We start from the raw sequence: 144,179 nt of genomic DNA on the forward strand, positions 1-144,179 counted from the left end.
TGGATTTGTTGTGCCCTTCAGTCGCTGTCTCATTGACATAAAACCAATTACTTCCTCGTGTTTGAATGATATAGTTGTATCGGAATTAAAAGTAGATGAAACAAACCTACTTTCAAACAAGTACAAAAACTTAACCAAAATACAATGATTCCTCTAAGCATAACGAAATTGATCAGGCAAGATCCAATTAATCAAAACAATTTTTAGAACAAAAGAAGACCGAAAGGCATGTAAAACTATTTATTAAATAAAAGACAGAATTTGTAAACATCAAATATATGGAACGGCAACTCTCTCTCTCAAACGTACTGGGTAAATGTCATTGAGTAAAATACTAAAATGTTCAAATCTTTAATAAAAAATATACAGTGAAAGTAATAAGCAATAAAGTATGAAAATTATCAGTTGATAAGAATGTTAATTGAGTTAAAACATACAACACAAATTCAAGTGTTACCCTTCCGGAGCACATTCTCAACCGTTTCTTTTTCCCTTAAAATTTATGGTCATTTTTATTTTGGCGTGTACTCTTTTGATAACATCGTCCCATCGCCATGTTTAATATCTTTGGCATTATAAAAGTTTGGTTCTAATAATTGTGATGTAGTTTAATTTAGAAAATGGCTTTGAAAACAGGAGAAAAAAATAGAAATTACATATATTTACAATGAATTACTGCTATTGAGTCTGTACAACTAGTAGTGGACCTAAAGTCCTTAGTCAGTGCTGCAACAGTGGCGATTTATACATACATTTTAGTAACTTTCCGTTGATATCTTAATCGTTTTTAACTTAAACCCAAATTTCTTAAACATAACTAATCTTAACAGATTTGCCATTCTTGATTGTAGTAGTCTCTGTATAAACATCTTGGCTTTTAAAATTTTTCCAAACAAGAGCTTGAAATGCCAACAATTCAGTATATTTTGTGGTCTCAGATACCGCATCCTTTTAACAACTTACGTTTACAGATCTTTGTCCTTACTCTCTTTAAGAAATATCATATGTGCTGTTATCAAATGTTTTAGAAAGTACAAAATGGCGGTGTTTATTCTATATCATATTGAGGCTTATTGCTTGATTTGAATTGATCTCAGATTACTTTCAGCTTATTTTCGTGGCTTGACCATAGTATTAGATTATATTACTATATGCCATTCGAAGCTTAGCACATAAGACAAACATTGAAAAAAATGAAAACTGAAAAAAAAATATTCTCATTTTTGTCATTTTTAAATTCGATGTTGATGGCAAATCTTTAACAGTATCTGTTAATTTTTTTCTTATCTTTTTCAGGCTCGGATCTTTTGCAGAATACAATATATTGACAACAATATACTGAGGTACATACGACTCTCCTTTTATTCACTTTTACTTCATCCGAATATGAAGTATTTTTCTATACCGTTCTAATGTTATTTGGTATGTCTTTATAACTAAGATTTGGGCTCGTTTTTATACGCCCGTTTACGGCACGTATTATGGGATACCGTTGTCTGTCCGTCCGTTCGTCTGTCCGTCGTTAGCACTTCGGACAGAAACTCAAACACGCTTTCACCAATGTTCATGAAACGTGTTTATATCTAATGAAGTAAGCTCCGTTTCGATTTTTAAAAAAATTCAGATTTTACGTTACCGAGTTACGTTACCGTGTATGGGATTTTATAATAAATTCATAAAAAATAGGGGATTTTCCAGTTTTTGAGTAATTTTCATGAAATTCGGTGAATTGTTAATATATATTGACATAAGTTCCCTTTTTAGCTCACCTGGCCCGAAGGGCCAAGTGAGCTTTTCTCATCACTTTGCGTCCGTCGTCCGTCGTCGTCGTCGTCCGTCGTCGTCGTCGTCGTCGTCGTCGTCCGGCGTCGTCTGTTAACTTTTACAAAAATCTTCTCCTCTGAAACTACTGGGTCAAATTTAACCAAACTTGGTCACAATCATCATTGGGGTATCTAGTTTAAAAAATGTGTCCGGTGATCCGGTCAACCAACCAAGATGGCCGCCATGGCTAAAAATAGAACATAGGGGTAAAATGTAGATTTTGGCTTATATCTCTGAAACCAAAGCATTTAGAGCAAATCTGACACGAGGTAAAATTGTTTATCAGGTCAAGATCTATCTGCCCTGAAATTTTCAGATGAATCAGAGAACCTGTTGTTGGGTTGCTGTCACTAAATTGGTAATTTTAAGAAAATTTTGCAGTTTTTGGTTATTATCTTGAATATTATTATAGATAGAGATAAACTGTAAACAGCAATAATGTTCAGCAAAGTAAGATCTACAAATAAGTTGCATGACGAAAATTGTCAGTCGACTCCTTTAGGAGTTATTGCCCTTAATAGTCAATTTTTTACAATTTTTCGTAAATTTTTGTAATCTTTTACAAAAATCTTCTACTCTGAAATTACTGAGACAAATTTAACCATACTTGGCCATAATCATTATTAGGGTATCTAGTTTGAAAAATTTGTGCGATGACCCCGCCTTCCAACCATCATGGCCGACTTGGTTAAAAATAGAACATAGGGGTAAAATGCAGTTTTTGGTTTATATCTCTGAAACTAAAGTATTTAGAGCAAATCTGACAGGTGGCAAAAATGTTCATCAGATTTAGATTTATCTGCCCTGAAATTTTCAGACGAATCCGACAACCCGTTGTTGGGTTGCTGCCCCTGAGTTAGTAATTTTACAAAAATTTTGCAGTTTTTTGTTATTATCTTAGATATCATTATAATATCTAATATCTAATACTATTAATTATGATTTTAACCTTATTTTACATGATTTCCAAAGCATCAGTAAATACAGGTGAGCGACACAGGCTCTTGAGAGCCTCTAGTTTTTTTATAAATTTCTGATATGACATTGTGGAGTTATGGAACTTTATTTGTTGAAAAATAGTCGAAAACTGTCTATTTTTCACACTTGTCCATGTCCTTGTTTTAGATTTTCAAAAAATGACAAATATATTAGGGTAATTGTAAACAACAACAGATGCGATATTTAGAATGTGCAGACAAGTTCCAAAAAAAATCCATATTTCTTTATCAGTAAGAAAACATTTTGAAATATTACATGTAGTCATAAAAGAGCATCAGCTATGTTTCATTATTGTTACCAGTTCAAACAGGAAACGTGCCGATCAGTTCAAACAAATTATCTCACTAACAAACGTAGTACGTCGTTATAACAGCGCTTTATGTTATCCCATATGTCCATCTGTTTGCACATGAGTAGTGTTGAGATGATTATGGTTCATTGAGTTGTTAAACTGACTCATTTCTGTCATATTTATTATGCGATAATTTTGTTTTGGCAAACATCTGCAAAATATAGAAATGAACGTTTTACGGAACTGTTTACTCATACTGCAGTATAGTAAAAAGTTAACAGCATTATTACACAGTGCCAAGAGTTCATGGAATTCTCCAAGATTGTCATACACTTTCGTCATCCATTCTGCAGGGGAAAACACTATCATTAAAGTTAATATTCCAAAAGGAAGTTCAACCAATAAGAACAGTATTACAACAGCTAACAGCATGCCAGTTGTTCTGTTGTGTTCATGGTGACGTCATTTTGAAATATTACATGTAGTAATAAAAGAGCATCAGCTATGTTTCATTATTGTCACCAGTTCAAACAGGAAACGTGCCGATCAGTTCAAACAAATTATCTCACTAACAAACGTAGTACGTCGTTATAACAGCGCTTTATGTTATCCCATATGTCCATCTGTTTGCACATGAGTAGTGTTGAGATGATTATGGTTCATTGAGTTGTTAAACTGACTCATTTCTGTCATATTTATTATGCGATAATTTTGTTTTGGCAAACATCTGCAAAATATAGAAATGAACGTTTTACGGAACTGTTTACTCATACTGCAGTATAGTAAAAAGTTAACAGCATTATTACACAGTGCCAAGAGTTCATGGAATTCTCCAAGATTGTCATACACTTTCGTCATCCATTCTGCAGGGGAAAACACTATCATTAAAGTTAATATTCCAAAAGGAAGTTCAACCAATAAGAACAGTATTACAACAGCTAACAGCATGCCAGTTGTTCTGTTGTGTTCATGGTGACGTCATTTTGAAATATTACATGTAGTAATAAAAGAGCATCAGCTATGTTTCATTATTGTCACCAGTTCAAACAGGAAACGTGCCGATCAGTTCAAACAAATTATCTCACTAACAAACGTAGTACGTCGTTATAACAGCGCTTTATGTTATCCCATATGTCCATCTGTTTGCACATGAGTAGTGTTGAGATGATTATGGTTCATTGAGTTGTTAAACTGACTCATTTCTGTCATATTTATTATGCGATAATTTTGTTTTGGCAAACATCTGCAAAATATAGAAATGAACGTTTTACGGAACTGTTTACTCATACTGCAGTATAGTAAAAAGTTAACAGCATTATTACACAGTGCCAAGAGTTCATGGAATTCTCCAAGATTGTCATACACTTTCGTCATCCATTCTGCAGGGGAAAACACTATCATTAAAGTTAATATTCCAAAAGGAAGTTCAATCAATAAGAACAGTATTACAACAGCTAACAGCATGCCAGTTGTTCTGTTGTGTTCATGGTGACGTCGTGCGTCCTGATCATGACCTTGACTTAATAATACTTTGCGCTTTTGATAAGCTTGATGCATTGCATATATCAATAGAAAAGTCAAAACTGTTAACAAGACACAAGGCACTAGTTTGGTGAATATTGCTTGAATATAAGTGTTCGCTATAAATACGGGATCCTTTTGATCAATCATATTGACTGTGTATTTTGCATGACAAGTGACGTTTGAACTGTTTAAATGTTTTGGTGTTTTCTTATCTAAGAAGTTTGTGTAGTAATTTGGTATACATATTATTGCTATTGTCACATAAATCAAGGCAACTGTGATTTTAGCTCTGGTCACTGTGCAAAATAATTTACCTCTGCCAGGAAACCATATATATAAGAAACGAAATATTGCCAATGAGACGGTCAGCCATACTCCAATGTTGTGACAAACTATAGCAAAACTGGCATGAAATTCCAAGTATTTCCCTTTGTGGATATTATACGTGTTCATCAGAGCAAGATCAGGATCTTTCATCACGTAAAAACCTATTGCAAATATTAAATAATCTGTCATTTTAAGATTATCCGCTACAGCTAACCACGTGAGAATGACGTTGATTGACGTCATCATGTTTTTACGTGTCAGTACTACAATGTTTGCAGCGTTTAGAATTATTCCAAAGATACAAATAACTATACAAATAGGTCCATGCATGTAGGCATACTGCGTTCGAAAATCACTCAGTGAACTACTTTTTGTCTCGAACCTAACAGCATCTTCATATACACACCGATTCATGTTGGTCGGTGTGTTCATTTATACAAGTCCTAACGGATAAAACATCATCGTTTTCATTCTAAAGACATTTATATCTGAAAGTATACAAAGAAAAAATTAACATCCGTATCATATAATATAAACATGATAAAGTGAATAATTATTATCTTGGTCGATGAGTTACTGTTTCATTGAGGTATGTGATGTAGTACTACTTAGTATCCCCCACCTGGGACTATTATATTATGTCCCAGCCCCAACATTGAGCAGTGCGAGGTCAAGCACCATCAACTTTACTCTTCTTAATTTGGCAATTGTGTTTATTACAAAATAAAATTGTGTATTGTGAGTGTGTGTGTTTTGGTATTGTCCATTTCTATGATAAAAAAATAAAATAAAACTGTGTATTGTGAGTGTGTGTGTGTGTTTTTTTTTGTTTTTTTTTTGCATTGTTCATTTCTAATAACAACAAAAAACGTACTTAGCGGTAAGATATATAAAAAAAAATAAATCTCCATACATTCTGGCTACTTTTCGAAAAAATCTCTTTTAATTATGATCCTGGGAACTGTTGGCTATCAATTGTCTTAGTCCTAATTTGTTACAGATACTTTCGAATGAAAATAGTGAATATAACCCAGTTGAATGGAGCTCTAAACACCCCTCGCATAAGACAGATTCAAGCTATTAATTCATCTTGGAGCCAACGACCCTCAATCGGCATGGCCTGGACTTTGGATTTTTACACCCCTAACAACCAAACAGGCGACCCTTTCTGCTTTATAGTGTCAGTGATGTAAAAATTGTAGAATTAAAATTCGAATTACTTTTAAATAGTATGATAATTTTACAGCAAGGTGGTGTTGTGAGAAGAATTATCTTCTATAAACTGCATGCTATATCCGATTACCAGTGACAGTTTTTATCTGTACATGTCCCAGTACGTTCCTATATTTTTATAGATCTTATCTGTATTGTCTTTATCTCTTTTCATTATTGATTGTCGAGCTTCCGAATAAAATGCAATTACTCTGACACAAAACATTACGTATTAATTTACAAAGTAATAACGTTTTTCTGTCAGCAACAATCCAAATGTTATTACTTGATACCGGTTTTTGGTAAAAAAAAAAAATGCACTAATAATTTGGTTTTTATAAAAGTCTCTATTTCTTGATATTTGTCAAAGTCTGATTATAAAAGCCTCTAAAGAGCTTTATAGCATAATTCATTCATTGATTTTCTGAATGTGACAAACAGACATTTGTAACCTACATTGAAACTAATTTGCCATGTATGACTTTCTTGAAATGTCAAAAATGTGTATAACGGAAGAACAGCGAATTCGTTTTCTTCGCTTAAGAAATGTGTTCTTTTTTATATAAAATCTCATGGCTGCAATATCGTGAAATAATAACACTTGAGTGCCTTGATTCAGATCATTGTGTAGTAAAAACAAAACTTAAAACTTGATTTTAATCTTATGGAATGAAGTATAAATGCAACAAGCGAGCATAAGAGAAATAAGTAGTGATAAAAAGATATAATTATAATTTTTCATTTACCTACCATTTGATCAATTAACATCAGCACAATATAAAAATAAGAAGATGAGGTATGAATGCCAATGAGACAACTATCCACCAAAGTTCAATAAAGTGGATGTAATCAATTATATGCAACCGTGTGGCCTTCAACATGGAGAAAACCCCACACCGTATAGTCGGCTATAAAAGGCTAAAAAATGAACGAAAAACAAATATGACAGACATGAACCAACGACAACCACTGAACTACAGGCTCCTGACTTGGGATAGGCACATAAAGAATGTGGCGGGGTTAAATATGTTTGTGAGCGCTCAACCCTCCCCCTAACCTGGGACAGTGGTGTAACAGCACAATAAGTCAAGAATTGTATATATTCATGAGAAAAACAAAACACCTATTACACATGTGTGAAACGTATGTTACATAATCTTAACAGTTTTTTTTTAATCAATTAAAGACGCAGAATACCTGAAGGATTGAAAATTAAAAAAGGTAAATAAAAAGATACCAGGGGGTATAGAAAAAAATCGCAAGACTTTTAGTAGAATTAAATACAGACAAAACAAGAACCAAAAGAGAAGGAAAATAAGGCTATCAGCAGAACAGAATAATGAAACAATAAGACGAAGAAAACCACCTGATCCTATAAAATCATAGTTTCCATAGTGATACCTTCAATAAACTTTTAATTACTTGGAGTAAAAACAGGCTCTAAAGAATCAGTTGGGGTCCTAGACCTCACTGCTTTGTTGTGAAAATCCTGAAAATAATGTATTTCTATGCACTTATATAGTGTATTGCTAAGAACTTTTACTGTATCTGCATATCGAAGATGATCATGATTTACAAGTAAGATCAACGACAAGTCGTATTCATATTTATTTTAGACTATGATTATTTGGACTTTTGTTCTCTTTTGTAAAGCATGACTCATCAGTTTCTTGTAATTGATTTTGTCTTTTTCTACTTTTCGTTCATTTTAAATTTGATTTCCTATATTCTTTAAAACTAAGAGTTGAAATAAGAATGGTCGTTCAGACAGCCACCTACTCGTATCTATCTGTAATAGTACAATAAATCTAAATATGCAAATCCCTTCTTGTGAAGAAAACAAAGTGATTGATGGGTGGATTTTCTGTTGGTTCCTTTGACAAGTTTCAATAAAGCCATTAATCACATTAGACAAGATGAATATCTAACGAGATTTGGCTGCGACTCAAATTAAAGATGGTCAATGGCAATATAATCAAGGGACTTTGTTTTTGTTATATTACGTTTGAGTTTTAAACTCAGAATTGGACTGTCCATTAATTAATGTAAATTGTACATATGAAATGTAACATATATGTTATTTCATGTTCATCTTTATGTAACACACACGTCATTGCATGTTCATCTTTATGTAACATAACAATTTTGTACATCTGTACGTCATTTCATGTTCATCTTTATGTAACATATATGTCATATCATGTTCATCTCTATGTAACATATACGTCATTTCATGTTCATCGTTATGTAACATATATGTCAATTCATGTTCATCTGTATGTAACACAACATCATTTCATGTTCCTTTTATGTAACATATACGTCATTTCATGTTCATCTTTATGTAAGATATGTGCCATTTCATGTTTATCTTTATGTAACACATACTTCATTTCATGTTCATCTTTATGTAACATATACGTCATTTCATGTTCATCTTTATGTAAGATACAATGTATATGTCATTTCATGTTTATCTTTATGTAACACATACTTCATTTCATGTTCATCTTTATGTAACATATACGTCATTTCATGTTCATCTTTATGTAACATATACGTCATTTCATGTTCATCGTTCTGTAACACATACATAATTTCATGTTCCTCTTATGTAACATATACGTCATTTCATGTTCATCTTTATGTAACATATATGTCATTTCATGTTCATCTTTATGTAGCATATATACGTCATTTCATGTTCATCTTTATGTAACATATATGGCATTTTATGTTCATCTTATATAACATATAAGTCATTTCATGTTAATCCTTAATGATTTTATTCTTATATACAATTTACTTGATATAGCTCGGGTGTGTTCATTGATAATTCGCGGAAAGCATTGTTTGAACTTATGCACTGTTAGTACCCGAGGGTGTTATTAATTCAGTAGTCAGTGCTTCGGTACTGAAATTATATTCATCAAACGTTTCTTAAATTTTCCGTTAATGAAATGAGAAATTATTAAGAAAACTAAGGTTCTAACTATCTGAAGCAAAGTTGACCTTAGATGACTTTGGCCGACTCATATTTTATGTCCCTTCTGGTCTTATACCTCTGTACGTGCTTAGGTCTTACACATTCTTGGTTTTCAAATATTCGGATTTGAGCGTTCCTGATTAAGGTAAATCCCGAAAAGAGCTTCGGACGAACGAAAGTAAGAAGTGTTATAAGCATTTGCAGTTTTATTTTTCCGCAATACAAACAATGTATAATGTATACTACGTTTCCGCAAAATTATGTCTTACTTTTCTACAATTTACTTGGTCACTTGCTTGTCATTTACGTTAAGGAAAGAAATGTATAATATAAATAAAAAGAAAAAAATAGGACATATGGTATATTATATATAAAGCTAGTAATAGCCAATGAGACAACTCTCTAAAGGAGACCAAAGAACGAGGTGGTATATGATGGATATAATAAAAAAAAATCTAAATTTTCAATACATGTAACATGCAATCGGTTTACATGACTCACATGCTACTGAACACCATAAAGGTAGATTATAATCTTGCGGAAAAGTGAACTGTAATCTTGCGGAAACGTAATGTAATATTTAGAAACGTAAAATACCGTTTTGATTGTGTGCTTTGTCAGTTTGTTAATTTTCAATTGAGAACAACTGACGAGGAAAAAGATACCACGATATTTATATCATATAACTCATGCAGGCCTTTGAAAACAATTGAGGAATTATCCGATCTCTCAAATCGAGGGTAGGGGGTAACAGTTAATCGAAGTTATCAAATAGCAGTTTGATTTAGTTTAATTAGTTTATTCAACTAAACTGAGTTTCAGTCGACCAATCTGGAAAAGTCTTTATAGGATTACAATTTCATTGAATATATTTTCAAAGGGATCCGTAACATTAATCGCAAGGCATTTGAAAATCATGTTTTATTTCCCAATAAAATGCAACATTTATGACTGCACGTGCTCTCCATGACAAAAACGCATTGAAACAATAAAAAGCTTGATTTAACTCGTAATTTCATGTTTATAGCATTAAATGTAATTGTAAGTATTGATTAATTCTTTTAGTAATTTCACAGAGGTGTAAAAGCGTTGATCGTGCGCAAATTTTTAGTATGAAGAGCTTCCGTGTTTTATATAAAATATTCTTCGGTTAACACTGATACATCCCAAAAGAATAACAAAAAGAAGCATTCATTTCTTTATTAATTGTTCGAACTTAACCTGGTGATATGAAACTATACCACCTTACACTTTAATATCGGTTGCTGTACATTATAGAAGAAGTCTGGCTCATCTTTTATTCCTATTTACAGTATTTTTATTGGATTGGTTAAACACATGTTTGTCTTAGTCGAGTGGTATAACCATTTCAGATCGTTCAGTTTATTTCAATATAAAAATATGGAGACCACTATCCACCAGAGTTCAAATGACGAAAATATCAGCAATTAAAGGTCACCGCACGGCCTTCAACAATGAGCAAAACCCATATCGTCAGCAATAAAAGGCTTTGACATGAAAAAGGTGAAACAATTGAAACGAGAAAACTAACGGCCTAATACAATTTACGAAATGTCAAATATGACAGCAGGAACAAACAACAACCATTGAATTACAGGCCCCTGACTTGAGACAGGCACAAAAAGAATGTAGCAGGGTTAAACATGTTTGTGAGTACTCAATCCTCATCTTAACCTGGGACAGTGGTGTAAGACCAAAGTCAGGTTCAAGTACTAGTGATACTGTTGATTATCAAGTATATGCAGGTAAGACATTTATAATTAGGATACATCGAGTATAATATTAAATCAGTTATCCAGACAGGTGAAATACAATTAACTTTTATCCATACTTGAGTACAAATTTGGGTAAAGTTGAGTAAACAATTATATTGCATTTTTACAGAGGGTGACCTTCAGGTCATTCCGATGTATTGCTATCGCCTAAATTTCCATTATGCAAATTAGTTTTGGGATTTCAACCGATCTATAAAAATTATAGATCCGCGGTCATTACAAGGGAAAAAGTGCATTTTTATACCTGCGATTCCGTTTTCCGTTCGTACGATGTTTCATCAAAAAATGGAATCATTTCAGTTGTTGATTTAGTACTGAAAATTTGACTGAATTATCTCCTTTTAAATACGGTTTTATATGTTTAATTGGTGTTTAAGAAAGAGGTCAGGTGCTCATGTTCATTCATAAAATTATCGTTCATTCATTCATGAATTTATCGTAAAATCAAAATCACTACACAGGTCACACAGGTTGTATACGTAATGTCAAATGATTACCTGTAATCTAAAAATAAACAAACTTAACTGACTCCCTTTACTATAGTGTGTGATGTTTGCTATACCACTGTTCATTTCAACGCACTTTATGACGATACCACTTTATCAATATGAATGAAATTTTTTGCAATGTTTTAAGAAATAATTTTACTTTAAAATCGCGTATCATTTGTGAACTATTAAATGTTTTACAAGGACGAATTTTCTGTATAAAGTCAATAATTGTGTGAACTTTTGAAGCCCAAACTTTTTATAGCCTTAAATACGCTAATGAAAGATCCGAAAACTATACCCATACAGAACGACATGTTTTTGAAATTGTAGCAAAACTTTTGGTTGACAAATTTTAATTCGTTATTGCATAAATATTAACTTGAAATATCTGTCATTTTCTCCCTACCAAGTTTACCCCTATTACTCATTATGATGTGGACTGGACATTGTTATTGAATCTTATGCAATCTGATTGGATTAAGTTATTATTAGATTACCTTCAAACTGTTCATGCTTTTTCGTACGAGTATATCGATTAAATCAGAGCGTGCATGAATGTGTAAAGTAAATTAAATGACCTGCAAACTGGACACTGGACCAGTCCATATTACGTTTTATCAATGAATAGATTTTTTTTTTATATTTTCCAAATTACAGGGCCCATAAAGGGCATAAAATCAGATACAATTGATTTACATAATTGGTAACAACAACAATAATAGCGGCATATGAATAGGTATGAAAGGTAACAATTGCCACTTTTTATCTTTTCACATAATTTTCCACATACACATTAGATAAATTGTTTTTGATAGCCTATTGCGGAGAAAAAAGAGAAAGTTTCCTGTATTAACGTTCTATTCCATTAAATACGCCATGTTTCGCAGAAAAACATTTTATGCACGGCTACGCCAGGTAAAATTGTTGTTTATCCTAACAAAAAAATACAATTTTCAGTTTCATTAGAATATTATAATAATAATAAATCCCAAATTTATGTAGTCATTAGATAAAGTCCTTATATGTCCGATCTGCCTATTTTTGGACATCAAAAGACAATACGATCGTTTTAAGGTCAATTTCGTCTACCTCACACAATCTTGTTAGGCACTATAATGAAATGGACCTGAAATTTATTTCACATGTTTCCTGAAAATTGATAAATATCAAAGCAACATAGAGCTGTTTGTTCTAGTTCGTATAATGACAATTTAATGTCATGTTTGTTTGTGATGACCCCCCTTTTCGGGATTGCATCAGAATTATAGTTATCTCGTATCGCATGAGGATGACACATATCAACTGAGCAATTATGTTTGGGACTTAGTTTTAAGAAATGATGTCAAAGTAACATTATGAAAATATTTTTAGTAAGCTGAAATATATTTTTATTTTTTACATATTTATGTCTTGTAAGATATTTTATTTCTTGCCCGTTTTTCAACATTTGCGTCTGGAAAGTTGAAATGTTTTAACTGAATGGTTAATTTAAATTAATTATGAAAATTGTTAAAATTAAATCAATAAAGGAAATTATTGCCCAGTTACAAACACTACCAGGGGACAATCCATATTGATTTTTTTTTAGTTATATGTTTCAGCACATGTATAATTAACCCCAACTTTAGCCTGGTAAACTTGTTGTCTCCTTGTAAAATATAAAACATATTTAAAATGATTTCCTGCTAAAGTCTTTTATTGATATAAAGTTAAAACCGTCTTGCTTCTCACTAGTCAACACTCCTGTCCTGTCAGGTTTAATTCTTATATATATGGATGAAAAATAAAAGTCCACAAAGCATTAACATGGCAGCAATTGCTTTTACAGCCTTTAAGGCTTTGATTTTTTTTACAGAAGAGTGTCCACCATGCACTTGCACTGCACTATAATAATAGTAGAATAGAATGATATACAAATAGATGAAAATTATATATACATGCAACCGTAATATTAATATAATATATAACAACAAACCAGTGTATTCTCTGGAACTATTATTATATTAGTATAATAGTCTAAGGTATACTGATTTGTATCACTACAATATAATAGTTATTACGGTGAGGTTGAATTTCCTGTCATTTATTCATCATCCAAGCAGGAACTTGTATCAGAAAAAAAAATCTCTGTAAATTAACCTCAGTTTCAGGTATAGAGATGTGATCTGTTTCTGTGACATGTGCTTTTGACCATACACAAGAACCTGCGGTCATCCGATGTTCAGTACTTCAGTACTTTGATTTTATACGTCAAACCCGACATTGATTTAAAGATGTCGAATTCTGGATGGACATAGATTTGAGTATACGAGTATAGAAACGAATGTAAATCATGTAAGATGAAATTCAAGCACGTCATGTGAATACTGAAGGACAAATTTCTTTTATATTTATATATTCTAGTAACCTTTGTAGATTTTGTTTCCATAGCATCCTAATACCTAAAAATCATCAAAGATTGAAAAGACAGATATGATATTAAGACTTCTAGCAAATATATACTTGAATAAAATAATTGTAAAGGGATTTGCATTATATATTTCATCAATAAATGTCTCGAAATAATTCTAGTTATGTTTTCTTTAATGAAAGCACAATGGAAGACATTTGATATGTCTGCTCGGTCACCAATGTAATTTGGATTCAGTGGAAAGATTCATGAATCAGGAAAGTAGACCTTCTGTGTCATTTTGTCACTTGTGGAGAGTTTTCTCATTGGCAATCATACCACATCTTGTTATTTTTATATATACTCACTAGAATAAAGGTCAAACGTGCCGAATTTGCTGTTTTCAGTTGGAATTTATATCAACTTTCTTACGGAATACCAGAACGAAACGGTAGGAATACCAGATTGGCCAATGGGATTTATGTTATCATTGAAACAAATTAAAAGTTGAGTGGTTACATACTCACTGATATATAAAATAAATGTTGAAATAATCGAACCCCCTTTTTACATGTTCTTCATTATCAATTTCTCGGAGTAAAATTTTTTAAGATTTGAAGCATTTTCACTTGTTTTATATGATTATTTTTATTTTTGGCTGAATTTTATTGATATATTTCAGACGCATGAAATTTATAAAGTGTTGTTTTCATTTTTTACAGCACTGGGTCGATACCTCTGCTGGTGGACTATAATAGCTATCAGTCCCCGAGGGTTTCATCAGCTCAATAGTCAGTACTTTGGCACTGACATGATTTATAACAAATCTTTCTTAAATTGACCGTTTATAAATTTATAAACTAAATATAAAACTAAGGTTTTGTTTTCATTTTTTACTTCATTTACATTACAGGTTCGATCCATTCAAATTGAAAGTATTTTTCGAGTTTTGTCGTAGGCAACACATACCAGTAACTTATCACTTTGAAAAATTCCAACACTCTATTTCATCCTTTATCATCTGATCTCGCATCATTGATTTTGTAAGAAAAACTTCGGTGCATATATATATTTGTTTTTAAATTAATCTGTTTTTAAAACATGCTTCTGAAATACGGGAAAAACGGAAGTGTAACACAAATTCCTATACAATAACTGATACCACAGGGAAATTTATAAAACAATTTGATATAGGATTACTGCTTAAAATAGTACCATTAATCAATTCAATGAATATATTGAAATAAAAAAGGTGAATTATTTAGTATAGTAATGACTTCATTTCCACTGATTTATTAGTGGGCTTTTCTTTATTAAGCTGATATTGAGCGACATCTCTAAGTTTGAGAGCATTTGACTGACAAAGCTAATTACTCTGGTGCATCTCGTTCTCACATTAATCCACCATTAACTGACTATTTATAGATAACGTGTCCTTTTCTATATCGGCCCTGGTATCATCCCGAGACTACCATATCATCAGCCCGAGGTCTCATGTGGGTCGATAGTTGACACCAGGGCTGATATGGAAAAAAGACACGTTATGATCTATCTACAATGTCGAGCAAAATGACACAGCGGTTTTTTTGGGTTTTTTTTTAGCAAATAAAGAATACTAACACTAAATGAAAACCTGACATTTACATTATCTTATATTATTCAAGCACTATAATTTGGAGCTATTGAGCAACTTCGACGTACTGAAAATATGTCATTGGACGTAATGATCAATATATTAGGCTCTTAGTTTTCTTGTTTGAATTGTTTTACATTTGTCATTTCGGGACCTTTTATAGCTTACTATGCTGTATGGGTTTTGCTCACTGTTGAATGCCGTACGTTGAATTGTAGTTGTCAATTTCTATGTCATTTTGTCTCTGGTGGAGAGTTGTATCATTGGCAATCATACCACATCTTCTTATTATTATAATGTCATGCATGTATCTTCCAAGTAACACATTCAACTTTTCTACATGTTTTAGCAATTGTTAAACATGTGATAAATTGACTATAACTTGTCCTTTTCTATATCGGCCGTGGTATCATCCCTCGACCCATGTGCGGAATATTTTCATGGATTTATTGTTGTTTGCTGAACGTTTAGTTGAAAATATATCATGCATCTTAAGGGCGAGACCAATTAATACAGCAACATAGATTCTTCAAAATGAGCGAACGGAATGGAAGTGTGAAATTTAGAATGCCACTAGAAAAAGAAAACAGTTTCGCCTTGCAACAGGTCACCTACGGAACCCTCAGTGAGTTGATGCAAATTCCCTACACGAGTTATCTGATTTTAAAGTCTCCATTCAGATTGGATGTGACTGCGTATTTATACATCCCGCACAACCGAAATAATTGATTTCTGAGGAATGTGTAATTCTTAAAATTATTAGAACACCCTGGAAATTGACGATGGAAGATTCTTAATACAAAAATATGGAGATGTGGTATGATTGCCAATGAGACAACTATCCATACAGATCAAAAGAAAATGATGTTGTGTGTATTTTTTTTAACAATATATGAGTATGTGAATAGGTAGGCAATAAGTTGGAACATCAACTGTCTATTGGAATATTAATCAATCAAATTCGACAAATGTGTTGGCAGTCGAAAGGTCTAGGCGAATATTTTATTGGAATCAGTGTGGTTTATTTTTAAAACAAAGAACGATTTTTAGGACATAGAACAAGAAATTAGAATCTTCGTTTATCATTCTAATAAAATAAACACAGATTAATCAGAAGAGAAAACGATATCTTTTAATTTTACTGAGGAATATTTGTGTACATTGTAAAAGAGTCGAAGATTTTGATATATTCTTGCAAGACTGTGATGAGAAATGTTAATAATTCTTTTTAATTTTAAGAACTCACATCTGATTGACACTGCTAATGTATATAACAAATGTTTGACGGCTCTTTACCGTAGTAAAAATATCCAAGAAAGGGCTTTAGTGGATCATCTTCGAGAAAATATTTCTTTGTATTGTTCTTCATAAAAGGAATTCTTGCGTTATTTAGGTATTCAATATATAACAGCTTTACAGAAACATCTATCATGTCTAGATTAATGAAGTATTCATGGACATATTCTTGTAAACGATATATCAAATATTTTTAATTCTAATTATTACTTTTAAATTCAAAGCAATTGATGCAAATTAGAAAAAAATATTTTTTTTAACAAATACAATCTACGCTACAGATTCTATATGATTACCATATGGAAGCTAGGTTGGAATAGATATAAGATGATGTGGTATGAGTGCCAATGAGACAACTCTCTCATCCAAGTTACAATTTGTAAAAGTAAACCATTATACGGCCTTCAACACGGAGCCTTGGCTCACACCAAACAGCAAGCTATAAAGGGCCCCAAAAATGACTAGTGTAAAACCATTCAAACAGGAAAACCAACGGTCTAATCTATATAAAAAAAGAGAAACGAGAAACACTTATGAACCACATCAACAAACGACAACCACTGAACATCATGTTCCTGACATAGGACAGGTGCAAACAAAAGAGCGGGTTTAAACTAGATAGATGGCTGGAAGTTCAGTTTATCAGAGTCAATCTAGATCTATCTTATGACCCGGTGACGCTCCCGAGTTTAGAGTTCATACTTCTGCATCTTCTAACATACAGTTAAATCAGACATTAAAATTGAGAATGGAAATGGGGAATGTGTCAAAGAGACAACAACCCGACCATAGAACAGACAACAGCAGAAGGTCACCAACAGGTCTTCAATGCAGCGAGAAATTCCCGCACCCGGTGGCGTCCTTCAGCTGATTGTATATTACATAAAGTAAAATCAGACATTGTTTATCAGTATTAGTGTTTTAAATTAACAAATTATAATTCATCATTGGCGTATAAAATTCCCTCTTTTTTCAAGTTGAACTACCTAGATGCCCCTTTTAAAACCTTTGGAATCAGCTCCTCTTCATATACTATTGCATGCGGCAAAAAAAAAACTGAGTGCAAGATATGATTTTAACCTCTTCGATATAAAAATAAGGAGATGTGGTATGATTGCCAATGAGACAACTATCCACCAAAGTTCAAATGAAGTGGATTTAAGCAATTATAGGCAACATTACGGCCTTCAACAATGAGAAAAACCCATACCTAAATCGAGTTGATTTATTGTTTATTTAATTGATGCCGACCTTATTTTTGCTTTCATCCAAAAATCTATTTTTGGTGGACTGGATTGATTATTTCGCGCGAAGTTTTTGCAGTCGTATAACCAAAGTATACATATGTTCAGAGAAAATCCAGAGCACCTATACGGGACAGCCAACATGATGCATTTGCTTCTAAGTCTTAGTTATATTACATATAGTAGTTACTGTATAACATAATTAAAGCATGAATTTAATTGAAGGAGTTTTCTGTTTTTCTACTCGAAAACTTCTATAACAGAACGGATTAACAATCTAACACGGCAACTAACAGATACCAATCACTAGACGTTCAACTCTCCCCACCTTCTTCATCACTATAATATATTATCAAGGTTAAAGATCAAAGTGTTGTTTTTTTTCTTCATTTTAGAATTTCACACAAATAATAATTTAGTGCTTTTTAGATAACATGAGTACAGGTCGTACATCTTCTGATTACATCCGAGACTGTAAAAATAGGAAATTGCTTTCGCTCGTAAATTATTTGTCTGTTAGATGTCAATAAGAATACAACGAATTAGATGAAAATAATGTCCGTGACGTTCAAAAAGTTGTTTACTTACACCCTATAAGCTAGCTAACTTTTCTACGCTCGTTTTTGTTCTTTAGCTTAGAACAACAAATGTAAGAAAATATTTCCATTGTCGATTTAGTAGATGTTTACTTACTTACATATTAGCTAGCTTTTATCTCTTTTTTTGTTCACAAAAAGATGATTTGATTTGATTTGATTTTTGGTGTTTTAACGCCACTTTTAAGCACCGCTTTTGGGCTATTTCGTGGCTGTATAAATTTCATTCGTCCGAAGCGCTTCTCGGTGTTTACCTTCATTAGGAACGATCAAAGCCGAATATTTGAATGTCATGTAAGTATAAGAACAAACACATTTGAAGAGCTATATATGACCAGAAAAAGGACCTAAAAATGATAGCCAAATCCATCTAAGGTCAACTTTGCCTAAGGGAGTTGAAAAACTTAGTTTATTATTTTTTTCTAATTTTGCACATGTAAACGGACAATTTAAGAAAGTTGGTTATAAATTTTGTCAGTTCCGAAGTCAGATAAGTTTTCTACAAAAATGTGTAAAATATATGTTTCCAGTTTTAGATTTGGTTTCATTATACAAAACAACATGTGCAATAATCGTAAATGAATTATTGAATTTAATGCAGTTTTACTTATACAATTTTTTATCATACCTTTCAATTTTGAGAATTTGGCTTTTCGATATTAACAATACAAGAACATTAATCGTTTTGTTTTCAATAACCATTGGCACGTCAAGTCGATTCCGAAATAAAATTTTTGATCTAATGATTATACTTCATTGAAATTTCCGTCAGTAACAGAAAATATTATTTCTACACTTTCCTGCTATATGTCCCATAAGCATGGCTATTTACAAAACTATTACATGTAATGTGAAATGTTGCGTAATGGTTCTTATTGTTGAGCCACATATAATGAATTTTTAGTAATTCAAGTCTGATAAAGAAAAGGAACATGGGGAAGGCTAGAACGGGAAAAAGAAATCGATTCTTATTCTAGGGAAATGTCATGTTTGCACTGAGTTGTCATAAGCTTGGTTATTATGGACAAAATACAAGGTTCTAAAACAAAGACTGCAAGACTTCGAGGGATTGTTGTATATCCTTCATGAATAAACACAATCAATAAAACAGGTCAGTAATAGTTTACACAGTCATTATGAGGTCTTATAGAAAAAAGTCATGACCTTAAAAAGAAAAACAAAAAGAAACTTATAAGTGATATGTTTGGTGGACGTCGGGATAACTTTTGTGGTTAAGAAGGGTAAAAAGTTCCTTCTCCAGTACATGTCGTGCTACGCATGACAAGTAAAAATTCGATGGTAAGGGGACGACCATTTGATATTCTGGGGGGGGGGGGGGGGGGGGGAGGAGGATTTTGAAAATAAATAACTCAGCCTTGATAATCACAAAAATAAATGGTTGTTCTGTGGTAGTTTGAAAATAAATAACCTGACTTACAATGTATTGAAAATGAATAACTCGGCAGGTCTTTAAGCCATTTTATAAATGCTATTCGAAAGTATGAGACGGCACCAGATTCTTCAAAAAATTCATCTTTTTTTCACAAAAAAATTTGGGAAACACTTCCCAAATTTTTTAATAATAAAGGTATAAATATTATTCAAATATACTTGAAATGTCTGAAATGGGTTTCATTTAACTTGAGGTATATTGGCTCAGGAACACTTACATCACTTTTATTACAGGGCTGTAACTACATTGAGGCAAATGCCTTTATGTGGGAAATTTTAAAACCAAAAGCTTGTCTGCATATCAAATTGTTTTCACAGCGAGTGTTTGCTAGAAGCAAGTTCTCTTCTCCCTTGGACGTAGCACCTGTTTTTTCGGGATCAATGTTTCTTTAAATTTGTCTTTTGTTCATTGATTGCCCTTCTGTATTCTCTTAGTGTTGCATTCCTTTTGTGATTTAGTAATTTTGTTTTCAACTTGATCATGAGTTTTATTTTGTTTAAGACTTTTTAGCTAATTTTACAACTTAACTACTTTAAATTGTATCCCAGTTAAGAGCTACATCAAGTTGTAATTGAAATGTGTTATTAAAAATTACTTGACATAGTTATATCACTGATAATCAGCCCCCTCTTAACTTAATTTGAATAAAACTCCATATAATTTACAGGTATAAAAGATTTAAATTCTGCATGCCGAAACAACAACAAAAAAGGATGCTTCAAAGAAGTTACTGTATCAAGTGTTCTTAAAGTAAAACAAAAGTAATCTTTTCAAAAGGTTTATAATTAACTTGGCTGCACATTACGACATTGGCGTCACAATGACCACGTGCACGGATATGATCAATCGCAGTGCTAATCCTGTTCTCCTTACTTCGTTAAAGACTTATTACCGAATTCGTTTTATCACCTTGGATTTTTACCTGCCATGAGCCTCGCTAACGGGGATGCTTTAGTGAAACGGGAACTGCATACGCTTTCGGAGCACACGAGTTCACAGTCGATTATCGATGGTGTTTCTATTACTCAATCTATACAGAAGGTTTATCGACTGTGTATTGGTTGATCTTGTTGATTACTAATTACATAATATCTGATAAAGGCAATATAATAAAAACGAATACACAAAGTAATCTTGAAATGAAATTTTTCTAAATATTTCATTTCTGACATTTGTATTTAGATACACAACAGATATATAGAACTATATTTAAGGTCTCTGGATACAACCCGAGGGCTTAAACCCGATGGTGTGTAAGTTGTATCTAATATACACTGATATTCTGATTTATGCAAAATAATAGATTTCAATATAACTAAGAAGGTGCTCTTTCAGCTAGTTGACCTTATTTCACGGCAAAGTATAATAAAGACAGCATATCCTGCGTTTAATGGAATCATGGTGAAAATTTGCCTGCAATTATTTCATCCAGACAATAAATATAAGTGCATTCGACTTTTTGAGTACTAAGTATCCGAGATATTGTACTTTAATAATGAAGTATAAACTAATTATATTTAAATGGAAACACAACCTTTTTCTTTTTTTAATTATAGATCCCAACCCTTTAACCAGTGATGTGGAAACGGTTCTCGTGGTCTCTATTGCCCTTATTATACGTTGAAGTAGCTGAGCTGGCTTCATTATTATGCTTAAAAAAGGCATTATCATATATCCGTTGAATTTGATTTCGTTGATATTAAAGTAAAAGTCGCGTGTAAATGTAGCAGAGACAAGAGGGCTTTGTAAGGACTTCGTTGAAATGATTGCTTTTTCAAGTGTAGTCATCATTTATAAATTCGACATATTTTCAAAACCTGGATGAAATTATCAATTAAATGTTAATGATGCCAATATAATGTCAACGCATCAGGAAGCTGCTCGAGACATTTGCATTAAGCCACCCGTCTTTCCTTTAAATTTCAACATGCTAATGAACTAAGTATGATGGCCACAACGGAGTTTCGTGATAACCTGTATAGAAAATAAGTTATGACATGTGTTAAGCTTCAAGAACTTGATAGAAGAAAGACAAGCTGTTCCGCACCTTTTCTCAGTTCACAAGGACTAGAGGAAAATGCTAATTATAGCCTGAATTTCGCTGTACAGTCTACATTTTTACTAAAATCCAACACCATATATGATGATACCATATGATAAATCTAGTCGTCTTTCAGGATGGGAAACTTATTTTTGCAAGTCGCATGTACTTTCAGTCCATATTATACTTTAGCTCACATTGAATATAGGTTCTTAGAATTATCTCTAAATTCATGACGAACTTTCAAATGATGCGCAGGATGTTCGTGTTTTACGATCTTTTAACGTCAAGCTAAAAAAAAAATCAAACCATTTACAAAATATATAAAATTGAAAATGGAAACGGGGAATGCGTCATAGAGACAAAAAAAAAAACGACCAAAGAGTAGAAATGTATGATTAAGTTCATAAAACTTTTTTTTAATCACAATTAAAAAAGTATAAAAAAAAAGTACCTATCTCCAAGGCAAATTCAAAAAGGGGAAATCAACAAAAACTGAAAAAATCAAACGCTATCAACCATCCCTAATGCCCACGGTGACAAGCGCTGAATTTCTGGTCCGACTGAAATCAACCTTAAGATGGATAAAACAAATAATATTAGAAAGTTTTTTAAGTGCGGAATAAGTTTCCAATTTTTGTTTGATCTTGTAAACTTTTAAGTAGGACAAATTGCTCAATATCCCTTTGAAAATAATAACATGTTTGTATCATTTTTAATTATTCCAAAGATAAAAAAAAGCTCTTTGTTTGATCACGCATTTACCATTATGTTTACTAAAACTATTGTTAGAAATCCGGTTGGAAAAAACAATGCATAACAGTTTGTGTTGGATGTAAAAATACACAGTCACGTTTGGTTAGAAATGAGGATGTTCAATCCGATACCTTTTGTAGGGATAGTAACACGCTCTCTGCACGTTGAAGAATAGTTGCAAAGCAATATTTCTGCACTATGAAACTTACTTTTTTCTCCGAGGCAGTCTTGATTTCCCTCTTTTTATCCCCTTTGACCCATTTTGCAGGTCCTTCCTGTAGATTCCGTGTAAACTTGTTTTCGTTCTTACTACTCATGTAATTTTTGCCACTGGACGTTAATCACATAACAATCAATCTTATTTATATCTCATGTAAGATGAACCTTTTATAGCGTTATATTGATAACAGGATAAGGGAGCATCAATTCCACTAAACAAAAGGGATCTATTTTTTTTCTTATTCCGTTTTTAAGAGGTCAGTCTTATTTTTAATAAGGAAACAATTTGACTTGACCGATGCAAAAAAAAAATAAAAAATTCGACGCAAATGTATTACCTTATCTCTAAAATTCAATAAAAAATAACTGATTTACAAAAATGATAAATGTTAAGTGTTCTCTCAAAAAAAAATGTCATTATTCCATAAACGATGAAAATTGCGTAACTCGGAATTAAAATGACTGCTCCCTGAGGGAATCTCTTTTGACAAATTCATATTGTAAAAAATTACTTGAACTTCTGAAAATAAGATAAAACATGGAAAATACATGTTGTATGTGTCAGTTAAACAGCTATCAATAGACGACATCAGAACAAACCAGAAACATTCTAGTGTCACTGTGCTGTAACTTTACTCGGCTGAGAACCATTATTATAATTATTTATTTATGTAATTGTAAATGAATTTCAATACTACCATTTTACACCATAAATAAATAGTACGGAGATGAATTCATCTCCATATCATGTTAACATACTTCCGTCCTACATGTGTATTTATAAGTTTTCGCCGGACGTTAAAATAGCCAGTCATCCCACCCATGTTAAACATTTACCCCGATTACTGTAAAGAATAAATATAGTTTAAATAGTATACCCCGAAAAAGGAACTCATCAAGGTGTGATAACCAGGTGATTGATAGGAAAATGTCAAAATTACAAATGCAAACAACTGTGAATTGATAAGAGAGCAAAATAATGTTGTCGATAATCACAGAATTCCAATGAGATGCAGAACCGATGACCACTGATGACCACTGATGTAGATAATTAGGCATATAAAGTTCAGATTGGAAGAAATAATTAACGAAATTTATAATGTCTTAACTGCAGACCTCCCCTGGGGGGTAGTGTAATTCAATGGCTTGAACTAGTTAGCGAGGACAGCAAACCCGAGGAATTCCTTGAAAAATGAATGATTATAATTATGTCAGATATATGAATATTATATGGAATTTCATTCCGATTTAACGTCAAGGAAAAATAATTGAAAGAGGTTCTAGAAAATTAAATTTTTTGCATGCTAAAAGATACTTCCAACTTAGCTCAAAATATCTGGGTACCTGTGCTCGGTTTCACGCAAAAGGCCTTGCATTGTGGCTTTTATCACGCTTATGGTAAAACCCGATTTTTTATTGATACAAATTATGAGAAATGTTTCGCAAGCATTAATGGGTCCTACAGTTATTTTCAAAACTAAAATATTACGTCCATATTTCTTCGGTTTCAGAAAACATGAAAATACTTTGAGTACCCATGCTTGATTCCTTTTACGGTGATTTGCAAAATAGAAATTATGTATGCCGTAATGAGGCATTGTCACTCGTTAGACATGATACCCTTGATTCCAAAAGGTCCCAGAGAACAATAAGAAGATGGATAGACATATTTGAGTTTCGTTCAATAAAGAGCTAAGATTAAGTGAACCTTTCTTCTCTAGCCAAGGGTTTCGATCCGACCAGAGGAGGCCGGAGCGAAACCTTAGTCTAGCAAAGAAGAAGTGGATCATTCGTTGAAGTAAATCAACTAAGAATTGATAAAATCTATCGATAAGTATAATGACGAAATGAATGAAATCTCATACAGATGAAGAATTGATGACACCGTTCTCTACGTTTCACATGGTTTGCAATTCAGGCTTCAATTTCCTTTGATGTATGAATATCAAAAACGAAATCGTAACAATCCCTTGTGTCTATTATGCAGTCAAATCCAAGGAAATAACGACTCCAAATATTTCTTCTCAGAGCAAAAAAAGAAAAAATAATAAAAAAGAGACAAACAAATTGAAAAATTATATATATTAATAAAATGAAAATATGCCTTATAATATTTTGCTTATGGTTGAATTAAGAAAACAAATTACCAAAAAAAAATACAAAAATTGCTCAAGGGATTTAAAAGAAATATTAGAAATATTTATCATACCTTCAGCAAATCCACACATAAATGAATTCCCATAGATAAAGCATTCCTTGTCATTTGACTCAGAATTAACGCTTCAATTATTAATATTATAAGTAACAATAACTGATTGATCCTACCTTTTCATATAGGTGAACAATTCTCCAGCAGCTGTTTGCTTTAATTGTAGTAAAATAAAAAGTAATCAATTGCGACTACTTACTGAACACTGCTTTATTGATGACCCGTTTGATAGCTAATACTTAAGCAGAAATGGCTTCTTCCACGACAAACCTTGAACGGATATTAACATGTGGGACATATGGCCACTCTTAAGGATCGAAATAATCTCCACATTGTGATGACAGACAATGTTCTGATTATTTCTATATACATTAAATGTGTTCCATTAACGACAAGATTGCTGCCATCACTCTATTGATTCTATCATCAGAATTATTTGTTAAATCAGTTATATATGTGGCAATTTACTGTCATTGGCTCGTAAATTGAAGAGAAATTTTACAACATTAAAATCCTTTTACTTTTATGGAATTGATTTATTTATATCTATTGTATCTTATAAACTTTCAATTAAAAACACATCCTGTTCCCAAGGCAAATGACAAAAAACATAAAAATATAGGTGACTTATATTTGTATTAATGTACTTCAGAAATTGGATTTAATGCGAATCATTAAAAGAATAGGAAGATTATTGGACGAAAATTAGGATCATCCCTCACGCAATAGCAATAAAATTATTCGTCTTCGAAAACAATAAAACAAAAATAAAAGCTGTTGAAACGATTTGTATGAGCAGTGTTTGTGACACGTAAATCCAAATTAAATTTTCGATACAAAAAATAACTGTTCTTAGAATCCATGATGTCTATTAAAATGTGATACAAAAGCCTTTTCCTTGAATTAACCAAAAATAACTTGACACTTATCTTACATTTCAAAACTAATAAAATAGTATTTTCATTTCTTATAGAGTACAGAGTAAGTGTTACAGCTTAAAAGCGTTACACCATCCTCACATTGAGTCGGAATCGGGTGTCCGATTTAAAGTAAGATATTTAAATGTTATTATACTTCATGTCAAAATGCCAGATTTTGATTGGTTAATACGAGGGAGACAATTTACTCTATTCTATGGTAAATACTCTATCACCCTTCACGGAGACGCTTGATCAAGTGTGCGCTTTATTAAATACGACTCTATCCTATGGCAAATACTCTATTACCCTTCACGGAGACGCTTCATCAAGTGTGCGCTTTATTAAATACGGATGGTTGTTATGTACAAGACGTCATAGTTTATTACTTTGAATTTGAAATTTAATCGACAGTAATAACAGAACATTCAGTATAATAAATTAAATAACACATATCTGAGAGGGTGATAGAGCAGATTGTTACCCCTCGAAAAGACATTGTCAACCTTGGCTTCGCCTCAGTTGACAATGTTTTCTCGAGGTAACAATCTGCTCTATCACCCTCTCAGCTATGTGTTATTTATATAATGATGATGGATGGATTGATGCTTAACGTCCAGTGGCATTTTAATATGCATATTCAGGACGACAACATGTTAATGTAATAGGAATATTAACCCTGCTTTGTACTAGACCGACACGCTGAGCCGGATTTTTAACGTGCTAGTTCACAAGGTAACAGTCCGCAGGAAGACACATCACTTTACCCGGACACATTATTCTGACTCCGAGCCGACCAGTCTTAGCTCTTACTCCTTAATGCCGCGTGCTAAGCGGAGAAACAGCAAATACCACTTTTAATGTCTTTGGTTGGACCCGGCCGGGGTTCGAACCCACGACCTCCCGTATTAAAGGCGAACACGCTTCCACGAGACCACCGAGGTGGTTTAAGATATATAGAAATGAACAGATAAATGGTCAGTGACGACCTATGTAATTACAAACCATAACATAAAAAGAAGGCTGACAGCTCATTTAGGTAGAGGTCATGAAATTATTTATATTCAGGAAACGGGAATGGTCTTTACCGTCATGCGTCAAACGCCCTCTTCAAGTTCATTATTAATATCCAGGTGCTGATCCAGAATTTTGAAACAAGTGGTACCTGTCAAGACAACGTCAGGACTGGGACTTGTATGTCATATTAAAATAAAAGAAAACAAGCAATTACTGAAAGCTTAACGCTGATAGTATGAAACCATGCCGTTCTACACTATTATTTCTTATGAAGCAAGGATCGTGCAATCTGATTCGTTAATTACCCGGATGTAAATAGCACCTCACCCAAGCTAAACTATTTACACCGGGGGATAAATGAACAGAATTTCAATGCAGAAAAAAACAATACAACATTTAACAGTCTTGAAAGGGTACAGTTTTCTCTACAGGATTATTTGTATACAAAAACATAGCTTATTTCAAAATATTTAGTAATTAAATAATAAATGAATGATACAATGTACTGGGCTCATCTATAATGTTTACTGGAGTAAAACAATCATCTTTCGATATGCTTCTATGCAAAATAGGGAGCAACGATCTTTAAAATGTAAAACGAACATATTTTGAACATCGCATTATTGTTTTTCTATACTTTTTTTACGAAAAAACAAATAAAACTGGGGAAAGTACTAGTTCAAATCATTTTATTCTAATTCATAAATGAAATTTGCAGTTTCCAGGAAAGATGATTATACGGAAATTTTGGAAAATGATATAATTTTTCATTTAAAATCTGTTTTTAGCCGACGTGTAGTTTAAACTGTTGTGTCATTTCTTTTGTTAATCAAATCCATTAAAACTTGCTACATGCTAATAGCTGACTGTAATGCTATATTATTTGAATAGCTGAAATCGAACCAAAACAGTGGTTGCATTTAATGATGGTATCTTCGTCCACTTATAATAAATGTCATTATGATAAATTGAAGAGATATGAATTTTTAATTAAGAAAAAAATATTTTTAAATAGACTAATTAGTAATATCAATATTTACCTTTTCAAAAAAGAAGGAAGAATAATGATCAGCTGGAAGTAAAAAGAATTCCTTTTAACATAATGGATAATTTTACATTAAAAACGTATATTATGACACTTTAAATTATATAGAGGAGATAAATTTTCCCATTATCTCCGTCGCTGGTGTGTTTTATTCTATTGAATTTATATTACATAATGAATAGTGTATTCTAAGTATTGATTCAAATATAATTATGTAGAAATAAGACTGTCATCAAAGATACTGAGTTCAATTTAAGTACTTTAATGTAGTAGGTTAATTAACATTTATTATTTACTTAATGGCCATTGTGAATAATAAATTAAGTGAACAGTATTAAGTGGCATTTGTGATAGAAATTTCTTGAATATTAACGAAACGCGTATTCATTTAGTGATATTTACACCTTACATAAGTATGCTGGATTTTGATTGGTTGATAGCCAGTGTATTTTTCTGTTTTAATGAATATCGCCGGCTGGGAATAGGCACACGGAAATGCCTTTTTACCCTCTATGCTGTGGTATTTGCCATTTTAACCCTTCATGGAGACGCTTAACTGATCATTTGTGCATTTTATCAAATGTAATTGTTTTTGCTAATGTCTCCATAGCCAAAGAACAATGACATTATATCGAATGTTTAACTTAACCATTCCTTATGATGTGCGGAGTAATTAAACAGAAACATGTAACTCATGTATAAGCGGGGTATTTTGGAAAAATATTAGTCTTTAATTTGTATATTTATATAGAGTTATAGGTTAAAGTATTGTATTTATTTTGTAGATTATATTGTTACAGTGCGTATTGAGGAATCTGCCATGAGTGTTTTGTATTGTGTTGATAAGGAATTTATTTTTTAGATGGTATTGTAGTTAAAATTATCTTGGAGCATATGGATTATCTATTACAGTAAATGGGTCCTTGAGGGAATGGGGAACGGTAGTTTCAGTTAATAGTATCTGTAGGACATGGACAGTTGAGTGCATATATAATAGTGTTTTAAGTTAAAAGTATCTGTAGGCCATGGGCTGTTGAGTGCATATAGAATAGTGTTTACAGTTAACAGTATCTGTAGGCCATGGGCAGTTTGTGGCATATAGAATAGTGTTTACAGTTAACAGTATATGTAGGCCATGGGCAGTTTGTGGCATATAGAATAGTGTTTACAGTTAACAGTATATGTAGGCCATGGGCAGTTTGTGGCATATAGAATAGTGTTTACAGTTAACAGTATATGTAGGCCATGGGCAGTTTTTGGCATATAGAATAGTGTTTACAGTTAATTGTATCTGTAGGCCATGGGCAGTTTGTGGCATATAGAATAGTGTTTACAGTTAATTGTATCTGTAGGCCATGGGCAGTTTGTGGCATATAGAATAGTGTTTACAGTTAACAGTATCTGTAGGCCATGGGCAGTTTGTGGCATATAGAATAGTGTTTACAGTTAACAGTATCTGTAGGCCATGGGCAGTTTGTGGCATATAGAATAGTGTTTACAGTTAACAGTATATGAAGGCCATGGGCAGTTTGTGGCATATAGAATAGTGTTTACAGTTAACAGTATATGTAGGCCATGGGCAGTTTTTGGCATATAGAATAGTGTTTACAGTTAATTGTATCTGTAGGCCATGGGCAGTTTGTGGCATATAGAATAGTGTTTACAGTTAATTGTATCTGTAGGCCATGGGCAGTTTGTGGCATATAGAATAGTGTTTACAGTTAACAGTATATGTAGGCCATGGGCAGTTTGTGGCATATAGAATAGTGTTTACAGTTAATTGTATCTGTAGGCCATGGGCAGTTTTTGGCATATAGAATAGTGTTTACAGTTAATTGTATCTGTAGGCCATGGGCAGTTTGTGGCATATAGAATAGTGTTTACAGTTAATTGTATCTGTAGGCCATGGGCAGTTTGTGGCATATAGAATAGTGTTTACAGTTAACAGTATATGTAGGCCATGGGCAGTTTGTGGCATATAGAATAGTGTTTACAGTTAACAGTATATGTAGGCCATGGGCAGTTTGTGGCATATAGAATAGTGTTTACAGTTAACTGTATCTGTAGGCCATGGGCAGTTTGTGGCATATAGAATAGTGTTTACAGTTAACAGTATCTGTAGGCCATGGGCAGTTTGTGGCATATAGAATAGTGTTTACAGTTAATTGTATCTGTAGGCCATGGGCAGTTTGTGGCATATAGAATAGTGTTTACAGTTAATTGTATCTGTAGGCCATGGGCAGTTTTTGGCATATAGAATAGTGTTTTCAATCAATAGAATCTGTAAGCCATTTTAAGTTTGTGGCATATAGAATAGGTTTTTCAGTTAATAGTATCTGTAGGCCATGGGCAGTAAGTGACCTATAGAATAGTGCTTTCAGGTAATAGTATCTGTAGGCCATGGGCAGTTTGTGGCATATAGAATAGTGTTTTCAGTTAATAGTATCTGTAGGCCATGGGCAGTTTTTGGCATATAGAATAGTGTTTTCAATCAATAGAATCTGTAAGCCATTTTAAGTTTGTGGCATATAGAATAGGTTTTTCAGTTAATAGTATCTGTAGGCCATGGGCAGTTTGTGACCTATAGAATAGTGCTTTCAGGTAATAGTATCTGTAGGCCATAGGCAGTTGAGTGCATATAGAATAGTGCTTTCAGGTAATAGTATCTGTAGGCCATGGGCAGTTTGGTCCATATAGAATAGTGCTTTCAGGTAATAGAATCTCAAAAAAACAAGGAACAGTAGTTTCAGTGAATATTATCTTCGGCTTGAACTACACGATATTGACCCCTTGTCCATATAACGGTTGTAAAAAGTAAAATAACAAAAATACCAAGGAAAATTCAAAACGGAAAGTCCCTTATCAAATGGTAAAATCAAAAGCTCAAACACATCAAACGAATGGAAAACAACTGTCATATTCCTTACTTGGTACAGGCATTTCCTTATGTAGAAAATGGTGGATTAAACCTAGTTTTATAGCTAGCTAAACATCTCACTTGTATGACAGTCGCATAAAATTCCATGATATTGACAAAAATGTGTGAACAAAACAAACAGACATAATAGGTAAAAATGTCAAAAAAAAAGGGGTACAGCAGTCAACATAGATAGATGGAAACAATCTGCGTCAAGAATTTGATTCCAAAGATTTGAGTGGAAATGTCATATATATACTCACAAACAATCTGAATGTGTTTAGGTTTTTCATTATGTCTATAGTATTTCTAGTACTAAAGATATAATTTCGTTTGCATTGGATAATTTTTCATCAAGCTAAGAGGTTGTTTACACTGCTGATTCTTGTAAAGAATTTCAAATGAGAGGATTGGTAATGTGAAAAATATTACACAGATAAGGGAATGAATAATATACTTATCTGAACTATCAAGTACTAGGTAAACAACAGCCTGAAAAGCAGCGCTTTAATCAATACAAAACAAGTCTACTATGAACTTATTCTAAACATGAACAAAAATTGGTAGAAAATAACATTCATAATTCCATAACAATAATTATATCGGCACAAAAAGTCTTTACCAATATGCAAATATGTGTCCACGGAGGCAAAGTCTGTTATTACAGTCAATCAATTGTCAGTGGACAAACATATCTAATTATTGGCCTTCATGTCAAACAACCTGATATTTTCGAGGAAGTGACGACATAATCAATACATACTGTAAGAAAACAGAAAATGAATCTATCCAGGCTTTTCGATTGAAATTAGTGACCAGTCTGGCATGAGATTCACGAGCTCCAGCCTGACTTTATTTGTATATGATTTATTTTCTTTCGCTGTCAATGATATTTGAAATTCATATAAATTGGGTTTCATACAACGAAATTAAGTGTTTATTGCTTTTTGTTGACTTTACAATCAACCAACTAAAAGTGTCTCTGTATTAGATAAAAATTAATTGGAGTTTACTAATGGTTTTGATTGAGGAATTGGCATAAGGAATCTTTGAGTTTTCTTTGGATTTGATCTAACTTAGAAATTTGTGGAAACAAAAAGCAAGAAATACTCCGACTTTTTTCTAAAGCAAGATGCATTAAGAAAAAAAATCTTTGAGAAAACATTTTAAATTATTCAAAATTACAAATTCCATGCTTGTTGTTATATTACTATGTGTGATATGATATTTGATAATATGTATATTGATGTTTTCGACTAAAGAATTTCAATAAACAGAATTTACTTTTCATAAATAAGATAGATTGTATACAGCCTTGTGTTCTGATACTGATAGGACTTTACTGTCATTGTAAAAAAAAAAACATATTTGTTACATTATAGAAAATTTCATTTCTACGTTTAACTTTTACTTCTATACTGTGTCAAAAGATAAGAGAAAAATTAATAGGTTTATAACTGTTATATCCAAATATTTGTAGGAAGAAAATCCATATCTTAACTTCTGTTCAAAACTCTGTATAATCAAAATGTGCTTCCAGAAATTAAATGTGAATATTTAGTCATGCATTACGTAGATATTATTAACAATTGAAGTGTATCAAAGTGAATTGTACTTCTATGGAGATTTCTAAATCGTGTCCGAGTCCCACGTGAATCATTGATCTCTCAATTTAGAAATTGTTCTTACAAGGGGAAATTATATTTTCATAGGAATAAAAAAGTCTTTTTAAAAAATAAAGGTTTCCTCGGAACACAGTAATGATTGCTCGTTTTCTATGATGTTTTCTATAAAGCAGTTATTCTATATAATGTACAATGCCTTAGGTAGGCATATATCTATTTACCTGCATATCTATGATAATAAACGAATAAAAACGTTTAAGGTGGTACCAAACACCTTAACTAAAATTAATCTGGCTCGTTTAATTTTCATAAAATTTTGACAAAATATTTACTTTGACCCTTTGACAAAAATATAAAAATTTCAAAAACTTGAACCACACACTTTTTTGGAAAAATTTCATTGGCTATATAGCAGTTTGACAAACACTAATTTTGATCATTGAGAAGCTTAATATTTCATTCACAGTAGAACGTGATTTAAAAGGTTCAGCTGATTTTACCAGAGTTATCTCCCTGTAGAGTCATGTAGCACCTTAAACAATTCATTACAGCTAAATATTCCCAGTTTTTGGTGGGGATTGGTGTTGCTCATTCTTTAGGTTTTCTATTTATTGTTTTGTGGACTTGTTTGTTTTTTGCGTCGTCTTTCGTTCTTATTTTTTTGTTGCAATGACGTTGTCAGCTTCTCTTCGACTTAAGAGTTATCAATGTCCCCTTGCTATCTTCCGCCGTTTTTATCATGTGTTTCTCTTATTTCATAATACACAAATAATACTTTTTGTCAGTTAAGGTTACAAGACAATTCATAGCTACCGATATCCCCAGCATGTCTTGATGAGTTTCAATATCAAAAGTCTTTCTCTGACATCTTTCATTACAGCATTTCTTTCTCGAATTTATTTATTCATATATATTCTGTACTAAACACGGTTTCAGTAAATCAATGAATATTGAGTGATTGTAATTGGCTTGTTTTCACGCTTTAGACATCAGATTAATGGAATGAATATTTATGAACTGTGCTTTGTCTTGTGTAAATAATTATCAAGTCAGTGTATAATGCCTATGAAATGGCTTACTGCCTACCCAACCCTGTATCTTTAACTTTGTAATGCTCTCAGATACATGACGGAATTCAATTGATTGACAGAACTGTTAAGGTCTAAATGACATAGCTGATGAAAACTATTTAAGGATGTACTTAGGGGAAATTAAAAAAATTAGAGTTTAAAATTGATACTATAAGTCAGAAGAGTATGAGTTAAGGAACAAAATAGGCTAAAAATATTGATAGGTTATGGAGTTCCTTTTCGAGATATTTAATTCTTAAAAATGGCGGGGAAAGGCTGACTCGGAATTTTACCTTATATTTGCATTGGTATTATTTGGGTCTCAAATCGAAAGAAAAGAAATCTAGAATCTGCTAAAACTTTGGTAAATGACCTTTTATGAGCTATCGAAGTCTTAGATGAAAAGAAAAATGGGTGTTATGGGGCAAAATATTTTACCCTGTATTATAGGGAAAAAACCAAGGAGTCTGAACATCTGACAAAAATTCCTAAGTACATCCTTAATATACGTGAGAAATGATGTTACAGGAAAAAGGAAAACAAAGAACATGCAATTATATTAATATAACATAAAGGTTATTGGTTTCTTTCTTCATACTCTCTCGGAAAGCGTCTAATATTAAAATAAGATGTGGTATGCTTGCCAATGAGACAACTCTACACCAGAGACCAACATGACGTAGAAGTTAGCAGTTATAGGTCAACGTATGGCCTTCAACAATGAATAAAACCCTTACCGCATAGCAAGCTTTAAAAAAGCACCGAAATGACAAATGTAAAACAATTCAAACAAGAAACCTATCGGCCAGATTTATGTACAAAACAATAAACGAAAAACAAATATAATATACAACAATTAATGACAACCACTGAATTACATGCCCCTGACTTGGGAAAGGCACATACAGAATATAGCGGGGTGCATTAGTTTCGGGCACCTAACCCTAAAGTAACCTTGGGCAGTGATAAAACAGCACACCGTAATAACAAACTATAATCAAAGTACTGAACATCGGATGACCGCAAATTCTGGTGGATAGTCACAGTCACTTGTCTCAGAAAAAATAAAATATCTCTATACCTGAAAGTAAGGTTAAGGTACATAGATTTTTTTTCTGAGACAAGTTCCTGTGTGAACGATGAATAAATGACAAAGAATTCAACGTCACCGTAATAATTATTATATTGTAGTGATATAATCATGGGACAATATTTTGTTATCAGTATAATCTGGTTTGTTGTTATATATTATATTAATATTTGTACAACACTTATATATATAGCAGATCATCTTAATTACTCTACCGGCAAATTTTCATCCATTTATACCATCATTCTATTCTACTATTCTAATGGTAGTGTAGTGCAAGTGCATGGTGGACACTCTTCAGTAATAATTCGTTTTTCTAATAGGTTTGATTTGAATAAGCATTCATATTTCTCCCGCTAATGAATATGTATTGATGAAATTAATATATAACAAGCGATAAGAGATATTCATCCACAAACACAATTTTTCGGTACGTGTGCATAGATACTAATGATTTTTTTACTTATATATATATATATATTTCTCACGACAAAACATTTTCATATTATTTATTTATGTTCTTAAAAAAATATTTTCATGAGTACTCATTGAAGAAATGAATTTATAACAAGCGATAAGGAATGTTATTTTGCACTCGATAATATCCGCGTATTTATACGAAATACGTTCGGTTATCAGTAAAAAAACGCAAGTCACGTGGGTAGAAATTCAATGTCTGCGGCAACATAACACATTAATGCCCTCAAGGTCATCCGCTGTAAAAATCAGATGAAAAGGTCTTAACTCACCAGATCGATATAAAGCACAAAAACAACAAAGACACACAGTGTTCTCGTTTATTGACTTCGGTACTACATAAAACATTGATATAGTTTCAGTTCCATTAACAGTAAAATTAATACCGACCAAACAAAAGTATAAATTTAATTCAACAAATTTCGACGAACGCTGATGAACAAATATGAAATAATCTGACTTCAGAAGTAAGAGATTGCTAATAGTTAAAACAGTTTAAAGTTGAATGTTATATTTTAAGAAGACGTTGAAAAGTTTGTTTGTTTCTTGAAACAATTGTTGCAAACTATAATATGAGGATATATTTATGATTAAACATATTTTTCTAGAGATTATTTATGTGTAAACAGTAGTGATTTACTCACAAACTGAATAAAAATACAAAGGACTTTAATGTAAAGTTTGTGAGTCAGCGACCCAGTTAACACATCAACGACCACTAGAAAAAATGTATTTAGTACTTATAATTCTTAATCCCAAACTAAAACTTTGTTATATTTTTTCTTTCAATTTTAACATTCTTGGAACACCAGGAGTTCATTCATGCGTATGCACATGCATCATGTGCATATATCACGGTGGAATCGACATAGTGTTTACATATGTTGCGAAAGTAGTTTCGGTCACACGATCTATAGTAGTGTAAACCAAGGAATAAAATTCTAGCGAACCAATCACATTCAAGATTTGTAGATATGCAAATCATACAAGAGTTATTTGTTTATACAATGCAATTTTATCTTTGTTGCATATTTCAGCATTGACTAAACTGACAGCTTCAACTGAACACTACAAGGTCCCCACTACTAACATGTATATAATGTTTGCTAAATGTTCACCCGATATTCTAGGGCTTGCGTTTCTTTTCATTTTTCTTGTTAGAGGGTTGCTGCCAAACGCCTTTGAAGGCAGCTATACTGAAACAAGGATTTTTCTTGGCAAAGTTAAAGTTATCTATACTAAGGGAGCTACCATTTGATTTTTATGGGGGGGCTAGGATGAAAAATTTTGTCCTGCCTTTTTTTTTTTTTTCCTCTATTCGGTCCTGTCTTTTTATTTTTCACTCTATTCGGTCCTGCCTTTTTTTTTTAGTTTATCCTGACTTTTTTTAACATAAATTGTCATCCTGCCTTTTTTTTTTGCAAATAATCTCATCCTGCCTTTTTTTTTTACTCAAAACTCCTGACCTGCCGATTTTTTTCAAATTTCATCCTAGCCCCCCATAAAAATCAAATGGTAGCTCCCTAAAATGTTCATCATCAGCTATATTGAAACAAGGATTTTTCTTGGCAAAGTTAAAGTTATCTATACGAAAATGTTCTGTTTTCCTTCCTGGAGCTTAACTGAGTTCTCCCTAAGTTTTTATGGTTGGGTTCTTGTTGCTATTTTTTAATTTAGTTTTTAGCTGTTACGAGATTCTATTTTGAGTGTCTATGTTGTTTCTTTTGGTCAAACTATATTGTTTATTTTCTGTCGAGAGAACTTGATGTATTTTCATTTCAGTTTTCTCACAGATTCATATGCACTGATTACACATATGTTTATAGATTGGTAATGTTTTAGAGTAACACAAGAGACATATGTCTATCTGTCATGGTGTAAAGTCTCATCACTGACTATCACATTCTGAATTTTTATTTATGTGTCATTAGTTAAGAAAAAAAACTACTAATCTTTTTCATGTGGCCTTTTTCGAGTTCAATTTCTACAACTTGTATAGGTTTTGCTCATTTTGCGTTAATTTCTCGCATCGACAATTGAAATGTAGAACATTCAACATTGAAAGCAATCATACCACATCTCCTCATTTTTATATCAGACATCGCGTATTTGTTTGTATGTGCTTATTTGAAAAGACCTGAAGCAATTGTACGCGGAGTGACTTAAATCAATCATGACCCACTATACCAAATCATGACATAATCACTGTTTTAAACTCTCCTCGAAATGGAAACGATACCACTTGTGCAGTATTTCTCAATCAAAAATTAATCGGTATCAATCATGTATATTTGAAATCCTGTCACAATAATTCGTCTGTTCTTCTTATTCAAATTTCAGTTTTGATTGGTGGAGGAAGCCGTAGTGCCCGGAGAAAACCACCGACCTTCGATAGGAAAACTGACAATCCTAGTCAATTAAGATTGGAGTCGAGTGCACCCGCACGAGCTGGGTTCGTTTTCACAACCTCAGTGTTGACTGGCTAGTGATTACAATAGTAACTACTTAGACCACTCGGCCACGGAGGCCCTTTTTTGGATCATGAGAACATTTTCGAATTTTTAAGACAATGTGAATTGTAATTGACTTGATCATTATGTTATTATAATGTTTATATGGATATCTTTGTCCTTACGAATGTATCTTTCAAACATGTGTGTAAGTTTGTGTGCATATGTTCTTGTGTGTGTGCGTGTGCGAGAGCGAGATTTCTAAACAGTATAGATATTGTGTTGTTTAAAAGTTAAAAAAAAAAAGGGAGACACGAATTTGTTGTTAAGCGATTGCATAATGCGTATATTTTAATACTGATGCAAATTAAACCTAAATAACTAAAAGTACATGAAAATATATATTTTAGTCATATCCATAATTTGGCCCACATATATCTCGACGGCAGATTAATTATTTAATGCATTTCTGTGTGATATCTTTTATAATTCAATATCAATTAGACAAAGGATTCTCGTAGCCATTAACTAAACATTTGAAATAAATGTTAAAATAAACATATCAAAACAAACATTAACAAGTGTTACTATTTAACATACTATATTTTCATCACATAGAAATTGAATAAATAAGTTATTGATAATAATAGCGAATATTTGTGATTACGCCTTGGATAAATGAGTTAAAACATTACAGATAAATCGAGCGATAAAACATATTCAATATTGTTAAAGCATTTTATATCAAATATACATGTGCTTTCCTAATTTCAGTAAAACGTTAGATCAGTCTAATAAGCACTCCACGTGTTTCTGAATAACCATCATCCCGTTTATCGAAGCATTCTTAGGACTAGCTATATATTGGTTGCAACATTGGAAAGTTTACAGAAAAGTAAAGATTTAAGCTTTTCCACTTTATTCAGTAAAGTCTGTCGTTTGGAATTTGTTAATTTAGAATTCCTTATTTTTGCTCATATTTGTATTTTTCTTTGGCAGTTTTAACTACTCTGTATTCATATGAGAGATGCACGAGATTTACCTTTGAACTCTGAAATGTATGAAAGTATGAAACTTAAAATTAAGATCCCTCAAAAGTAGGACCGATCTTAGGACACCTTCGTCAAACAGTATGTACGCTCCTGACATGTTTTGGAAACCGGGCGCATAACAAGTTTCGAAACTGGAAAATTAAAATTTGCTTGAAAATAAATAATCACAAGCTGAACATGCATGACATTTTTGACACTGGACGTTAAGCAATCAAAAACCAACCAACCACAAGCGCCCAAATTAAAAAAAAAATATGCAAATCTTGAGAATTTATTAAAAAGTCTGGACAAATGAATATAAGTATAAAAACAAATGAAGAACCCTGAAATGCATGACATAATTATCCCAGTCTCGCCCGTAAATTCCTTCAAAAATAGAACGAATAGATCGATATACTAAAAGAATAACAAGACCGAAATATCCGGAAGACTCGAGGCGAATAGTTTGCAAGGTGATATATGAGTCTGGTGAAGAGGAACCAGCAATATCCTATACTGGAAATTAACTGTAAGCTACATGTAAGTAAGTCTTTATTTATGCGCATATAATTGATTTCAGGGATATTAACTGATATCATATTTTATACACACTCAGACAGAAAAGACATGTAAGAATAATTTAGAGATTTTTTTACATCTAAAACAGACTTTTAATGCATACTAACTTAATAGCCTTCATACATGCGAACTCATAAGTATTGTTAAATTATATATATGTAAATGAAATAAAATAAATCCATAACCAACTTTTAAAGTAATAAATATTTATTTATTTTCCGTGTGCATTTCACATAATATTTTGATTAAGATACTTTGCTGTAATTCTTTTTCAGTAATATAATATATAAAAAAACACTAATTGGCCATACAATGATGCAATACAAAAGTCATTAGTGTTTCTTGCTTATTATATTTATGTACGGTTTGAAAATAAAACATACGGTCAAGTAAAAAAAAATCATCAAAGATTTAGTAACTGTGCCCTTCGTAAAGCAGATCTATTCTTAAACTGTCATAAATATAAGATATATTGCTAAATTCATAAACTAGAAAAACTAAAAATAACAAAAAAACACTACTTTACTGATTTTTTCAACAATAACTGCATACATCAGTTAACAATCCAGATTTCTCTATAAGTATAAAAAAAAAACCAAACAAAAAAACTCCCAAAAAAACGATATTTATTAACTCTCACTTTTGCTAAACCAAGCAGCAATAATGACCGATGTCGTTTTATAACCTCAACATTATAAAAAACCAAGCATTATGTTGACAAAATGTCTGGTATCTCAAACTGTATCTAAAGATTTGAGAAAGGACATTTTGCATTGGTGTAATATAATAAATTTGTTAAGAAATGTCTACTGTCGAGTGTTATATTAAAAGCAGGAATTATAACTACTAACATCGGTTTTGTGTTTGATAAATCAAAACATAACTAATATGTATTGTAACACAGTTATGAACACCTTTGTGCCTTCATCCTGGCGATACTTATTTTTTGGCATTGCACAAGGTCATGTTTTCTCCGACTTTTGAAGATATTTATTATTGATACTTATCCCACTTTATTACATTCACTTTGCCCGTCCGTCCGTCTGTCCATTCGTCCCTCCATTCGTACACGAACATTGTCGTCATAGTTTCTAAGACGGTTTTACTAAACAGAATTACTTTATATTATTCAGTAGCTTGACAGTGATGAATTTTATCGTATGAGCACTTTTCGAATCTGTCAGATATCTTCTTCCTGTTTTAGCCGAGGAACTTTTAATTACGACTGGGGGTGTGTTTAACACGACAACTTGTGTATTCTTGTTTTATTCTGGGAAAACATACGTATCTGTTAGTTGTAATGGGATCTGTTCTACCTTTCAGATACTGCGAGTACTGTCAGGTTGATACTTTGTGTCTTTGACCTAGGTGTCGATTTGATGAGTCAAGCCCTTTTCAATTGATTTTGCAGTGTGTAATTATATTTTCCTGTAACACACCTATCCCCAGGTTTGGGAGAGGGTAACGCACTCAAAAACTTGTTCAACTCAGCAACATTTTTATGTGCATGTCCCAAGTCTGGAGTATGTAATTCTGTGGTTGTCATAGATTGTTGTGTGCCCTATTTTTTTTTTTATTGATTTCTTAGTATAATTCAGGACGCTGGTTTTCGCATTTGAATTGTTTTACATTGTATCATGCGGGCTTATTACTTACAGAACCATATGAGTAGAAAATAGTAAAAAACTGGAAAAAAAGAAATTATAATGCAATTTGACATACAACGCCATTTTGGAGTAGGTGACGTCTGTTGTCAATTCCACCGCTTGCAGTAGAATTCATTCGCAACAACGTTACGCAATCGCAGTTGACGTTTCCTGGATATGTTTTTGAAAATGCTTTATTTTGAACATTGTACTGGTATTGCATTTAAATTGGAAAAGCATCGGTGTATTTAAAGAGTTACAACTGTCAAATTGTTAATTGATTTTACGGTCGAAAATGCAGTTTTATTATCGACGCGTACTGTACTTACTACACTTTTGTTCTTTTATACTTTTATTCCTGAAATTTCCAATAGTACACGAAAACAATAGGTAATAAGACATACACGTAGTGTGTGATGGTAATGATGCATAATGTAAAATGATTAAATAAAATCATATTGCTTTATTCTGAAACAATTTTAAAATAGTAGCTTTGATCTATTAGATTAAGCTTTATTCTTTAGTTATATGTTTCTACTGTAACAATGTAGTCAACGTTAGTATCATTACATCTAATACTAAATCATGGAATTAAACTCTAAGAGTAATAAAAGTTATAAATCTATTCTCATTTATATCAATATTTTACTAATATTCTCTTCTCGCTGTCAAATCAATTTCAGTTAATGGAAACTATTAACCCAAATATGAATAAGCAAATATATTACTTTAATATGACATATTCAATGAAAGCGGTTTCTTCATCCACCTTGGCTTTTCTAATAACATCTTATTTTATTCCGTCTACGAATATAAGTTAGAAATTAATTCTGAAAAAATTATCCCCAAAATATGATTCAGCGATTATATGACACATTCTATTAAAACGGCTTCTATAATTCACCTTGGCTTTTCTAATAATATTTATTTTATGCTGTCTGCAAATATGATTTATACATTTAGTCTAAAAAAATTAATCAAACATTGAAGATTGATATAAATTGATGTTTGTTTTATGCCCATGACATAAAATTCAAATTAATGTGATGAATATTTATTAATTTATACATTTATAGTTCTCTTGAAAAAAAAACCCAGTGACAAGTAACAGTAAGGCAATCACTTGACGAATATTTACCGAATTAGACTTCCCACTGGGTTTGTACTTAAATGAGCAACACGACGGGTGCACATGTCAAGTCGGATCTCTGCTTATCCTTCCGGAGCACATGAGATCACCCTCGGTTTTTGGTGGTGTTGGTGTTGCTCAGTCATTAGTTTTCTATGTTATGTTTTGTGTACTATTGTTTGTCTTTTGGTCGTTTTTCGTTTTTTGCAATGGCATTGTCCGTTTGTTTTCGACTCGTGAGTTTGAATATCCCTTTGTTATCTTTCGACTCTCTTTTACAAAGGGTTACTTAAAGTGCATTGCTGATGTCAAATCTTAGATTGATCAAATTAAACTTTAAACACATGAAGAGATTTAGTACTTGAAATACACTGTTCATTTGTGTACATTATTGAAGATCGTATTATGACTTTTGCAGATTTTTTGTTATTATTTCTAATTTTATTTGGACGGATTGAAGTCTCGATGAATTTTGACTTGCCTCCCTATTACATTCATATTAATATATTTATTATAATGACTTTGTGATGTAAACATTTCATTTCAAAACATGAAGATACTTTTGATTTGCAGGTATTGGAATTACAACGATGCGTATATTAAGCTCTTTTCGTTTCTAATGTTTTTCAAAGTCTAAGATTATTTTCTGCAAAATAGATTCTAAAATAATAAATTCTAATAATCAAAATTTCTTCTGATTAACTAAGGTATTCTATTATAAGACATCATAAGCCATGATTGGTTAAATATAATGAAAGTGAGAACTATTGCCCCACTTTAGTGAGATTCATTAGGAAACTACTTTTCATTACTAAAGCGTTTTATAAATGCTTTTAAAATCCACAAGACTTAATAGCAACATAGGAAGTCGAAAAAAAAATATATATTATTTTATATAATAAAGTGTAAAGACTTAGAGAGATCAATGAAGTTGGCATTTGCATATAGGAATGTTGGTGTAGTAAGGTCATAAGTAATTTTATTCAAACGTCTACGTTTCGTGCTTTGAAAGATAGATGCAATCTTACGATTACTTACTGATTTTTGTAACCTTAATAACAATCTTGAGGTCTCGGTTAGATAAGTTCGTTGGTTGGAAGCTTGATACTTGCAAACTGAATAATATTTGAAATATTCTATCGCAGTCAACATCTTACTGGCTCTCGTACATTTTAAAAACGATAAATGATGCTCAAGCAAATCCGAAAACTGAATATACATTAGCATATTATCAGACAGCAAAAATATTAGTAAGATTCCAATCGACATTGACATCCTATTCAAATATTCAAATCCTCATTTTATCTACCAAACAGTTAAAATCGCTCACCAATAACTTATTGCCCGATGTTGGAATTTATTGAGAATTAACGCCAAAAACAAACTCCAGGGCCAATAAAACCATAGTATGAAAATACGGAGATGTGGTATGTTTGCCAATAAGACAAATATCCACACAAGTTCAAATGAAGTGGATATAATCAATTATAGACATCCGTACGGCCTGCAACAATGAGAAAAACCCATACCGTATATAGTCGGCTTTAAAGGGCCCCGACATGAAAAATAAGAAACAATTCAATTGAGAAAACTAACGGCCTAGTTTATAACAAAACAATTTACAAAAAACAAATATAACAGGCATGAACCAACGACAACCACTGAATTACAGGCTCCTGACTTGGGAAAGGCACATAAATAATGTGGCGGGGTTAAACATGTTTGTGAGCGCTCAACCCTTCCCCTAACCTGGGACAGTGGTGTTACAAAACAACATAAGAACAAACATAAAAATCGATTGAAAAGGGCTTAACTCATTAGATCGATACAAAGCAGAAAAAAAACATCTAACAAAACACAGACCGGACGTGGCAAAGTATTTATACATCCTTAACAACAAGAGACAACTAACGGCATAATTTATGTACAAAATAATGAACGAAAAACAAATATGTTGCACAGCAACAAACGACAACCACTGAATTACAGACTCCTGACGTTGGCACAGGCACATATAGAATGTGGCGGGGTTAAACATGTTAGATACGCCAAACCCTCCCCCTTACTTGGGACAGTGGTGCAACAGCACAACGCAAGAACACACTATACAAAACAATAAACGAAAAAACAAATATATTAAACAGCAACAAACAACAACCACCTCTCAACTACAGGGTTCTGACTTGGGACAGGTACATATAGAATGTGGTGGGTTTAAACAAGTTTGAAGGCGCCAACCTTCCCCTTAACCTGGGACAGTGGTGTAACAGTACAACATAAGAACAAACTATAAAAATCAATTGAAAAATAAGCTTAACTCATCAGATGGATACAAATAGAAATACATCTAACAAAAACACAGAGTGGACGTGGCAGGGTACTTATACATCCCCACAACAACAAAAAACTAAGTACAGATCTGAGAGTACTCGCAGTTACTGACAGCTAGTTCAAAGCCAATAACAACTCATAAAAGAAATCATGTATCTAAGACTAATATATCAATCAGTACACATCTAACATCCAATGGATTAAGTGTAAAGACGTCATTAACAGTTAGAGGATTTGATTTTGATTTTTGGTGTTTTAACGCCACTTTTAAGCACCACTTTTGGGCTATTTCGTGGCGGCCAGTTTTTATTGGTGGAGGAAGCCGGAGTGCCCGGAGAAAACCACCGACCTTCGACAAAAAAACTGACAATCCTAGGACAGTCAGAGGAAAACACGACCTTGTGCAATGCCAAAATATAGGTATCGACAGATTGTAGTACCCTGAAAGTACATATGTGTATAACAATAATATTTAGTATGGTTTTAATTTACTGAAAACAAAATCAATATTTGAACAAATAAAAACAATATTCAAAGATCTAATTACAGTGTTGAATTGGTAACCTTTTAGAATAATTTTATTTAAAGGATTGATACGTTTACCCGGATCGTACATAAATTTCCGGACTCGGTAAACAACATCACCGTAAAATTTAGGATGAGCTATTTCGTCTGAAATAAATTTTTTACAGGTACAGCCAAATGCAAAAGCCAAAGCTTTATTTCGTTTTGAATAATTTGTAGTAACGAAATCCCTGACTTGATAATTTACCAGTAATACATAGATTGCGTTCATTGAAATCCAAAACGTCACAACAGATACAAGCATAGCGAACGAGTTGTGCTATCACCGTAAGATGGTGCCAAAGGAACATCCCCGTCCAAAAAAGGAAAATTATCAATAGGGAACGAAAAATCGTCCCGTTTGTCGTAATTTTAAATGTAGAGTTTCCGAATAAAACTGAAATATCTAAATCTAGGAAAGGACAGTTATTACCGTTTATATCTAATTTATTTAAAGTAAGTTCCTTTGGGTAAATTTCGGCAGTATAATTAGAAAATTATTGATTATTTAACGAAAAAATATCATCAAGATAGCGGTAAGTGTTGTTGAACTTATCAATTAAATGGAATTTAGACGGGTCTTTACTGAGTTTGGTCATAACAGCACAGAAACAAGTCTGCTATTAAAGGGGCATAATTGGTGCCCATAGGAATACCTAAATCTGTCAATAAACTTTATTTCCAAAACGTACATAAATGTTGTCAAGGAGAAATTTTATGGCTTTAATCATCTCATCACACCTTCAGTAAGTATATCTAGCATAATTACCTTTCTCATTTGAGAATAAGGCTTTATATCATGAGTTACAGCAAATAAATTTGCAATCAGATTTATCAATCGACCATTTAATAAAATAGAAATACATTAGTTTGATAAGATTGTGTGGAAGTGTAGTTTAAAGAGTGGAAAAGTCAAAACTATCAACCGAATCAAAAGGACCATCAAAAGCACGTAATTTATCTAAAGCATCCAAAGATTTTTTTTACACTCCAAAAATGGTTAATTCTACTATTTTCATATGTTTTCATATTTCTATACGATATTTCAAGGCATAAAATTCTTTGATGATAGTTAAGGAACTCGTTAAAAGCATATTAACCTTTTAACTGCACGATTGTTTCAAATCATTCTAAAAGTTATGAAAATGACAGAAATAAAATGTTCCCCCAAAATAAAAATAAAAGGATTTCCTTTAATAAAATTTTAAATGTATAATTTCATCGATGCAGTGTAGAATGAGACAGAACAGTCAAATCTTCTGATTTTCTGATTATTTCACAAGTATCTAAGTCATCTAGAACAGTAATGAATGTATTACAAAAATCCCCAAAAATTGTGCATGTTCATTAGAATCATAAATAAAAAAGAGGAATTCTCTCTGATAAAAAGTAAGCCATTTGTATCAACAATTCAATTATCATTCAATGTAATCCAACCCAGTTGACAAGGACCTGGTATTTTTAAAGTGCGTTTGATATACATGTATGGGATTATATAATATCATAATTGATCGTTATGATTAGTCTCATTCAAACTTCAAATCAACTGGACAATTTCTTTTAAAGCAAGAGTTTTTCAAATTTACTATTTTAATTTTTTTAGGCATTATTTTGTCACGAAATTATGATTAGATGTTTTTTTAATGATTTATATCACTGGGATGCTGTTTCGTTGACATATATCCGAATCTACTTTATTAACATTCTACAGCAATCAAAAAATTAGATACTTTCTAGATTTGCATACTTATTTCTACATGGAAACTCTTTAAAAGTTACGAACCACGAATTTTGTTCCTGCAAAACATCCATGTAAATTTTGCATCCAAACGACCGCATTTATATGATACTTGGATGAAATTTAAACATGTTAAATTTTGTTAGCATGATATTTGAACGTTCATAAAAATCTGATCGGTTGAGTTTTCAGTGTGATTTCATTTTTTGTGCAAAAAGTTGTCTAGTTGATATTACCGCTAAACATTTAGTATTCTTTCAAAATCATGTGTACATGTTAACAGTTCGGTAATGCTTGCAACACACCAAGTGTGAGTATCGAATCTGTTATGAACTACATATTACTTTAACTCCTTCGCTTTAACCGTCTCTAATCACGTATGTACATCATGTAGTATATCGTTACTGTTCAAACCGTTCATGTATACACAGACATGAATTGCAGTGAAAAAATATAGGAATCATGTTCACTAAAGGACCAACAAGATTATATTTTCATTTTATTTTCATTTATAAACAAATGTATTATGAAATATTAACTCAGTAATAAAGCGAAAGTTGTTAACGTTAAATATAATGCGTCTGCGGATTCAAAAGTAATGATTTCCGCATCAACTATTCTTATTTCTGCATTATTAAAGCCAATAAGTTACTGAAGTTTAACAATGTTCAAATTTCATAAATCTATAAAGAAGATGCAAATCAAACTAAACAAGAGGCTGTCAAAATATCAACAAATCCGGTTGTATTACATTGCTTAGTGTCATTGTTAAAGCAATGAAGGGCCATAATTCCTGAAGGGCGAAAGTGAAATTAGTCAATATCGAACTAGACCTCCATTTTGTCATCAGAAGAAACATATTAAAATTTTAATAGCACTGGTTAAACGGTAAAGAGGTTATTGCACTGAAACTACATAAATATAAAAACATGAGGATGTGGAATGATTGCCAAGGAGACAAATATCCACCAAAGTTCAAATGAAGTGGATGTAAGCAATTATAGGCAACTGTATGGCCTTCAACAATGAGAAAACCCATAAAATGCGGTTTCCAATCAACGAACTACCATAATTCCTGTCATCAGTAACAACATATGAAAATAAGGATTTGAACATTACTTGTACAACTTAACCGCCATACAATCGCCAATCAATATACATTGTTCGTCGAAAATCCGTTAAACAATGAAGGGAATCGCATGCACTCGAAAAGGAATAAGACATAGTTTGATGATAGGGTAACTGTAGTAGTAAATGTTGGAGAACGTAAATAAGAAACCAACCCAAAATCAGACATTTTGAGGTCAACATGTGTTCCTCAATCGGAAGCAAATTTCTATACGATATTTCAAGGCATAAGAAGCCCGTATGTGGACAAAGGATGATTGAATTCCAAAGATACTGCCAAAAATCCACCTACAACATAGAAGTCTCAAATGGCCTAAATATGTACATTACTTTAAGAACATTTACTGTGATTGCACTTGCTCCTTGTCCAATTAGTAACCAAATACTAGTGCCGAAGTTGCTACTTACTTTATATTTAACTAATGGTAATTCAATATTCGCATCTCTTACTTTTAACAACGTTACAGGTCTTTACTGTTCTTCACAAAATCATTCCATTTATTGTTTTAGTGCTCTCTTTTACATAGTAATGCAATTAGGAAAAGCAGTTTGAAGTAAAATATATTAGTCTGTTAGTAATATCTTACCGTTTAAGCCGTTTGTTTATCTTTATCTGATGAAATGCATTAGAAACATATATCTTTTGAAGATTATATAGTCCAAAACGTTTACATGTAATGTAACCAAGCAATTACCGTTGGTTAAAAAAAATATACAGAGGATCAAATTCCCTAAAGTGTCAATTTAAGATTGGCTCTAAAGTGATCACCAATACTCGACCACAAATCTGTTCCCAAGTACTTTAATATAAATTATATCCTAAGGTTTACATTTGCATGTATAATCTTAATGACAACTATGGCGATGGAATAGTGTTTATTTATATACATAGCACAATCATATAATTTACTGTCTAAATAGTTCAGACATGCATGGTTGTAAATTCAATTGAAATGGCATGAGTCGAAACGAGATGAGAAATATTGCAACGACTTCGTGACCATCTCAAATAATAAAAAAATACTACTTTATAGATTTGATTTGATTTTTGGTGTTTTAACGCCACTTTTAAGCACCGCTTTTGCGCTATTTCGTGGCGGCCAGTTTTTATTGGTGGAGGATGCCGGAGTGCCCGGAGAAAACCACCGACCTTCGATAGGAAAACTGACAATCCTAGTCAATTAAGATTGGAGTCGAGTGCACACGCACAAGCGGGGTTCGAACTCACAACCTCAGTGTTGAATGGCCAGTGATTACAGTAGTAACTACTTAGACCACTCGGCCACCGAGGCCCCTCTACTTTATAGATGAATCATGTTCATTAAAGAACCAAACTTAAGAGTACATTTTCAATTTTTATCAATAATGGAATATTTTGTAGGTATTGCGTGATAGTTTTAACGTTAAATGAAATGCGTCACTCTGAGGTATCTATGATGATTTTATTTACAACCATTGGGTCGATGCCACTGCTGGTGGATGGTTCCTCCCCGAGGTTATCACCAGCCAAGTAGTCAACACTTCTGTACACTTCTGTGTTGACATGAATTTTTATTGATTTGGTCATAAATTATAAATTAATTGTTTACAAAACTTTGAATTTTTCGAAACACTAAGGATTTTCTACCCCAGGAATAGATAACGTTAGCTGTAAAATCCTTTCGAAATTTTGTGTCCTCTAAGCTCTTCAACTTCGTTCTTTATTTGGCCTTTTAACTCTTTTGATTCGAGCGTCAATAGTGAGTCTTCTCTAGATAAAACGGGCTTCTAGTTAACACAATTTTAATTCCTGGAATCTATGATGAGTTTATTGAATAGTAATAATTGCCATAACAATGAATGTTATGCATAAATAACAGAAAAAATTGAAATTACATTAATAAGAAATCACTACCCCCACCCCCCCCCCCCCCCCCTTCCGAAAAAAAAGAGAAACGAAAACGAAACATCTGGAAGTCAAAATGTGGTCCTCCATCGTAAGCAAATTTCCATATGATAGTTAAAGAAGAAGCCCATATAAATTTACAAGTTGAGAATGAATTCAAAAGAGACTGCCAAATATTTTCAGAACATTGAACATTGGCTGTGATTGCATTATCTCCTTATCAAACGTAAATTAAACTTTATAGTTGTTACTTACTTAATATTTAAAACCAGTCATTGAACCAATGGTATTTCAATAGATGCATCTTCTATCGTAAATATCATAACGTTTTATGTTCTTATATATTTTATAGAAATTTATTTCTTTTAATGTTCAAATCCGCACTTTTACAAAGTAATTTTTAGACAAGGATACCACAATTGTCGACCTAAGATTGACTCTAAAGTGATCACCAATACTCGACATCAATGTTTTACCAAGTTAGATAATATCAATCATATATCAAGCTTTAGAATTCGCATGTATAATCTTAATGTCAACATTGGCAATGAAGTAGTGCCTCAATCTATATTCTTTGCATGCATTCGTGTAAACTTCTCTTAATATGGAGGAAATTTAATATTTACTATTTAAATAATTCAGACCTACAGTATGGTAAAACAATTGAAATAGCATGAAACCAAACGAGATGAGACCAATTGTCACGATTTCGTGAGCATCTCAAATAATAAAATCAATACCCTATAAATGAGTCATGAACACTATAGAAAAGACATTAGATAGTATACTAGTCATTTCTTTCAGTAGTAAAAGAATCCAAAGGTACTGTTGCATTTAACTCAGAGATTCAATCGAAAATTTTGAAGCGCTTGATGTAATTTATTTTAGGTTTGAAATAACATTGAATGGTATCAATTTTCCTACACCAGGTGCGCATTTTGAAAATTACTGTCTGTTCAGTTATGCTCTTGGTCACCAATTTGGAGATCCAAACCTAATATTCAAACATTGAAGAGCTGATATCACCGAAAAAGACCAAAAGCAAAGCAAAAAAAAAAAGGAAATCCTAGCCAATTATAGTTAGGATTAATGTTCCAAGTATAAAGAAATGAGTATTCGTTCACTCTACCAAAATTACAGGTGTATCCTTACACACCAACACGTTACATGTATATTGCTTTGTCTGCCAAATGCTCCATGATACCTGTTTTCAAATTGTTATCATCAGCAAATCAAAACCAGGCTACACACCTACTGTGACAACATCTACTCTAGTGGCGGTGTGAAAACAAACCAAATATACCAGGCTTATAGTTTTGTATGCCAAACGAGCATTTTGTCTACGTAAGACACATAGACACATACACCGCAATATAGATTTGGTCTTTCCACTGAATCATTCAAAGTTTGTTGCCTATGTTGACGGCATGTATCTCAATGCACCTGAAATAAAGGATATCACAGATACAGTTAAGTCTGTTTCACATCTAGAAATTGACAATGAGAGGCAGTTGAGAAATTACCAAGAAATTCCTAAATATACTGCCAAAATTTACCCAAAGGAACTTACTTTAAATAAATCAAACTGTAATAACTGTCCTTTCCTAGATTTATATATTTTAGTTTAGACGGGAAAATGTACACTAAAATTTACGACAAAAGGGACGATTTTTCCCTATTGTTAATTTCTCTTATTTGGACCACAAGTTACTTAAAACCGTTGCTAAATTCTTCCATAGATATAAATATTTGGTTTTGAAGCTTGGTTGTACCTGTAGAAAACTTATTTCAAATGGGATAGCACATCCTAATTTTTACGGGGGTGTTGTTTACCTTGCCCGAAAATTCAGAAACGATCCGGGTAAACTTTAAATAAACTTATTGTTTTTATTGGTCTACATATTGATTTTGTTATCAGTTAATTAAGATCAAACTAAATATTATTTTTATATACATATTCACATTCATGGCTCTTAAATCTGTCGATACCTTTATTTTGGCATTGCACAAGGTCATGTTTTCTCTGACTATTAATGACTTCTTTATACAAAATCCATTGGATGTTGGGTATGTACTGATTGATATTTAAGTCTTAGATGCATGATTTTTGTCGAGCCTGCGGCTTTTGTCGCAGAAAGCTCGACATAGGGATAGTGATCGGGCGGCGGCGGCGGCGTCGTTAACTAACGTCTTAAAAGCTTAATATTTCAGAACTTAAAAGACCTGGATGCTTCATACTTTGTATATAGATGCCTTATGATATGAAGTTTCCGTCTGTCATATGTCCATTGTCCTTGATCTCATTTTCATTGTTCAGTGACTACTTGAAAAAAAGTTAAGTTTTTTGTAATGTTAATTTCTCTCTTATTATGAGTAATAGGACAACTATATTTGGTATGTACGTACTTTGCAATGCCCTCATCAATTACAGACAGTTTTCACTTGACCTCGACCTCATTTCATGGATCAGTGAACAAGGTTAAGTTTTCGTGGTCAAGTCCATATCTCAAATACTATAAGCAATATGTCTACTATATTTGGTGTATGTAATGATTGTAAGATGTACATTTCCAACTGGCAGGTGTCGTCTGACCTTGACCTCCTTTTCATGGTTCAGTCGTCATAGTTTAGTTTTTGTGTTTTGGTATGTTTTTCTTATACTGTATACAATAGGTTAACTATATTTGGTGTATGGAAATATTTTACGATGTACATGTCAGTCTGGCATGTTTTATTTGACCTTGATCTCATTTTCACGGTTCATTGATCAATGTTAAGTTTTTGTGTTTTGGTCTGTTTTTCTAATACTGTATGCAATAGGTCAACTATATTTGGTGTATGGAAATATTTTACGAAGTACATGTCAGTCTGGCAGGTTTTGTTTGACCTTGAACTAATTTTCACTGTTCATTGCTCAATGTTGTTTTTGTGTTTTGGTCTGTTTTTCTAATACTGTATGCAATAGGTCAACCATATCTGGTGCATGGAAATATTTTACGATGTAAACTCATTTTCAGTGCTCATTGCTCAATGTTGTTTTTGTGTTTTGGTCTGTTTTTCTAATACTGTATGCAATAGGTCAACCATATTTGGTGTATGGAAATATTTTACGATGTATATGTCAGTCTTGCATGCAGGTTTTGTTTGACCTTGACCTCATTTTCAGGGTTCATTGCTCAATGTTCAATTTTCGTGTTTTGGTCTGTTTTTCTTAATTTTTAAACAATAGGTCAACTTTATTTGGTGTATAGAATGATTGTAAGGTGTATATGTCTGTCTAGCAGGTATCATCTTACCATCACCTCATTTTCATGGTTCATTGGTCAATGTTCAGTTTTCCTGGTTAACTTTGTTTCTTAAATACTATAAGCAATAGGTCAACTTTATTTGATGCATGGAATGATTTTAAGGTGTACTTGTCTGTCTGTCAGGGTTCATCTGACCTTGACTTCATTTTCATGGTTCATTGGTCAAAATAGAATTTTTCATTGTTTGATCTGTTTCTTTTATACTATAATCAATAGGTCATCTATATTCTGTGTATTGAATGATTGTATTAAAGGTGTACATGTATTTCCGGCTTGGTTTATCTGACCTTGACCTCATTTTCTTGGATCATAAATGTTAATGTGATACTTGTAGTAAAACTTTATATGTAGGACTATCAACATAAAATCAATGGTCAGTATAGTAGGCGAGACATTTCAGCGTGTGCACTCTTGTTTTTATTAGTTGTTATTGGCTTTGGACTTCCTGTCAGTAACTGCGAGCACTCTCAGATCTGTACTTATTGTCTTTTTGTTGTAAGGATGTATAAGTAATACTTCAACTGATTTTTATAGTTTGTTCTTATGTTGTTCTGTTACACCACTGTCCCAGGTTAGGGGGCGGGTTGGCGCCTTCAAACGAGTTTAACCCTGCCACATTCTGTATGTGCCTGTTCCAAGTCAGGAGCCTGTTATTCAGTGGTTGTCGTTTGTTGCTTTGTAAAAAATTTGTTTTTCGTTCATTATTTTGTACATAAATTAGGCCGTTAGTTTTCTCGTTTGAATTGTTTTACATTTGTCATTTCGGGTCCTTTTATAGCTTACTATGCGATATGGGCTTTGCTTATTGTTAAAGGCCGTATGGTGACCTATAGATGTTAATTTATGTGTCATTTGGTCTCTTGTGGAGAGTTGTCTAATTGGCAATCATACCACATCTTCTTATTTTTGTATTATCTCTAGGAAAAATTGATACTTTCGATTTTGTCATTACGAACTTTCTGTTTCTGTATAGCAACATATCAATAGCGCTTGTATATGAAGTAATATCTTCCAGTGTATTCGCCCCAGGGCTTGTGTTTCCTATTATGCTTTCTTTGATAGAAGGTTATTACTTACAAGGAATCTTTTGCATCAATTGTTCTCAATCGTAAAGATCCCTTCGCAAGCACGACGGACACAATCAAGAATTGTTGACCATTATGTAATAACTGTGTGTTCAATTTGTCGTAATTCCGTGACATAACTACATACGACTTATAGCTATGGAACGCCACAGCTGTCTTATGTGGAACTCTGATATTACTTTATGTTGTTTTATTATTACTTGATGATATTTTGTCTTTACTTAATATGGTTTTGACATAACGTTATGATGTTTTGATATAACTCAATATGGAATAATCATTACTTAATGATATTTCGATATTACACGATATGGTTTCGTATTGACTTGATATAGTTTTGTCATTACTCAATATAGTGTTATCATTACTCGATGTGGTTTCACCATTATTTAATGTGGTTGTGTCATTAGTCAATGTGGTTTTAACATTACTTGATGTGAATGTGACTTGACGTTATGTAGTTGTTTCATTACATGATGTGGTTTTGTTATTTTGTAATGATGATTTGCCTATTCTTTATATGGTTTTAACATTACGTAATGATGTTTCAAAATTTGACGATTTTACACTACATGATGTGTTTGTTTCATTATTTGATGTGGTCCTGTCATTCTTTGATGTGGTTATCCCATTACTTGATGAGGTAAAATCACGTGACCAATTCGGAAAAACCTGTTCTATTTTTAGATAGATTTCCATGTTGTATGTGCCTTGGATGAGTGTGGCCATCCATCGAATTAGAGTTCAAATTAAAGTTCGGGTTACTGTTTGAGTTAAACTTTGAGTTAGTCTTCGATTTCGAATTCAAGTCATTATTAGAATTAAAGTTTTAATTAGCATTGAGTTTCGAGTTGGACTTCGAGTTTGAGTCACATTTAAAGGTAGAGTTCTAGTTACAACATTAAATTTGAGTCACTTTTTGAGGTAGAGTTTGAGTAAGATTCGAATTTAAGTCTCATTAAGATTAATTAAGATTTTGAGTTGAAATTCGAGCTATTTTATATGAGTTCGTAATTAAATTTTCTATCGCGGAACAAGGACTTTTGCTCGGGCTTCCGAAAAGAGGGCTCCGGGGTATGCGTACAAAAGATAAACAATGTTACAGTATACAAAACGCAACATAGAAGTTGAAATAAAGTTAAATGTGGTGTGACTGACAATGAGACAACTATCTACCAGAGTTTAAATGAAGTGGATGTAAGAAATTATATATAGGCAACCGTACAGACTTCAACACAGCGTATAGTCATCTACAAAACGCCACCATGCACTATGTGAAAAAATTCAAACGAAAAAACAAACGGTCTTATTTATAAATAAACAATCTACAAAAAAAAAGACATACATTTATACAACGACAACAATTGAACTGCATGCTCCTGACTTGGGGCAGGTACATAAAGAAAGTGCACGTGGCGGAGTTTAACATGTATGTGAGCGCTAAATCCTAACCTTACATCGGACTGTTACAGTTGTGTAACAGCACAAAACGAGAAAAATAATGTAAACTAGACAAAGTGATGCCCCCGCACTCAACTCATTTAACCGCTTATATCCCAAATTGACAAAAAAAAGTTCGATTATCTCCCAAAAGAGCAAAAGATGATAAAAATAAAAACCCTGTCCACATGCACACCTTCAATATATGTACAAACAGACAGTAAAGAGAAACTTCCTAGGATTCAAACTGTAGGAGGAGTTAAGCTGAATAACTGTATACCCATAATGGGACGGACAGACGGACGGACGGACGGACGGACATGGGTCAAACAATATGCTCCCCCCCTCACAACTTTCAGTTGCGGTAGCATACAAAACAGTTTCATTTGGCTGATTCAATAGATCGGTATGACTGGGTAATATAAATCCATCGGGGTGATCTCGGATGCTCCAGAAAGGCACTCGTCGTGTTATTCGAGAAAGTACAAACCCAGTGATTTGGTTTTATTTGGTAGTTTACATTCAAGGAAAAGATGACGGTATTATGGTTACGACCACTGGAACATGTCTGTCGTCACATGTGAAACAGATATTCCAAAAGTTTATTTTTCAATTAGTGCGAGGTAGATCAGGGAATTCAATTGATTACAAATAAAAGATTGATATTCGTATAAGTACAAATGACACATGTACATTTACGCCAAAAAAAATCGGAGAATTCTTATTTTATAGTATTGATGCTTTGTCGCTTAGTCCGAGCCCCAAAAATACTGCTTCCGTTTGAAAACTTAGGATAAAAACAACAGGACCAAGTGGTTTGGGGATATCTTAATTATGTCCGAAATACTGTAAACTTTTTTATACTTTTTTTCTTATTATTGTCTGCCGGTTCTCCTTTTTCATACCAAATAACTCTGAACAACCACTCGAACTTTAATTTGAACTTTAACTCAATGGATAGCGATACCCATCCAAAGCACATTAAACAAACAATATATTGAAATCTGTTTAAAAATAGAATATATTTTTTTTCCGAATTGGTCACGTGGTTTTACCTCATCAAGTAATGGGATAACCACATCAAAGAATGACAGGACCACATCAAATAATGAAACAAACACATCATGTAGTGTAAAATCGTCAAATTTTGAAACATCATTACGTAATGTTAAAACCATATAAAGAATAGGCAAATCATCATTACAAAATAACAAAACCACATCATGTAATGAAACAACTACATAACGTTAAGTCACATTCACATCAAGTAATGTTAAAACCACATTGACTAATGACACAACCACATTAAATAATGGTGAAACCATATCGAGTAATGACAAAACCATATTGAGTAATGACAAAACTATATCAAGTCAATACGAAACCATATCGTGTAATATCGAAATATCATTAAGTAATGACTATTCAATATTGAGTTATATCAAAACATCATTACGTAATGTCAAAACCATATTAAGTAAAGACAAAATATCATCAAGTAATAATAAAACAACATAAAGTAATATCAGCGTTCCACATAAGACAGCTGTGGCGTTCCATATATAGCCATTGTTTTAATTGCAATTAGTAGCACGACATATTATACTTGAGGCGTCAATTCCTGTTTTTAATAGGTTCACTCGGTTTAATCTTAACTTTTTCTCCGTGTTGATTTTGTTATTGTTAGTGTCTTTGTCGATAAACCATCTCGTGATTTCGTCCGTAAAATTTTCAAAGGGATGAATTCATCTTTACTTGAAAGCCTTGGTTTAATAACTTCATTGTTAGCAGTAACTCTTTTTTTTTTTTCTTTTATTCGAGCGTCACTGATAAGTCTTTTGTAGACGAAATGAGCGTCTGGCGTACACAATTTTAATCCTGGTATCTATAATAAGATTATTATCAAGGATTATCGTATCAATTGGGAGATATATAAACTGTCTGAAGTTTAATATTTTAGTCTGTAAGTAATGTTTTATATGGAATATGACAGTTGTTTTCTATTCGTTTGATGTGTTTGAGCTTTTTATTTTGCCATTCGATAAGGGACTTTCCGTTTTGAATTTTCGTTGGAGTTCGGTATTTTTGTTATTTTACTTTTTACCGTTCACGCCAGTTTTAGGCCGTTTGTTTATCTGTAAGGAAATACATTAGAAAAATAATTTGGTGATACTTGCAGTCAAAAACTTTATTGTGTAATATAATCAAGCTTTAAGCTTTGGCTTAAAAAATACCTGTGCCTTTCAGAAGTTAGGAGCTTGTAATTAAGTGCATGGTTGTCGTTTGTTGCGGTATATGTTTTTCTCATTGTTAAAGGTCGTACGGTGATCTATATTTCTAACTTCTACGTCATTTGTTCTCTGGTGGAGAGTTGTCTTAATGGCAAACATACCACATCTTCTTATCTATACAACAAGGGATTATTTTCACTGAATAGTCAACAATACTAGACTACATAATTCATCAGACGTATTCTACTACACGGCTCGAAAGTGTGGCTGGATATATCTACTACAATGAAACATAACTTCACATTCATAATTCTAAATACTCTAAACACAAGAACAAAAGAAACTGAAGACACCATATGCATTTGAAAATGGACCGCTTGTTTGGAACTTGACTTGGTCAATAAGCTTTGGTTAATTTTGGGTGGTATAACTTATAAATCTTTGATCACTTACGTAATCATATCAAATTGATAGTAATTATTTCATTTATAATGGAAATAACACGTAATATAAACCGTGTTCGTCCAATATGTTTTTTTTTCTGGTTTCACCTTTACCAGGAAAAACAATTGCAGAAGAAGGATATGGGGAAATTCAGGACACTGAATCCCTTGTGACACTTGGTATAACCAATCACAAGGTAAAATTCCTATCATTACCGTTCTTTATCTTAATGGTGTTTTACTAGTCCCTGACGATTATATATTGTACATAATTATAATGAATCTTAAACCCATGTGCTCTCTGGGAGGTCCAAAAATAGACGAAAATTTAACCAATCATTATTTATCATACAATTAAAACATGCAGAACTGGTCTATACTTCAATCACATACTTCAATCTCTTTTATATCAGATTCAAGTCCCTACAATGGTACATTAAATTTCAAGGCGTAATAACACATCAAAGCTGAATGGGGTTTCATATAGGTATTCAAGTCAAATTGCCATGTAACATGGAGTAAACGTCACTGAAACAGCAACAAATCGACAAGAAACACTATAAGAAATCTAATGGGGAACATACAATCAACAATGATAGATAGGTGACTATACAATTGAATTTAGAATGGCCGACAACTAGACAGCAGCAGATAATATAGTTCCATTTATATTTTGGGGATCTTAAAATTGAGAATGGAAATGGGGAATATGTCAAAGAGACAACAACCCGACCAAAGAGCAGATAACAGCCGAAGGCCACCCATAGGTCTTCAATGGAGCGAGAATATCCCGCACCCGGAGGTAGGCCTCAGCTGGCCCCTAAATAAAAATGTGTTCTAGTTCAGTGAAAATGGACGTCATACCATTGGCAAACTCCAAAACAAATAAATGAACTAAAATTTAAAAACATACAAGACTACCAAAGGCCAGAGGCTCCTGACTTGGGACAGGCGCAAAAATGCGGTGGGTTTAAACATGTTTTGTGAGATCTCAACCCTCCCCTATACCTCTAGCCAATGTAGAATAAAGAAACACACAGCAATACGCACAGTAAAACTCAGTTTAAAAGAACTCTGAATAATAGGCAGGAAATGATGAGCCCAAAGTGTTTATTTCCTAATTTTGGAAAAGTTTGCATTCATGTCAGATTGTAGCATGCTGATTTATGTTCCTGTGTAGTGTTCTGTTAATTTATTTATCTTTTTATCGTCCTTTGTTATAACGCAAATCTCGTCAGAAACGACAAAACACTTTGTTTACGTGTTGTTTTTAGAGCTGCAATGCTGCCTAGGATTAACACAATCAGTTAATAGAATTCTCAGAATATAATCATATCATCTAGAAACATTAATACTCAAATGACAGGATTAGTCTCTATGTATTTTAATTTTCTTGTTTTTAAGCAATCACGATTCACTTAACATAACTATAAATGTCAATTGTCATAACATTGTCTCTATATCATCAACTTCCAGGTATTATTGAGATATTTTTCCGTCTTTTTTTCATATTACATAATACTTTACATAATCATGGATACAACATACAGCTGGCAGAATCTGAAGTCATCGTTTTGAAACCGATACAGTTCAAAATTTACACAACAACACATATGTTTTTTTTTGTGAACGATAAGGCTTCTTAATTTGTCATTGGTTTTCCATTAATTCCCATACCGGTAGGGCTTTTAATCTCACTGATATTTATTCAATTTCGCATGTAACGGCAATATTAATGACTTTTTTGGAATATCTAAGATAATTTATTTGTAACTTCTTGAATTTTCAAGTTGTATATATCTTGAAATGGTTCAGGTATAAATGTAAACACTTAGTTTAAAATCAAATAAAAACATTTCAATAGATAATGGCCAACATTATCACTCAAGTTTATAGATGCTTGCGATATATATCATGATGCTATTTTCGTTGCTAGTAAAGTAATATCCTGCAAAACGCTACAATACCTTACAAGAAGAGACAAAAGATACCAAGGGGACATTAAAAAACGCATAAAATAAAGAGGAACTGACAATGTCACGACAAAAAACGAAAGGTGAAGAAAAAAACAAACATGTCTAAAAAAACTACATAGAAAACTAAAAACTGAGTAATACAAACCCTACCAAACAATTGGGACTGATCTGTTACATACATTTGTCAACTGTTGGGGCCGTTACTGTTTCTAGGTATTCAAAATTCCATTGGATTATTGCATATTGAAAAATAAGAAGTCATATGTAATTTTTGTAGCTGCAATTTTTCGGGATGTGAAATCATTATATTTACGTGATTTACTGTCAGAAGGTATTAATAAAATCATCATCATATCAGGATTAAAATTGTGTACGCCAAACGAGCGTTTCGTCTACAAAAGACCCAAGATAGAAAAAATTGGATTGCTACGATATATACTGACAATTTTGTAGAACATTATTAGCCTCGTTGTAACCCCCTTTCTTAAAGTGTTGGCCAGTTCAGTAGACGTGTCTATGATTTCTGGATCAATTGTGACGCTACAACTTATACGTCTATTAGCTTACTTATCTATACTTATGGCACCTTCTTTTATTTATTACATTTTTTATGATTTTAACAACCCGTTAGCATATACACATGCATGCAATGTTTTACTTATGTTCTATTCTCGCTGTCAATTCATTTTATTGAAAATATAAACCTACCTTTGAATTAAAGAATATATGACTTTCATAGAAATCGATTTCCATCTTTCCCGTTAGATTTTTTTTAGAACATCTTATTTTATGCTGTCTTAGAATATAAGTTTAGTCTGAAAAAGTTATAACCTAAGTATGATTTAGCGAATATCTGACTTTCATATGACATATTCTATGAAAGTGGTTTCTATTGGTTTTTATAATTACATCTTATTTTATGCTGTCTGCAAATAAAAATAAACAAATTAATGAAACAATGAATATTGATATGAATTGCTGTTTGTTTTATGACCATGAAATACTGCCAAATTAATATTATGGACATTTATTAATGTATTCATAAATGGATTATTGGTTTTGTTTTTTTTTTAAATAGTGACACATAACTGAATAGCAACTAATTGAGGTATTTCTACAATAGGGAATTTAAAGTGCATAGTAGATGTCAAATCCTAAATTGTTCAAAACTTAAATACATAGGGTTTTTGATACGTGTGCATGTTAACATCGTTGAGAAAGTAAAATAACAAACATACCGAACTCCAAGGAAAATTCAAATCGGAAAGTCCCTTATCAAAAGGCAAAATCAAAAGCTCAAACACTTCAAACGAATGGAAAACAACTGTCATAATCCTGACTTGGTACAGGCATTTCCTCATGTAGAAAATGGTGGATTAAATCTGGTTTTACAGCTAGTATGACAGTTGCATACAATTCCATTATATTGACAACAATGTGTGAACAAAACAAACAGACAAAATAGGTGAAAATGTCAAAAATAGGGGTACAGCAGTCAACATTGTGTTATAATCTTAATCTCTATAAAGCAAACAAATATAAAATGTCAACAAAGAAAAACAAAATGGCATATAGACAAAGCACATAAGCAAAAATACAGACAAGAATACAAAAAATGACCACAGCACAACAACACAATGGCGGGATGCATAAGTACCGTTGAAGACCGTACTGTGACTTTTGCTGATGTACATTTTCCCTATCATTTTTGAGTGATTAAAGTCTGATTGAATTTTGATAAGACACCAATGTTTATTCATATAGCAAATTCAAGATCAATTTGGTCTTTTTGTGTAAAATAAGTTTGTATTCAAAGTCGTAATTAGCCAAGATAAGATATAATGCAAGTGAGAAATATTGTTCACCTAGTGAGATTCATTATTAGTTTAATTTTGATACTTTAGCGCACTCATTAATGCTTTAAAAATCAGCACGACTTGATTGCAGCGAAGGAAGTCGAAAGAAAGAAATATATTATATAATAAAAGTGTAGAGAATTTAGCGATGATTGACGTGGACATTTGCATATTGGAATGTTAATGGAGATTAATATGGCTGCTCTTGAAAATCATACTATATAAGGGCATTTTTAATAAGTGCTATTTTTGGAGCACAGAGCATCTGAAAATTGTGGAAAAAAACACAAAAAAATCACTGTTTTTCACCTAGCATTATTTGCACGTGCAATGCATGTGTATTTCAAAGGTACAGCCATAAAGCCGTCGTATAATACTTCAACCGACCCGACTTACTTTTTAAAGAAAATTAGTAATAAGCAATACAATTGGTTAAACATCTGCATTTTATCAGAATTTCAATTCCGGATATTTGTCACACATGAACAGACACTGTTCTTGTTTCTAGTTATAAGCCCACATTAGGCAATTTTGCGATGATCGTTTGTAGTTATTATCATGCGATTTCTTGTTTACTTCAGAATTTCTGAAGCTTTGTGATTTATTTATGTCGTTAGGTAGTGTTGCTTAGTCGTGTTTGTTGAATTTAACCGTGAAAGTGACAATCTTTGTATGATGCGTTTGGTTTTCAGGTATGTTCGATCTGTTGGATATTCAAATAAAAGAACAATTACACAAGCTCGTTAAAATGGCTCCGTCCGATGGCAAGAAAAGGTGCTCTGAAGTTGGAGTTGACAAATACACTACCTGCAATTTTGTATTTGTAAAAGTCTGCTAAATGCTGCAGCAATGTGACGTGATGATTTATTTATTTATTTTATTTCAATGAACTTTGTAATGATAACTAATTCAACCATATTTAGGTTTCACATGTCTTGTTTTAAAAGCTACAGAAATAAATGAATTTGAAATCAGTATCACGGCTGCAAAGGAAGCAACAGATATGATGCCAAATTTATCAAATTCTTTGTTGGTTGAAGTAATGTAGACTCGGCCTCTCGATACATTATAGTGTATAATTTGCAAGAAAATGTTACATAAAAAGTGCATTACATACCATGCTGGAAGATTAGCAAATCTAAATGATGGTGCTGTTAGAGCAGGCGGCGCTGATATGATATACTGAATAATTTGCCCAATAACGTAGTGTATCATGCTTTATGTTTGACCACATGCGAAGACTCTTGTTATTTGATCAATGTTGATAATGTTAGTGTCTCTCTTACCAAATAACATTAGAAAGACCTACTGCAATTACTCTAAACTCAAGGATTAACTTAAGAAGCACTAAATTGAAGCCATAGTGTTCATTTCTAAACAAGGACATGGTAAATCGAACATTTAAAATTTGCAAGCGTCTTTTCTATTGGCGACGCATTTAAAGCCAAGAATAACATCTAAGCAAAATCGAATTTGACCAAGTTGTCATCGAACTTCTGCCGATCATTCATGCCTTGGGTGAATTTTACTCCACTTCATGCTTTTGTGGAATCGTTAAAAAGTCGGTATGCAACCTCCTTAGGACGAAAACAAGCAACTTCAGTAATCTTGTAGCATAAGCACACGGTGGTATTGATATTGCTATAGATGATGCTAGGGTGTTTGTTACTGCGTTATATGACTTTAAGTACAAGTTCAACAAATCGCACAATCTAAATTTACTAAGACAACAGTTGGTTATATAAAAAGATAAAAGTGTAATAAATCTTCCGCCATGTGAGTTAGTGTTTAAGCAACACATACTATATGTGTACGTGCACTATGGCAAAGCAAAGTGTGGGTGTAGGCAAATGTTGCAAACCCAAATAATGGCACGCCATGTGAGTTTGGTTGAAAAATTTAGCAAAATGACAAGTGAGAGCCAGTTTTCTTTGATAAACAAATGACATCATACTTTCTACAAGACCTTGCACTTTGTTAGTGTAAGGGGGAAGCATGTGCAGGCAGCATGTGTTAACAAGGAGCAGCGACTCATTTCTAAAACAATATTACGAGAAAAAATACTCATAAGTTATGAACATTTCAGTATAACTTACGATCAATTTTAGTCGTAAAAGAGTCGTATTGTATTTATTGTTAATGTGTTCTCAATTCTATTTTTTTTTCCGACGTTTCATTTTGTATATAAAAACGGTCATGTCTTATTTTTTTGAATTTGTCATGAAACCCGCTTGCATTCATTACAGTACCGTCGAATGAAAGTTAGTCGGAGTTGCCCCTTCAATAACTCATGCTCCTTGTATCATCTAAAAAAATATTGTGCATTGAGACTTAAAATGTAAATTGTTTTCAACAAAACTTAGTGACATGTCGAATCCTGGAAAACTGAGATGAAATCTAACCTGCAAATGTTGTTGGGTTTTATTAACAATGTGTTTCGGATACTCTTTTAATACCTATTATTCTCAAATGTATGCAACTCTTGTCCAGAAATGCTATTTATCGAGGTCGAAGATCAAGGTCATTCTGTTGCAGTTATTTATTAGGCTTTGAAATTTCCATCAAACGTGTTTCCTTCGAAAAAGTTAAATGATACGTTATTCTGACGTCATGTGCAAATAGGAAACACATCAAAGTCGGAACTTAAGCATTGATAAATAATAATACTTGTTTTACTTATTGAATGGATCATTCATTTTGAAAAAAATCTGCGATTTGTTACTCTAGATGAAAATAGGAATGATAACTTTTTACCTTGATTTAAGGTATGATGGCACCAGTTTTCATATTTACGACACATATTTCCAAAAAGTACACGATTTAAGCTTTCCAGTGAGCTATTATAATGCCATGAGGTATGTAGGTAATTTAAGTTTCTATAATTGTCCTTTCTGCCGCTCCACTATAACCAATTGTTCAAATTCTTATTTTAATTACCAAACAGAAACTAATCTAACTGATAACTTATTGCAAGATATTGAAATTTCTTTAGGACGCCAGACACAAACACCAGTATGAAAAAATACTGAAATAAAAAAAAAAAAAGTTACTTCCTATAAATTTATTATTGTTCTCTCAGCAGTGTAATATGAGAAACAGTACCATCTTATATTACAAATTAGCAGCAGTAAAAACATTGATGCCATGCTTATTCTACAAATATTTACCTAGTATCTATGGGATTGTGTCACGTGTAATCCAGCCATCCTTTTCCATTTGATAACTATTTTAGGACATATAAAACATACATGTACTATCGTACACAAATCTAACAACTGACGGAAGTTTTAAAGATTTTACTTTAAATCATTATACGGTTGCAATTAAAAACAATGGCAAAATATTAAGCATTGATTGGTGTTTGCTTTATAATCAGTCGCAAATAATGCATGCATATTCATGACAAATAAACAATTAATCCAATACGTGGGTTGCAAAGGGTGTTGACCGGGATAAAGCGACATTGTTTACTGACATTTACGTTACATAACATTGCAGTTGCACAAAAAAAGATTTCTTATGAAATAATTCGGTCGTCTTCTTGAAATTTCTTTTGAAAGTCATTTCTCTAATGTTCTAGTCCTTCCTTATAAACTAATAAAATAAGAAAAACAAGTCTGTAGTCAAAACTATAAGTCTTGTTAATAATAAATTTTCATCTAAGCCATTTGTTTATCTGTATCTAATGAAATGCATTAAAAACATGTATCTTTTGATGCTTACAAAGTATTACGGGTTAACTTGCAATGGAATTGAGCAATTACCCTGGGTTTGAAAACATACAGAGGATCATTTTCCCTAGATTGTCAACCTAAGGTTGGCTTTAAAGTGATCACCAATACTCGACCACAAATCTTATCCCAAGTACTTTAATATAAATCATATCCCACGCTTTTGCATTTTCAATATTTTGTCAATAATGGATAAGTGCTGATGTCCGTGTGTCTAAATCTATATCCATTGCATGTATTAGTGTTAACTTCTCTAAACCTGGAGGTAGTTTCATATTACTAATCAAATAATTCAGACATACATTGTGATAAAAAAAAACAATTGAAATAGCATGAATCCAAACGGTTTAAGACAAATTGTCACGATTTCATGAGAACCTAAAATAATGTAAACACTACTTTATTAATTCATCATGGTTACTCAATGAACAACATCAAAGACTACAACATTCATATCTTTGATTAATAAAAGAAGGTACTGTTGGTTTTATTTCAAGATTGATTCAATACATTTGTACTTTTGTTGTGTTAAATGTAATTTGTCTTTAGTTTCAAATATTAATAAACGTTACCAATTTTAATGTTCATACGTGAACTGTCATATTTTGACAGCATATTGGGAGACTATATGAAAATGGCCCTGGTGTTAATGAAAAGTATACGGGGAACGATGGTCATAGTTCTATATCAAGATTATATACACATCACCAATTCAAAATCCCTATATATTTAACCAACCTTTTACAACTTTTTATGTTTAACTTCATGAAAACCATTTATATCATAATATCAACCTTTTAAATGGCAACTTTCAACCAATGTTTAAAGCCTTGCAATGATACATTACGTTCCGGAAGACCCCTTCTATAAAAAAAAACACACTGGTGTTCTGTAATCTTATCAGGCATACCTTTCAGCAGACCTATCCTAAAAATTGTGAAACAAGTTCATGAACAAGTAAATTTTGGTTTGAAATGTTAATAGTATATTTTTTTTCAGCAAAATTTTCATTCATGTTAAATCATTCGCCAGTATTTGAAAACAACAGCTTCAAATGGACTATCTTTTGTCAGAGTCAGCTACTTGTACACACGTTCTAAATGTGATTTGTTAAATTACTGGTATAACCCACAAAGAGGCATACAAATTTACCAGAGATATTTTGTGTTGCCTACTTGTTACTTCTGGTTCAATGTGGAATAAATATCTTTATTCACATATAAAAACCAATTTGACCAGACTATTAATAGATCTATATGACTTTGATAGAAAATACACGAAATTCAATTTCAAGCTACAGGAACATAAACTTTCATTATCAAGATCAGTCCTAATACTTTAAAGATTTTTTAAATCCTTGACCATGATTGTAGTAAACATTTAGAGGTAATAAAATGTCAGCCTCCCTTTTTTCCTTCCTTTTTTTTAACAATCAACATAAAAAACAATAAAAAAAAGTGCAGCTTTATTGCTGTAGAGTGACAAAATACAAAACCAACATGTGACTTCGAGCAATAAAAATAATCAGTTCAGAATTTTGTTTCAGTACTCGCTCCAGTTACCCTTCCGAAGCAACTGAGATCACCCCCAGTTTTTGGTGGGGTTCGTGTTGCTCAGGCTTTTCCATTCTCAATTCTATGTTGTGTTTTGTGTACTGTTTTTTTTATCATTTCGTCGGTTTTTGTTTTTGCCATGGTATTGTCAATATAAAAAGAAGATGTGGTATGATTACCAATGAGACAACTCTCCACAAGAGACCAAATGACACAGAAATTAACAACTTTAGGTCATCGTACGGCCTTCAACAATGAATATTTTAAATTTATCTAAAGCAAGTTCCTTTGGGTAAATTTCGGCAGTATATTTAGAAAAATTCTTGATTATTTGACGAAAAAAATATCATCAAGATAACGGTAAGTATAATTGTTGAATTTATCAATTAAATGCAATTTAGACGGGTCTTTCCTCTCTAAATAAATCAAATATAAACGGTAATAACTGTCTTTTCTTAGATTAAAATATTTCAGTTTTACACGGGAAACTCTACAATAAAATTTACGACAAAAGGGACGATTTTTTAGTTTGTTTTCGATTTATGAGTTTAAATATTCCTTTGGTATCCTTTGTCTCTCTTTTAAGGTGTGACACAACCAATGCAATATCCCTATATATTCAACCATTTTTTTCAATTTCCACAGTTTTTTACCTTGTATATTCTGAATTTTACATTTATCACCTTTCCACATGCCAACTTTCATCCAATGTTTAAAGAAGTGACACATGACGTTCCGGAAGTCTCCATTTACATAAAATAGCACTCTGGTGGTACGAACATCTTAAAAATCATACTGTTTAGCACATCTACCCTAGCATTGTGTTGTAAGTTCATGCCCCAAATTTGTCAAATTATACTTCTTATTCAGCAAAAGTTTGTAAATTAACTTGCTAGTTGGTTTAAAACAACAACATCAAACAATTTTGTCAGAGCAGGCTACTTATAAATGTGATTGGTTGATATAGTGTTGTGACACCTAAACGATATTTCTTACACTTTAAAGCCAGAATATGGAAAAGTTGTAAATTAATTTAAAGAAAGACTACTAATCATTTGCTTAAAACATAAAAACCCATAATGGCCAAAACATATTTTTTTCTGAAATATTTGCCGTCATTGCATTACCGCCATTTTCAATTAAAACTTAATATTTGTCACTTATTTATATCTTAAATTAGTTACTGAACCAGTTTAATGTAAGACACAAATCTTCTACCTTAAATCTTATTTTTATTCGGCTATACATGTGTAATAACAATAACTGACAATTAGGCAGCAGCACATTCAAAAGAAACGTATATTAGATAAAAATTAAAGCTTAAATAAAGTTTCATTTATATTTTGGGTTTTTTTAGCTGATTGATAAACATAAAATAGTGAGGCCCGTATTATTAGATTCCTTTCTTTCGAAATGTTTGTATTCCTGTCAACTTATACTTAAGACTGTGTCTTATTCAATTTCAGCTTGAAGTTATGAATTAATTTTTTTTTAATCGTACTGTTTATTGTTGTAATACAACTCTCATCAGAATCAGTAAATACTCTGTTTACGTGTTATTTATAAGGATATAGAGCCGCAGTTCTGCCTAGGATTAACACAATCAGCAAATTAAATTTTCATGGTGTGATCATAGCATCTGGAATCGAGATTTATTCAAATGACAGAATTAAACTCTAGGTATTTTTATTTTCTTGTTTCTTTTTAGTAATCATGATTCATGTAAACAAAACTATCAACTTCAATAACCATAATATTGTCTTAATATAAGATCATCATGTCCCAAAAATTATTTAGATAGTTGTAGTCTATCATAATTATTTTACAATATAGTTAACATAATCCTGTATAGTAAGCAGAATCTCGAACGACATGAGTGACAATTTGAATTTGAAAGTTTACACAATTGCTCATAAATTGAACTTTTTATTATTATAAATAAGTCTCTTTTATCATATTATCATTTTGCGGTTTCTCATTAATGCATATGACCATAAGGCCCTCGATTTCTCAGATTTTTCTTTAATTTTACATGCAACTGCAATATGAATGACTGTGTTTGAATATCACAGATATAGTAGTTGTCACTACTTGAATTTTAAAGTTTTATGTATCTCTTAAAGTGTCCAGAAAAATAAACTACAGGTAACTACATAAAACAGTGAAAGAATACGATATAAATACACAATGTTTGAGTTTTGATTACTATTATGTATAAACACGATTTTTAGTTTGCTCTTTCTGTACAGTGTTCTGTTACACCCGTGATTAGAGAAGTGTTGGGCGATCACAAACATGTTTAACTGCGCTAAATCCCTCACGGGGCTGCCCTAAATCATGGGCCTATAATTAAGAGGTTGTGATTCATGTCTTGCATATGACAGGTGTGTTCGATTCGAATCCTAATTGACCAAGATTGTCAGTTTTCCTGCCGAAGGTCAGGGTTTTCCATGGGCACACGGGCTTCTTCCACCAATAAAAACTGACAGTCACGAAATAGTCGTTATTTTTTTATGTTTTTCTTATGGGGAAAATAATATTTATCGGGGGGTTCACTGCGGCTTTCGATAAAATAGATTAACAAGAAGATTCACAGAAAAGCGGGTGTGCGATATTACCTGAATATGTAGACTGTGGAGACGGCTGTTGTTTGTGGGTATAAAAAAAATCTGTTGGACTATTGTTTTGGAAAAAAAGAAATAATTTGTCTTTTTGTATAGTTGCAATTTGACTGTATGCGAAAGCATGATACGTGTTCTACAGTCAGAAGTCAACTTTTTGAAAAATCAAGACCTACCTCTGCTAATGTAAAACACCAAGCTACAGGGAATATTATGTTCAATCAAGGATCTGCATAGTAAACTCTACAAATTCTTGGTTCAATTTGAGCAGTTAAGAAAGGAGCAGCATGAGCAAGGCATGTAGCATAAATAGCTGTACTAAAGTGATCACATGGTTGGATAACACATGTTGAAATATTTTAATTTATAGTGAGTAATAATAAAAGCCTATCGGATAGTTACTATACTTGTAGGCTATATACAAAACGAAGCAATGCTATAATAGTATTTTAAAAGATATTTGTTTTCGCAGTCCATCTTTTATGAAAATAAATCAAAGCTTTTTACTGTTATTAACGTATGAATAATACTTGTTTCTCTCCCTCCACCCTTTATTTTTATCATATTCACTAATCAAGATTAACAAACAACATGAACTGTTACTGTTTTCAGTTAGCTTTTTGCTATTTGATTTTTGATTTTATGTATTGTATGCGAATTGTTTCAAGAAAAGAGATTACATTACGGACCTAGATTGTTTAGTGAAACATGAAAACAACACGTTATCAATTTCATGCGTCCGAAGCGCTTTTCTGGATTTACCTTCATTAGGAACGCTCAAAGTCGAATATTTGAAATTCTGGGATGTATAAGAACCGAAACTGTTGAAGAGATATATGTTCAAAGGGACATAAAAAAAATCGCCAAACCAATCTAAGGTAAACTTTGCCGGAGGGAGTTGACATCTTAGTTTTCTTCATAATTTTAAAATTTATAAACGGACAATTTTAGAAAGGTTTGTTATAAATCATGTCAGTACCGAAGTACCGACTACTGGGCTGATGATACCCCCGGGGACTAATAGTCCACCAGCAGAGGTGTCGACCCAGTACTGTAAAAAATGAAAACAACACGTTATAAATTTCATGCGTCCGAAGCGCTTTCTGGATTTACCTTCATCAGGAATGTTGTACAAATGTTACAAATTTTTCACATTTAAATTGTGCTTGTTATTGCTTATATTGACGAAATCAGGAATTTTATTGGGAATGAAATCAAATTACTGATGAAATTTTAAATGCTTGCATATTATACATTCTTTTCAGTGTAAAATTGACTGTTAAATTTGATTAGTTGATTACTGCAATCTTATGTTACAATTATTCAATCACAATATAATATGAAGTGCAGAAATCAGTTTTATGTTCTGTAAACTAATACACACAAATGGAAAAGTAATGACATAAATTACAATAAAGCTTACCTTGGGGGATGTCTGTATGATTCCACTCATTAGAGTAGGTTTTAAAAGCAATGTTCTGATAAAGTATCCTATCTAGATAGGATTCTGATTAAAATACAAAATATGCAAATATTCCATTGATTCGCTCAGTTCTTCTTTATAGAGATCTTCGTTTTATGATGATTAACTAATACTCTTTGTAAAAAATGTTATAACAAATGCTTTTCTCAACAATCAATGATTGCTCATATCTTTGTTATCAAATTTGTTCAAATTCTCCTTAACTCTGTCTACAACTCTGTTTAATTTGGTTTTTTTTTTCATTTGATCGAATTTGCAAACGTGATAGTGTTATACCGCCTTTCACTTGGGAGCGTTAAGATATATACAGCGAACTTGTTAAATGTAACGGAATAGTTTAACACATATTGGCATGATCCTCGAACAAATGGGAGAAACACGCCAATTTTCATTATAATCCGTGAATAAACAGGACACGAGCGTCATGACAGGCATTATATATTAAGGAAATGGTTCTGAGACATGTCATCAATTTGAATTTTATGCTGTGGATAATAATAATGGTTTCCATAAAGCAAAATGCATTAAACGGAAAAAAAGTCATACAGCTTATTATCACTAATACGTTATCAATACAAAATTCTTTTTTAATTGGTGATAAAACATTGCTTTCACTTCCTAAGTATTATCAGGTATTAAACTACGAAGTCGGTGTGATAATAAAGCTAACATAACCAAATGAAAATATTTTTTAAGTCTGATAGCAGAACATACAAACAATTCAATCTCCGAATAAAAGGAAAATCCCTACCGACATTACAGTGTTACTTTTATCATAAACACATTGGTGGGTACCACTAATCTCTTGGAGGCATGACCATAAATGCAAAGACTTTAGGAGCGTAGTAAAAAAAATGCGAAAAAAATCTGAATAACTCCGAAAGGTAAGATTGTGAGATATAACAAGGAATATATCTCCTTATATACTGCCATCGCACGTTTTTTTATTTCAAAAAAAATAAGTCTTTAAAAAAAAAAACCTGCAGTGACCTTGTTATTATAAAATTCAAGTGATTAAAAATCCAAAGGACAATATATGCAAATCAGAATAAAAAAAGGTCAAAGACTCAACAAAATGATAAATTCCGAGGACAAATAAACTATATTAGGGTCAATCATAATGCATCTGCAAACATAGTTGTTGATGGCATAGCCTTGATAGTCAATGTTTTATCGATATTTATCATATACTTAGCATTAATATGATAGCTTTTGCATATGTGTAATGAACGGAAGTACACAAGCCATAATTTCCCACCCGGGCTGATAACCCATATCAGGGGCGTGTCGTGCAAAAAACCCATAACAGTGCCTCTCGTGCAAGTTACTTCCGGTATTTCCGGTATCGTATGTTTACTTTTCCATTGAGGCGTCAGATAATTTTCATTATGACGTCAAAATTTACGGGAACTTTTGGGATGTCCAGTAATGGCGGACAAATAGCGATAAGGTTTATTGGATTCAGTGGTAAATCTGTTTGTACAGAACCAGCTGTTATTGAAAAAAATATGTTAACATGGCTAAATTCGATGATATAGATTTTCAAAATGATGCTAGTTTACAATTAGTACTTGCTAATAAATGCCATTGACAATTATGAATCATCTCATATAGTACAACATGTATTAATAATGATCATAAAACTGTAAATACTTCCTCCATGCTTTCAGCTTCCAAATTTTTAATGTTTCAAAATGCCTTTATAGGAAATGGTACCATAATATATATGGAGGTAGTGATGCTATTGTTGGACAATTATAGTGTATTTGTTGGATTCATGGTTTAACTTCTTTAAAAAGTTTTTGACTGTTTTAGTTATTTCATTTGTTTGTTTGCCTTACATAAAACAATTGTCGGAAGTATATGATAAAGAGATTAATACATGGCCTTTTTCATATCAGACCCCTTATCAGCCCTAGGTCATGTTATCAGCCCGAGAGCCGACAGGCTCGAGGGATGATTTTGACCGTGGGCTGATAAGGGATCTGAAATGAAAAACGACATGTTGTGTTCTTTTTATCATATACTTCAGCAGAAAACATACAGACAAAACTATTTTTAAAACTTTGAAACAATGCATTTGTTGTAATATTTGTTTTGTATTTTTTAATAATATATTTTCCTGATTATTAATATTTTCTTTTTCTCGAACTTTGTTATGTTTTACTAAAAAAAAACGTACCATTGAGGTACATTTTCCGGAATTTGCCGAATGACGTCGAACTGTCATGCGATAACGTTACAGAAAAGCATGCGATAATAACCGGAAGCAGTTGATATGAAACGGAAGCAGTTGATATAAACCGGAAGCAGTTATTAACAAAAGTCATATCACACGGCTAAGGCAATTCTTCAAATTTAATGAATAAATATATGTACAAATAAGTTTTATCATGGGGTACAATTATAACCATTATTTTCTATAAGTATATGATAATTTCAATTTAGACTTGTTTATATATATATTTAGACTCAGGCGGTTTAGAGCTTGTCATATTGTATAGACACCTATCTACTTGTCATGGAAAATATTTTTTTTTTTTATAATAATAGTTTCTAATGAAGGAAATATTTTGGAAAACCGTTTCAACTGGAAGAAAACAATAGTATACAATATGTGTTTCAACAGGAACAGCTACATGTATCATAGCTTTTTTTTAACAAATTTTCCTAAGGAAATTCTGTCACGAGGAACAAAAATACGTTGACACATTGTTGAAGATCGTACTATGTTGATTTTTAGACGTCTTATATTGTTTTGTGTAGTTTCGTTACATGTTTAACCCCGCCACATTCTTCAGTATGTGCCTTTCTCACTCCAGGCTCGAGTGATTCAGTGCCATTGGTTGACTTTTGTAATAAGTGTTTTTCTTTACTATTTTGTCATAAAAATTTGGTTTTCTCGTTCAAATTGTTTCACATTATATAGCTGACTATACGTGATGGGTTTTTCTAAGTTTCTATTGACACATACCAGACAAGTTCTGTTACTAAGTTGAAAAACTTGTGTCTAATCCGTTTGTCCCTTTTTTTAAACAATGAAATATGTTTAGACTAAGATACCAGACATCTTCTTTTATTCAGAATTATTTTTGAAACATGTAGCATCTTGTTACATGTGTGTGATTATGATAACGTTTTTGATATGATTATGTTTCAAACGCATTAAATGTTTTATATTCGTATATCTTCTACGGCTGAGAAACATTTCCTTTTACATATAGATTAAAATTGATCGATAAAAACTAAATTTAAAGATTTTTTTTGCATAGAATGGTATTGTATTGATATATATTTGATTATAACATCAATTGGCATGTTTGAAAGACGAGTGGATGATATTAAGGGCGTTTTGCATTTGCAACATTTTTTTTTTTTTTTTTTTAATCAAAGTTTGCATTTGCGCCAAAGAAAACATATTTCATTTGCACCATTTTAGATAACCAAGTAAAATCATTTTCATTTTTGATAATTTACTGTTAGATATTTATTTATCTGAAGCCAGTATGTTAGTGGTGTTCTAAGATAGTTTGAGCTAATTGATTGTAATACACTTTATTTGGTAAAATGAATCTTTTGCATAATGCAGCAAACTGCAGAAATAAATCAATTATCTTTGATTAACATTCTTATTGGGTATCAATTATTTCAAAGAAAAAACGGAAATATTTTCTATAGATGTACAAAACAGTCATGTACATCTAGAACTACTACTGATAGAAATAAACAAACAGTTGTGAAAACTTTACACAAGCATCACTATATTTCAAATGACTGTGAGATTGAGAAAAGTAACTTTGTGTTAGGGGATGACAATTTGAATTTCGGGGACAAGAAAGGTGGGAAGGTAATCTGAAATGATAATCATTTCCATCTGTTATAGGCCGGCTTATTTTTGTGTCAACATTTTTATAAATATAAGTGTAGCAATTTTTAGCTGCAGTATTAAAAAAATATAAGGTCAATGTCAGAAAACTTTTTTGTATTCGGTACGAAACGATTGAAGGGTCGATAAACCTCGCCCTTCCCAAGTTTCTTTGCATCATACAAAACTTTAATATTTTTTCTGATATTGACCTAATATCGTATATGTATCGAATTTGTCATTCACCTTGGAGTTTTTTGTCATTAGCCTATTAAAGGTTTGTATTGTTTTTGTCCTTGTGTGTGCTTTTGTCTTCTTTTTTTTTATCTTTTTTTTCATTATTTATTTTATGAGTTTGCTTTTTGTGTTTCTACTCACCACTAAAATTTTGAATAGTATCCTTTACGTTATACAATGCCATTTTCAATTAAGGTTACGATAGCGTGCCAATAATACTAATTGAATTATATAACAATTTCGAGAAAAAAATATGTATTTTACTACTGTAACATATTGCCATTATTGTCACCAGTTCTAGTAAGGATTCAATGACTGAGATATATCGATAACTGGCGACAAATAAAAGAGGGACGAAAGATACCAGAGGGACAGTCAAACTCAAAAATAAAAAGACAAACAGACAAATAATAGTACAGATGACACAAAATAGAAAACTAAAGACTAAGCAACACGAACCCCACCAAAAACTGGGGGTGATCTCAGGTGCTCCGGACGGGTAAGCAGATCCTGCTCCACATGTGGCAAATAAGTTAACAAATAAGTTTTACATGGAAAGCAAATACAATATATAGGGAAAACAGGTTTCTTAACTACGTTGTATTCTAATACTTGAAAAATGATCAACTGCCATCAAAACGAGGTTATGTATACTTGCTGTTTGACGAGAAATATGACTGTTGATCCTAAATGACCGTCAATCAAGAACCATCGTTAATCTGAATGAAATACATGCAAATGAAATTTGCAATTGTAACGATTATATACTTAGACACATTGTGAATCTAATTTTATGTTATATACATTAAGCAGGTAAAGTTCTATCTCTTATATGGAAGAGAGAAGCGAAAGATACCAAATGGATATTCAAAGTCATAAATCGAAAAAAAACTGACAATGCCATTGCAGGAAACGAAAATCGACGAAAATATGGACAATACGTTTTGGAGTTATTGTCTCTGAATTGTCAATTTGATAGGTCATTTCGAAGTTTTTGGTAATTAGGCTGAAAACTATAAAAGATAGAGAGATTTTTTTTACATTTTGCATTTAAATGACCAAAACAATAAGATTCATAAATAAGTCAACATGGCAGAAATCGTCAATTTATCCCTTATAGAAATTGTTGCCTTTGGCTGTTGATTTTAACCCTTTTTGCATTTTTTGTGGTTACTAGTAGATAGAGAGAATTTTCTTGAATTAAAAATTGTTCAGCAAATTAAGATCTACAAATAAGTCAACATAGACGAAATCGTCAATTGACTCCTTACAGTGACTTATTATCACGTTTGACAACCGAGGAAAGAAACGTGACAGAATGGAAGGCACTGTTTTTGCCAACCCACATAAGTAATCCTGTTTCTGATGTCTGAAATGACACAATGATAACTGAGAATTAAACAGTCTGATAAATCATCTAAAAGTAAAGACAATTTAATAGTGAAACCTTGTCACACTCAATATTTATCGTACTACAAGTATCAAGAAGCAGTTAGATTCTAAATCCCGAGAACACTGAAGAGGTTGTATTTTCTGACCATGATTCAGTTAAATAATCCCCAAGTTGTTCAATATTTATCCAGGATTCTTGTCCTTTAGTCATATCGACAATTACACTAATAGATCCAGTCACATAGTAATCACCAAAGAATGTAGTGTGTACTGCATTAATATTACTAGCTATAGGTTTTCCATCAACTACAAGAGCACTAGTGAAACCTTCATTTGTTGCCCAGGAGAATGTATATATTCCATCTTCTTTACATGTAAACTTTCCGGTTGTTCCATTGTAAGTGCTGCCAATGTTAAGTGGTACAACATCAAATACAAGTATTGTGTCCTGATTAAAATTCCTCTTGTCAGAAGACAAATGTGAGAAAAATGCATGTTTAAATCTATCCTTAACTTCAAATTTCTGCTCGAATTCTTCAATTTTTATATTAAAGCGTGTCTCAATTTTCTTGTTATTATCTTTAAATAATGTCAACATTTCTTCAGTTTTGTTTTTCATGAGCTGCTCCATCTTGTCTGTTTTTATTGCTTGTATTTCCTCATTGTCTTTAAAAAATGTCAATATTTCTTCAGTTTTGTTTTTTATTATTTGTTCCATCTGATATGTTTTTGTTGTTTGTCTTTTTCCCACCTCTATAGACTTGACTGTTATTTCTGTATTAGTCTTTTCAAACATTGTCATAGTTTCTGTTTTCATCTTTTCATACAGTGTCCTAATTTCTGTTTTCATCTTTTCTGTTTTGTTTTTTATGAGCTGTTCCGTCTCATCTGTTTTTAAGGATTGTCTTTCTTCCACCTCCTTAAACTTGGTTGTTATTTCTGCATTCATTTTATCAGTACTGTTTTCTATCATGTGTTTCATCAGATTTTCCATTGCTGTCTTCACACCTTTTTCAATCTCCTGTTGTATGTATGCCTTTAAATGCTTATTCATTTTAGATACATCCAAGTCGGCTTTCAAAGTTGCTCTCATGTCGTCTATTATTGGCATAGATATAACTTCACTACAGTGTTCTCCATCGCAGGAGTCTGATTCGGATAAGGACAAAAGTGTGTCAACTAGAATGACATGAATGATGATAAAAGTCACCAATATGCCTTTCATTCTAAGCTGTTTCAATATACTACCGAACTTGCTAATTTGAATAAGATGTGTATGCCATTTGTACTATTTACAAATATTTATCTGCTTATGGTAAAGTATCTACTTTATATACCAACTGAAAATGAATCCCTTTCAATGTGGCATAAAGTATATTGTTTTTGTAAAACACTTACACAAAGTGCTAGATAACTTTCAAAGGTTTTCTTACGTAATCTACTTCATATAATTTTTTATAGACTCTTGGGTATACTCTTAATTTCTTTACATCAAGAAACTTGTAAGCATTTAAATAAAGCACATCAACTAAAACAGTACTTGTAATATCAGTATGTAAAGAAAGCTTATACATTTAGGAAAAGAAACCTAATGACAATTTATTTTATTGTATAATACTGAATGACCAGGATGAGTAAAGACATTTATCAGATGACTGTTTAAAAACTGTATTTGTCTGCAGATCTGTTCAAGTACCACTTTCTGTCAGAATTGCAGAAAGAGACTAGTCAATGTAAAAAACTGAGGGAATCGCATGAACTTCAAAAGTAGCGAGACCAGGTGCGTCGACAGTGTAAGCGTCTCATGTTATGCATGCATCAATGACAGGAACAGACCATCGTATTAAAGAGTGATTTGTCTTGTAAGCAGTTTTCAATAGCTTTAAACAGATAATTTTCTTTTTTTCCCTATTTTACAGATTTTTCTAAAAAGGATTAATATTAAAAAGTCAAATTCGTATTATTAATGCATAAGTCTAATGTACACAGTTTGCATTTGTGAAACGAATAATTTTTATCATATGAAGTTTGCACCACAAATTTTAACCTTGAACCTTCAATTAAATATATGGGTGTATTATGGGAATTTGAAATTTCCCATATTTCAAACATGTCATATGCGCTTTTCTTTAAGAAATATGCAGAATTAAAAATAACGTCTTTACTATAAATGGTCAATTATAGATTAAACGGACACTAGCTGTCAAATTCATGTTCACCGATTTGACTCAAATTCTCATATTTGATTTATAACAATGTAAAATATTTATCCAAACTATTAAAAGTCTAAAATAAACAGTTTACCAGGCATGGGCTCGATAATATGTAGCTTCGTTTCGTGTGTATTTTAGTCTAGACGCCATCTAATTAACTATCGAGTTGACCTCCGAAGACCTCCGATGACCATATAAGCGATGTAAATATAAATATAGGAATAAATAGATTAAGCGAACTCGTGCAATTGGATTTTTCTAGGTCTGTTTAATTTCATATTATAGATTTAAAATATATGTTTATCATCGTTTTTGCCTGTATAAGAATGATTTTTTGTGGATCGAATCAGTCAATCAAATGATTTACCTTTGTTTCCCATTCAATGTTGACAATCTTTTCCTTTAAATAACTTTACATGCAGCACAATGCATGCGTTATCCATCTCTACCTAAGGGGTTAAATTGAAGTTCACATGAATATGGATTCAATGAGGTCGAATTATTCACTTGCAAGTGAATAATTCATCATCAATGTTTCTTCGCTTATTTTGTCAAAATTGAACCATAGTGGCTGCTAAAGGCGAATAATTATTTCACTATTTCACTTTCATTATGATTGAACGAAAAAAAATCATATTTTAGATTTTTTATATATCTCGTAGCTAGTGCCCCTTTAAACAACATCAGAACACAAGTGATTGGACTATTCTTTAAATACCACTTTGAAGTATGAAGTTTTCAATCTAACAATTAACGACATATTCAATTGTAAACTTTCTTTTGTTTTTTGTAATTTCCAAATCATGTCACAACCCCTTTTGTAAACAGGCGCTTGGGAACAGGATTTTATATGTTATATTATTTTTATTAATTGCAATGAATATTCAATTTTCTTTTTTTTTATACCACACACTTAATACTACTATGCTTGTCTTACCTTATACAATTCCTTATTTTACTATCTATACTTAGAAACAACAAGGCAGCTAAATTGATGCCATTTTTTTTTAAACTTCGATATCCGTGCCCAGAAATAGTTAATGCACTTTGTAAATTTCTTCATACACATGCATAGAAAAGGGGTCACGAACCTTTAAACTAAAATTATATTTAGTATTCCGGTGTGCTCGAAAATTTCAGTTTTGGGAGACATGTCATGTTCAGGAACACCTTAAAAGTTAATGTATTGAAAGAATTTAAATTACGGAATTATTTGAAAGTTTTTAATGTTTGGACGAAAAACTCATATTAAACGTATTTGATAATTTGCTGGTCTAGAATGATCTTCGATAAATATGTTAAATATGGTATATATAATAGCTTGTACAGAACTTCCAAGCTATCAAAATCTACCAAAATTGAATAAAAACTAATTATTTTGCGGCTGATACGCTTTAGAAACCACGCTCCACCAGCAATTGTAAAATTCCAGCGGTGCTGCAAAATTGGTTTCGTAATTTCATTTCTCTGCATTTTTTCTTCAAATCAAATGTTTAAAAACAGAAATGTCAACATAATTCCCTAAATAATATTGTTTGATCTAATTATTACAAACATAATTGAATTGACCTGCAGTATGGTTGCTGCTAAAGTATTGAGAATGAGATTCAAATTAAATTACTGGGCTGTTTTTCCTCAAGGGAACAAACGAATGCAATCTATTTCCAGCTGACAAAAGTACACAGATTGCATTTCAAAACTTTTGATTGGATGTCAATTTATGAAAAGATTAGCTGAAGGGTTTTTGTTTCTAATCTATCACTTAAACATGACTGTTTTATAATGATGATAGTTAAATCGTTATTAAGATAGATCGCTTGATGTGAATTTTTATTGCATTAGCAACAACATTGCTTCAGCAAAATAACAAGGTATATATACACATATATGTCTTTTGGAAAATGTTGTTTGTGCTGCATTTAGAGCCCTCCACCAAGAATTTTTTTTTGCATGCACATTTATAAAAATTAGATTCCAAAAAGCTCTATTACTTTAAACGAAAACAGTAATGACTTCTTTTATGGAGTTCAAGTAGTTTGAGTTTGCTTTCAGCAACTGATAGCATTCCTTGCTATGGTATTGTTTGTCAGGTATTACTTGTAACTGTGTTTTTGTTATCTATTATACTGGTATCACAAATAAAGGTTTTTTTCTGAAGTAGTTGTTTGATTGACCGCAAATGTAACTTTAGTGATTTCACTGATAGGGATTAAAAGAGGAAGGTTTGAGTGTAAATACAATCATATTATGTATATATGTTTACACATCACAAGTCTGGAACCTTCTCAGTGGTTGTCGTTAGTAATATCTTAGTGTTATTGTCATTAAGGGAAGTAATATGGTGTTGATGGTTGATCATTAACAGGATCTGTTAAGTATATTCATAGTTTATAATGACATGTAGTCATATATAGCTTTACATATTATATATTAGACATTTATCTTTTTATTGAGGTCGGTATAACCTTCAAAAGAGAGGCGAAAGATACCAAAGGGACATTCTAACTCATAAGACGAAAATAAACTGACAACGCAAAGGCAAAACAAGAAAAAGACCAAAAGACAAACAACAGTACACAAAACATAACATAGAAAACTAAAGACTGAGTAACACGCACCCACCAAAAACCGTGAGTGATCTAAGGTGCTTTGAAAGGGTAAGCATATTCTTCTCCACATGTGGCACCCGTATTTATCTTTCAAACAATTGTGGCGTTGGGTTATCGTGTCACTGAATCATACCCGACATCTCTTTTTATTTCTTGTAAGTGCTAATCAAAATTGTTTCCATTCAAATTTTACGGAAAATTGATTTGTATGGAAATTTCAGAGATCTAAATTTTTGGCATGAACATATCCTATCAATGTTATTTCCACCAAATATGCTGTTTATCTGTGACTATTAATCATGGAAATGAAGCGATAGCTAAAAACCATTTTTTAAACAAACTTATTATGGTAGGTCAAATGTTATACGGTACAGAATTTCAGACTATACTGATACTGGTTATAAATAACCATTGTTTACATTAAATCAAATCACATTCGTTGTGAGTCGTACTTTGAACCGTCAACCCCGTGAGCACTCATTATGGAAATTTTTAATGATTTGAAAGCGTTAGTAGCCACCATGAAGTTAGAAAGAAATGAACCGGAGTGGAAATTTATCGCCAGTTCTGACCAGGTTACAGTCCAACTCACCTGGTCGGAGCAAGAAAAAAGGGAAAAGAACAAAAGCAGATCCATCACTGCAACAATAGGTCCATGAAGTCCGCAATATCCACCCAGATAGCTGGTCACTAAAACCCAACATCTATATATCTAAATCAAAGCACAATATACCGTATCTGCATCACTTGATGTCCCCTCCTGAATTAATGATAAACGTTTGTTTTCATAAGTCCTTATAACCAAAAATATTTAAACATGTAGGTAGCTATTTTAACAAATGTGTCTTGAAATACTTCAAATCGGTTGATGTCAACTTTAAACTGTTTTTAATTTTTATAAAAAAAAACTACGTAATTAAACAAATTAGAACTTATCGAAATATAGAGTACAAATGAAGACCATTGTAAAAAGACGATATACACAGCGAACAACCATCAACCAGTAATGGTAGCAAAACAAATCAAGTTCCACCGAAACGACCATGAAGGGTTTACCTTCATAAAGAGTATCTTAAAACACCTGCATGATTACTTTTTTTTTTAAACGAATGAAAATTTATAGAAACAGGTTTTATCTTTTATACATAATGCCACTTGTAGACAGCAAGTCAAGAACATTAGATGCAGTACCATGGAATAAATTAAGGCGTTGTATTCGCATTTTGATGTGCTGATGAGTAAGACAAGAAGTTGAGAATATACTAGTAATAGGTATGCTAAATACCAATGCCGTTTATTTAACATATAAAATAGTAGGAGATCGAGTTATATTAAGATTATAATCAAATACTGAGTAGTGTCGTTATACTCTGTGAACTGAAGGTAATGTTTTTTTTTCTTAATTTAATTGGAATTAAATTGTCAGATAACATGTTAATAAGTTCACGTTCTCAATAAACTGTCGTTATGTTGTGCAAGACGTCAAAGGAGAAGTATTACTGCCGATGATTGCAGTGCTTTCTTTGACTTATATAAGGTTGACAAATGCGGAAACATTTAAATTAAAAACTGTGTAAATGATTACAAAGATTCGCTGTACTGTCATGTCATTTCCTTCACTCTGCCACTTGTAAGTTTTCCTAATTATTGGAAATCGCAAAACGTCGCTTATTTGAAAAAGTCCACTTTATTGGATTACAAGTCAGAAATCACTGCCTGTAAACTTTTTTTTAAAAATGGTTAAGAGATGATGCACTTGACAAAGGATGTATAAATATGTTTTCCCCAATATACAGACTAGTAAGTATAATTTGTGATGTAGACTTTTTCCGTCTATTTAAACCAGTAAGATCAGAATCATTGCACGATGAAAATAGGAATATCCTTCCAATTCAGTTTTCAAATAAAGGAATCGATGCTATCAACATCAAATTCCGCTTTATTTTCAAAATCAGTCTGTTCCTATTGTCTTCTATAGTTACACCAAAACCTTTCACCTAAACTATTTAACTATAAATAAGCATTGCAAGATCTTGATTTAGAAGAATTCTTGAAAAACCTTCTAACATGTGATTGTTCTTGAATTCTTGGCAAACAACTAGTCCTTCAATGCCTCATTGAATAGTTCAAATTTGAGGACTTAACTTGTTTGTATTGGATACCTAAACTTCACAAGGTTCCGTACAAACAATGATACATTGACGGCTCATTTGCATGTTCTACAAAGGAATTGTCCGTTATAGATTAACAAAAAATTTGTCCGCAGTAACAGAGGGATTACAGAACTACTATGCAACTGTTTACTCGCGTAGTGTCAAAAGAACTACTGGAAAATTTTAAATATCAGTGAATTTCTGAAAAACATTCTGTCAAAACCTTCGATTTGTCCACCCTTTACACAACCATACCACATGCAAAATTAAAAATTCGTCTTAAAGAAATAATCCACAATGTCTTCCTCCATAACACGGTACCATGACTGAAGATCAAGTGATCAGTATGCTGGAGTTTCTCATTGACAGATTATTTGTTGAATTTGAAAGTAGAATTTTCCTGCTGGTTGTCGGCATTCCTATGGGAACCAACTGTGCACCTCTCCCGGCAGACCTTTTTATTTTCATATGAATCGAAGTTCCTTCATACATTTGTAAAAAAAAAAAACAAGAAGAGCAAAGAAGCTAGATTATTTAATTTCACATAGTTATATTGATGATGTTCTTCCCATTAACAATTCAAACTTTTCTGATTGGGTCCCATTAATATATCCTCCTTAACTAGAGATTAAAGAACCATAGATACATCTTCCTCTGCATCATTTCTAGACATTTACCTCGAATTTGACAACAGCGGTCGTCTCAGTACCAGAATCTATGACAAACGATTATAAATTTTCCTCACCTAAGCAGCAATTTACCAACTTGACCCGCGTATGCAGTATATATTTCTCAAATCATACGATATTCAAGAGGTTACAGCTGCTATTCAGACTTTGTTAAACGTAATCGGTGTCTAAGCAAAAAATTAATGAGACCGGGTTTTGTTAAAGAAATTCTCGTCCTTTTTCTCAAAAAGTTCATCGGAAAGTACCAAGACCAAATACAAAAATATTCAGTGTCTTAGACTACTTCACAAATAATACAAGATGGTCTTGAGTTATAGATTCTAGGTGCTGAAGATGTGTATCTTTTTGTTTTACTTTAGTTTCCCCGTTATTTGTCTTCGTGCTATAATGTTTGTTTTGGTCATATCACTTTGGACGTGATAGGGTATTTATGCATCCCGCAATCCGGTTTTTTACTTTTGACTTTGGGCATTCCTGGTCCAGATGAGACCTGAAGTACGATTCGGACACAAAGTGTTTTACAGTGTTATTTCTAATTTGTTTACCCTTGTTTTTTATATTTACTTAATGTTTACCTTATCGAGAAAGTGTATACTATACACGGTATGTACTATCAACGACAAAAACATTTTTTGTTGACGTCATTGTCAAATTTTTACTATCTATATCTTTTTTGTTGGCGTCTTTGTTAGATTTATTTGTATGTTTGTTTGAATTTCTTAGTCAGTTGTATGGTGTGTCTGTGATGTATGTTTACGCAGTTTTGGCTGCTGGATCCCAATTATTGTCACATTAATCTATTATGTTAGGGTTGGTCACCCAATTTTGTCAATATAACGGAACTATAAGCAACTGTCATAAAAGTGGGAGGTTTATATAGCTATAAAACCAGGTTTAATCCACTATTTTTCTTCGGGAAATGCCTGTACCAGGTCAGGAATATGGCAGTTGTTTTTCACTTGTTCCGTTGATTGATAGCGTTTGATTTTGTCAGTTGTTATGGACTTCCCCTTTTCTAAATTTGCCTTGTTAGGTATTTTTGTTATATTTTTTTCGCTATGACATATTGTGAAGCTCTATCTGTATACTTTTTGTACAATGGCTAGATACTGTTTTTATTAAAGTACAATTACATTACATGTAAGTTTCATACGATTCCGTGCTTCATAAAAAATGTACTTTGGTCAAAGCGTTTACACCCTTATAAAATTACAAAAAAAAGTAATCAATTCTTAATTGTTAATATTTTTAGGATGATATACATTCAATCATTTTAAAAAAGTTTGGTAAATAAACAAAGTCACTTATGCATGAGATCTGTATCAATAAAAAATGTAAAATCTGGAGCAGAGTTTCTTCAATTGGAATTTTTTCTGGACCGTCGATTAACTTTGTTACATATAAAACGTTAAAGTAATCTTGTTTAAGGTTAATCATTTCAATGCAAGTCAAGATGTTGGTTTTTTTTCACAAAAAAACATTAAGAAAATACTAAGCCGAATATGAAAGTCTGATCTTGCATGTTAAACCTTAAGAAAATAGAAAATAAAAATATTAACACAAAAAAAGAGGAGCTTATTTTATAAAAATAGGGAGATGTGGTATGATTGCCAATGAGACCACTATTTACCAAAGTTCAAATGAAGTGGATGTAAGCAATTATAGGTAACCGTACGGCCTTCAACAATGCGAACAACCCATACCATAGTCGGCTATTAAAAGCCCCGACATAAAAAATATGAAACAATTCAATTGAGAAAACTAGCGGCCTATTTTAAATATTCGCGTTATATATTGGCTGAAAAATACTAGAAAGTTTAATTTCACTGATTTTTTAAATAAGACATGATGTACAACAACGATGTTAAGAAATACAAGTTCAAGGACGAAATACTAAAAATTTCAGACATAAAAGGAGTGTGTGCTTTAAAAATAAACAAATACAAATTCTCAAACATAGAAACACAATTAGTTCATCCGATCGAAGATTTTTCTTTATTGAATTCACTTCACTCCAGAGAAAAATAACCAATTTAACAATTTTGCACTTTTCTTAAACTCATTAATCTAAAGATGTTCTTTCATTTACATCTATTGCTTTATCAGACAAATTAAAGTACTTGTAGTCCTAACTGAAAGATTGATTTCTGTCTATCACTATACAACACTTTTGCCGGCAAAGTAGATCACGACGTTTATGAATTACATAATCAAAAGTAAATATACCATGTAATTTCATAATAAATTCTGATAGATGAATTAAAAAAAACGAAAGTATATGAAAAATCTCAATTCTTGATTGACACAACAGTTATAGAATTTATATATATGAATGTCGGATTGGTGCATCACAATTCAATTGAAGAGGTTATTATAAAAATAAATGGTAGCATACAAGACATTGATACTTTTAATAGGTTACGTAGCTAGGAATACAAAAATAAATATTTAAGACCTGATGCTCGATAAGTATCCAATATAATACCAATCTAATTGCTTAAATAAATTAAAAAATCAAACATTTCAATAGTAACTTTCTTCAAAATTATTTGTCTTTAAAAAATCAAAACTGTCAACTGTTTCGGAGAGATAAGTTTTAAGATCCGAAATAATCCTGGAGTTCGGAGACAGTAATTATGACCATAATTTGTTATCCTCCCGTCCCCTGAAATCGACCATTACACAAAAACGTCCACCATTTAGAATTACGATGTCACAACATATAAACCAAAAAGTGCACGGTATCACGTGGTGTCCATGATAGATCACCAAGCAAAAAAAAAACTTAGATTCAGTAGTATACTGTAAACCAACTAATTTTCGCGAGCGATTTATTTTCGCTACTTTCGCGAGAAGAAAAATAACGCGAATATAAATCGCCACGAATACGTAAAACTTGGATCTTTCCTATTTAACTACATTAAATACATTAAATACATTTGAAAATCGCGAAATTAAATCGCCATGAATTGAACGAGAAAGGGCTAAACGCGAAATAAAGTATCCGCGAAAATAAGTTGGTTTAAGTATCCATATTCAGTGTCATCAAAAATATTGAATGTGCTCCTTATAAACACAATAATTATAACATGTAGGAAATTCTACGGGAAGATAGAAACAGTCTTATTATGCCCATTTTCATTGTATGATGTGCATTTACCTTTATATGATGTGCACTTGTCATTATATGATGTGCAAACACCTTTATATGGTGTCCAATTGACATTATATGATGTGCAAATATCCTTATATGATGTGGAAACATTCTTATATGATGTGTAAACATACTTATATGATGTGCGAATATACTTATATGATGTGCAAAGATCCTTATGTGATGTGCAATAATATACTTATATGGTGTGCAAATATACTTATATGATGTGTAAATGTATTTATATTATGTGCAAATTTACTTATATGATGTGCAAATGTACATATATGGTGTGCAAATATACGCATATGAGGTGTAAATATACTTATATTATGTGCAAATGTCCTTATATGATGTGCAAATGTACTTATATGATGTCCAAAGATCCTTATATATGATGTGCAAATATACTTATATGCATTTACTAAAATAGTAGTCCCATTCATTGACAATGTGGCAGCCAAGTGATTCATTTACTTAAATGAGTGCAAATGATCGACATAGAGTGCATTTCTTTCTAACCAAAATTTTGTAAACGTTGTGTGGCGTTTGTTATGGCTTGCTTAACGCTTCAAAAGAAGAAACAAATGCATCGTTTAATCCGTGTTTTCTGACCCTGTTTTGAACTTTCAATAATGCATGCACGTGTTGTTGGTAAACAGATGTATCCCCATAAGTGAAATCAAATTCGAACCATTCTAAAATATTACAAGAAAGGTAAAATATAGGGGATACTTAATGAGGTTAGGCCTAGGTCTACATGACCATAACCGAAACACCTCTTTGTAATACTGGTAATAAAAACACATACCAGATATGAATTTCTATTCTTAAAATACACACATAAGTCTCATACTACAAGCATGCAAGTATGAATTATGAAAAATGTATTCCACAAGAAAAAATATATATCATTCACAGAGTTATACAAGCTCTAAATTACTCTAATATATGCACATAGAAAATGGATGAATTACGAAGGATTATAATAAGATATACTGGATTGGTTCTGGACCCGATTGATTTTAATATATTAAAGGTTGAAGTTAGAAACAAATGTAGCGTTTGTACTAACAAACGACAAACGACAAACTGCAGACGCATTTTTAGCGAGTGCATAGTTTGTCAAAGTTTATGTAAACTTTGCAAACGTATGTTTGAAACAAATGATCAAAACATGTGCGCGCTTAGTCGTTTGCATCGTTTGTGCTAGAAAGAAATGCACTCATAATAAGATAAAACCGTTAGTTGATTAATAAATATTCAATTACGGACATCATGGATAATCTACAGAATTCGATATTTCACAAATTTCATACTTATATTATGTGCAACCATCTTTATATGATGTGGTTGTGTCATTATATTATGTGCTTGTAACATTATATGATGTGGTTTGGATTACTTCATTATATGATGTCAAAACGTACTTATATGATGTGCTTTCATCGTTGTTATGGTCAATAAACATGATCATGATTAAAACGATTACTCTCTACGTCATAACTGATTCCGATCTGTTTCACCGGAATTACTATAAACCCGGCTCTAATCTGTATTGTTTGGAAAATTGATGAGCTTTTAAAAGAGATAAACCTTGGCACGTTGGTACCTCTTTTTTAAAGATGAAAAAATCACCTTTGATATTCTTGGAAAATTGTCAAAATATGAATTGCAAAGTTTTAATTTAATGAATGGATCTACAATAATGAACATACTGTAAAGTTATTAAATTATGGGTGCAATTTATAGAAAAAAATTAGACAGTGCAATTTAATAAAAATCAACATTTCAAACGTTTCGGAGGAAGATCTTGATCCATTAATACAGGAGCTAGTTGAAGAATTTCCCTGCTGTGGCGAAAATATGATAAAACAACTTTTATTGCAAAATATAACTATACCGGTATTATTGTTCTCTCTTTTGGAATTGCCGCTTTATCTTAATTCATTTCCTATACCAATTAAACCACAGTCATTTTTAAAAGTATTTCAAACAATAGATTTAAAATTTTCTACTCATGCATAATTATACAGGTATGAATGACTGATAGTGATTGATTGATTGATTGATTTGTGTTTAACGCCATTTTCAGCATTATCGTGCTTTTTCGTGGCGGTCAGTTTTTATTGTTTGAGGAAGCCGGAGTGCCCGTAGAGAACCATCGACATTCGGTAGACACCGTTGTTCGACTAATTAGGAGCACTCGGCCACCAAGCCGCCCACCCCCCCCCCCCCCCCCCAGTATAGATGAATGGAAAAAGGGATGAACTTCAACTCGGTGCATTACATTTGAGCGCAGCTTTTTACAACGTTTTTCGCGCATTTATTTTACAGCTTCAACAAAACAGTAACCCGCAACATAAAAGGTTTCATGGGAAGCCGCTTATATATATACCTCCAGACTCAAGGCGTCGAACTGTAAACAGGGCTAAGGCTAATTTTCTCCTTTTTCTTGGAGGAGGGATTTTTTTTTATGTTTGATTCAAAATTTCTTTAAAAAGACATTATTTGTTTAAGAAGGGAAGCAAACAAAATAGTTTGTTTCCATTTAAAATGTCTTTCCTATTTAGAGGTTGTTTCTTCTATGATTTCAAGTATGTTCATTGTTTTGTAAATTTTGCATTGCTGGTCATTTAAAATAGCTGTTCAAATTTCTCTTTATATATTACTTTTCTCAAGATATTAGTAAAAAAAGACGCAAAATAAGACAAAAATTGGCCATTAGAAGGGTAATAACTCCTGTAAGGCACCAGTCATTTGTGCAAAAATATAACCTAAAATAGGGGATAGGAGGAAAATGGAAAGGGTATCCAATTTTTTATACGAACGCAAAAATATGCGGCCGTATAATGGTATGGCGATGTCGTCGTTGTCGTCGTCCGAAGACATTTGATTTCCAGACAATAACTTGCGGATAAGTGTATGGATCTCTATCAAAATTGTTCAACAAGGTTCCTTACCACAAAAAGAAGTTTGGGATCGATTTTTGGGGGCTATTGTCTTAACTGTTTAGGAATAAGGGGCCAAAAAACAAGCATTTTTCTTGTTTCAGGACAATAACTAGATTGATTTCTTGGGGTTCTTTGATATGATGAATCTAACCGTATATTATTTTTTTTTTATTTTGGGCTCGGTTTCCAAAATAGGTCCAAAGGGTCCAAAATTAAACTTGGGTTCTTTGATAAGCCAAATCTGAACATGTATTTAGATTTTTTTTTATTTTGGACCCAGTTTTCAAGTTGGACCAAATCGGGGCCCAAAATTAAACTTTGTTTGATTTCAACAAAAATGGCATGCATTGGGTTCTTTGATATGCTGAATCTAACCGTTTATTTAAATTTTGGATGTTGGGCCCCTATATCAAATTGGTCCACATTGAGGCCCAAAAGCTACAAAATCATCAAAAATTGAATTCTTCATGTACTAGGGTATGCTGAATATAACCGTATATTTAGATTTTGGATATCGGACCATAATATGTAAATAACCAATTTCAATTTTTTATGATATTTGACCGCATTCATTTTGTGTCAGAAACCTATGCTGTGTCAAATATTTAATCACAATCCAAATTCAGAGCTTAATCAAGCTTGAATACTGTGTCAATACTTGCCCATACGGTTCAGTGTTCGACCTCTGTGGTCGTACATGTATCAAGCTGCGCCCCACCTGTGTGTTGGAGCATATTATTAATACTTCAAAAGGGGAGGGATATCGAAATTTGTTTACACAATTCTGTATTTCAAACATGCCAATATTATAGCTTATATGATGAGTACACCAAATCAGTATCTGATTATTTAGCAAGAATATTTTACACTTGATTCAAATGTCATATCTGTATCTCATATGGCATCAATTTTGGGTTCAATTTGTTTCGTGTAAGTCATGACCATCTTCTGTTTTTTTATTGGACACGAAGAACGACAATATCAGAGACAAGACAAGACAAGACAAGACAAGACAAATACTTTATTATCAGAGATTAATGGTTTGGGCTCTTAGTTTTTTGCAGGGTTTCTCGAAGCTTTCCTGATTATACTCCTTTTCATACAGTAAACAAAATATAAAGTTTGGCTAGAAACACATCAATCTGTTTTTTTGCCTCGCTCCGCTCGCCTCAATTTGTAAGATACAAATCCTAAGTTTCAACATGTTCTTCAAGGATAGTATTTTTCATCTGAAGCTAAAATTGAATGAAGGTGTGGTAAATATCAATGAGACCATGACCGACATATTCAAATACAGTTTTTCGTAGTCGCAAACAACTTCCACACTTTAAGTTCTAGATCCACTACTGATGCAATATTTTATACTTATAATAGAAAAAGAAAGTGTATTCATTTGTTTTGTTATAACGAGCAGAAGTATTGAGAAATGTATGTGCGTGTGGGGTGTTGAAATTTTTCTGATTTTGGAAAAGGGGGTGATGTGGGTGGGGGTGGATGCCTTGAATTTATTTTCCTTCTTCAAGGTGGGGACTTGACAAAATAAGAGAAATTCCCAGCCCCCTCCCCCTTTATGAAAGAAAATAACCAGTCCCTCGGTAATTGTTTTATAATTTCAGTAATGTTTAATTATTTATTTGTAAATCTGTTCTTGCCTACCATTTAGCAAGGAAGATTTCTCCATAAAAAAGTTATCATTTATTTAAAAACCAGTTGTTGGCATGACACGGGTTATGTTCTTCTCATATATGTTATGATGGTATGATACTAAACCCCTAACGGGAAGGATTGTGCCTGATATTCATATGATGAAGACATAATCTTTCAATCAGTTTAATTGAAGTCTGGAGCTGGCATGTCAGTTAACTGCTAGTAGTCTGTTGTTATTTATGTATTATTGTCATTTTGTTTATTTTCTTTGGTTACATCTTCTGACATCAGACTCGGACTTCTCTTGAACTGAATTTTAATGTGCGTATTGTTATGCGTTTACTTTTCTACATTGGCTAGAGGTATAGGGGGAGGGTTGAGATCTCATAAACATGTTTAACCCCGCCGCATTTTTGCGCCTGTCCCAAGTCAGGAGCCTCTAGCCTTTGTTAGTCTTGTATTATTTTTAATTTTAGTTTCTTGTGTACAATTTGGAGTTTAGTATGGCGTTCATTATCACTGAACTAGTATATATATTTGTTTAGGGGCCAGCTGAAGGACGCCTCCGGGTGCGGGAATTTCTCGCTGCATTGAAGACCTGTTGGTGACCTTCTGCTGTTGTCTGTTCTATAGTCGGGTTGTTGTCCTTTTGACACATTCCCCATTTCCATTCTCAATTTTATCAAGATAATAGGCAATAAAACAACAACAAGAGTCCAAATTGCCCAAATGGGACCTTCCCTATAGAGCATATTCAGACTGTTTCATTTCGCAACCCTTTTTTAGCTCACCTGGCCCGAAGGGCCAAGTGAGCTTTTCTCATCACTTGGCGTCCGTCGTCCGTCGTCGTCGTCGTTAACTTTTTACATTTTGAACATCTTCTAGAGAACCACTGAATGGAATAAAACCAAACATGGAATGAATGTTCCTTATGAGATGCTGACCAATTTTGTTACTTTGTAGCCTATCCATCATCCAAGATGGCCTCCAGCGAAGGAATTCGTTTAACATAGGACCCTATGGACAATACATACAAATGTCTTCTTTTAGAGAACCACTGAATGGAATGAAACCAAACATAGCATGAATGTTCCTAATGAGGTGCTGGCCAAGTGTTGTTACTTTGTAGCTAATCAATCAACCAAGATGGCTGCCAACGGGGGACTTAGTTTAACATAGGACCCTATGGACAATATATACAAATGTCTTCTTCTAGAAAACCGCTTAATGGATTGAAACCAAACATGGTATGAATATTTTTTTTTGAGATGCTGACCACGTGTTGTTACTTTGTAGCTGATTTGTCATCCAAGATGGCTGCCAGCAGGGGGAGTATGTTTAACATGGGACCCTATGGGAAATACATACAAATGTTTTCTTCTAGAGAACCACTGAATAGAATGAAACCAAACACGGCATGAATGTTCCTGATGAGGTGCTGACCAAGTGTTGTTACTTTGTAGCCGAACCATCATCCAAGATGGCCGCCAGCAGGGGACTTAGTTTAACATAAGACCCTTCGGGAAATACATACAAATGTTTCTTCTAGAGGAGCACTGAATGGAAAGAAACTAAACATGGCATAAATGTTCCTTATATGAGGTGCTGATGAAGACCTTGATACATGTATCTTTATAGATTGAAATCTACTGTAAACTGCAAAAATATCAAGAAAAGAAGATCTACACATAAGTCAACATGAGCAATATTGTCAATTGACATCTTGTTGGAGTTGTTGTCCTTATAAAGTAATTTTCTACAATTTCAATGAATTTATTGGTAATTTCTGTAAACTTGACAAAAGTCTTCTGCTTTTGATTAAATAAGGGGGACAATATTAAACCAAATTTGGCCTCAATCATTATTAGGGTATCTGTTATGATTCTAATCTATTTTTACATGATTTCCAAAACCAAAGTAGAATCAGATGAGCGGCACAGGCTCTTGAGAGCCTCTAGTTTAAATCTATTGTAGTTTTCAAGATAAAAGCAAAAAAGTAAAAGCCGCCCTTTCAGACTGAATCTCCCCGAACTGAATTATTATCGAGAAATAACAATTATTTCGAAGGTTCACAATTTTGGTATGCTTGGATGGACAAATATTTAAAAAACATTATTTTTTACTTGTATAAAATGTGTTAAAATTTATAACAAGATAAGAGTCTTTATCCAAAATCAATATGAAAAAGCTAGGGCTAACTATTTGGACATTGCTGTAGATTGTATATTGCTCACCATTTCAACTGTTAACAGTTTCTACCCAAATGTTTTAAAGCCAATTACTCCTACAAAGATGCATCTGCCGGAATAAATTTGGTGGAAATAGGGAGTACATGTAGGAATATATCTTGACATTCTGCGCATTTTTTAATGAAAAAGTGGTTTATTAATACTTTTTCCCGTTGCGTTTCAATCGAAACTATGTGCCACTGTGACCAGTATCGTCAACCTATCAATAGTAAATGGTAATCGTTAAGGGGTCTCCTTATCATCAATCATGTAGAGTTTCCAAACATATAGCTTTGCAGTTTCAGTGAAGGTTTTTTTTTTTTTAATTGACCGGTAAAATTCAAAGATTGACTTTGGTGGTATTATATTTTACCAATCGGAACTAAATGAGGGTCTTTTATATAGGAATGCCAATACATTACTCTTGCAAAGATTTTTTAGAGTTGTTTCAGAGAAAAGGTGAAAATATGGAAGTGTACGGACGACGTATGCTTAATGACGAGAGTAGCTCACATGGCCTTACAGGCCTGCATGTCAATAACAGTTACTGTTGGAAAACCGGACTAAAAGAGCTGTTTCTTTGCTTTTTGTGTGTTTTTTGCAGTGCATGTACCGAATTTGTGTCATGGATGGATACCCCATATCCTTTGTTTTTCTATTTTATTTGAAAAGAGATATTTTTAACATTTTTAATTCTCAAGCTTTAATAACTACGAAGCACTAATGGTCTCGAGATGTAAAGTCCATGCAGCGATTGAGGTGTAATGTAAACCTACAGCGCTGGACTTTAAATCTAGAGCACTAGACTGTACATCTCCAGCGCTTGACTTTAAATCTACAGCGCTAGATTTTACATCTGCAGCGGTGCACTTTTAAAAAACACAAAAGTCTTTATCTGTATGAGACCAACAGGGCTCAATAAACAATAAATTAATGCAGTTTTTTATGTTCAGTTAAGCACCAATCTGATTAAAATACACATCCTGTGTGTCCAAACATTGCTTACAAGGATCTAAAAACGCTCAATTCTTTTTTTTTTTTCTTGTAAAGAACATTTGGGATTCTCTGGTTTTGTCGGATTGATACACACCCTTCAAAAATTTGATTTAATAATTACCAGAACAGAAAGTAAAATGGAGTGTTAGCATTGCTTAGACACAGGATCTGTATTTTAAGCAGATTGGTCAAGCACCGACTATTAATCTTTTGTTGGCTGGAGCATGTGTATTTTCATGGGCTCAGGACAAACATATTTATCGACTTTAATAAAAAATAAACATTTTTTTTTCAACAACAAGATTTTATTTCAAATTTCATTATTGTTTTATTTTTTCTCTAATTTTCAATGGAAATGGTCGTTCATCTTTCTATTTTTTTTTTGGGGGGGGGGGGAGATGCATGTTTTCTTTTGTTAATTGTTTAATTCCAACTTTCTTGAAAAACATTATTTATTTCAGAAGGAAATCGAACAAAATAGTTTGTTTCCATTGAAAATTAGAGAAAAAATAAAACAACAGTTCGGGGCCATGAGTCTGAGGGCCATGAGTCTGGAGGTGTGTAAAAACAGTTTCCCACGAAATTTAAGTCCCAAAGACCAGGCCATAATCTTGCCTGCGAAGACCTCTGGATGTTTGTGCGAAGATACTTTTATGTTGCGGGTAGCTGTCTAGTTGAAGCTGTAATTGTGAGCAAACAAAATTAACAACATTGCGCGCAAATGTAATGATGTTTACGTGCAAATGAAATGCACCGAGTTGAAGTTTATCCCATATCTCTTTTCATCCATCCCGGAATAATTATGCATGCGTAGAAACGATTATAGCTTATAATATAAAAAAGTATTAAAAATGACTGTGATTAAATTAGTATAGCAATACAACTAAAGTTCCTTTATCATATTTGTGCCTCAGCAGGGAAATTTTTCAACTAGCTCCGTTTTTTATGGATCTAATTCTTCCTCCGAAATATTTGAAACGTTGATTTTTGTTAAATTGCACTGTGCTTATTTTTTCTATGAATTGCACTGTCTCATTTGTTTTATAATTTGCACTTTCGGGAGCTGACACGAGTCTGGAGCTGCTAGATCAGAGACAGTAAACTGGCATAAAAAACTGCAGAATATTCTCTGGTAGATTAAATATTTGAACTCCAGGTACAGTCAAAGACCTATCAATCAAATAAAATTCATATCTATATTAACTCGAGTGTTCGTACACATATGTGTATAACGAAATCAGAGAACTATATTTTAATTTGATTGTCATAATATAATCACTTTAACCGTACATTCATTATTATATAAACCCATCTTTGCAATTCATATTTTGACCATTTTCCAACAATATCACATGTGATTTTTTCATCTTTAAAACGAGGTAGCAATGTGTCAAGGTTTATCGCTTTTAAAATCTCGTCCATTTTCTAAACAATAGTTACAGATTTGAGCCGGGTTTATAGTAATTCCGGTGAAGCAGATCGGAATCAGTTATGACGTAGAGAGTAATCGTTCTAATCATGATCATGTTTATTGAACATAACAACGATGAAAGCACATCATATAAGTACGTTTTGACATATAATGAAGTGATCCGAACCACATCATATAATGTAACAAGCACATAATAATTATAATGACACAACCACATCATATTAAGATGTTTGCACATAATATAAGTATATTTGCACATCATATTAGTATATTTGCACATCATATAAGGATATTTGCACATCATATAAGTATATTTGCACATCAGATAAGGATCTTTGGGCATCATATAGTATCGTTTTCATAACAGTGTGGACGAGATCATTTATTGGCGCACTTAAGTCTCCCATTGACTTGGTTAAATTAGGTGAACGTTCGTCTGTAACGCCCACTTATCACGTCGTATTTATTATAGACATTTAAACTGTGGGGTCACCAAAGGTTCTCAACGCCTGACTCAAATAATTCGAAAAACTAGTACAGGAATAACCTTTGTGTTTTGATTAAAACTGAATACTTAAACTTTCTTTACTTGCGTTTTTTTTATGTTTTGATCAACAATTTCATTTTATGTATCGAAATGTGTAACAAGTCTTTATCTAAATCCCCACTGGAGGGCCTCTGTCAGACTGCGTGAGCGTAAAATCATTGTTATCGATAGCCGACGTCAAACAAGTTAAAGGTAAATGATTCAGTAGATTTAACAACAAAAGTACTACGGTTGTCCACACTGTTACGGAAATACCTCTAAGTACATTTGTACATTATATAAGTACATTTGCACGTCATATACGTACATTTGCACATCATATACATTTGTAAGTACATTTGCACATCATATAAGTACAGTTGCACATCATATAAGTACATTTGCACATCATATAAGTACATTTGAACATCATATAAGTACATTTGCACATCATATAAGTATATTCGCACATCATATAAGTATGTTTGCACATCATAAAAGGATGTTTGCCCATCATATAAGGATATTTGCACATCATAGAATCATATAAAGGTAAATAGATATAGGAAGATGTGGTATGAGTGCCAATGAGACAACTCTCCATCCAAGTAACAATTTATAAAAGTAAACCATTATAGGTCAAGGTACGGCCTTCAACACGGAGCATTGGCTCACACCGAACAGCAAGCTATAAAGGGCCCCAAAAATTACTAGTGTAAAACCATTCAAACGGAAAAACCAACGGTCTAATCTATATAAAAAGGAGAAACGAGAAACACGTATGAACTACATAAACAGACGACAAATATTGTAATCAGATTCCTGACTTAGGACAGGTGCAAACATTTGCAGCGGGATTAAACGTTTTAATGGTACCAAACCTTCTCCCTTTTCTGAAACAATAGTATAACATCACAACATAGAAAGACACACTATAAAATATCAATTGGAAGGCTTAAATCAAAAAAACGTAAATTAACACACAATGAACGAATAAATTTGAAATGCACATCATATAATGAAAGACAGTTTTGGCGTTCCATAAAATGCTTTAAAATGCCGATTATGGTTATGATTACTACCTTTTCAGGTCAAAGCTTGGCTGAAATTCTGTTCATAGAACCTACGGAACACTAACAATATCTCATATATTCTTTAATACACAAATAGGAATACATTTTTACAGTAAATAATATTTTTTCAGAAAAAGAATTCAATCTAAGTGTAATTAAGTTATCATCAAAGCTTTCATCCCTGCGAATTTCTAGGTTTATGAAGAAAAAATTGATGTAAATACTATATATTATTTCAAAATTGATCTTAACTTATTTTTTATGATGTTTGTCTGTTTTATTCAACCTTTTAATCCTACCGTTTTGGAAAATAAGTATGCCTGGAAGTAATAAATATTATCAGATCTGATCTACGCGATGTACAACATGATAAACATGAAAAATGCAAATTAACACCAGCAATTTGTCTGATATTAACCTAAGATACATGTGAAAACTGATTCATTCTGTCTTATTTAAACAGTAGATGCATTAACAACCTCATAAATCTCCTAATCAGATTACATATCCTGTACCTACATAATGCAATTTCAAAACATCTGGTTAAACAAAAAAAAGAAAGATTGATAGCTCTAGATCTCATTCAATATTTATGTATTAACAATGTATTTTTTTTTATAGTGTTCATATTTAATTTATGCAAATAGACGTTTAAACAGAGATGAATTCAAATATTGAAAACGACATACCTTTATAATTATAGACAATCCTGAAAAAAACGAATCTGGATCGCAAAGAACACTGAAAAAACGCACTTCAGAAATAGTTTTCTTTTTTTTTTGTGTGTCAGAAGTGCAAATTGTTTATTGTCATTACGAGTTTATTAGATACTAACAAGTACATCTAAACAAATTGATTTAAATCAAGTATATTTGTATGCAAAACATGCAACCTTAACAAAAGACCGTGGCTAATGGTTTATTTTAATTAGCAACATAAAAGATTACGTTACATAATGAAAGATACCAGAATATGAGTTAATGTGCAATATGAGTGCAATTTTAATTCCTGATAGAAGTAACATGTTTTAACAAATACGAAAAAAACTCGACAACTGACACATTTTTGAAATTTGTCGCAAAATATCTTTGTACGGCAAAACAGTTTGTTAAATAAACTAAACAATAGTTATTAAAAGCATGCTTACAAAATATAAGTCACTTATTGGAAAAACGATTTACAAGTTTTTATTCTCAGCTATGTTCGAGAAAATTGATTACAAAGTCTGAATTCATATTACATTAAAACTTGACCACAGAAGAGAATTCAAAATGTTCACTTTGTTTTAATAAAGAGAGCATCCAAACATAATTACGAAAAGTGTGGAAGTAGCTTAGGAGGCAATCAAAACTGTAAATCGAAGATGCACATTAAAACATTTTTTGCAAAAGAAAAGACATTACACTGTATCGATTTAGAATGTTTCCACTTGCACTTTTTTTTTTTTTTTTTTTCTTTTAAGGGGGGTATATGTCATGTTTCTAACCTGAATTTTATTGAACGTTCTTCTATGCGCCTATTAATATTCTGATACTATAGTTCAAATGGGGTTAGGTTACGTTAAAAAAATAGTTTAACCAGTTCACCAGCATCTTCTTCTGGTGTCTGTTTAAAGTAGTACCCTCGCAAGTGGTTGTCTTCAGTTGTCATTGGTTACTTTTTGTTCAGTTTAAGGAAATTGTTGTTAATGACAGAACTTTGATAGGCTCTGTTCAATTTATTCGATATTGGCCACATGCATTGACCATCATAATTAGTTATTATATGCAATATTTGGCACCTGTTTTGTTACATGTGTACTAATGTTAAAAACTGTTGCATTTCACTTCCATTCTACTTATATAGACACCTAAAAGCAAAACGAAAACACAAGGCGACTATGGACTATGCGGAATATGCAATCCCACAGTGTAGGCATAGTCTACTATACTAGTTTTTTGATATATTTGACTCTCTGACAATTACATTATGTACATCATCGCAACCAAGAAAAATGAACGTGTGAAATAAAGATACGGATAATGTTGACTGAACGATTAACAGTCAAAACAGTGATCAACCGAATTCGAATCTACACAGGTATTGGAAATCAAACATTATGTAAACAAAAACGACGCAAAATGAAACAAAAGTAACACTCCCTGAGATTTTTTTTAAAACCTGGTCAAATCAGGTGCTGTGGAAGAGTAAGATGTTCCAGCTCCATTAAACAAACTCCAGTATTCTTGAGAAAAAATATCGACAAATTTTAGGGCTATCAACTTTCTCGTTTGAAATATTTTACATTTGCCATGACGGGACATTTATAGCTTGCTATGTAGCATCGCTTTTACTTATTGTTGAATGCCGTACGATGACCTATAGTTTCAAACTTCTTTCATTTCGTCTCCGGTTGAAAGTTGTCTCATTCGCATTCATACAACAGCTTCTTATTTGTATAAAGAAGAAGATCTTGCTCTAAATACTTGTCATCTATCGTAACATTCCTTTGTTATCCGATGATAAGCAATCATTATTGATGGTTTGTCATGAATTTTAACTATGAAAAAAAAACAAAAAAAATGCATTGTCATATTCTGCAACAATCGACAATGTCTATAGGCAATGTTACACTTTAAGTTATCTTTTCTTATCAAATTTATCATTCGATCCAATAATTAAAAGAAACAAGTTTACTATAACATATTCATCGCAATAACAAAATATAAAATAACAAACAATCTCGTTAAACGTGCTATAATTTTTTTTAATTAAGGAACCACTGTCTTTCGTTTTTGCTAATGTACTTTGTCTATATGCCTTTTTGTTTGTCATTGTTGACACATTTCCTTGTTTTTGTATTTTGTAGTGATTAAGATTATAACACAATATTGACTGCTGTACCCCTATTTTTGACATTTTTACCATTTTTAAGATGGAATTTTATGCGACTGTCATACAAGTGAGAGGTTTAGCTAGCTATAAAACCAGGTTTTATCCACCATTTTCTACATAAGAAAATGCCTGTACCAAGTCAGGAATATGACCGTTGTTATCCATTCGTTTGATGTGTTTGAGCTTTTGATTTTGCCAAATGCTTAGGGACTTTCCGTTTAGAATTTTCCAAGGAGTTCGGTATTTTTGTTATTTGACTTTTTCTCTATTTTAAATAGGTGTAATAGGTTTAATTGGTATAATTCCAAGGTTAAAACAAGTTGTAAATATTTCTGTTGTCAAATTAAACTGTAATTATAAATCTTAATGTCTCAAAACATGATTTTATAGTAAAGATATGATAGAGTTATAGATGAAACACTGTTGTAAAATGTTAGAGAAAGATGAAATATGATTATAAACTATTGTAAAGTACGTTAAACACACATACAGTTTTGACACCGGCTATATCAAGAAACAAGCTCTTAAGATATCATTAACAATGTCTCAAAATAAGTAATAAAAAGTCATTTCACCATATGCTGCTTAAAACAGTAAACGTTAATACGTTAATTACGACTACAATATAAAACTTAGACGGGTTGAAAACTTTGCTATTTAATAAAAGTGTATACTAATCAAACTTATCATAGATAACATTATTAAAATTGTGTACGGCAGACGCGCGTTTCGTCTACAAAAGACGCTAAGTGATGCTCAAGAGTTAAAAAGGCCAAATAAATTACGAAGTTGTAGAGCATTGAGGACCCAAAATTCCGAAAGGTTTTGCCAAATACAGTTAAGGTTATCTAGGGGTATAGAAAATCCTTAGTATTTAAAAAAAAACTTATCAGCAGAAGTTCTGACTACTGGGCTGGTGATAAACCTCCACGAACACCGGCATCGTCCCAATGGTTGAAAATAAACTCATCATAGATATCAGGATTTCAATTGTGAATTTATTAATGGGGTTTCCAATCTATATGTATTATTATGAACGAAGCGTCACGCGCCTTTTCCGTTCATCTAAAAAGAAAAGTTGGTTTTGTAAAAAACCAAGAGGAAAATATCTTTATGTCATAACTCAAGGAAATAATGAATAAATAAGAGCCGAGAGTAGTTTGCCATTGAAATTCACTCGTGAATCGATTTGGTAGAAACCATACGATTTTTTTTTGTACAAGTTCCGGTCTTAGACTGATTTCCTACATTTCAGTTGTCCACTTTCATAATTTTGCAAAATATTCAGTGTGGGTTAAATACTGAGACAACTTTATAAAAAAACATCACCACTTAATCCAATTTCTTTATTATATTCTAAACAAGATATAGGTCAGATTTTCTAGAAACCTGGTATCTTTTGTACACTTGCGATTTTCAAGAATGACTTTGTTATAAAATGAACTATAGTTATAGAAATAATAAAAGTATATATAGAGGAAAATAATCATAAACTGATATTTGTTAGTTTTTTTCAAAATTGCCAATGTTCATACAAACATCTACAGTGTCTTACAGTTGACAATATAAAGATCAATACAAAACAACGATAAATAACAAATAACGCATAACTCATAAAATGATAATGTCAGGTGCTTTTATAGAGTTTTAAGCATATTTTACCATGCATCTGCTACGGTATGCTTTTAGGTTACATACACTATGATCTGCACAAAACATGCAATGTTCCTTACTCTAACCTATCAAAAGAAAATTTTTAAAAGACTCACCAGTATACTCATATTGATATAAAAGGTAGTTTCGGTCTAACCGATTTTAAAAGACTCCCAAGTCAGGAGTTTGTAATTTATTGGTTGTCGTCGGTTCCTGTCTGCAATATTTGTTTATCGTAAAGTGTATTGTTATAGATTAAGCCGTTCTTTTTTCGATTGAATTGTTTCAATTTTTCTTGTCGGGGCCTTTATAGCCGACTAGACGGTATGGGTTTTTTCATTGTTGAAGGTCGTACGGTCACCTATACTGATTGCTAAGTTCCACGTAATTGGAACTATGTTGGAAAGTTGTCTCTTTTTCAATCATTACCCAACTCCTTATCTTTATATCAATAATAAATAAGTATGTCATGTTCAGTCTTTAAGAAAATTATAAGACATGTCCACTTTTGTAAACTCAGCACTGTTCATATATTTTGTTTGTAGTTCATAAAGTTCGACGAAATAAAAATCATAACAGGAATCACCAAAAACACTGAACAGTACAACAGACCACATCAACCAACAACACCCGATTATCCGAAAACGTAACCAACATACGAACATAACGAGATAAACAACAACGAACATTGCACCGTCCTGGCTTTTCTAAGAATGATCAATAGGTGTAACTTACCAGACCAAAACATTAATAACTGTATTTTCTGATTTTGATCGAACACTACTGGATTGACTGCAAGCTAAATGTCTTAACAGGATTGGATTGATTGCTGGCAAAATGTCTGATTTTTCTTAATAGAAATTTGACAGCAAAAATGTAAGAAATTAGCCTTAAAAAGGCTTATATAAAAATAGGGAGATGTTAACTATGATCAGACGTTTCGGATGAAGTTAAGATAGAAATTGTCGAATCAGACAAAAATTCATTTAAAAATATATGTAGCTGTTAAAGCAAATGATAGTAATTAAGAGTCGATTATCGTTATTTCATGGGTTACAGACACTATATACTTCCATAAAAATAGGGCACATTAAAAAATTTTTTGCAAAGAAAAGACATTACACAATATCAAATTTAGAATGTTTTTACTTACACCTTTTGTTTTTCTTCTATGTTTTTTTAGGGGGAGAGGGTATATGTCCTTTTTCTGACCATAATTTTATTGAATGTTCATCCATACGCCTTTTGATATTCTAATAATATAGTTCAAATGGGGTTTGCTGACGTTAAAAAAATAGTTTAACCACTTCACCAGCATCTTCTTCTTGCATTTGTGTGTGTCTAAAGTAATACCCTTGTAGTGGTTGTCTTTAGATTACTTTTTGTTTCCTTTAAGGGAATTGTTGTTAATAACAGAACTATGATACAAAGACACCACAAAACAAAAAGAAAAAACTAGGCAACTATGGACTATGCGGAATATGTTATCCTGGCATTGTCTACCAGCTTTTTGATATATTTGGCTATCTAAAATTACATTATGTACATCATCGCAACCAAAATTGACAAATGAACGTGTTAAATAAAGATACAGATAATGTTGACTGAACGATTATCAGTCAATACAATGATCAACCGAATCATCATTGGTATTAAAAATAAAACATTATGTCAACAAAAACAACGACAAATGAAACAAAAGCAATAATCTCTGAGAATTTAAAAAAAATCTAGTTAAATCAGGTACTGTGGAAGAGTAAGATGTTCAGTATTCTTGAGAAAAAAAATAGACAAATTTTAAGGCCGTCCGTTTTCTAGTTTGAAATGTTTTACATTTGCCATGACGGGACATTTATAGCTTGCTATGCAGTATCGCTTTTGCTCATTGTTGAATGCCGTACGATGACCTATAGTTTCAAACTTCTTTCATTTCGGTGGATAGTTGTCTCATTCGCATTCATACAACATCTTCTTATTTGTATAAAGAAAGAGTTCTTGCTCTAAATACTTGTCATCTGTCGTAATATTCCTTTAAAAACCGATGATAAGCAATTATTATTAATGGTTTGTCATGAATTTTACTGAAAGTGATGAGTTAGACTAGGAAAAAAATCGACACAAAATGCATGGTCATATTCTGTAACGATCGACAATGTCTAAAACCAATGTAACACTTTAAGTTATCTTTTCTTTTATATCATTAAATTTAATAATTAATAAGAAAAAAGTTTACGACAACATCTTCATCGCAATAACAAACAATCTCGTTAAATGTGCTATATTTTTTTTCAACTAAGGAATCACTGTTTTTCTCTACTTTAAACAGGTGTTTATTGGTATAATTATTGGTATAATTCCAAGGTTAATACAAGTTATAAATCTTCTCTGTTGTCAAAGTAAACTGTAATTATAAATCTTAATGTCTCAAAACAGGTTTTTACAGCATATATATATATATATATATGATAGAGTTATAGATGAAACACTGTTGTAAAATGTATAAGAAAGATAAAATTTGATTATAAACTATTGTAAAGTACGTTAAACACACATACAGATTTTAGGACAAGCTATATCAAGAAACAAGCTCTTAAGATATCATTAAAAATGCCTTAAAATATGTAATAAAAAGGCATTACACCATCTGCTGCTTAAACCAGTAAATGTTAAAATAATTAGAACTAATGGAGTTCAAATATTATAAGGATAACTTTTATATTGTATGGACAGTATTACGAGGGTCAATAATACTGTGGGGGATTAATAAATGCCCAATACAAAACAGTTTTCAGTAATAGTGAAAATGGAATGAACACATTACACTCTAATGATAATACTTTACATTATCAGGTAACCTAGTGATGCATAATTTTATTTCCTCAATTCCAATCTTTTTTATTTTAAAAGTATTTGTATTTGAGGAAATATTGTGAAAGAACGAGACAAAATTAGGTATCGAAAATATGGGTCCTATATAACTCAACAGTTCCTATCTTGTATAATTTTCTTTCATTGCTTATAAGATTGAAGTATATTTGTTTACACTTTACTATTTTGTGAATGGGGTTTTCAATCTATGTTTTTTGTTACGTACGATGCATCACGTCCCCGTTCTGTGCATCTAAGAGGAAAAGTTAATTTTGTACAAAAAAAAAACTCGAATATTTCGTTATGTCATAAGGAATTAATGAATAAATACGAGGCGAAAGTAGTTTACCATGATCTTCACACGGAAATCGATTTGGAATAAACCATACGTTTCTTTTGTACAAGTTTAGGTCTTTGAATGATTTCCCTCTAATTACAATGTTCCAACAATGTTCCTAATGTCGTAACTACAATCCCGTCCCCTTTTCCCGAATGTGACCTACCGAATTAGACTTATTACCGGCAACAGGACGGGTGCCACATATGGAGCAGGATCTGCTTACCCTTCCGGAGCACCTGAGATCACTCCCAGTTATTGGTGGGGTTCGTGTTGCTCAGTCTTTAGTTTTCTATGTTGTGTTTTGTGTACTATTGTTTGTCTGTTGGTCTTTTTCTTTTTTAGCCATGGCGTTGTCAGTTTATTTTCGACTTATGAGTTTGAACGTCCCTTTGGTATCTTTCGCCTCTCTTTTATATTCTAAGCACAGACATAGTAACATTTTCTAGAAACCTGTAATCCTATGGACACTTATAATTTTCAAGTAAAGGAGTTGTTATTAAATGCACTATAGTTGTGATAGAAATTAAAGGTATATATATGGGGAAATATAATTAATACAATATATGTTAGTTTTTCAAAATTGCCAATTTTCATACAAACATGTACAGTGTCTTAGTCTTCACAACCTAAAGTGTAATACATAACAACGATAAATAAAGAAAAACACACATAAACTGATAAAGTCACTTACTTTTATAGAAACCAAGCGTATTTCGCCATCCACCCGCTACATTCCTTGTATGCTTTTAGACAACATAAATTGATATCTGCACAAAACAGATTATATTCGTTATTGTTTCTAAACTATCAAAACGAATCTTTCAAAAGACTCACTAGTAAATACATATTGAAATAAAACGCTCATTTCGGTCGAGGCCTGTTTAAAAAGAGTCCCAAGTCAAGACCTTTAACTCAGTGTTTGTCGTTGGTTCATGTCTGTCATACTTGGTTTTTTTTTCGTAAAGTGTTTTGTACTAAATAAGATCGTTACTTTTCTCGTTTGAATTGTTTCACATTTTACTTATCGGGTCTTTTATAGCTCACTAGACGGTAGGTTTTTTTTCTGATAGATGAAGGTCGTACACAATGTATGGTAACATATAATTGCTTACTTCCACGTCATTTAAATTCTGGTCGATAGTTGTTTCATTGGCTCCTTATCTTTATATTAATAATAAATTAGTTTGTCATATTTAGTCTTTCAGACAATTTTAAGACATAATAATTAGAACATGTGATATGAGTGCCAATGAGACAACTATCCGTCCAAGTCACAATGTGTAAACAGTGATCAATTATAGGTCAAAATACGGCCTGCAACACGGAGCGTTGGCTCGCACCGAACAGCTAGCTATAGAGGGCCCCAAAATGACTAGTGTAAAATAATTCAAACAGGAAAACCAACGGTCTAATCTATATAAAAAACGAGAAACGAAAAAAACACTTATGCACCACATTAATAAACGACAACCACTGAACAACAGGCTCCTGACTTAGGACAGGTGCATAAAAATGTCCACTTCTGTACACTTAGCACTTTTCAGATATTTTGTTTGATGTCAGTTAAGATTTACAAAATAAAAATCATAACAGGAATCACCAAAAACACTGGACAGATCAACCAACAACACCCGATTTTCCGAAAACGTTACCCAAATACGAAAATAACGAGATAAACAACAAAGAACAACACACTGTCCAGTTTATTCTAATAATGTTCATTAGGTGTAACTTACAAGACCGTATGGTGACCTATAATTGCTTTCATCTTCTTCATTTGAACTTTTGTGGATAGATTTCTCATTGCCAATCATACCACATCTCCTTATTTTTATATTATATACAAAACATTGATAACTGTATTTTCTGATTTTGATCAAACACTACTGGATTGACTGCAAGCTAAATGTCTTAACAGGATTGGATTGAATGCTGGCTAAAAGTATGATTTTTTTTTATTTTTATAGAAATCAATTCTTCGACAACAAAATTGTATGAAAATTAGCCTTAAAAAGTCAAATACAAAAATAGGGAGTTGTAGTATGGTTGCCAATGAGACAAATATTCACCACAGTTCAAATGAAGAAATGTTTACTATGTTCAGACATTTCGGATGATTTTAAGTAGAAATTGTATATGTAGCTGTTGCAGCAAGTGATATCGATAGTAATTTAGAGTCGATTATCGGCATGACACGAATTTCTGACACTATATACTTTATTAAACCATTATTTGAAAAAAAGAGTGTACTGAAAAACACATAATGCAAATTCATCTATACTTTATTTCGATATAATTAAAGGTTATCCATCAAATATTTTTAATAATGTTTGGATTTTCAAATAGTTTTGCCTCAAGCATCACTGAAGAGACATTTATTGTCGAAATGCGCATCTGATGCAGAAAAATTGGCACCGTTTATGTTATTACAAAAAGACGGAACATCTTAAACCGCCATATATACAATCTCATTTCATGTAATTACTTTTAACAATTAGAATAGATAAACTGATTCAGTTTGTCTAACACTTGGTCTTTCAATCAAATTACCTTTGTTGTCCTTAATGTTTGAACAAAAATATTGGAGAACGGATATTGAAGTCTTTTTTTCTTTATTTGTACACGAAAATAGTGATGAAATTAAATATCGCCATATGTTTTATTATTTGCTATCGTAAAGGGAAGGCTATAAAACGGGTTGTATAATGCAAACTTCATAAAAACTGCAAACAGTTAATTTAAACACGTACTCGTGAGTTGATTGATCATAAATCGTTAACATTACAAAAAGTGGCAAGCATTTTATTATTGACCTTAACTTGACAGTTGGTCGATCTTTGGAAGATGATCCAGAGATAGAATCCATCAAAAGTCTAGAAAATAACTTAACACTGATGAAAAAATAACAAGAAAACAAAAAAGAACCACTTATCGAACCAAGGATTGAAGCCCTATAATGTATTCTCATAATAGAGATAAACACACAAGGAACATAAGAATCGACATGAGATACATAAGGGATTAAAAGTTGTCTCCTCTCCTCCAAAAACTCTGTTAATATATCCGCTATTAAGACTTCTAATTAATGTATAGACATTACGTATGTCAAATATCAAGAAGTCTATAATGAGCATTTTATTTCCTATGATGTGCGAATTTGTACTCATTCTATGAAAATTGTAGAATAATACATATTAATAAACATAGCGCCCCTTTAATATCAGACTTGTTCCTGTATTGTTATGAATCACAGTTTATGGCCAAACTAAGTAGAGATTCATAAAAAAAATGATCAATGTTAAAACACTTACCGTTACCTTTTGCTCTAAATAGTTCAGATTTTTTTTTAATTTTACCGCCGAAATTTACTTGAAGGAACTTACTAAATGAATCTAAAACAGACAGAAATATTATTCTTTTTCTATTTGGATATTTCAGTTTCACATGGGAACTATTTACAAAAATTTACGACAAAAGAGACGACATTTTGTTCCTGATTGTTAATTTTCCCTTTTTGGACGGTGAAATTCCTATAGCCACTTTTCGTGGTGTGTATATTTCACAACTTGTTCGCTATACCCGTGACTGTAGTCAGGTTTAAGACATTAATGCACTTAATTATGTATACTTGGTTATTTAATAAATCAGGGATTTCGTTACCACAAATCAATCAAAACATTTACCAAAATTCTTTCATAGACACACATATTTGGTTAGGAAGTTTTGCTATACAGGTAGAATTCTTTTTAAAACTGGGAAATCAATTTAACACAGTAATTAAATCTTTAAATATTGATTTTATCGGTAACTACATTGATCTTGTTTTATAATTATAACACAACTAAATAGATATTGTTAAATAATATACACAGTTATGACAACTCATAATCCTATATCATGTCGATAATGTTTACTTTTACTCTGGCATTGCACTTTGTCCTGCTTTATGTTTATGACGTCTTTACAGTAAATTTACTGGATTTGTACTGATTTATTTATTAGTTGTAATTTTGGCTTTGAACTTGTTTTCAGTAACTGCGAGTACTCTTTTATCTGTGCTGTGTGTCTATTTTTTTTAATTTGTTTTTTTAACATGTAGTTGTTTTTGTGCGTCGTACCGATCTTTTCAGTTGAACCAATTGCAACTGATTTTTATAGTTTGTTCTTATGTAGTGTTTTAACACCCTGACCTATGTTTAGGGGGGCCTCACAAACATGTTTAACCCCGCCACATTCTTTATAAGTCAGGAGCCTGTCGTTCAGTGGTTGTCGTTGGTTTATGTCTGTCATATCTGTTTATCGTAAATTTGTTTTGTTATAAATAAGCCTGTTAGTTTTCTCGCCTTTTATAACGGGCTATACGGAATGCGTTTTTATTATTGTTGAAGGCCTTACGGTAACCTATAATTGCTTGCATTTATCCAATGAATTTGAACTGTGGTGGATAGTTATCTCATTGACAATCATACCACATATAATCATTTTTATTTAGGAAAAGCACACAAAGTTACCATTATGGGCTTACAAATGGTGCAATAAATTAACATCGGTAATTTTTCATTGCATATGTATATACACGAAATCTCATAATATGAAGTGACTGTTAAATAGTTAATAGTATGTTTTACCCTATAGCTCCATTTATTCATGAAACTAAATAATAGTTATGCTTTTCGTATTGTGTTTTATTGAGACATCTATTTTTCGACATTGACATTTTGTTTTGTTTTCATTAGAATCACGACAAATTAACCGCATAAAATTTCAGGAAGTCTTTGTTAGATATAGACTTAATATATAAAGATAATTGCATAGAGTAGTCACTTGGTTATTCAGTACAAATATCAATTTATCAACAATACATGAATACTCTTTAGGTCAACAGAGTGAGCCATCTTTGATGGCGTATGCACCACAATGCAACAAACAATACACGACCTTACTCCAGTACAAAATACTTGTCATTCATCCGACTGAATTTATTGAATTGACATATATTAACGTGATGATTGACAGGCAATCAAAAGTAGTCAATGATAAACATTTTTTTAGATTAATATCATTTTGTATAAGGAACAGATGCATTATTATTTCAGACAAAGAATTTAATACCATTGCATGGTGTTCTGTGTTATTTCTAATATTGCTTTGTGTCGCAATGACATATGATTGATTAATGTATCGACAATATTTTCTGACTTGGGAATTTTCTAATTTAGTCCTATGCTAATATCAATTTCTCTTTCTCTTTCAAACTTCAAAAGTCGAGTATCTTTCCTTTAATAAAGACAAACTTGATTTAGATTTACGTTGAAAAAACTTTTTAAGAGACATCAATGTAAATTGAAAATTAATTGTCGCTCCAAACAGTACTGGTTTTCCTTGACAGTCCTTCTTGTTTTGCCGAAATAGGAAGATTACAAATTTACAAGATACCAAACATATAATTTAAACAGGAGAATGTTGGATAAGGCAACTCTTTTTTTAAGCTTTTTCCAATTTAGAAATCATTGAAGTGTAACAATTTTACGGTCAAGCTAGTTATGGTTCAAGCGAGTACATCATTTTTACAGAATAACAAAATATTGATATCCTTTGAGATACAAAATAGTGATCATATAAATGTATTTATATTATCATAAAGGTAGTGTAACAACGCAAGATGCAACATCATCTGTGGGGAAAGACAAACGTACGAGCAAACACAATCGGAATCGCATGAAATTCAAACTACCAGCCATGCATTAAAAAGACCATTCCGAAGTCATATTCAATGGCAAATGTCAAAGCAGTAAGTACTGTCAGTTGAAAAAGAGTGGAAATAAAATACGAACCATTCAAAGAAGTAGGTCCAGTAAGACTCCCTTTTGGCCCAAAAAAATGGCATTTTTTTACAAATTTGTTAAAATGTAAACATTTAAGCTACTTATTGGAAAGTAGAATACTTTTGCTACATAAATATTGGCTGTTTTTGACAAGACAATGCCCATGCATCAGGTACTAGCATCATTAATTCCTGCAAAGTTACTGAAATCTTCACAATTTTAACATTTGTGCTATTTTTAGACGGTTTTTGTCTAAAACTGAACACGAATGCGGCCAATTTCATTTTAGACAAAAACCATTTGAAAAGTGACGTTTTGTGGCATATTTGATAGATTTTTCATATTTAAGCTTGAATTTGAGCGTCTTTAATGACCAAATCAGTTCAAATCTTTTACAAAAAACTAATTGAATCTACTGAAGTACACACTTAAGTGTTTAAAAAGTGTCAAAAATCTTTAATCAGATGTACCTCAAATTTTAGGCCAAAATTGGTTTAATATTTAATCTTACACCAAAATAAAGTATTTCAGCTGTTCAATTGTGAACTTTCCATTCCTATGCAGCCAGATTTCAGCAGCGCCTGCATATGGAGTATATATATGCAGGTTGAAACGATATTTTAAAGATTTCGTTACCTATCATGAGTTATTTGATAGAGGTTTGCAGCTGTAAGGGAGCTATTATACTAAGAATTCCTATTGCTAAAATTGAAATACTAGTATTCCTTCAAAAGTTTACAGAGACAATCATGTTTTGGTTGACCGTTATTGGATATCTGTGTCACAAATGACAATTTCTGTGTAACAAATGACAATATCTGTGTACCAATTCGTAGCAAGATCCTCAATTATGACATCACTTACGCAGCTTATCGGTGACTTGTTTCTTGAAATTTTGCAATAATCAACACGATCGGGACAACTAGTAGAGATGGATCTGCTTTCCTTTTGGCCATGGTGTTGTCAATTTTTGTTATAATTTTGATGACATTCATTTTGTTTTTTTTTTGTCCACTAATCTTCTGTATCTTTTTAGTCAATCGCGACATTGCCTGATGGTCCACTAGCAGCGGCAGATGGTAACAAAATACAATTCAGATTTTCGTGCAAGAAACACGTGTTTCTGGAATAGCCTTCACCAAGTGTGCTTGTGACAGAAAATTTAGAAAGCTATAAATACAAAACGTTTAAGAAAATAAAATACAAAATATTCCTGAAGGAACAGTCAATACTTTATGGTGATCAACATTAGTTTAAGTGCCATATAAAAGTCATGAACTGAAAATTTATATCATATTTCATAATAGAAGAGGAACTCACAACGCAATAGCAAAAAAAAAACGAAAGACGACAAAAAGGCAGACAAGTCCTCAAAAAACAAATAAAAAAGTCTGATTAACCACAATCCCACCAAACACTAGGGTAATCTTATGTATTCCGGAAGGAAGGGTAAGCAGATCCTGCCCAACTAGTGGCGCCCGTCTTGCTGCTCATCGTAAGTATAAATTCGGTGTTAAGTTGAGGAAATTAGTGGAAACAGTAGTTTATCTATGCTTACATCTTCTAAATCCATATAGAATACTAGTGTACGAATCCAGATTAAAAAAAAACGTGGGAATAGCAGGAAATCCACACGGAACGAGACCAACTGCGACAGAATAAGCATCTCACTAGCCCTGCAAATCCACACTTAGTAAAATTGTCAAAAGATGGATAAGGAACCATGCTAGCACATATCTGGGAATGAGAGTTCCTGAATAGTGATACTATTAAAAAGTTAAAATGTTTTGGTTGGATGAGAAAGAGCGACACTTTGGCATGATCAATACATGTTTCCATAGTAGAACTTGAATTCCTATTTTCAGATATCTTTTATAATAGAATTGTTTTAACTGTTTTTGAGTCAACAATAAGTTTGTTCATAAAATGAGCATATGCCGAACATACTTTGCCATTTTGTATCCACTGAGATACGTATAAGTCATATACTGAAAGAGATTATATCAGGAATGGGAATATACACCAATGAATCTGAGAGTAAAAGATCTTTCAGATGGTTTAAATTCTCCTTCATATGAGTACAAAATGTTATCGGATAACATAAACGGACAACTCAAACCCTTTGAAATAACGAATATCAATCCGATACCACTCAACAAATACGTTGGTGAAGAAAAAGTCCAATTTTTTTATGTATTCCATTCATTTTTTTTCAATTCTAATATACCAATGTAAGGCTTTCTCATCCTGGTACAAAATATTTGAAGACATTTTGAATTAGCTGAGGAGGACGACGATCTTTAAGTTTTGAATAAGGAATGTACTGTAGAGTGTAAAAAGTAGGCAGTTGATATTGTTACAAAAAGATTGGGACCGTGATTAAAGACATACAAGTAAATCTAATTGATCTATATGAGTCCACAATCCGAATGTGACCGCTGGTACAGTCAACCTCTTCACTTTAATTGTCAGGCCTTTCGAAAATTCTTAAATCTTGTTCTCTACTTGCAGAGAAAGAGTATGATGGGAAATTCTAATAAAATAGATCAAGATTATTCATTTCAAAAATCAAACCTGTGTGATTAATTTCTTGCGATAATATTTTTCCCAAAAGTGGTTTGCTCGTGCTGGGACAAAACAGAAACTCTTTAAAATAGCTGCAGAGGAAGACGATTTTCAATTCATAACGAAAAATTGAGTCTAGAGTCTGAAACAACCTGAAGTTCGATAATGTTGCAAAAAGTTAACGACCGTGATTTGACCATTCGTTTGATGTGTTTGAACTTTTGATTTTGCCATTTGATGAAAGACTTTCCGTTTTGAATTTTCCTTGAAGTTCGGTATTTTTGTTATTTTACTTTTTAAAGTTATTCAAGTAAATATATATAGTTTTTAAGAATTCACATTCCCAATGTAACCGTTGTTATAGTACACCTCTTAATATCGTTTCGAGGCCTTTAAAAAATTCTCAAATCCTTTTTTCTTCTTCAAAGAAAACGTTTGGTGAAGGCTTATTATAGATTTGATCAAGATGCTTCAGTTCAAAATTTCTAAATTAAGAAATTCAATGAGTCATTAACAATTTGTCATATATTTCCATGGTAGTGTGTGGGATCCATGTTAAATATTCCGCCATTTCTGAATTATGACTAAAATCTTTGTTTAAAAGCATTTACTATTTTGAAACTGTGATATGTTTCTTTATGATATCATTTTATGCATGATAAACGTTTATTCAAATACATAGTAAAGCCTATACAAATTGTTGTGTTGAATTTACGTTTTAATGTTTACTAAAACTTTTCTATCGATAGAATGCATCGTGGCGTTACTAATTTAAATATTCTTTTATTGCAGAAAACCTTCCATCCTTATGTTAGTGCCATCTAATCTTTCCTTGCAAAGCAGTTATATATAGTTATATGAATATTCAGCAATGTTTATGAAGAACAGTTTATGTATAAAATTGAAGAGATGATAACGCATGGTTTCATTAAGCTTCTAGAATGTCAGAATTCTAAGTTTGTTCAAATCAATATGATGAACTCAACACAAAAAGGAATATATAACCCTGTCTTTTGATTTTAATGCTTAAGTATAGTGCATAGTAGTTTCAATCTTTAAAATACTATCTTTAAATTGTTAATTACATTAGTAACACGACGGAAACCATTCATTGAGTAGGAACTACCTACATTGCCTATGCGCCTGAGTTCATCCCGGTCTTGTTTTGTGAAGTTCGTGTTGCTCAATCTTTAACTGTCTGTGTTGTGCTGTTTTGTGGACTGTTATTTGTCCTTTAGTCGTTTTTTTTTTCTCTCTTTTTCGGGTGGTGTTGTCATTGTTGTCCTGGTGTTTTTGTCATGTATACCACTACTCATTTTCTGTAAATTTAATGTAAGAAAAACGTAAATCATACAAAAGACTAGAGTTTTCTATCTCAAGGCATAGATTTCCCTATTAAATAAAGGCAACAGTAGTATACCGCTGTTCGAAACTCATAAATCGATAGAGATAAAAACAAATCCGGGTTACAAACTAAAACTGAGGGAAACGCATCAAATATAAGAGGAGAACAACGACACAACAAAAACACAACATTAAAATGTAACACACACAGAAACGAACTATAATATAACAATGGCCATTTTCCTGACTTGGTACAGGACATTTTGAATTAGCTGAGGAGGACGACGATCTTTAAGTTTTGAATAAGGAATGTACTGTAGAGTGTAAAAAGTAGGCAGTTGATATTGTTACAAAAAGATTGGGACCGTGATTAAAGACATACAAGTAAATCTAATTGATCTATATGAGTCCACAATCCGAATGTGACCGCTGGTACAGTCAACCTCTTCACGTTAATTGTCAGGCCTTTCGTAAATTCTTAAATCTTGTTCTCTACTTGCAGAGAAAGAGTATGATGGGAAATTCTAATAAAATAGATCAAGATTATTCATTTCAAAAATCAAACCTGTGTGATTAATTTCTTGCGATAATATTTTTCCCAAAAGTGGTTTGCTCGTGCTGGGACAAAACAGAAACTCTTTAAAATAGCTGCAGAGGAAGACGATTTTCAATTCATAACGAAAAATTGAGTCTAGAGTCTGAAACAACCTGAAGTTCGATAATGTTGCAAAAAGTTAACGACCGTGATTTGACCATTCGTTTGATGTGTTTGAACTTTTGATTTTGCCATTTGATGAAAGACTTTCCGTTTTGAATTTTCCTTGAAGTTCGGTATTTTTGTTATTTTACTTTTTAAAGTTATTCAAGTAAATATATATAGTTTTTAAGAATTCACATTCCCAATGTAACCGTTGTTATAGTACACCTCTTAATATCGTTTCGAGGCCTTTAAAAAATTCTCAAATCCTTTTTTCTTCTTCAAAGAAAACGTTTGGTGAAGGCTTATTATAGATTTGATCAAGATGCTTCAGTTCAAAATTTCTAAATTAAGAAATTCAATGAGTCATTAACAATTTGTCATATATTTCCATGGTAGTGTGTGGGATCCATGTTAAATATTCTGCCATTTCTGAATTATGACTAAAATCTTTGTTTAAAAGCATTTACTATTTTGAAACTGTGACATGTTTCTTTATGATATCATTTTATGCATGATAAACGTTTATTCAAATACATAGTAAAGCCTATACAAATTGTTGTGTTGAATTTACGTTTTAATGTTTACTAAAACTTTTCGACCGATAGAATGCATCGTGGCGTTACTAATTTAAATATTCTTTTATTGCAGAAAACCTTCCATCCTTATGTTAGTGCCATCTAATCTTTCCTTGCAAAGCAGTTATATATAGTTATATGAATATTCAGCAATGTTTATGAAGAACAGTTTATGTATAAAATTGAAGAGATGATAACGCATGGTTTCATTAAGCTTCTAGAATGTCAGAATTCTAAGTTTGTTCAAATCAATATGATGAACTCAACACAAAAAGGAATATATAACCCTGTCTTTTGATTTTAATGCTTAAGTATAGTGCATAGCAGTTTCAATCTTTAAAATACTATCTTTAAATTGTTAATTACATTAGTAACACGACGGAAACCATTCATTGAGTAGGAACTACCTACATTGCCTATGCGCCTGAGTTCATCCCGGTCTTGTTTTGTGAAGTTCGTGTTGCTCAATCTTTAACTGTCTGTGTTGTGCTGTTTTGTGGACTGTTATTTGTCCTTTAGTCGTTTTTTTTTCTCTCTTTTTCGGGTGGTGTTGTCATTGTTGTCCTGGTGTTTTTGTCATGTATACCACTACTCATTTTCTGTAAATTTAATGTAAGAAAAACGTAAATCATACAAAAGACTAGAGTTTTCTATCTCAAGGCATAGATTTCCCTATTAAATAAAGGCAACAGTAGTATACCGCTGTTCGAAACTCATAAATCGATAGAGATAAAAACAAATCCGGGTTACAAACTAAAACTGAGGGAAACGCATCAAATATAAGAGGAGAACAACGACACAACAAAAACACAACATTAAAATGTAACACACACAGAAACGAACTATAATATAACAATGGCCATTTTCCTGACTTGGTACAGGTCATTTTAAGATTATCAAGGTACTAAGATTTTGCACAGCGTTATCGAATTTTTGGATCTTTAATCCTCCTCAACTTCTTTGAGTATGCCTTCTAACTGTTTTAATTCGAGCGTTACTGGTAAGTCCTACCTAGACGAAACGCATGTTTTCCGTATTGATTTATGATATGAAAAATAAAGAGATGTATCTATATAAGAAAAAATGGAAAACAAATAAAAACAAAATACAAATCGATATGTTCAGCAAATAAGTCAATACAATGAAAATCAAATACTTAAACACAAATATTCTGCCAAATAATACAACTGGTTTAAAACAAGGATTTTACACAGAAATGACTTTTTAGCGATAAGAAAAACGTACAAAATGTATGACATGTTTTTACATTTTTAGGTAGTATCTTTGATATCATTTTTTAAATGACGGATTTTAGTCACCATGCTTTTAATCTTGTCATGTCTTTATCATGACTTTATATTCTTCAAACAAAGTTTACCTTAGATGGGTATGACTGTGTCCCTTTTATGCTTTTATGTTTTTATGCTCTACAACGTTCTACATTTTAAGTTTTCCAAGCTTTTGGTCACAAGCGCCGCTTATTTTCCGTAACTGTTACAATTTTTCTTCCATATTGTAAAATTTAGTCTTGATTATGATGTGGGAGATTATTTTGTTTCACACTTTTCTCTGGTAGATTTAGTCCCATACCAGTAGCTATATATTTCTGACATAAATTAACTGTCATAGACCAATGGCGTTCTTAATTACCATGCATCAGATGTCTGTTAACGTTTCAATGAGGTATACCCTATATTCCTTTTATTAATCTAATACTCAGTATACAATGTGTGGTGTGGTACTGTTTTTATATTTTGTCAGTTTGTTTGTAATAAATATGTTAGTATCACTTGTCACTGTATGCTTGACATAATAATCAACTTCTTTGACGTTGTAATCTCTTTGTATAGAAGTTCGCAAGTAAACCAGTAAAACATAACATAGATATTTGTATGATAAATAAAATGATAAAGCCATGTCTAGGTTCAAAGAATGGTAATTCAAATCAGTTATTTAGAGAAAAGGATCACATTGCCTAAACAGGTAAAGATATGTAAGACTTGATAATGTTTTTCTTATGGCTAAAAGTAATTCTGTTTTAACACCTTTATTAAAAGGACATTAATGTTGTATAATTTCACATATCTTTTAGTTTAATTAATTATTTTAATACATTTCCTTGTTTGCTGGACTTATTCATTTTAATTTTGTTTTTGTATTCATTTTGTTTTATTTCTTTCCTTTTTGGTGTACCACTTATTTATAAACATTAAGCAATGATAAAAAAAAACTTAAGAATCGAATTTCAAAAATAAATGTTATGCTTATTTTGATTGAAAGAAATATTCCGGCATTTTATCGTCAAGATCATGTTTTTTTCTTCAGATAATATCACCATCCCCTGGCACAATCCCTGCATTAAAAATGAAAAGCTCAGCACACACAAATGAATAAGTTCTACACCAAGTACAAATATATAAGTCTAAACTCGATTATTGTATGCATAAAAAATCATCAAAAGTACCAGGTTTATAAATTGATACGCCAGATGCCATTTCGTCCACATATATTTCATCAGTTGCGCATGACACGTATTTCTGGAATAACATTCTTTGGGTACGCTCGAGAATATAAGTATAAGTCAAAAGCATACAGATAAATTAAGGCGTATAAGGGTTATGCTTTTTTAAATGGTTATTTTGGAATGACGGATGTTAAGTCTCCTTGATAGGAAAAGTTGTCAGATCACGGAAAGTTGTTAACAAGTAGAGAACCAGTCACCGCCACCGTAACAAATATTTGGCAAGCCTGGCAATATCAAGTTGTAAGGACACTATGTATTATTTTTTTTATTGGTATCAGAGTGAAGGAAGATCCATTTCCTCCGCTTTGGTAGAAATTCCAAAGAAAACCAGAGATTCGGAATTTTTTCTTCAATAAGTAACGTTGGAGCATATGTTTGTTTTCTTGTGATTTTTCTAAATTGAGTACTTTCATTCTCAAACATTTTTATATACTATGGTTCACAAACAAAAACGATATAATTTTGGTCTGGATCTTCGGGGACACAATTGTCTAAACGGTAAGATAGATGTTTAGCAATGTTTTTGTCTTTGAAAAATTATGGAGTATGGGTGTTCATAGATCCAATTGTTGATTGTATCAACAACCAGACAGTCTTACAAGTCCTTGACAACATTTATGTACGTTTAGGCATTAAAGTTTGTCGACAGATTGTAGTTATTCCTATGTGCACCAATTGTGCCGCTTCAAAAGCAGACTTGTTCCATTACTGTTATGAATCACAGTTTGTAGTCAATTTCAGTAAAAACCCGTCTAAATTCCATTTAATTGATAAATTCAACAACACTTACCGTTATCTTGATGATATTGTTTCGTTAAATATTCAAGAATTCTATAAATATACTGCCGAAATTTACCCAAAAGAACTTAGTTTAAATAAATCAAATATTAACAGCAATAAGTGTCCTTTCCTAGATTTAGACATTTTAGTTTTACACCTGAAACTCTACACAAAAATTTACGACAAAAAGGATGATTTGTCTTTCCCTATTTCCTTTTTTGGACGGTGATGTTCATTTGGCACCGTCTTACGGTGTTTATATATCCCAACTCGTTCGCAATGCCCGTGTCTGTAGTGACGTTTTGGATTTCAATGAGCGTACTCTGTGTATTACTAGTAAATCATTATGTCAGGGATTTCGTTACCCCAAATTACTTTAAACCTTTCCTAAATTCTTCCATAGATACACAGATTTGGTTTGCAAATTTGGCTTTTCCTGTGAAATAAACTTATTTCAAACGAAATAGCACATCCTAAATTTTACGGTGATGTTGTTAACCGAGCCCGAAATTTAGAAACGATCCGGGAAAACTTATCAGTCCTTTTAAATAAAGTTATTCTTAAAGGTTACCAATTCAACACTGTAATCAAATATTTGAATATTGAATTATTGGTATAAATATTGATTTTGTTATCAGTAAATTAAAACCATTCTAAATATTATTGTTATACACATATGTACTTTCACGGTACTACAATCTGTCGATACATATATTTTGCCATTGCACATGGTCATGTTTATCTCTGATTGTTAATGACGTCTTTACACTAAATCCATTGGATGTTGGATGTGTACTGATTGGTATTTTAGTCTTAGATACATGATTTTTTTTATTAGTTGTTATTTGCTTTGAACTAGCTGTAGTAACTGCGAGTACACTCAGATCAGTACTTAGCGTCTTTTTTTTTTTTGTTGTTGAGGATGGGGATGGATAAATACCCTGTCATGTCCGGTTTGTGTTTTTGTTCGATGTTTTTCTTTGTATCTATCTGCTGAGTTAAGCCTTTTTCAACTGATTTTTATAAATGGTGAAGTTGAAATCATCCCTTCGTAAATTTTACGGACTCCATCACGAGTTAATTGACCGTTATGGAATATCCGTTTCAAAGATGATAGCGGATATGTTCCTTATGTCGTAACTACAATCCCGTCCCCTTTTCACGAATGTAACCTACCGAATTAGACTTGTTACCGGGTTTGAACTAACATGAGCAACAGAACGGGTGCCACATGTGGAGCAGGATCTGCCTACCCTTTCAGAGCACCTGAGATCAACCCCAGTTTTGGTGGGGTTCGTGTTGCTTAGTCTTTAGTTTTCTATGTTGTGTTTTGTGTACTATTGTTTGTCTGTTTCTCTTTTTCATTTTTAGCCATGGTGTTGTCAGTTTATTTTCGATTTATGAGTTTGAATGTCCCTCTTGTATCTTTCGCCCCTCCTTTATAGTGTGTTCTTATGTTGTGCTGTTACACCTCTGTCTTAGTTTAAGGGGAGGGTTGAGCGCTCACAAACATGTTTAACCCCGCCACATTCTGTATGTGCCCGTCCAAAGTCAGAAGCCTGTAGATCATCGGTTGTCTTTGGTTCATGTCTGTCATAATTGTTTTTCGTAAATTGTTGTGTTATAAATTAGGCCGTTTTTTTTTTTTTATTGAATTGTTTTTCATGTCGGGGCCTTTTATAGCCGACTATACGGTATTGGGTTTTCACATAGTTGAAGGCTGTATGGTTGCCTATAATTGCTTACATCCACTTTATTTGAACTTTGGTGTATAGTTGTCTCATTGTCAATCATACCACATCTCCTTATTTTTATATAAATCTATTCATATATGTTTTCTACATTTTTGCCCATTGTCCGTTAGTATTTTAGCGTTTTGTTTCCACGTTAGTAATTTGAATTCCAAATGCTAGATAATTATTTCAGACTTTAACCATTGTCAATTGCATACGATAGGAGAGAGAAAAAAAACTGATTTGTAAAAGAAATGACTGAGACCTGTATACTATTCTATATTATTGTATTCCGATTGTTTTGGGAGTTGAAAGCATAAAAGCCCACATATGGCATAATCTAGATATTCAACTACACGTACAATTTCGAGACATTCAGGTATAAGCCAAAGCTTTATAATTATTTGTTTCAGCAAGTAAGTACACATGTAATACGAGCTTGTAGTGCCATGTTTAGTTTGAGTCCTCTGTAAGCTTATATTAAACATTCTAAAAGCTTACGGAAGCATTCCTGGTTCGATTAGTTAAGCCTCGGTCACACCTTAAAGCCCTGGTCACACCTTACCGGATAGCGCGAACGGACGCCGAACGGATAACTTTTTTCAATCCGTTCATGTCCGTTAGACGTCCGTTCTTATCCGTTAGACGTCCGTCCATATCCGTTTCATGTCCGTTTAGCGTCTGTTTTATCAGTCGACGTCCGTTCTGTCCGGTGGAAAATTTTGAGCATGTTCAAAACTTTGAACGGACGTCCAACGGATGAAGTGTCCGTTGAACGTCCGGTAGGCGTCCGTTTTTTACGGTACTCGTCCGTTCCGTTTCCGTTTTGTATCCGTTACTTGTCCGTTATATATCCGTTGGAGGTCCGGTAGACCAATTCACCAACGGACTTCTAACGGACGTATAATGGATAAAACGGATGATGAACGGATGTGAAACGGACATAAACGGAAGGATAACGGATAAAACGGATACGTATCGAACGTAAAACGGATAAATGCCAATTGAAAATTTCGCGTCAGAAATGCCAATTATTGGTATGTCAGATTTCTTGAGTGTCATGAATGTTTATTATTCATGATAGATCTTGGAGTAAGAGCACGTTTTTACTATCAACCAGCTCTTATTTTCAGGCCAGACTGAACTTAAATGTTTCAAATATAAATCTACTAGCTGTCGAAAGGAGAAGAAGTTACACGGAAACTTTTTAATTAGTTTAAGGTCACGTGTATGTGATTTACATGTATTATTATTGTCGCCTTTAATTTTCCGCTTATCTTGTTTATCCGTTTTATCCGGTACGCTTTCGTTAGTTGTCCGTTTTATGCGGTACTCGTCCGTTGGATGTACGTTCGACATCCGTTCTGTCCGGTTCGTTTCCGTTTCTCATACGTTGCATATCCTGTGTGTGTCCGTTAGGCATTCGTTACGTATCCGTTTTATTTGGTCTGTACACCAACGGACTCCCAACGAATAAAAATTTTGTCAACGGAAAACTTTTTTTTTCATCCGTTCGGCGTCCGTTCGAGCTTTTCGGTAAGGTGTGACCACAGCTTTATGGATAGCTCAAACGGATGCGGAACGGATAACTTTTAATCAATCCGTTCATGTCCGTTGGACTTCCGTTCTTATCCGTTAGACGTCCGTCCATATCCGATTCATGTTCGTTTAGCGTCCGTTTTATCCGTCGACGTCCGTTCTGTCCGGTGAAAAATTTTGAGCATGTTCAAAACTTTGAACGGACGTCTAACGGATGAAGTGTCCGTTGAACGTCCGGCAGGCGTCTGTTTTGTACGGCACTCGTCCGTTTCGTTTTCGTTTTGTATCCGTTACTTGTACGTTATACATCCGTTAGAGGTCCGGTAGACAAATTCACCAACGGATTTCTACCGGACGTATAACGGATAAAACGGATGATAAACGGATGGGAAACGGAAATGAACGGAAGGATAACGGATACCTACCGAATGCAAAACGGATAAATGCCAATTAAAAATTTCGCGTCACTCAGAAATGACAATTATTGATATGTCAGATGTCTTGAGTGTCATGAACGTCTATTACTCATGATGGATCTTGGAGTAAGAGCATGTCTTCACTATCAAGCAGCTCTTATTCAGGTCCGACTGAACCAAAATGTTTCAAATATAAACCTACTAGTTGTCGAAAGGAGAAGAAGGAGAAAACAAAGGAGATGGTGGGCAAGATCTTTGCATAGTCCTGAAAGATATGTAATATTTTATCGCTTTTAATTTTCCGCTTATCTTGTTCATCCGTTTTATCCGGTACGCTTCCGTTAGGTGTCCGTTTTATGCGGTACTCGTCCGTTGGATGTGCGTTCGATGTCCGTTCTGTCCGGAACGTTTCAGTTTCTCGTACGTTGCATATCCTGTGAGTTTCCGTTAGGCATTCGTTACCTGTTCGATTTATTTGATCAGTATACCAACGGACACCCAACGGAATCAAATTTTGTCAACGGAAAACTTTTTTTTCATCCGTTTTAGGTTGGTGCAGGATTATTTCATTGCAACATGAGGGTTCGTTTTACCATTATAATTTTTTTCTATGTAATTTGATATCGTCGATGTTAAAAGTGAATATTCTTACACTGTTTTACACTTTTCGAAACTTTTTCCGGATCTTTGACTGTTCATCGATTCTGGTTTGTTAACCGCCACATTAGAATACAAAATGTACCTTTTTACTTTAGTCATTTATGAATAGAGTTTATAATATTATGTCGGATAGGATATTTCTTTCCTTCCGAATCTTGTTCGGTCTTACGATATTTGTGCCAAGATAAAATGTTGAAAAAAAGTTTTTAACACCATTTGTTTTCTTTCTGTTAAATTACATTTCTTTCAGTTTTGTTAGTGTACCAGTTTGTTCCAATTGCCGAAACTACATTTTCGTCCCGATTACCCCGAATGAGATCTACCGAATTAGACTTATCATCACCGGGTTTGTACTATGAGCAATATGACGGGTGCAACATGTGGATCAGGATCTACTTACCCTTCCGGAACACCTGAGATCACCCCAAATGTTTGATGTCAGTCTAGTTTTTTCTGTTGTATTTTGTGCCCTGTTGATTGTCTGTTGGTCTTTTTTCTTTTTTAATCATGGCGTTGCCAGTTTGTTATCAACTTACGAGTTTGAATGTCACTTTGAAATATTTCGTCTCTCTTTGATATTTATGTTTTTCAAAAAATCTTGGTCACGAGCGCCGCTGATTGCAATTATTTACTGTTGCAATTATTCATTGATATTGTCTGGTCTAGTCTTGATTATAATCTGGACGAGCATTTTGTTTTGTGTTGACATTCACATTTTTACTTTGGTTAGATTAGTCACACACGCATAGCTATGTATTTTCGGTTTACTATGTGGACTTCTATTAATTGTTATTGTTGTTTGGGTGCTATGCATAAGGTAGTTTAATCGAAGTACACATCTTTTTCCTATTATCTATTTGATACTCAGTAAAATATTTGTAGGGTGGTAGTGTTGTTAATTGTTCATCACCTGAGGTTAAGTAAATACGTTTTAATCACAAAATATTGTATGCTGAACCTGATAATAGTCTTCTTTGACGTTGTCAGCCCTTTATATTGAAGTTTGCGGTATTATTTAACCTGTAAAAATGGCGGAGATATGTGTTGAAAAAACGATGAAGCCATGACCAGGTTCAAAGAATGGTAACTCAAATCAATTATTTAGAAAAATGATATCCAAGATGATATATCCTTAGAAAATCTAAATTTTTTTTATGACTAAAAAGTAATTTCTGTTTTAATATGCAATGTCCTATTTCAAGTTGTGACATTATGACTAGTTGTACATGTGTAGATTCACTTGGTGAGTGATGCATGCAAAGCAGGAGTGGCATACACTGTCGACGCATATGACATCGCTCCATTTGGAGTTACTTGATGTTTTTTTTACCCTGATTAGTATATTCCAAATGGATTTATGAGACTTGGACATCAGTTAACTGCATATAATTTTGCCTCTAATTTACATCATATAAATACATAAATGTTGGGTAATTGTCAGTATATTTCAGTTTGAATAATTTATTCATTTTATTTTCTTATTTGCTGAACTTGTTCATTTTCATTTTTTTTTTTTCAATTACTTTAATTTTTGTTTTCTTTCCTTTTGATGGATCACTTATATATATTAACATTAATCAATGCTTTTAGTTCTTCCAATAATTTGGCCTTCGTGATTTGTACTTAATTAATTATTAATCACAAAGACCATGCATGACTAAGAATGAACCAGTTTAAGAGTTTAAGAAGCTATGCTCTATATCTATTACTTTGTTATGTCTGTTTGTTTTGGTCTTTTTACTATCTAAATTTGATGTTTGTAGATTCGAACAGTGTATGGATGCCTTTACGAGTTGGTTGACCGGGATGGAATATCTGTGTCACAGATGACCACGGATATTTATAACTCTCGGTCCACAATCCGATCCTCTTTTCCTCGATTGTAAATCTGGTGCATAAAAATGGTACCGTTTATGGTATTGAGACAGCACCGAATTTTAACTTGCTTATTTTGATTTTTCTCTTCTGAATCGAATTACGAGATTTATATATCGGTACACCAATGTCACCTTAATTCATAACAAGTAAATAATTCGACCAAATGTCGATGGATCTCAAATCCTTTAAATGAACTAACTAAATAAAACTTGGTTTATGGAAAGTCCTATCGTGTGCTATTTGCCTTGTAGTCTTTTTGGTTGAGTTAAAGCAGAAATGATATACGCTATTGAGACATCAACTCAAATACACAAGCAAAAACTTGATATATAGAGGCTACATTACGACAAGAGCATCCCCGTTTGGATGACTCTAGATCTTGATCGATCAGAGTCTATATAAGCTGTGAAAGACTTCAAAAGCGACGACAAAATATTAGACGGAAAGACAGAATTCGCGAAAAGAACACACAGCGTATGACAGAAAATTATTTGCACCTAGACTACATATGTTGTGAAGTAATTCATGAAAGTCGAACAGTACCATATCTGACACAAAAACAATTTTTCATGGATGTCACTCATCGAAAGGAACAATTTAAAACAATATCGACTATTGCATTCAAGATTAACCAAGTAAAACAAAATATTAAACTCAAGGTCAATAGTCGGTCTTCTACAAATGAGATACCAAACGGATAGTCAAACTCATAAGTAGAAATCAAACTGACAGTGCCATGGAAGAAAAAGATCAAAAGACAAACTACAGTATACAAAACACAACATAAAAAACTTAAGACTGAGCAACACGAAATCCACCAAAAACCGGGGGTGATCTCAGATGTTCCGGAAGGGTAAGTAGATCCTGTTCCACATAGGATAATATCAGTTTAAGATAAAACATAAAATTTGAATCAAGTGTTACTTACAAAGTACGATTTATCACACCCTAGACCTAGATCTAGATACTTGTAGCTACGTTGGCCAATATTTTTATGAAACAAAGCAGGAAACATTCTTTAAAAGGAGAATGATTGTTATGATTGCCAATGAGACAACTATCCGCCCAAGTTCAAATGAAGTGGATGTAAGCAATTATAGGCAACCGTAGGACCTTCAACAATGAAAAAAACCCATACCGTTTAGTCGGCTATAAAAAGCCCCGACATGACAAATATTTTAGATTGGAATGGTTAATTGTGGATACTTGTGTAATGGGAAGAAAATTCAAATGTTTTAATACTATGGCAAAAGGGAATTGACTTAGATTATTTGTACTCTAGCAGATCTTTGGAATTTTTTAGTATCCACATCTGATTCACGCCGCCCCTAGAGTATGTAGTTTCACTATAACTTTGGAGTTCGGCTTTTATTGCTGATAAAATTGATGTTATTAATTTAGTAAGACGTTTCGTGGAGCACTTTGAAGACCCAGCAAAATAAAGTTGTTATTAAGGACGCCAATTTAAACAAACTCATCCTAGATACCAGGATTGAAATTTTGTATTTGCGCCAGACGCGCGTTTCGTCTATTTAGATATCAAATACAGTGAAGGAAGATTGGTTGAAATTCCAAAGGAACATAGAACAGACCTAAGATTATTCGGGATATCCTCATTGGTAAGTGTCCTCGGGGTATATGTTGAGGTTTCAAGTGAATTAACAACCACTTTATGTAATGAGATTTACTCAAATAATCATCTTATAAGCCTGGTTTCTTCAATGAGTTGTGTTTGGAGCTTTATCTGCGTGAACACCAACATATTTGTCATGGAAGTAGGACAGGTGCTAAGTAATATTTTGGTCTTTAAAGAACGATGTATTATGTGTATTCATAGACCCATTCAGTTTATTAATTCTAACTTCTATCAACGACTTCACAACCTAAACTCATTCGGAAAGAGTATCGTTGTCTTCTTTTTCGCGTTAGTTAATGCAATTGCCTGGCTTATTCCTCGACTGAATCCTTCTGTATTTTGAAGTTGTGTTTATAATAAATGGATTTAGGCTGATGAATTTTCGGGCCTTTGGAAAACACATTTCTAAGAAAAAAAAATTGAAAACAACACGTTTAATAATTTCATGCGTCCGAAGCGCTTTTCTAGATTTACCTTCATCAGGAACGCTCAAAGCCAAACATTTGAAATACGAGGGATGTATAAGTACCGAAACAGTTGAAGAGCTATATGACAAAAATACATAAAACAAAGAGCCAAATTCATCTAAGGTCAACTTTACCTGAGGGAGTTGAAACCTTAGTTTCTTTATAATTTCAAAATTTATAAACGGACAATTTTAGAAAGGTTTGTTATAAATCATGTCAGTACCGAAGTACTGACTACTGAGCTGATGATACCCTCGGGGACTGATAGTCCACCAGCAGAGGTATCGACCCAGTGATGTAAAAAATTGAAAACAACACGTTTAATAATTTCATGCGTCCGAAGCGCTTTTCTGGATTTACCTTCATCAGGAACGCTCAAAGCCAAACATTTGAAATACGAGGGATGTATAAGTACCGAAACAGTTGAAGAGCTATATGACAAAAAATACATAAAACAAAGAGCCAAGTTCATCTAAGCTCAACTTTGCCTGAGGGAGTTGAAACCTTAGTTTCGTTATAATTTCAAAATTTATAAACGGACAATTTTAGAAAGGTTTGTTATAAATCATGTCAGTACCGAAGTACTGACTACTGAGCTGATGATACCCTCGGGGACTGATAGTCCACCAGCAGAGGTATCGACCCAGTGATGTAAAAAAAATGAAAACAACACGTTTAATAATTTCATGCGTCCGAAGCGCTTTTCTGGATTTACCTTCATCAGGAACGCTCAAAGCCAAACATTTGAAATACAAGGGATGTATAAGTACCGAAACAGTTGAAGAGCTATATGACAAAAATACATAAAACAAAGAGCCAAATTCATCTACGGTCAACTTTGCCTGAGGGAGTTGAAACCTTAGTTTCTTTATAATTTCAAAATTTATAAACGGACAATTTTAGAAAGGTTTGTTATAAATCATGTCAGTACCGAAGTACTGACTACTGAGCTGATGATACCCTCGGGGACTGATAGTCCACCAGCAGAGGTATCGACCCAGTGATGTAAAAAAATGAAAACAACACGTTTATTAATTTCATGCGTCCAAAGCGTTTTTCTGGATTAACCTTCATCAGGAACGCTCAAAGCCAAACATTTGAAATACGAGGGATGTATAAGTACCGAAACAGTTGAAGAGCTATATGACAAAAAATACATAAAACAAAGAGCCAAATTCATCTAAGCTCAACTTTGCCTGAGGGAGTTGAAACCTTAGTTTCGTTATAATTTCAAAATTTATAAACGGACAATTTTAGAAAGGTTTGTTATAAATCATGTCAGTACCGAAGTACTGACTACTGAGCTGATGATACCCTCGGGGACTGATAGTCCACCAACAGAGGTATCGACCCAGTGATGTAAAAAAATGAAAACAACACGTTTAATAATTTCATGCGTCCGAAGCGCTTTTCTGGATTTACCTTCATCAGGAACGCTCAAAGCCAAACATTTGAAATACGAGGGATGTATAAGTACCGAAACAGTTGAAGAGCTATATGACAAAAATACATAAAACAAAGAGCCAAATTCATCTACGGTTAACTTTGCCTGAGGGAGTTGAAACCTTAGTTTCTTTATAATTTCAAAATTTATAAACGGACAATTTTAGAAAGGTTTGTTATAAATCATGTCAGTACCGAAGTACTGACTACTGAGCTGATGATACCCTCGGGGACTGATAGTCCACCAGAAGAGTTATCGACCCAGTGATGTAAAAAAATGAAAACAACACGTTTAATAATTTCATGCGTCCAAAATGTTTTTCTGGATTAACCTTCATCAGGAACGCTCAAAGCCAAACATTTGAAATACGAGGGATGTATAAGTACCGAAACAGTTGAAGAGCTATATGACAAAAATACATAAAACAAAGAGTCAAATGCATCTAAGGTCAACTTTGCCTGAGGGAGTTGAAACCTTAGTTTCTTTATAATTTCAAAATTTATAAACGGACAATTTTAGAAAGGTTTGTTATAAATCATGTCAGTACCGAAGTACTGACTACTGAGCTGATGATACCCTCGGGGACTGATAGTCCACCAGCAGAGGTATCGACCCAGTGATGTAAAAAATTGAAAACAACACGTTTAATAATTTCATGCGTCCGAAGCGCTTTTCTGGATTTACCTTCATCAGGAACGCTCAAAGCCAAACATTTGAAATACGAGGGATGAATAAGTACCGAAACAGTTGAAGAGCTATATGACAAAAAATACATAAAACAAAGAGCCAAGTTCATCTAAGCTCAACTTTGCCTGAGGGAGTTGAAACCTTAGTTTCGTTATAATTTCAAAATTTATAAACGGACAATTTTAGAAAGGTTTGTTATAAATCATGTCAGTACCGAAGTACTGACTACTGAGCTGATGATACCCTCGGGGACTGATAGTCCACCAGCAGAGGTATCGACCCAGTGATGTAAAAAAATGAAAACAACACGTTTAATAATTTCATGCGTCCGAAGCGCTTTTCTGGATTTACCTTCATCAGGAACGCTCAAAGCCAAACATTTGAAATACGAGGGATGTATAAGTACCGAAACAGTTGAAGAGCTATATGACAAAAATACATAAAACAAAGAGCTAAATTCATCTACGGTCAACTTTGCCTGAGGGAGTTGAAACCTTAGTTTCTTTATAATTTCAAAATTTATAAACGGACAATTTTAGAAAGGTTTGTTATAAATCATGTCAGTACCGAAGTACTGACTACTGAGCTGATGATACCCTCGGGGACTGATAGTCCACCAGCAGAGGTATCGACCCAGTGATGTAAAAAAATGAAAACAACACGTTTAATAATTTCATGCGTCCGAAGCGTTTTTCTGGATTAACCTTCATCAGGAACGCTCAAAGCCAAACATTTGATCTACGAGGGATGTATAAGTACCGAAACAGTTGAAGAGCTATATGACAAAAATACATAAAATGAGAACGACTGGTGTTCTCTTCTAGATCTTTGTATTTTTTCAATATCCACATAGCATTCACATCGCTTAAATAGGATATATGAATCCCGGTTATATGTGCTGATACGGTAGATGTCTTAAGGATACTTATGTAAAAACAATTTGTAAATAGGCAATGTCATGGCCAAAATTAAACGACGCTATGTAATTTGAGTATCCATTATAGTGACGGATGATCTAGATCTTAAACTTTAGTAGAAAAAGTTTTGTTAATGATAATCATTGAAAGGGGGATAACTGACATAACCTAGTTAATCAATTAAATGTGCAATTTCCAGGCAGTCAGTTTTTAAACATAGCTGTATAATAAATGTATTTTAGCAAGCTTGTAGTGCCATGTTAAGTGTTGACTTATATTAAACATTTCGAAAGCTTTCAGCTGCATTAATTTCTGGTACAACTTTTTGAGGTTATTCCTACTTTTATTATGGCACAGCCATCGTACAATGTTGTTGCAGTGCAACATGTTTCTTTTTTCTCATTTTACCCGTTTTCATGCATATATACATACATTTTCACGTTCTTTAGTTCACATATCTACATAATCACCATCTTTGCTGTCGGTGTAATGGAATCAAATGTATCTACTGCTTATGTACTGACCAAATACGCTATCCACTTCCATTAGGTTTATTGTACTTTATTATTTTGTCTTAAAAATGTGTAGATATCACCTTGTAAATTATTGTTTTAATAGGTTTCTGAATTGTTATTTACTCAAAACCTTTTTAGAGAGGCGACGCATGTTTTACAATAAAGACAAACTTGCACAATATGAGTTTGCGATTTATTACTACAAAATAGATAAACTTCAATCCTGGTGTCTGCCTCCCTTGTTTATGTGTAAAAAAAGAACTAACGGAGAAGCTTTTGGCAAAATGTTAATCAAAATTTAATGCAGCATATGATAAAAAGACTTTTGAATTGGTTATTAATATTACAGTATCAAAGAACCGAAACACAGTATATTTAAGGTAATAAAAGGCAAAGATTGATTCTATATTTCGACCACAAAAGTACATAAATCATAAAACTACTGACAAATTCACATCATCAATAGGGAAAGTATACCGAAAATGAAAAATATACCAAAACTTTCCACATAAGACAGCTGTGGCGTTCCATACAATACATTGGTTTGAGCGTTCCTGGTGAATGTAAATCCAGAAAAATGCTTCGGACGATCACAATTAATAAAGTGTTATTTTTATTGTAGGCTGATATCCGGTTGAAATTAAACAAAATAAATGGAACTCTTTATTAGAGAAGGTATCAATGGTCAAGTTGGTATATAAAAGAGGGACGAAAGATACCAGAGGAACAGTCAAACTCATAGATCGAAAACAAACTGACAACGCCATGGCCAAAAATAAAAAGACAAACAGACAAATAATAGTACAGATGACACAACATAGAAAACTAAAGACTAAGCAACACGAACCCCACCAAAAACTGGGGGTGATCTCAGGTGCTCCGGAAGGGTAAGCAGATCCTGCTCCACATGTGGCACCCGTCGTGTTGCTTATGTTATTACAAATCCGGTAAATAGTCTAGTTCGGTAAGTCCCATTCGTGAAAAGGGAAGGGTATTGTAGTTACGACATAAGGAACATATCCGATATCATCTGTGAAACGGTTATTCCATAATGGTCAACCAACTCGTGATGGCGTCCGTAAAATTTACGAAGGAATGATTTCAACTTCACCATTTGGAACTCTTGGTTTAATAGCTTCCTTGTGAGCAGCAATTCTCTATCAAGGAAATCATGATAGGAAACACATGCCCGGGAATATCGTATCAATTGGGAGATATATACTCCGTATGCAGGCGCTGCTGGAATGTTGCTACATAGAAATGGAAAGTTCACAATTGGGAAGCTGAAATCATCTCTTTTGTAGTCAAGTTTTGTTTTCAATCGACCATCATTGTCAATTGGATTTATTTACAACTGTTTATATGAGCTTTAAAAGATTAGTGTAGGTTCATAATTTAGGATATTTTGCATCTTATATACGCGTGTGTAGTTAAATATAGTATGAAGCTTCAAGATAATTGCAAACTTTTAAAGTAAAGACAAATTTTCGCAAGACAGTCAATTATGGTAGGTGCAAATACATGTGGATCTTTTTTGCGCATAAGCATAAATTCTGCCGAAAAAAATCCACAGAAAGATAAAAGATTGATCTTTTTTAAATCATTAATTTTCATCTCTGCCCCAGCAACAGGTTTTCGGAAAACAAATGATAAAAATTGGCAATAATCTCATCGAAAGGAGAAAGTCGAGTACATCTTTTTACGTTCAGGCGTGTTTGAGTTGATTGATTTGTTTTGAAAACGTATAAAGCAAAAATATTTGATACATCGCTTCAGATTCAATTAATTTTCATATATTCAGGCTACGGGTTAATATAATAACATTAAACATGTACAGAGCCTAGAAATAAAGTATACGGGTCAAGTAGTACCTTTTTTATGAGACATAACAACATAGTATTCTTTTTTGTTTTCGTTCACTCATTTTTCAATTAAAAATTAGTCATATTAATTACTTTATTCATGAAAAGTCAGACACATCATGCACTACCACCCCTATATGTTTTTTTTTACTGAAAACCCTTCACAACAGACTTTACAAGTGGATCTTAAAAATGCATAACATAAAAAAAATTAAAATCATTTTTTGTGTTTATTATCCAGGGTAATTTGTCTCCATCCTCTTATATTTGAATCAGATATGGATACTTCCGTGAAATATTTAATTAAATTTTTTTCAATGTTTTTTAACTTTTAAAACGTCTTCCTGACAACCGATCAGACAATAGTTTTGAGTTGACAAAAGGCATACAAGTACATTACATGATGCTTAATAGTTACTAAGTAGTAGATACATTTGTCTTTTTAAAATACAACTTTCATGCAAGAATGATAATGCTGCTATGTGGATCGGTTTTCAAGAGCTAAAGCGTCATTCCTACAATGGCTTCCATTTTCGCGATTGAAAACATTAGGTTGCGTAATGGGGAGATAATTTTGACAAAGTAGAATCCTTATTGATTTAAAGCAACGCATGTATGATACATAGAAACGTAAGGAGCTAGTGACCAAAATGGGACATAACAAGGCAGCTGAACTCTTATAAGGTCAACTTTCCCTGAGGGAGTTGGAACCTTTGTTTCTTAGTAATTTCCTAATTTATCAACAAGTAATTTTAGAAAAAAATGTTATAAATCATGTTATACTCAAAGCAGTGATTACTGAGCTGATGATTTCCTCGGGAATCGACTCAGTACTAGTAAATGAAGATAGAAATACATTTTTTTAATTCAGTGCGTCGGAAGCACTTTTCTTGATTTAACTTCATCATGAATTATCAAACTGAAAAGTTTGCATGGGACGTAGAAATACGTAGAAATTTACGAGCTATATGATCAAAATGAACCTCAAATGCACTTGGCTACTGAGCTGATGAAGGCCAAGTGATATTTAGTCCACCAGCAGCGGTATCGACTCAGTGCTAGTAAATGAAATATATATATAATATATATATATATATATATATATATATATATATATATATAAACTTCTGGATTTACCTTGTTCAGGAGCGTAGAAACGTTATGAGCTATATGAGTAAAAGAAATCTTCAAAGAAAAGCCGAATTAATATCAGGTCAACTTTGTCTGAGGTAGTTGGAATCCAAGCTGCAACATTACCTTCTTAATGTAGCAACAAGGATAATAAGAAAAGACGTATAAGAAAACACATTAAAAACTAAAAAAACGTGAAGATTTATTTTACCAAATTATTTAATTCCTTTCTGTTCCACACTAAATTAGAAATGCCCTTAACAAGTCCAACCAGGAAGGTATCTGTAAGCAATTCGAACATATATAACATGATCTTTAGTAATTATGGGTACGTTCGCATGGTAATGATATAATAATTAATGGAAAATGGCAACTCAAAACTCAAATGATACTAATAAGGGCAATGTTGGTATGTGTCAATTTAGGGAAGGAAATTTCACAATTTAGTAAATCACGTGTGTTAAAAAGTGTTGATGTCAAAACGGCCATAATGGCGCAGTAATGCTCTCGTGGGTGACATTTGAAAGAGGTTGCGATAAATGTTAGAGCGACAGAAGCCAAAGTTATACACTACCACTGTTTCCATTCTCTATTCTACTACTTGAAATTGATATCAAAATGCACAACATCGTCCAATCAAAAAGCATCAATTCTAATTGTACAAATTGCGAAGTAAAAAGTAATATCAGACACAAGACGGAAATTATGAAGTACATTAAAATTCTAAGTTGACAAATCAACGAAACTGACAGCGTAATTATTGACAATTATTTCAATTTTATTGCGTTTCTACTTCCTGATCCGCTTTTATTGGAACTATTATATTCAAGTTCAGTATCCTTTTACTGTGATAATTTTACTGCCTTTTCCTTCCAAAAATTGGGTCTCAAAGACTGATATATTATTGCATTTCTGCAATAAACAACTTCATTATAATTTTTGGTACATTTTCTTTCCTTTTCTGCCGTTTGGGGTGTATTTAAATTTGGTTCTTAATAATACGCATTTAAGATAACAATTATATTTTAAGTTCAGTATCCTTTTACTGTGATAATTTTACTGCCTTCTCCTTCCAAAAACTGGGTCTCAAATACTGATATATTATTGCATTTCTGTAATTAACAACTTCATTATAATTCTTGGTACATTTTCTTTCCTTTTCTGTCGTTTGGGGTGTATTTGAATTTGGTTCTTACTAATACACATTTAAGATAACACTTTAAAGATCAAAGTAGAAACAAGTCATATTTTTTTAATCATTACATTTAGTTTTCAAAAAATGTAATCCGAAAGTGATAGCATCAAATGTATAAATTGTTTTAGTGATACAATGTGTTTTATATAGTGGACGGGCGTTTTTTCAACTGATTTCAATAGTGGTATTGTTAACCGATATTTGCCTTCCGTCCACATGCCTTTATACTTACCTCCGTCCTGTGTAGTATTTTGTTGACCTTATTTATCATAAATATATATAAGAGGTTGCGTGGTATACTTCCATGAATCATCAACCCAAAGTCACAAAAAATTCATCAGCCATAAAAAGTTCAACATACAATCTTTAACAAAAAACTAATTTCTAAACTAAATATCAAATTATAAAATGCGTGAGCTTATCTTATTTTGAAATTATCAATTTCCCCCACCTTAGTAGCAATATACCAACTTCACCTGCATATGTGATATACATTTCCCAACTTATTTGGTATTCAAGAGCTTGCAGCTGCTACTCAGACTTTATAAAACGTCACCAGTGTCTAGGCAGAAAGTTGATGAACCAGGTTTATGTCAAAGAACGTCTCGTCCTTTTTCTTAAAAAGTTCATCGGAAGATACCAAAAAGTAAAATCACAAAAATACTGAACTCCGAGGAAAATTCAAAAAGGAAAGTCCCTAATCAAATGACAAAATCAAAATCTCAAACACATCAAACGAATGGATAACAACTGTCATATTCCTGACTTGGAACAGGCATTTTCTTATGTAGAAAATGGTGGATTGAACCTGGTTTTATAGCTAGCTAAACCTCTCACTTGTATGATAGTCGCATCAAATTCCATTATATTGACAATGATGCATAAACAAAACAAACAGACACAATAGGTAAAAATGTCAAAAATAGGGGTACAAGACCTTGTTGATAAATATTCCGTATCAACTTCACAAATAATACATGAAGGTCTTGAAGTATAGATTCTAGGTACTGACGTTGTTTATCATCTTAATTTCGTGTTAAAGGGTTCTTTTATTTGTCTTCGAAAATTATTTACCTTTACTGTTTAGTCCATTTTTGGTAATATCCTTTTGCCGTGGTTCGGTACTTATACATACCGCTATTATGTAGTTGTGCTATGGTCATTTTTTGTATTCTTGTCTTTCATTTTTTGCTTATGTGCTTTGTCTATATGCCATTTTGTTTTTCTTTTTTGACATATTTGTTTGTTTTGTAGTGATTAAGATTATAACCCAATGTTGACTGCTGTATCCCTATTTTTTACATTTTTACCTATTATGTCTGTTTGTTTTGTTCACACATTGTTGTCAATAAAATGAAATTTTATGCGACTGTCATACAAGTGAGAGATTTAGTTAGCTATAAAACCAGGTTTAATCCACCATTTTCTATATACGGAAATGCCTGTACCAAGTCAGGAGTATGACAGTTGTTTTCCATCCATTTGATATGCTTGAGCTTTTGATTTTGCCATTTGATAAGGGACTTTCCGTTTTGAATTTTCCTTGGAGTTCGGTATTTGTGTTATTTTACTTTTTAGAACAATTTGTGAATAGATTTAACAGAGACTTTCAAAGATTTTTAACCAAATGCAATAAAGGGATAAAATAATGAAGTTTTGACTAAAGACAACAACTGACCATGATCCTGATTTAAAACAGACGTACAACCTTCTTTTTAAAGAAATCTTTCCTTTTATAACAACTTTTTTTAAATATCGAACTCCAAGATTAATTCAAAAAGGTCCATACATATATAATTGATATTCATGTCAACACCGAAATGCTGACTACTGGCCTAACAGGCAAAATCAAACGCGATCAATCAACGAAACGAGTGGAATACAACTATCATATTTCTGACTTGGTATAGGCATTTTCCGAAGAATATCGTGGGTTAAATCAGTTGATCTTCAGTGGATAATATTTAACAAATTTAAATGAAATCTTTTTTAAAAAAGGACTCTATTCTTAAAAATTGATATCAAAACAAACTAATATTCAGGTACGAATAAACAATATTAAAACGTGTACCGTGTAAAAGAATGTTCGCGCCTTATTAGAATCTTCTTATTTAAAACTTCTGTTACGAAAGTTTCAAGAACTAATAATTTTCAGGTAAATAAGACGTCTTTTACGAGATAAATAGCTTTAACCTTATATTTTTACTTTCCCTAACGCAAATTACTAGTATATGTTTTATTGGGGGGTTTATTCAAAATTCGTTTAAGTTGTTTTGATCGAGTCATTTTGCTTTTAGAAATTACAAATACTCTGTACTTTCTTCATACTTTGTCATTCATCCATAAGTGGATGCAAATGCTAAATATAAACGGCACAATAAAAAAGGAAAGACTGATTTTTATAATGTGATATTTTTTCATTTATTGTAGCAACTTTGGCATATTGAGAAACAATACTTCAAATTCTGTGTTTTCATCTGGGTTTTTATATTGTTGATTGATTGGTGTTAAACGCCACTTTCGGCACTATTGCGCTATTTCGTTGCGGTCAGTTTTTTATTTGTGAAAGAAGCCGGAGTGCCCAGAAAGAACCATAGACATTCCGTAGGAAAACTGAGAATTCTAGTAAACTAAGATTGGAGTCGAAAGCACCTGCCACGTGCCGAATTCGAACTCACAATCTAAGAATTTTCAGGCGAGTGATACTGTAGTAGGACTATTTAGACCGCTCGTTAACCGATGTCGCCAGGTTTCTATATGCTATGCTGTGGCTCAAACATTGTTTTCTTAAAGCAGAAACAAACATTCATCATTATAGAAACAATAGTCATTCATTTGGAAACATAACTGTTTAACTTTATTAAAGCAAAGGCGTCTAGCCACTTTATCAAAAATGGTCTTCTATGACAAATTATCTGTTTGTTAGTTCTTTATTTTGATTATTCCGACATTAATGGCAGAAATGTGTTCAAAAGTTTCTATAAAGGCACTTAAAAGCGGACATTTCCTGGATAACAAATAAAATGTCTATAAATAATCTGCACGCAAAGGAAGGTATGTACCATTTTATCTTCCATGAATGTATATTCATTTTGTCTACTTAAAGCGACAACAACTCATGCGAAGACGATATCTTACCATATGACCATGAAGCAATCGGCCATTTTGTTGATGTATGAGAATTGCTTCGCAATCTTGGTTTTTGCATATAATTTGATGTTTTTAAGTTTGATTAAAACTTCCCCAAAATTAGGCATGGACATTTCTGAGTCTGCTCCTTATTCAACGATCGATTGAATTTGGCTTTAAACACTGATACATATGCATGTGAATTAGCAATCAAAACTTATGTACCTCGAACCTTTACAATTTATACAATAAACACAAATTGACGATAAGCATTCCTCTAGTCAATTCATATTGTTGAATTGAAATAGCGCCATTATGTTAGAATAATGTTTAATTTAACTGGTGAATGTTATTACTGGTAATATCGACGATTTTATCAATATCACTATTACGGAATATCACACGAACCTATTTACATGAAGATTCCGTTTTATTGAGCACAACCTGTTACTGTTTGGAATGAACCTTTTCATATAAGCTGGAAGTCATAAGGTTAAACATTCAAACACTACAAAATATTGAGATCAAATATGAAGTTAGTTGTAATAAAAAACTACTTAATTTGCTCCTGAAAGAGGAGAACCATAGATTAAGTTAACAATTATAATTCATAACTGATGAATATAATGCATTGTTCTGCTAAATTTTTTTTTATCAAGATAATATATAACAAAAAAAGTATGCATTTCCGTTCCCGGAAATTTAGAAACGATCCTGGCAAACTTATCGATCCTTTAAATAAACTTATTCTAAAAGGTTACCAATTCAACACTGTAATTAGATAATTAAATATTGTTTTTATTGGTACAAATATCGATTTTGTTATCAGTAAATTAAAAGCAAACTAAATATTATTGTTATATACATATACACATTCATGGATCTACAATCTGTCGATACCTGTATCTTGGCATTGCACAAGGTCATGTTTTTCTTTGACTGTTTATGACGTCTTTACACTAAATCCATTGGATGTTGGATGTGTACGGATTGATAATTTAGTCTTAGATGCATGATTTTTTTATTAGTTGTTAGTGGCTTTGAACTAGCTGTCAGTAACTGCGAGTACTCTCAGATCTGTACTTAGTGTCGTTTTGTTGTTTGGATGTACAAGTACCCGGCCACGTCCACTTATATTTGTATTATTTGTATTTTTATCCATCTGATGAGTTAATATAAAAAAGAAGATGTGGTATGATTGCCAATGAGACAACTCTCCATAAGAGACCAAATGACACAGAAATTAACAACTATAGGTCACCTTACGGCCTTCAACAACGAGCAAAGCCCATACCGCACAGTCAGCTATAAAAGGCCCCCAAATGACAATGTAAAATAATTCAAACGAGAAAACTAACGGCCTAATTTATGTACAAAAAATGAACGAAAAACAAATATGTAATACATAAACAAACGACAACCACTGAATTACAAGCTCCTGACTTGGAACAGGCACAAACATACAGAATGTGGCGGGGTTAAACATGTTAGCGGGATCCCAACCCTCCCCCTAACCTGGGACAGTGGTGTAACAGTACAACATAAGAACGAACTATAAAAATCAGTTGAAAGAGGCTTAACTCATCAGATGGATAAAAATACAAATAATACAAATACAAGTGGAAGTGGCCGGGTACTCGTACATCCAAACCCCAAAAAGACACTAAGTACAGATCTGAGAGTACTCGCAGTTACTGACAGCTAGTTTAAAGCCACTAACAACTAATAAAAAAAATCATGCATCTAAGACTAAATTATCAATCCGTACACATCCAACATCCAATGGATTTAGTGTAAAGACGTCATAAACAGTCAGAGTAAAACATGACCTTGTGCAATGCCAAGATACAGGTTTCGACAGATTGTAGATCCATGAATGTGTATATGTATATAACAATAATTTTTAGTTTGCTTTTAATTTACTGATAACAAAACCAATATTAGTACCAATAAAAACAATATTTAATGATCTAATTACAGTGTTGAATTGGTAACCTTTTAGAATAAGTTTATTTAAAGGATCGATAAGTTTGCCAGGATCGTTTCTAAATTTCCGGGCACGGTAAACAATATTGCCGTAAAAATGAGGATGTGCAATCCCGTTTGAAATAAGTTTTCTACAGGTACAACCAAACTTCAAAACCAAATCTTTATATCTGTGGAAGAATTTAGTAAAGGTTTTAAGTAATTTGTGGTAACGAAATCCCTGGCTTAATAATTTACCAGTAATACATAGATTACGTTCGTTAAAATCAAAAACGTCACAACAGACACGGGCATAGCGAATGAGTTGTGAAATATAAACACCGTAAGATGGTGCCAAAGGAACATCACCATCCAAAAAGGGAAAATTAACAATAGGGAACGAAAAATCGTCCCTTTTGTCGTAAATTTTAGTGTGGAGTTTCCCGTGTAAAACCGAAATATCTAAATCTAGGAAAGGACAGTTGTTAACGTTTAAATTTGATTTATTTATAGTAAGTTCCTTTGGGTGAATTTCGGCAGTTTATTGAGAAAATTCTTGATTATTTAACGAAAAAATATCATCAAGATAACGGTAAGTGTTGTTGAATTTATCAATTAAATGCAATTGAGACGGGTCTTTACTGAGTTTGGTCATAAACTGTGATTCATAACAGTACAAAAACAAGTCTGCTATTAAAGGGGCGCAATTAGTGCCCATAGGAATACCTACAACCTGTCGATAAACTTTGCTGCCGAAACGTACATAAATATTATCAAGGAGAAAATTAACAGCTTCAATCATCTCATCACACCTCCAGTAAGTATATATAGCATATTTACCTTTCTCATTAGAGAAGAGAAGGCTTTAAATGAGTTGCAGCAAATATATTTGCATTCAGATATACCAAACGACCATTTAATTAAATAGTCAAATTTTTGTTTGATAAGATTGTGTGGAAGTGTAGTGTAAAGAGTAGAAAAGTCAAAACTGTCAACAGAATCAAAAGGACCATCAAAAGCACGTAATTTATCTAAAACATCCAAAGATTTTTTTACACTCCAAAAATAGTTAATTCATCGATTTTCATATATTTTATATTACAATAGTTTATGATAAGCTCTTTGATAGTAGTTAAGGAACTTGTTAAAAGCACTGAAAGATTAGTTGTAGAACACTTACTAGAGGCCGAGATGAAACGATATTTTACTGGTTTTTTGTGTAGTTTAGGTAACCAATACACAGTAGGGACCTTCAAATGTTCAGAAGAAGCCTTAAGCTGTGATGTGGTTATGATATGTTTGTTAACTATATGACTCTCTGTGGGACGCATGGACTTGAATGTAGATTAATTTAAAATGTCATTCTTAAGAACGTCCGTGTAGTATTTACGGCATACCACCACCACATTGTTGGCTGTTTTGTCGGTCTGTACAAACACAAACCGCTTTGAAAGTTCTTGAAGGTTATTTCTTATTCTGGAAATAGGCGTATTATGTACTCTATTATTTACTTCTAAATTATTTTCCAAATGTTCTATTATCTACCACATTCATACATTTATTTAAATAAGAATCAAGAGATTTTTTATCAGATTTTCCCGTTTACACCAATTTTTACAAAACGAGGAAAGAGTATCTTTGGTGACCTGACGACACTGTTTCCAATCTATTTTAGATCGAGGACGATATTTTGGTCCTTTTTTCAAAAAGTTTTTAACCTCTCTGTCCTGGACGATATTGAGGTCCCCCGTAATAACATGGCCATAGGGAACATATCTAAACTTCGACGATTCACAGTTTCAAGTTAAAGGAGTATTATTTTCTACATTGACGTCTGATGTTACCGGCGTATAATTAAAAATTAAACTTCAGCTGGTTTTTTTGTATGTGTATGAAATAATAGGTGGTTCTGTGTTATCAAAATAGGGAGGTATGAAGTTTTGAACGGTAGAGTCATTAAATATACTAGATAAGTTGATAAAATCAATACCTCTGCTAATATATTTAATTTTTAGAAAATGACGTTTATGATCTTTAGGTTTTACGCGGGAACAGCCTATGGTGGCAAAAGCTGTAATTATACGCGAATATTCATACAGCGGGCTGAAGAAAGAGATATTGTCACACTCCTTGAAA

At 32.6% G+C, this 144,179-nt stretch overlaps 2 protein-coding genes across 3 annotated transcripts; both read right to left on the minus strand.

Moving 5' to 3' along the window:
* Positions 1 to 225: 225 nt before the first annotated feature.
* On the minus strand, positions 226 to 65,579 carry LOC127734711 (G-protein coupled receptor dmsr-1-like). 2 transcript variants are annotated; one of them, XM_052244723.1, is made up of 2 exons: positions 65,433 to 65,579; positions 226 to 5,454 (listed from the first exon to the last, which is right to left on the minus strand). In XM_052244723.1, exon 2 carries the CDS (start codon positions 5,396 to 5,398, stop codon positions 4,238 to 4,240), a length of 1,161 nt encoding a protein of 386 aa, XP_052100683.1. In that variant the 5' UTR covers positions 5,399 to 5,454; positions 65,433 to 65,579; the 3' UTR covers positions 226 to 4,237. The 2 variants fall into 2 exon arrangements, with proteins under 2 accessions (XP_052100683.1, XP_052100682.1); XM_052244722.1 differs by lacking the exon at positions 65,433 to 65,579 and adding an exon at positions 25,487 to 25,845.
* An 11,596-nt stretch (positions 65,580 to 77,175) lies between these two features.
* Positions 77,176 to 78,503, minus strand: LOC127734715 (uncharacterized). Its single transcript, XM_052244729.1, has one exon. The coding sequence runs from the start codon at positions 78,370 to 78,372 to the stop codon at positions 77,248 to 77,250; it is 1,125 nt and encodes a 374-aa protein (XP_052100689.1). The 5' UTR covers positions 78,373 to 78,503; the 3' UTR covers positions 77,176 to 77,247.
* Between the last annotated feature and the right edge of the window lie 65,676 nt (positions 78,504 to 144,179).

Source organism: Mytilus californianus, unplaced genomic scaffold (genome assembly GCF_021869535.1).
Source record: "Mytilus californianus isolate M0D057914Y unplaced genomic scaffold, xbMytCali1.0.p SCAF_3, whole genome shotgun sequence".
Lineage (NCBI taxonomy): Eukaryota > Metazoa > Mollusca > Bivalvia > Mytilida > Mytilidae > Mytilus > Mytilus californianus.

Bases quoted from the DNA above. Each gene is read 5' to 3' on its own strand.
- LOC127734715 (XM_052244729.1), bottom strand. From the start codon at position 78,372: ATGAAAGGCATATTGGTGACTTTTATCATCATTCATGTCATTCTAGTT.
- LOC127734711 (XM_052244723.1), bottom strand. From the start codon at position 5,398: ATGAACACACCGACCAACATGAATCGGTGTGTATATGAAGATGCTGTT.